Here is a 144,179-nt window from a genome sequence, read left to right as displayed (position 1 = left end):
TCAGCTCGCCACATATGCAGTGGCCGTGACCGTGGCAACGAATGACCAAAAGCCGCGCCTAGCAACCGCTTAGTCGAGCTCCGCCTGATGGCGCCGCAGGCCGCGCCTAGCACACTAAAGACGTGTGGTGCGGACGCGTGTTCCATAGCTCCTCCAATTGCACCTGGCTACCGGGAACGGACGGACTGGCGACAGCGGGAGCTTCCGAAAGTGTCAATAGATGAGCTCTTTATTTTAGTAACTTTATTTCGTTTTCAGCTAATTCGGTTAGGTGCAGCCTAAAGATTAGATTTTAGCTATTTGTCCTAGCGGCCTGGTTTTTCGTGCCGGCAGCTAGGTTTTCTAGGCGTTCATTCTCTAACTATTTTGTTTAGATAAATATTCTTTTTTCTAGGATATTGGCATTCGCAGAATTTGTTTTAGAGCGTGTTTGCTAGTCGTTTTCTTGTCTTCCTTTTGCAGTTTGTATATTCTGTAGTGTCACACCAACGCTCGGTGATTGTCGACGGTGACAAAGACGACGAGCGTATGTCGAAAGGCGCGTGCTAAAAATGAAGATGTTTCTGCGTAGCGGGTAAGGTGGTCAACAGCCACGATGACCCGACGGTTACCAGCTGGAGTGACAGGTAGTGGTGAGAATTCGTAATAGAAATAGTTCAGTTCATACATGCTTAAGATGTGCAATCAAAAGAAGATAAAGTGTACTCAGTGTGAGGCGCAGGTTCATCTCTAAGGAAACGCGTTCTGACTCTGTAGATAAAGTGTAAGGCAGTGACTTTTTATGTCAGTGTTGCATGCTGAGTGCGCGCCTAGATAGATTTGAACGCGAAGAGGGCAGTTTTGTGCCTCGTGTGGATGATTTAGAAAATGAAGTAGGTTTTTTAAGGGCAGAAAATCAGAAACTGCTAGGACAGCGTCCTCAAATGGAAAAAAAGTGGTCGACTTTATCCTTGGAACCAACGAGGATGAACACTCCAGTGCAGGCCACGTTGCTGGGACCAGCACTGGCATGAAAAGCATAAGCGAAGTAGGTCAGGCGGATCCGAACCGACGGAGTTATTTACAAGCCGCTACTAAATAGTCGGGAAAAAAGGAAGAAGTAAGAAAGAAAATCCCAGCCTGAAGTACACAGAAAGCCGAAAGAAGGGGCCAAATGTTAGGAGAGGGAGAGAGAATGCCCAGGTGCTTATTGCCGGAGATTCTAACAGAAGTCGTGGCCGAGTGGTTTGGGCGCCCGCCTCGACTGCGGGAGGTGGCCGGTTCGAAACCCACCGCCGGACACCCACTGGTAAAATGGGTACAAGCGTCCCCCGGCCCGGCGCCCGGCTCTCTCAGGGGTGAGCGTTTGGAAGAGGCTCTGCTAACCCTGCTGTGCTCCTTAGAGGGCTTAAAGTTTCGAACAACTAATGACCTGCAAAGGTCGGGTTCTCACAGGTGCAATCAAGGTATCAGGGAATGTGTAAAGGGTGACAAGCGACTGTTAGTTGGGGCCTTCCCAGGGAAGACAATGAGGGCAGTGCTGAAAGAGAAATGGGTTGTTAAAAAATTCCGCAGTGCACACTATGGTGATAGTAACCGTGGGGCTTAACTATGTCCTAAATGGTGACGCCGCAGGAGTGGTGGAAAGTTCAGCTAAGGGAGTTGACGATATCAGGGAGATAACACAGCAAGCGCAGATAGTTGCATGCACAGTACCGGAGGTGTTAGGATTGAAAGGAAAGCTCGAGAAGGACGTGGTGACAGTTAATCAGGACATAAGAAAGTTAACCCTGAAGAAGCGTTTCGAAGTGGTTGAGGTAAACAGTGAAGTGCATAAAGCAGATTTTGGTAGGGCTTTTCAGCGAGATGGCATTCATTTTAACAGAAGGGTGGGAGCAGCGAACGGCTGGCGCCTTGCAGGCAGAGTTGTAGTTTTTTTAGGGGGTCCTCGAGGACTCCGTGCACAGAGGTAGTTAGAAGTGAAGCAGAAGAAAGCGTAATAACGGAGGCTGAGCCCCAAAAATTGGTAAACAGGAGGTCGAGAGAGAAAAGTACAAAAAAGAAATTTAACACTAAGATCAGCTACATGAACATGTAAGGAGGTAAAAAAAATAGCGAAATTGCTGGATATAGAACAGCAGTTGAAGGATGAGAAAATAGGTGTGCGCGCTCTATGCAAAACTCATCACAGGGATCTAGAAAATTCACCGTTTATAGAAGGCTACGTCTGGGAAGGTGCACCAGAACGAAAAAAAAGGGTAGAGGGGTAGGTATGTTGATACACCAGGGAACAAATTGGCAAAGACTAAAATCATCTTGTAAAGAACATATCTGGATATCAGGAACAATTGCCGGCATAATTAATTAAGGACATGGCATGGGGTAGTTTATTTAGGAACATAACACGAATTCAGGCAAGAAAACAATGATCTTGTTGTATGTCTCAGTAACGATATAGGCCAGTTTGGAGACTGGGCCGATACTATTCTGCTGGGGGACATGAACGGCCATATCCACGATCTGGATGGATACACGGATTGTAACCGGAAGCTGATGCTAGATTTCTGTGAGCGACACGGCCTAGTTACAGTAAATAGAGAAACAAAATGCGAAATGCAAATCACGTGGGAATTCCGTGGGAATTTAGAGCAAGGTCACAAAAATGGAAATCGATGAAGAAGGGGAGTGCAGTCAGGGAAGTGATCCTAAACGTGTTATTCTGCAGATGGGGCCCTTGATGAAAAGAAAACTAGAACTTAGGCATAACGTAAACGCAAAATTAAACGACGATCAAATAGCGCAGATAGCAGCAGACATAGAGAAAGCAATAGGAAAAAGCCAAATAGAAGACTGGATTATGAACAGGTAGAACTACTCATAAGAGAAAAATTAAGGAGGTTAAAGTAGGAAGCTGCTGGAATTGAAAGAGGAAGCCACGGAGCTGGTGGAATAAGGAAATCAGGGAAGCCATTGAACAACGACGGGCTTCAAAGGAACACCGAGAGGCAAAGAAAGCACAGGTATCTCAGGAGGAAATCGACCAGAAATGAAAATCATATCGACAAAAAAAACTTGATGTACAGGCCCTCCTCCAAAGTAAAATAAAGCAGTCCACCGATCGCTGGATGGCTGACATACACGATTCCTCGGCGGAGCAAGAAAATTCTGGAACCATATAAGCTGGCTAGGTAAAAGGAATCACAGAAAGCAGGACCGGATTCAAGATAACTAGGGAAATTGTTTAAAGGAAGACAACGCAGGGAACTACATCAGTTATAGCCGAGTCATTTAAGAGCGATGATAGCGTGATCTCCGCAAATCAGGAAGCAACACAGGATAGCAGAATACAAAGCAGCTTAGAACTGGCCGATCTAAACTGTAAAAAGTCAGCACAAAATATTCCTAAAAACACATCTACAGGAATAGTTGGAATTTCGATCAAGCTGATTAATGAACTTGGTCCAAAAAGTAAGAAACGTTGTTAAAAGCTTTGGAAACAGTCATAACGAATAAGCAACTTCCGGACAGCTGGTGGCAGAGTAAAATGAATTTTATTTATAAAGGGAAAGGAGAAAGGATGCACAAAAAATTCTACAGGCCGATGACCATAACATCTGTTATGTAAAGGTTTGTCTTGCCGGTGGTGAAATTAAAGGTGCAAGCATGGGTAGAAAGTAACGCGATACTAGGAGAACTTCACAACGGCTTTAAAAATGGCAGGCGCTTAGATGATATATCCTGTTCGTGCTTACCCAATGCATTGAAATATCTAGATTGGAAAATAGATCTTTGTATTTGGCCTTCTTGGACATAAACGGGGCGTACGACCACGTAAACAAGGAACTCCTGTGGAACATATAAAGGGAAGAAGGCATCGGTTATGAGATAACAGAGTTCCTACAGGAGATATACCGGGATAACAAAATAGAAATTACATGGGAAGGAATAAGAAGTACGGAAGATGGCAAAGTATGCAAAGGATTAAGGCAAGGCTGTGCTGTATCACCGCTGCTGTTCATGCTTTCTATGATAAACTTAGAACGGAGGATACAAGATAGTAACCTAGGTTTTAACCTGTCATATAGATTAGGTGCAAAGGCGATAGAGCAGCGCCTGCCCGGTTTGACGCATGCAGACGATATTGTGCTGCTAGTGTAGTTCAGTTCAGTTCAGGCGTTCAGTCGTGTCCGACTCTTCGTGACCCTATGGACCATGTCACGCCACGCTTTCCGGTCTCTCACTATCTTCTTAACATCACATAGCTTCATCTGCAATGCCTCGAGAATGCCATCTAACCATCGCGTTCGCTGCCTACCCCTTCTCCGGCGACCCTCAACCTTTCCCAACATCAAATCTTTCTCCAGCGACTCCTCTCTTCTCATCAGATGACCAAAGTAGCTGAGCTTTAACTTTAGAATTTGACCCTCCAATGAGCAGTCAGGGTTTATGGTCGACAATATCGACTGATTTGATCTTGTGGCAGTCCAAGGAACTCTTAAGAGTCTTCGCCAGCACCACAATTCAAACGCGTCAATTCTTCGGCGGTCAGTCTTTTTCACAGTCCAACTCTCGCATCCATACATCACAACTGGAAAGACCATAGCACGGGTTATACGGATCTTGGTTGGCAGACTAATGTCTCTGCTCTTTACTAGGCGGTCAAGGCTAACCATTGCTCTCTTTCCCAGAAGCAGGCGTCTTCTAATTTCATGGCTGCAGTCTCCTTCCGAGGTAATCTTGGCGCCCAAGAACAGAAAATCTGTCACAGCTTCCACTTCTTGTCCATTGATGCTCCAGGACTTGATAGGGCAAGACGCCATGATCTTCGTCTTTTTAATGTTCAGTTTAAGCCCAAAACTTCTCACTCTCTTCTTGTACGCGCATCAGAAGTCTCTTGAGATCCAATTCACTTTCTGCCATTAGAGTGGTATCATCCGCATATCTAAGGTTGTTGATGCGTTTTCCAGCGATATTCACTCCAGCTGAAGACTCGTCCAGACCGGCCTTCCTCATGATGCACTCTGCATATAGGTTAAATAGGCAGGGCGACAGTATGGAGCCCTAGTATGCAACTCTAGTTAAGTATTGCGGAGACGAAGGGGACGCTCTAGGCTTCAGTTTTAGCGCAGTTAATTCGGGTCTGATGATCTTCAACGGTCGAACTTATCAGGGTCTTAAAATACAAGGCCATGAAATACCCAGAGTAGCAGAATATAAATATCTCGGGGTATGGGTAAACGAAGGATTGGCGTACATTAGAAAACATAAGCAATCGCTTAAGGCCAAAGGGCGAAGAAATGCCGGGATAATGAAGCATATGGCATTGTGGGGATACAACAGGTATGAGGCTTTGAGGGGTATATGGAAAGAAATTATGATGCCCGGATGTACTTTCGGAATTGCGGTTTTGTGTCTAAAATCAGAGGTACAGTCGGCATTAGAAATAATCAGAGAACCGTCGGACGATTAGCACTAGGTGCCCACGGCAAAACTACAAATGAGGCGGTACAGGGAGATATGGGCTGGGCATCTTTTCGAGGTACGGGAAGCTCAGAGTAAAATATTATATGAGGAAAGCCTGATGAAATTCGACAGTAACAGATGGGCATCTAAAGTGTTTATATATCTATACCTAAAAAGCGCTGACTCACAATGGAGGAAAAGAACTGGGAAACTAACCAGTAAGTGCGCCAGTCACAAGGACGGAGAAATAAAGAGCGTTACCCAACAGGTGGAAAACACAGAAGTTAAAAATTGGATAAATTCGATGAAAAAAAAAACAGAGTGTGGAATTATACCGAAAGCAGAAAAGGCAGATCAGGAAAGGAAGCTTTGTTTGATAATTCAAGAGGCAGTGCCCTACTTTTTGAAGCTAGATCAGGGTGTCTTAGAACACGCAGTTACAAAAAGAAATTTAACAATGAAGATAACGCATGTGGTGTATGGGGTAACTCCAGTGAAACAATTGACCATATTATACTCGAATTTAATGGTATCCATCCAGAAGTCGATGCAGGCGCAGTCACTGTTCCTGAAGCTCTGGGGTTTGGAGATACCAGTGGCCGGGTGAATAAACCCGCGGTGGAAGCTAGCAAAAAGACGACTGGAAGATTGGTGGCTTAAAAGCTGAGAAGTGGCATAATGTTATTAATGTAGAAACAAAAATTTAATAAACAGAACTGGAAGATGGGCGTATGATGTTGCGCGCAAGCATGTCAGCAACATTTTCCTGAATAACCTTGCGCTCGGTTGGAGAAAGACGATATGGCCGGCGTCTAACTATGCTTGATCCGTCGGTGAGTATGCGATGCGTTGCTGCAGCGGTTTAACGCAATGTGCCGGATTTACGTCGAATGAGTCGTTCTTGTCCAATACAGCGAGCAATGCGTCTGTCTGGGCTATTGTCAGGACGGTGCTGATTGTGTGGCCAAGTGCTGCACTGAGCGATGCAGGGGATGAATCAGAGCGATCGGAGGTGGAAATGGGAAGAAGAGTGATAGGCTGAGCGGAAGAAATTGATGCAACAGTAGAGCCGCGGCGCAGAATAATGGGCTCTGATGTGGTGTTGAATGCGGCGAGAAGAGAAGACCGCTGGAGAAGCGAAGAAGGGACACGATGATGGTAATACCTCTTGACAGGAGACGAGGGCTGGGTGTAATGAGGACGTCGCCATCGGTGACGGCGTCAGAAGTCGCAGATAGATTATCTTCGTTGCCCGAATTGAGGACGTGATCGGCAAGCATAACTAACCGGGAGGAAGGTGGTTTTCTATCGGCAAGAATGTTTCACTCAGTGACCTCAATAGTGGGAGGGGAACACGTAATGACTGCTGAGGCGTTTTGGAGGAAATCCCAGCCGAAGATGAGTTGGTGGACACAGGAGGATAGGACAGCAAGCTCAATGAAGTGAAAGAGGCCAGCAATGGTGACTCGGGCTGTACGCGCTCCACAAGGGTTAATATTCTGTCCATTTGCAGCACGTAAAGGAGGACCGGTGTAAGGTCAGCCCACTTTTCGCAGTTTTAAACACAAGTCAAGCTTCATAGCAGAAATAGTGGGGCCGGTATCAATTAAAGCTTCCAGTACATTTCCTTCAACGAATACAGTCAACATGTTGGATGGGAGCAGAGGAGGAATCGGAGCGGCAGCAGGCGGTGCAGTTTTACCTCCGGAAACTACACAGGTTAGTTTTCCGTGTGGCGAGCAGAAGCTGAAGATGGAGGGCAAAGGGGCGACGAAGTCCGGCGAAACGGTGACTTGGAGTTGCGACGCGATGGCCGTACTGTCATAGACCGGTCTGGCAAAGTCGACGGAGAGGAAGAGAGACGGAGGTCATTATTGGTGTCATACTGTCGAGGAGGAAGCTGGTACGCATCGACACGTCGAACTTACCCGCAGCTCGTACGATCATCTCGCAGTCGTCGGCAACAGACGCGTGTAACATGGCCGCAGATTCCGCAGTAGAAACATACTGGACGGAGTGGGAAAGGCTGCCAATTACCATACACCGGTTGTCGCAGGAACAGGGCGGTGAGGCTGGGTGGGACAGGTGCGTGATGGACAGGAGGACAAGAAGGAGGTGCCGCAGTGACTTTAGCATACGTCGGAATGTAGGGTAGGGCTGGTGGTTCTGTAGCCACGGGACGAGTGAATGAAGCAAGCTCTTCCTTGATAATGCCACGCAACTCAGGAGGCTGAACAAGTGGGGGTGGGAAAGCAGGCATCGACGAAACATCATTGTGGAGCTCTTCGCGTATAATAGAACGGATCGTGGTGCGCAGAGCAGTTTCGGGAATTTCGTTCGAATCCGAGGTGTTGTTGAGGTGGCGGGACTGTAGATAGGCAAGTCGCTGGTAAGTGGCACGAATGTCTGCCACCGTGCGATATTTTGGGCAGCTACAGTTGCATAGGCAAAAGAGCCAATACTTTTTTAAAATATGCCCGACACGTTCAGCTTCGACCATGGCATTGTTGACTCGTCGGCAAAGGGCGAGTACGTCCTCAATGTAGGATGTGTATATCTCTCCTGGAAGCTGCACAAGGGTCTCTAGCTTCTTTTGGAAGGAGGCCGGACCAGCACCAACAGTTCCAAAGATCCAGCGGATTTGTGTTGTGAACTGAAGCCAGTCCGGAATGGCGTCCTTGTGGTTGAAAACCCACGTGTTAGCCAGGTCACTAAGGTAAACCTACACGTTCAGTAGCTTCATAGAAGCATCCCAGCCGTTAAAAGCGCTGACCCGATCGTACTGTTGTAGCCAATTTTCGACGTCGTCACCGCGGAGACCGGAAAAAACAGGAGGGTCGCGCTGACGTGAAGTGACTGACCATGTAGGATGGGTAAAATGGTAAGGAGGAAGAGCACGATGGGACGTCAGCTGTGCAGCAGAGGCATGGGCAGCCGTCAAATGTACGTTAGTAGCGACAGGCGCCGGAACGGTGGTCAGAGCAGGCGGATGTGACTGAGCCATGGCGGTTGATGTTCCGCCAAGAACATGACCGGAAAGGAGCTCCAGGGAATGTCGCGTAGAGGGCGCTGGGATCTGCACTGACCTCCACCACTTGTGAGGCAGAAGAACATACCAGCAAATTCACCGTTCTCTTTCAGATAGGCTGAAGCAGCAGCTACCGACTAGCCACTGCTTATCAACACTTCGTCTTCTTCGCACGACACGATGACCGATGATGATTACGCTCAGATGAAGATGAAATTTACTCATAGTGCTCTTAATACCAGTACATATTTTCACGTTCCAACAAATTGACCCTATAAGAACATTGCAAGATAAGCTAGATTGGTTTATATTTATCGTACCACAGACACCCAGGCTATAAAGACGCGCATAATAGAGGAACTATTCTTATATTGACACTGTTGAGCATTCTGGTTATGAATTTAACAAGTGCTAGTTACACTGCCATTGTAAAATGAATAAGTGAAGTTCCGTTGCTGGTTCTTTAGCCCTGTGCAGCAGGGGTGCGCCGTCAGAGACGGTATACCGTGTTGCAGCGGACATTCCTTGCGCCAGAGACGCCCCGTCGGAGACGGTATGAGCGAAGACTTGAAGGCAGGAGCTTACGAGAATAAAACTGAATTTTATACACACAGCAAATATTTACAGCATTTACAGTAGAGAGACAGGTTTGAACCTACTAAAAGGGAAATATTCCAACCTCGGCATAGCCGACGATGCCGAGCATCAAAACCTAGTCCGGAACGGGTTTTAACCCCCTTAGGTCCAGCCCTAATTTCCGCAACGACCAATCACAACCAACATCAACCTGATTGGTTCGTTCCGACGTCCAGCGCCCCTTCATGGATGGATGGAAAAACTTTATATTCGTCAGAGAGCATGTATGGATGAATCCGTGTTAGATGGCCATCAACCCATGGCTGACGGCGACCTGGGTGGCCCACTCCACGGCCCTGGTCTGGACGACCGGGTCTGAGCTGGCCAACACGGCCTCCCACTGCTCGAGGGAAGGATCACGCATAATATCCGCCGGTGGCGGTGCTATGCTACAGCTCCATAATATGTGGTCATAGGTTGCCAATTCCTGACACCATTTGCACTCCGGCTGAATGTCCGGGTAGATTTTGCTCAACACGTATGGGTTGAAGAAACATCTAGTCTGCAATCGTCGCCAGACGCATTCCTGCGCCTTCACCAATTGCTTGTCCGGGGGTGGGTAAATCCTCCGCTCAAGTTTGAAATGATTAGTAATGTCATGAAAGGATACCAGCCCATCTCTCGTGGACCTTCCCGGAACGTCCGGCTCACCTACTCGGCTGACGAAACCTCGAGCATTCATGTGAGCCGTCTCGTTCCCAGGATTTCCAGAGTGTGCTGGTACCCATACAATTTCCGCCTCCGTAGTCCCTCGCCCCGTGGCCCGATTCAGCAATCGCGCCGCTGTGACAGATATTCTGCCCCTCGCCAAATTTCGGATGGCTGTTTTGGAATCTTTGAAGATCAAGTCAGCATTACTACTAGTAATAGCTAGTGCTATCGCCGCTTCCTCTGCAGTTTCTGGGGAGCGGGTTTTGACTGATCCGGAGGCGATCAAGCGTCCCCGCCCGTCCACCACCGCAATTGCAAATGCGTCCTTGTCCTTATACTCGGCGACATCTACATAGACTGCCTCGTTGTGCTTCCCGTACTTAACATGTAAAGCTTTGGCTCTTGCCTTCCTGCGGTCCTCGTAATGCATTGGATGCATGTTCTTGGGCAAATGTTTTATGTACAAGCCCTTGTGCATTTCCCGCCTAATCTGAATTTTAGTGTCACCAGGTGGAGCGTCAACTCCAATGCCGATCCTTTCCAATATGTCCCTTCCTGCTTTTGTTTTTGAAAGCCTAACAAGCTGCATCACCAAGTGCACCTCCCGTAGTTCTTCTAGGGTTTTGTGCACCCCTAATCCCAGCAGCCTTTCGGTAGAGGCATTGTGAGGCAACCCAAGGGCCGCTTTATACGCCTGCCTAATCACAGCCTCCACCTTGCCTTTTTCCGTCGCGTCCAACTTCAAATAAGGCGTCGCATACACTATTCTACTGAGCACAAACGCCTGCACCAGCTTACACAAGTCCTTTTCCTTAACACCTCTCTTACGATTGGCGATTCTCCTGATTAGCCTCACGGTAGCATTGACCGTATTTTTAAGCCTTTTCAAGGACTCGCTATTCTTCCTGTTAGTCTGCAGATACATACCCAGGATCCTGATCGTTTGGACCTCAGCGACCGGTACGCCCCCCACTTTGACCTCTAAAGGCGGTGGCGGCACATAGTGCCTCGCATATATCCCTCTTGGTTTGTCCCTCAGCACAAAAAGCTCAGACTTGGGCTGAGAGCACGAGAGTCCTGCTTCCCCTGCTAGCTCCTCAACAATATCCACTGCATGCTGTAGAGTTTCTTCCAAATGTGCGTCACTGCCTCTTGTTACCCAAAAAGTAATGTCATCCGCATAAAATGTATGTTTAAGTCCAGATATCCATTGCAGCCTGGTGGTATCTTGATCAAGGCGAGATTAAATAGGAACGGCGATAATACCGACCCTTGCGGTGTCCCCCTGCCCCCCAATGGGAAGGGATCCGATTTTATTTCTCCGACTATAATCTCCGCAGTCCTACCCTCCAGAAACGATCTGATGTACCGGAAGGTTCTACCCCCCGGTCTTATGTCCGATAGGTTCCTCAATATTGCCTCATGGGTAACATTGACAAAGGCCTTAGTTAGGTCGAGCCCCAAGATAGCCTTGGTGCCCGTGCCGTACCCAGGATCAACCACGTCTTTTTTGAGCTGTATCATGACGTCTTGCGTTGATAAATTAGCCCTGAAACCAATCATTGTTTCAGGTATCAACTCCTTGTCCTTTACATAACCCTGAAGCCTGTTCAGGACCACATGCTCCATCAATTTTGCTAAACACGACGTTAGCGAGGTGGGACGCAGATTCTCAATGCAGAGCTTCTTCCCTGCTTTAGGAATAAATGTAATCCTAGCATGCTTCCACTCTGGCGGAATCTCCACGGCCACCCAAAATTTATTCATCAAATTCGTGAGTGCCCCTACTGACTTGAAATCCAGGTTCCTCAGCATCTTATTAGTAACCCCGTCCGGACCCGCTGCTGACGTGGTACGAAGCTGACCCATTGCAAACTCCACGTCCGCCACTGTAAAGTCTGCATCTAATTCAAGGTTTTCCTCTCCCGAGTAATCCGGCAAGCAACCGTCCGCCTCTGCGTTTATGTAACGTCTTCGGAGTTCATGTATAAACTCCCCAGTCGTGCCTTGATACCGATGCACTAACCTAGCCATTTGCCCCTTCTGCGCCGATTTGGTTGCCGTCGGGTCTCAACAACTGCCATGTTTTTTTGCATCCGAATTGCCCATTCATCCGGTCACAAATCTGCCCCCACTGTTTGCACTGCAACTCCAATGTGTACGTTTCGATTTCTCGTTCTAACTTGGCCATCTTTCTACGGAGCACACAACTATGCCTTTGTTTCCTCCACCTCCGAAGGAGACTCGCATGTGCTTCCCACATGTGTAACAATCTGGAGTCAGCCGTAGAGCCCTCCTCCTCCGCTGGAACCTCTTTTGTGGTACTCTTCACGGCCTGCTTGAGTGTCTCAACCCAGGCTCCTAAGTTCTCGATTTCCCCGGTCACTGTGTCATTCCTGACTTCCCGAAATTGGTCCCAGTCCGTCACTCGAGTTCTTTTCATCTTGTCTTTGTGCTTAGCAGCACTAAATATCGTGGAAAGGATATAGTGATCACTTCCCAGTGGCTGTCCCGTGTTTACCCACTTTGCATCCCTGATACCATTCACAAATGTGAGATCTGGAGAGGTGTCTATGCTCATGCTGTTGCCTATCCTCGTATGATCTAGCGGGTTGTTCAAGATCGTCCATGGCAGGTCCTGGGCAACCTGCCAAAGTTTATTTCCCTTCGGGCTGGCTCGGATGTAGCCCCACTCCGGATGAGGTGCATTGAAATCACCCACCACGATGAGTTGAGACCTAGCCGCTAGCCGTTGCGTCTTTATCAGGAGGTCTGGCAAGCCCACCCCCTTATCTTTTGCAGAAGAGTGTACATTAAGAGCAAAGAGACTCTTATCGCCTTTTCTTTTGGGTAAAATCTCCAGCAGGACGTACTCCTCCCTGCTGCTATCTATGGTATGCTGAATCACTGTGGTGTTACGATGGACTAGCATTGCCGTAATGACGCTCGATACGCCCCCTCGATCAATCTCTGGTGGTGTAAATGTCTTAAATCCCGGTAATTTAACCGAGCCGCTAGCCTCCTGCAAAGATATAATGTCCGGCTTACTATCTAGATTTTGTATGTGCAACTGCAGGTTCCCCCGCTTGCGACGGAAGCCCCTGCAGTTCCACTGCCAAACCTCAACTTGCTGGCGACGGGCCATGGTGAGGAACTAGGTTCACTAACATCGGCTCCTGGCCGACTACGGGAGGCAATCTAGCCTCTAGCATAGCATTTAGGTGTTTAAACATACCCATTACTTGGGTCTGGAAACCCTTTAAGTCATTGGTGAAGGCGTCAGGACGCTCCTCAATCTTGCCTAGTCTGGCTTCGATCTTGTCGACCCGACCTTCCAACCTATCCTGTCTTTCTTCCAGTTTTCCTACTCTCTCCGCAAGGGTAAGCATGTCCCTCCTAAGGCTAGTGACTTTAACTACTGGCTGCGGCGTGTCCGCCGCCGAAGTTTCTGCCATTCTCTTTGCATGAGCTCCCTCATCTGCTGGCGGCGGCCTTTTGACCGTCCCCCGATTCTCCACTTCCATAGCTGTACAGTTATCGTCCACGCTAGAAGCGTTCGCCTGCGCCGCTTTATGTGGGGCCTGGGCCAGCGGCGTCTGTACCCTTTCTACTCTGCCGGTTTTAAGCGCGCGTTCCATCTCTGCCATCCTAGCTTTCATCTTTTTTATAGTTTCGGCTTGCTGCAACACCTGCCTTTGTAGCTCCTTCTCTCGAGCAGTCTCATTTTGGGAGCCCGCGTTTGGCCAGCTCACCTTTTTCCTTGTGGCACTTGGACTTCTTCCATGACCGGAACCTTGCCCTCCTCCTTTGTCAGGCTCGGGTCCGGGCAGTGACGGGAAGAAAGTTGACCGGTCCCTTCTCTTGCTATCGCCTCTCGCACCACTAGATGACCGGTTCCTGGGCCTCGAACGCCGCTCTTCCTTGCCAGTTTGGCTCTTGTCCTCGTTGCTGTGCTGCGAACGCCGCTCTTCCTTGCCAGTTTGGCTCTTGTCCTCGTTGCTGTGCTGCAGACCCGTCGGCTGCTGACGGGCTAGACGAAACTTGCAGTTGCGGCTTCCCGTGCTGTGCGCCCCATGGCATACGATGCAGTCCGGCGTGCAGGTCAGCGACTCTCCGCCCGGTGGTGCAGGATTTTCCTTCCCGCAACGGCGATACAGATTAGTCTTCGGACGATAGCAAACGTCCGCCCGATGTCCCACTCGTCTGCAGTTATAGCAGGTCTCGACTAACTCTCTATACGGGATCACAGCGTACAGAAAGTTCCAATAAATAACTTGCCGGGGAACGCGCTTCCCGCCGAAAGTGATCTGAATCGCCTTTGACTTGCCCAAAGGTCTGGCATCCAAAATGTCCGTGTCTTCGTTCTTCTTCAAGAATCCTGCGCGGACTTCCGCCAATGGGCATCCGTTGTACGCATTGTAAATTACTCCGCGCACAGAGTTCTCCGGCGCCGCCACGTACGCCGAAACCTGAAGGTCACGACCGCCCAGCTTGAGCGTCTTTACATTCGCATATGCCCCACTACGATTCATACACGGCGTGCTCACCGTCATTGTGTTGTTTGTCTCATTGACCCGCACCAGGTCTTCTTCCACTGCAGTCGCGTTCGTCAGCTCCGCTGCCGCTCTTAAGGCACATCCGAGCTCCCTCGGCGTCACTATACTCAAGTCCAAATTCTTGGGCCGGCACACAACCTTGAAATCCTTGGCTGGCATCTTCAGAAGCGGTCCTCGTTTCTTCCACACCGGCGCTTTCCCCCGCTTGACTTGGGCTGCTCCATGCGTCTGGCGCCCGTCGCTGCCCGCCTGTTTCTCGGTAGGCCTACTCTCGGAGTGATCCCCGTACACAGACTTCTTGAATCGATCTTGCACCTTCAAAACCCAGGTCCATTCTCCCGCCTCGAACTCTTCGGGCGTTATAGATTCTCCCTCAACGGAGTACTCCATTGTCTACAGCCTCGCAAAGGCCCACAACCATAAGTCACAGCCCCGGAGCCCCGTGCCGCAGGCGTCGGCTCGGCCTAATGATTAGGCCTGATTTGCCGCACCGTGGTCGAGTACTAATCGTGAAAAAACCCCTAAAAGGGGGGAACACTTGCCAAAATATGGTGTCCACAGGTACAGGGCAACTGCCTGCAGACGATCCCACAAACAGCAAGTCCAAGGCACAGCGCGTTCCGCCGAAAATCGGTCTCAAGGTGGGAGCTCATGCGGAACACGTCCGCACAGCGTCCGCTCAAACCTCGAACTCCAGCGCCCCTTCAACATTAAGAGAACTAAACCCCCTCTCTCATAAAAAAAGGAAAGGCAAAGCTCCTCGGGTCACGTCCTTCCATTGGGCGCTTGCATTGAATGATCGTCGCACCTACAACCGCGAGGTCGAGACAGCGCACTCAACCCGGTGTGCAAAAAAAAGAAAAGAACAGAGCGGTCACCGGTCCTGTCACGGCCCACCTGTCGCCACGAGTGTAGTGCTATTAGGCGTTCGCCACAGCGTTCCATCGGGGCCCACGTGAATGTGTGTATCACCTGCGTCTACTCATGCTACGACCACCAAGAGGAGCTGGGCTGGTAGCCACACACTTTCCCCGACTTCCCGCGCTAATCTGTTGTGCCCGTCGGTCCCTTACAGAACACAAGACACCTTGTAACATCAGTCAATGTTTTTCAGCTTATTTCGTGCTTGCAGACTACTATTGTTTAGAAACCCTTCAGACTTGCTGAAAACGATAATGCTGAGGATGAAAGACGTGACTGTTTGCTGGAATTTTGTGCCAATTGGTCGTACCCAAAAACACATGATGGTATGGGGAAGGGTGCGTCTTTTAGCTGAAACCAATGTGTCTGTGGCATAATACCCAAGACAACTCCAAGTATATTTGCTTCAAAAATCTGTAAAAAAAAATACAGGACATTCTGAGGGCGCCGCGAATGGTGTAAGCCTATTTTCGTGTGTATCATTTTCCATGCATTGTATAGCTCCATAAAAATATATAATAATTGGTTCACAGGAAGGGAAAGGCGCAGTATCTGTCCCATTTGCGCTGTGGATACCTGAGCCGCGCCGTAAGGAAAGGGTGGAAGGTGTGAGTGAAAGTGGAAAGAGAGAAAGGAGGAGTTGTAATTAGAAGGCAACGGAGTAATGTCGACCAACTGGGGTTCTTTGACGAGCACTGACATCGCACAGAACACGGACGCCACTTCGTTTCGCCTCCATCGAGATGTAAAAAAATTACACAAGGCAAGAAACAACACCTAGGTGCACAAATGTAGCATTACATTCAGATAACAGCACACGGACGCCATTTCGCTTCACCTCCATTTATATCAGCTACATTTGTCTACCTATGTATTGTATCTTGCCTTGTGCAATTTCGTTTTCTCACTTTTTTCTAAAGTACACGTGGACTAATGTATCCTACGTCTTGTCTTTGTTTCTGGTCGCCTTCATGCACCAAACGGCGACTGAATTATATCTGTTTTGTTTATGTATGAAGCGAAATAAATGTTCGTTTCACAGAGCTCCTGGCGTCTTTTCTGCAAAACTGCTGTTTGGCAAATGCTTTGACGCAACCGCCTTAATGTCCAGTCGGCAGTAATTGTGACCTAATATAATTTCATTCCTGAAAATAAGTAGAAAATAATACCGCACCTTATGCAACAGAAATATAGTGCCACCTGACGACCTCACCCTTTGGGTCACAAGAGGGGGGAGCGATGGCCAGATAGAAGACACCCTATAAAGGAAACTCTGGGACACGTAAAGCTATCGGAGACCCATAGGGCTAAAATGCTTGCGGAAAATTCAGAGATGGTAATCATGAGCAAGCAGCAGGTTAATCCAGCTCCTGGTCAATAACACCCGTCCCAAAGGTGGACAAGATCAGGATACTGGCTATGTGAATACAACAAAATGAAAGATTGGATTGGTTCGGTTTGTGGGGTTAACGTCCCAAAGCGACTCAGGCTATGAGAGACTCCGTAGTGGAGGACTCCGGAAATTTCGACCACCTGGGGTTCTTTAGCATGCACTGACATCGCACAGCACACGGATGCCACTAAGGGTCACCTCCATCGAAACGCAGCCGCCGAGGCCGGGATTCGATCTCGCTTCTTGGCGGTACAAACAAAATGAAAGAAACACAGAAACAATAAACAGACTAGAAGCCACGACCAACCAAACTTGCAGGCTGCTCAAAAGGATAGCAAACAAACACGTGGAATGAAGGAGGCGAACCTACTTAGGCTTATCCACTCTCATTTTTAGTCGAATCACCTAGGCTATTCCGTACTTAAAGACAACTAAGGCAGAGAGAGACAAGGTAGACAACCTCTTCAGGAAATGCGTGAAAACAGCCCTTGGTTTACGAGTGTGCACATCAACACGATCCTCAAACTAGGAGTGTCCAACAATCTAGATGAAATGTGTTAGGCGAAACTCACAGCGCTATAAGTCAGGCTAACTGGCAGCAAAACGGGCCGATCCATCCTTAGGAAGCTGGGATACCAAACCCTAGAATCGCCAGAGGGGATAATCGCCATCCCCAAAGGAATTGTCATCAAGTTAAGTATACCCCATATCCCAACAAGCATGGACCCTATGCACAACTAGGAATGCAAGAGACGCAAAGTCCAAAGACTCCAAAGCTCCCTCCTCCAAAACATGGGGTAGTTTACACCGATGCGGCGAAGTACACAAAAGGGCACTACGCTGCAGTAGTACTGCAGTGAAAACTGTCTTCAGACACTTTTCACCAGAGGAGGCAGAGACGGCGGCGATTGCCTTCTCATTCACAAATCAATCAAGCAGAATAATTATCACCGATTCTAAAACTGCCATCAAAACAATTGACAACGGTAAAAGTGTCCGAAAGGGCGGCTAAATTCTACAAGCAGGCAGGGGGAACGTACCGAACGACCTAATTAAAATATTATGGGCGCCCTCCCATAGCGGAGTCACAGGGAACGAGATCGCCAATAAGGTTGCCTGAGGACTCATACACCGGGCTCCACCGCGGGCAGAATATTCCCTGTCCAAAAGGTGAGATGTTTCTCGTTTCTCCGCTGCTTCGCGTGGAGAGAAGAGAACATAGAGAAGAAATGAAAAGGAGAGAGAGACGTGCGTCGGGAGGCAACAGCCGTTGTCCACCACCGAAACGCTAATGGGTGCAATAACGGCATGCAACAGATACAAATCCGGTGGCTGGCTAGGCACCACCGCAAGCGGCGCTGACCTAACAATCCCAGCCCCGTAGGGCAAGGAGCAGCCATTCCTCCCTCCCGACGTGACGTTAGGGTGGCTTTCAGCAACCTCGTACGTGTGTAGAGAGGGGCGCTGCTGGGCGTTAATGGCGGCACGCGTGCCGGGCTGTACCATCACTATATTCTAGGCACTATATCATCACGTAACCGGTCGCGATCCCCATGGCAACCTCTTCGTAGTGAAGTCACTATATATGCGTAAGCATTTGCGCATTTGGTTAGTCTTTTCGCCCTTTATGCCATATTTAAACTTTATTTGATTAATTGATGCTCATTAAATCATTCGTATTACTAGCAGCCATTTTTTTGTCTCACTAAGTAGGAAACATGCATTCCGGTTGGCAGACTTTACATCCCTTGGACGCTGACATTATTAATACGGCCATTTCGACTTCTGATTAGTTTTATTTTTATATTTCTGGCTCAAATCAATAACCTATTCATTTTATGGACATAATTGTTTTGTTTAGCATCCACACACCATAATCTTTTGATTACAACCACTTGTCTGATCCCAACTCTTACGATGACAACCTAAGACGGTACACACGTTTTGTATAGCAAGGATTTCAAATTCAAAGAAAAGTAGCGATGATGCCCCACCACGCCGTGCCGCCGGCGTAAATTGGGAGCGTCCATTGAGCTGTTGCACTGCAGTCGGGGGGGGGGGGGGGGAGGAGGCGGAGGCTACGAGCGGAGATACGCTACTCCAATCGGATGTGAGCGGCCGCCAGGAGAACTTTGTAAAATTTATTCATAAATTATTGGCGCCACGAAAACTTTTCAAATTTAGCTCGAATACTTTTACAAAGACAACCTCTACAGATTTATAGCATCAGAATTCTAGAGCAAGTATCACTTCAGGGGCCGTCTAAGTTAATTTGCCGATGCACGCCCAACGTCAAAAGTATGAACAGAAGTACCGTGCCGCCTTTAAAGTTCACGAGAGAGCAGCTGGTGGGTGTACTTTTTAGGTCTGTTTGGCTGGAAAGTTTTATTTTCCTTGGGAAAGACTCCCAAGTAACGACGCTAAAATACTGATATCATTGAAATATAGCTCTCTGTTTCATTGTAAAACATGTTTCTGCAAAATTTCTGTGTAGAAAATAAGGTAAAGGTGAAGCCTGTCCTTAATATACGAGCAGGGGCTGTTCTTCCTCACCCTCAGCACCGAGCCGGTTTACCTAGGTCCAGATAGTACGGGAGGATGTGGGAAAGAATCCCGACTCCAATACAACTCGGCATGCAGATAGGCAGTGGAAAAGGTTGGGGTATGGAGAAGGGCAGTTGGCGCATGCTGCATCAAGGAAGAATTGATGCAGATATAGCCGTGCACTTGTTATGAGCGTATTTAGTTGTATCTGCCGAAAAACGAGAGCTTTCTGAATGTGCGGGCGTGCCCCTCCAACCCTGCCCTTACACCTAACCCAAACCCCAACCGGGTAGACTGGGAGGCGACAATACTCGCCCACTCCGACCTGAAAGCCCAAAAGGCGTTGGCAAAACGAGCAATGGCGGCAGCGGAAGCCACTGAGGTTTCGTACTAGAGATTCAACCTAGTGGTTATGAGCGGAAGGGCACTAAGCCCGACCCCAGAGCAACTTCCATGTAATTCTCTCTTTTTAATAAACGTTTTCAACACCACCTTCCAAATGGAAAGATTAGGATGAGGGTCGGGGTAGAGATTACGCTACAAGCGAGAAGCATTTTAATATTCGCGGATGGTGGCTCCAAGAGATAGACCCGACCCGCCCTCCAAGAGCCTGGGTCAGGAGATGAACGGCGCCCGGTTACGAGTTTCACGGGCAAGCTGGCTCGCCAGCTCATTGCCGTCAATCACCGAATGTCCAGGCATACATCTGGGGAAGACGGAGCAGGGCTGCAGCGCAACAAGTGCGGCCTCGAGCTCTGTGGACAGATGAGGTGTGAGAGGTTTAGGCTGAATGTCACGGATGGCCTCGGTATATATATATTATATATATATATATATATATATATATATATATATATATATATACCGAGGCACAAGTAGAAGAGAATAGAAACATCGATTGGCATGAATGATGGAGAGGACCTCAAGCGAGATAATGTCCGAAGGGGAGAGAAAGGGGCCGCTAGTGTGTGTGACAGGGGTAGATAAGTGAAGATGAAAGAAAACCTGGCTTCCCGACCTACGAGGGGCCATAAAAGAGGCATCCTCGTAAGTGACTGCGTGGATATTGAAGGGCGGACTATGATGAAATGCAGCACATGTCGGCGGCGAGCAAGCAGGACCGGCGACACATTGGCTGGAAGAGGAAGTATACGTAAGTTAGCAGCCTCCAGTGGTGAGTGAGTTGGCAGAGGGACTGACTGGATGGGGAAATATTAGCCTGGTTCAGACGCTAGCATCCATGTACTGTGCCAGAGAGGCGAGCTACCGGTTGGTCGTGATGAAGGGAAAGAAGGCTGAGAAGAGGATGAAAAGCCCGGTGACATAAAGCTTATCGGTGGAAGCGGTTATGGGAAGACGAATAGAAGTTTTATAAAAGCCAAGAAAAGCTGTTGCAAGTGCGTCTAGCTGGCTCTGGGCGAATGAAAAATATGGTATAATGTACAGGAAATTGTTAAGAAAAAGCGTGTGAGCCAGTCGACAGGCGCGAGCTTCCCTCAGGCCAGAGGACCATCTCAACACTCGGCGAAGTAAAAGGGTGACATACTGACAGGCAGAAGCAACCGCATGGACAGCCCGGACATTTCAGGCGGCGTGCAGAAGCATGCCAAAAAAGTTACATTGAGAAACTTTAAGGATTAGGGAGCCACCTAAGCCAAGGGAGATCAGGGAATTGTGATCTCGATGATAGAAAGAGTGAGTCAAAAGTTGGAGTTTTGCCTTTTCGGGCGCGGGAGACAGGCTTGCATGGTCAGGAAAGGAAGAAATGATATCCAATCTCTCCTGAATGGTGTCTTGAAAGTGACCAGGAGATCCGCGCTAGCACCACAGCGTGATGTCGTCGGCGTAAAAAAAGGGCTGAAGATCGAGAATAGGCGATATCTGGACCGCGATAACTGAACAAGGCGGTATTAAAAAGGGTAGGTAAAAGCGCGGCGCCCTGCGGGGTACCGCGGGTGGGATGGTGAGGTGTAGAAGTGAAGTTCAATGCTCGGAAACCGGCCTCACGATTGGAAGGAAAAGCGCAAATGTAGTTATATATGCCGCTCACTAGGCTTAGACGGCATTTGCAGGCTTCGAATTCTCTCCCTTTTACTCTCATTGATTTTCGTATCGGCCTATCTGCACACGACCTTTCACTCATACTCAGCATACTTTCTTCACCTGTGGAACCTCCCAGCTTCACGCCCTGGTCACAGCTGATATCCGCAAGGCATTAAATTGCGTCTCCCATGACCACATATTCATATAATCATAGCAACTAATACAATGCCGTTTGCGTTGTGTATTTGAGAGAATGTATAAATGTTTTTTTTTTAGTTTGGGACACAAAGAATTCGTTACAAGCTTTGTTCATATTTTTTTACTGTTTTTGATTCTGGAAACACAAGTGTTTGCGTAAGTTACACTTCAATGAGTAGGTTCAAGAGCAGTCAGCCTCACTAAAACCAGATGTCTCATAAACGGAGAAAGGACGGATGCCAATATGTAGGAGAGCAGTCAGGTGTAGAGTGGTCCGCGGTCTAGAGTAGACCACGTGTTCGCCTTCCTTTTGTTTTGGTTGCTTGTTTTGTGCCTGTTTTCGCATGTCTGCGCTCTGTAAACAACCTCGTGATCACCAACTTTTCATTGGCTTCGCCCCGCCGGGGCGGTGCAGTGGTAAGACGCCCGACTACTGTCCGGAATACCCGGGTTTGAACGCAACCTCGGCGGCTGCGTTTCGATGGAGGCGAAACGAAGAGGCGTCCGTGTGCTGTGCGATGTCAGCGCACGTTAAAGATCCCCAGGTGGTCGAAATTACTCCTTAGCCCTCCACTACGGCTCCTCTTTCTCTCTTTCCACTTTCACTCCCACCTTCCTCCCTTCCTTTACAGTGCGGTTGTGGTGTCCACAGAAAACAAGTGAGACAGTTACCGCGCCTTTCCCTTCCTATAAATAAATCATAAATAAATCAGTTCATTGGCTTCTTCAGGTGTAATTATAATATTAATAATAATAATAATATTAATTGCTTCACAACAAAGTAAACGCGCAGTATCTGTCACACCTGTTCTTGGGACACTTGAACCGCACTGTAAGGAAAGATAGGAAAGGAGATGTGAAAGCTGGAAGAGAGAAATAGGAGCCGTAGTGGAGGGCTACGGAGTAATTTCGACCACCTGGGGATCTTTAACGACCTGATTTATTTATAGGAAGGGAAAGGCGCGGTAACTGTCTCACTTGTTTTCTGTGGACACCGCCACCGCGCCGTAAAGGAAGGGAGGAAGGTGGGAGTGAAAGTGGAAAGAGAGAAAGAGGAGCCGTAGTGGAGGGCTACGGTGTAATTTCGACCACCTGGGGATCTTTAACGTGCGCTGAAATCGCACAGCACACGACGCCTCTTTAACGACCTTCTCGTTCTTCACTTCAAGTTCACGAAGAGAGAGAGAAAGGGAGCGGCTCCAGACAGACATGGGCGAAATTCATGATTGCGGCTAGTAGTGCTATGCACTAAACACAGGTGGCGCATTCCCACAGTATATGGTCTTGAGTGGCCTGCGTCCCGTCACCGCAGTGCCGGCATGCAGGGTTGTATTCTCCGTTTGTAATTAACGATAGTCGGTAGGGGCTAAGAATGGCCTTTGTTTGTAGGCGTCTGAGTGTCGTGGCTTGCGCCCGGTCGAGGTCGGGGTGAGGGGCGGGGTACGTGCATCTTAGCTCGCGATAAAAGTTTGTTACCTCCGCGTATGTGCGCGGTACCTCGACAGGCGCGTCCGTTCCCGATAGATCTCCGGTCTCCCGGTTGGTTTAGCCTCGGGCTGGACGGTCGACCCCTTCGTTTCCGGAGTTACCCGCGTGAGCCGGAACCCATACGAGATTGATGTTGTGACTGAGAGATCGGTTGCGCAGAATTCGCGCCGCGAGTGCGCTTACAGAATTTTTGGCGAAATTTTGAACGGCGCTTTTTGAGTCGCTTAGAATAGTTTTGATGCGGGGATCCGCGATGGCCAGTGCGATAGGTACTTCCTCTGCCTCGCATATGGAGCTAGCATGAAATGTTATGGCATTATTGAAGCGGAGGAATGGGACAAGCTGTTGGCCAGCCCAAGAAAAACTACGCAACTGGCCCTCGTCACGCGAGCTCAAGAGGTCGCTCCCGACTGGAGGCCACCCTAGACTCGCCCCAGCCCGAAATAATTCCTTTCATTTCGTGGCAATAAAAGTTGTTACCACCACTAAACACAGGTTATATGTGCGCCTGGTCACCAAGGGGCGAAGGGGAACGAGACCGCTCATGTGGCTGCCCGTGCGTTCCTCCCACGGGGTTGCGCTTAATCCTCCGGTTCTACCGAGGCAACTATACCAATCCCGCTCATAATTTATGCGGACATTACAAATTATTTACGCCTCTGCAGGAGTGTACTCCCGGGACCCGCCAAAGGTCTCGACAGATCTGGCTCTAATCCGGGTGTTTTTTAAATCACGCCATACTAAAACACATGGACCTATCATTCACCGGTAAGGGCAAATTCTGCGGGCAGTATGCTTACCTATACCACATGATGTGGGCCTACCAGCAAAATACAAAAATTGAAGTTACAATACAGCCAAATAGGGAGGGCTGGAGACGGCCCTGTCAAACTCGGACCTGGAGGCCCAGCGCGTCCTGGTCCGGAGAGCTTGGGCAGGGACGGCGGCCAATGGCGTCCCGGAATAGGGTCTGCTACTAAGCTCCACAACCAAACGCACTCTCCCTTCCCAAATCATACCATCGTAAATAAATGTTTCCTCCTCCTCCTTGAGACGTTTCTTCATGTGGGGTGCTAACGATAATTACGTTAGATCAGGTTTTCCTTACAAGTAGGTTCGGGTCCTTACACTGTTTGCCGCACTCAATACAACCGCGCGTCCTACTTGCTTTGTGATGAGTGATTGCACCATGAGTCCTTTCTTGGGTCGAAAAATGATTTTGATGTTATTTCGGTTGAGCCGTGGAATACTTCACCTATACCTCATCTGCTCCTCTTTCCAGTCTTGTGCGACCGATCACATCACCCGTGATTTTCTATCTTGAGGTTGGGCACCAAGTCCGGTTCCCGTGCCTTTCCGTTGCCCTCTTCCTTGAAGCTTTTTCTGGCGCTTGAAATGAACAAGCTCTAAACTAGGATCATTTTTGTAACTGACTGGCTCCCACGAGGAATCGGACGGGATACCATCTTCGCTTCTCGACTCGACGTCTACAAAGTCTCTTTTATGCCTCCCTTGCAAATCGTCGAGATTTGGTGGTTGTAGCGACGCACCCGTGGCTTGGCTTGGATCCGCCGTATGGTCTGTCTTTGAAGAAGCGTCCATTCTAGGCGTTGGCGTCGTCGATAGACCTAGCGTCCCGTGTTCTCCCGATGTCGAGTTCGGCGCTCCGTCAGGGTTAGCGGACTGGGACCCGCTTTGGAACATCGAAGTCCTGAAAAGGCTCAAAAATAACCTCCCGCCTTAAATTTTGGGATCCCTGAGATCCAGCACTTCATATCTTTCCATTCCAAACAAAATTCACTAGCAAGAATTAGTCGATCTTTCAAAGGCGGTCGAAAGCTGACATCCGAAGTGAAGTGCGTCCGCGTCCTTCAACCGACATAGACCTCTGCGTTGTCCTCAACTTAAGTAGAACCCTCTTGGTTAGCCTCCACGTTTCAGCCCCATAGGTGAGTACAGGTAAGATGCAATTGTTGTATACTTTCCTTTTCAGTGATACCGGTAAGCTGCTAGTGATAATCTGCGAGTGCTTGCCAAATGCGCTCCATCCCAATCTTATTCTTCTTGTTATTTCCTTTTTATGGTCCGGATCTGCGGGTACTACCTGTCCTAAGAAGACATATTCGTCTACTACTTCCAGTGCTTCGCTACCTAACGTAAACTGCTGTTCCTTCCCGAGACTGCTGACTAACTCCGCTATAATCCCACCAATTACCTTTCAGCCGCAGAGCAGTGCATTGTAAAGAGGTACATTGTGCCTTTTTTTGTTCATTTCTGAAGATGATTTAAGGAAAGCTGAGGATGCGGCTGCGCCGCGCGCTTGCTTCGCGTCTCAGGTACAACGGCTAAGGAGTGCTACGCATTTACTTCGCATTTGATTAACTATGCATATGGGCTATAACTTTTTTTTTACTAGCAGCCGAATCTGAATTTTTCGTATGTGCCAATGATATTCTGAGGGCGAGTCGCGGTCAACCTGATTGCGCAGTGCGGTACCGCGCGCCGTGCATGCGCACAGCTGATGAGGCGGCGGCGAGCCAATGACGCCACTTGGCTCCTCGCGAATGCACGCAGCTGGCCGAGCGAAGCGGTCGGGGAGGCGCGAATCACGCGCCAGCTGCGCGCCGTGACGTCAATCAGCTCCTCGAACATGCGCAGAACTGCACCTGTTGGAGGTATGCTAAACGGCGAAACTGTGGCCAATGTAGATCTGCCTACAAAACCTACACATATCAAATCACTAGGGCCTGTGTCACAGGTTAATTATTATCAGCTAATAAGGGTCTGAGTCACAATTAGCAAATAAAACAGGCTTTATAGCTAGCAAGAGACGATACAGAGGTACTCACACTAACATTTAAAATACACATACGAGAGGCTCATAGAAAGGTAATGCAAAGCATGCAACTAAAGAGGCTGACAACGCTCAAAAATACACGAGAGTAAAATAAAAACATCGAATTCTTAACCGGGCATTCTTGCATAGTGTTACGTTTCGCCACCAACAAGTGTGACAGCTGACGCGGTCATCGCGTAGCAACTGGCAAAGCAGTGAACGTTTCGACCCTTTCGGCGCCTTCCGGTCGGCCACCGAACGCTTCCTCCCGCGGGCGCGTTTCGTCATGTCTGTTCCACGTGCCAAATGTGTGTGCGTGCGTGTGAGTGCAAACGCTGGCCAAGCCCGCTGCTCGAGAAAGAGAGCGTCGCCGTCGCCCGTCTGCAGGAGGTGGAAGAGATGCAGCCGCGCCACCGACGATTGAGTCATCTCATCTTGTTCGAACTTGCAGGCCTCTCCCTTTCCCGCTAAACTGGCAAGCCTATAAAAAGCAGTGGCAGACTCCGCTGCGAGAGAGTCTACTAGGAAGACGTCACTGTGACGACGCCAGACACCAGCTGTGTGAGCGTGTCGGTATTCTCTCCGGGTCAGCTTCTCTGCCTGTTCCTTCATGATGTTGTATCACGGCCGCTCGATCTCCCCATGAGATTGAGCGACCGTAGTTGTATTACAAAGTTGTTCGGTTAGAAGACGTCTTTGCTGGGACTGTTGATGCTGTCCGCCGAGCCACGGAGCCGCCAGGCTAACGCTACCGCATGTAACAGCTGGCGTCAGCGGTTGGATGAACCGCGCGAGCCCCAAATGTAATAACGGGTGGCAGCGGTGCGGTACTCAGGCGCAACCAGAACGTAATACCTGGTAGGCAGCGGTGAGACGACCTAGCCGTAACCGTGAGTGGTGGGACGAGTCAGACGAGCCAAGCGTGACCGTCGTCCAACAACTCGTGAAGAGCGGTGGGACGACGACGACCAAGCCGTGACCGGTCGGTGAGATGAGCCAAGACTGACAGAGGTGCAACATCTGGTAGGAAGAGCGGAGATGTCCCAGGCGTGACCTGTGCAACAAACAGCTCAGCGGAAAGCCGGGAGCAGTGCAACGAGCCCTGTGGGATGACTGGTTGCCAGCAGCGGAACGACTGCGTTGGGTTCTTGGCTGCGAGGTTTGGTGAGTGCGGGACTTTCTTCTACTGAGTTTTGCCAGGCTTTTGTTAAGTAGAGACCAGAGCTGGTGATTGGGTTGTCGTTGTTGCTGGGTTGATTCAGGAAGGTAATAGTAGGCAGTAGAGAAGGCAGCCCTCAGAACAGCCATGGATTTGGATTTGAAGTTGTTGCGCAAACCGAAATTGCTAGAGCTTGAGAAGGAGTGGGGTCTGAATTGGTTAGACACCCTCAGAAAACCAGAAGTGTTAAAGGCTATTCTTGAATTGGAAGCTGAAGATGAGCTTTCGGAATGCCTTGAGATTATTGACGAATGTCAAGAGGAACGTGAACGTAAGGAACGTCACGAGAAAGATGAACGTGAACGTAGAGAGCGTCATAAGATAGGATTGTGAACGTAGGGAACGTCACGAGAACAGGACGCCCGCGTAAGAAAACTGATGCAGCTGGAGATTTCAGCACATGGAATGAGCGTGGAAAATATTAAAGCTTTCAATGCCGTTCAGTGTAACGGTTCAATACCGCGAGACGGTCCACCACCGTTCCTCATCGCCGAGGATGTGGCAGAGTGTTTGGCAGACTTTGACAGTGTCTGCAGAAGTAATCGCTTCGAGCGAGGTAATTGGGCGCAGAGGTTGGTAGCTCTTCGCTCCGCTGAAGTGTCGGAAGAAATCAAGGTTGGTTGGCGACCGCTTGAAAAATTATGAACTAAAAGAGTCATTGCTAATACGATATCGGATAACGCCTCATGATCTGCGGAAGAGGTATGAAAGCGAGAAACATTGTGACGAAGCGTACTTTGATTTGGCGTATCAGTTGAAAGCCGCTGTAAGCGAATGGCTAGACAGTGCGGAAGTTTCGGAGCAAATCGAACTTGCACCGGAGTGGGAGAAACAACTTGGGGAAGTGGCCGAACAACGCCACCGCAGCAACGAGCCAGCCGAACCTCGAACAGAAGAGTACGGGGTTAACTTGGTCGAGTCACTGGCAGCTGAGACGGTTAGCGCAAGTTTAATCGGCGAGAAATCCGCAGGGAAACCGTCCAGCGAGGTCAACTGCACGTCGACCCAAGTAGCTGTAGGAGAGACAGTTCCATCAAATGAGTGTGGGGAACTACCAGTAACTGAACCGTCTCTCGAGTCAGAAGCAGAAGCTTGTGTAGAGCGTGGCGGAGATGGAAATGAGCTAGAAAATGAGAAATTTTCGCTTTCTTAAATCAGCTGTGTGGTGGAGCAGGGCATGCAGAAATACAAAGTGCCAATCAGGGAAACTGTGCAGCCCACGAATTGTGATCAGCCAGGGCAGACCGACGAGGAATACGCGCACGCTGTAGAGAGCGAGACTTGCGACGGCGACAGCAAGCGACCAGAGTAGAGTCAGCATCATTTGTGCCACGGTACCACGCTAGGTTGCATTCACGAGAGCAGCAACCTCAGCGCGAATGCGGATGCGGCATACGTGGCCCTCACACAATCCGAAGCGCCATAGCTGTCGAAGGAGCCTGATCGTGCGCCGGTTTGCGCTGAGCGAGAGGACACACTGAGTGGCGAGCCGCCATATCAAATTCCTAGCAGGGGGATGGACGTGAGTAGTATTTGTTGTTCGAACTTGACTGAAAGTGTCATGCGATGTAGACGTGGCACCGCACTTTGACCACTTTGGCGACACTGGTGCCCTACTAGCTCCGGCTACCGCTAGCTTGTCAGAGTTGGCGTCAAAAGAAAGTAGAAAGGGAGTACTCAAGTGCTGCCACCGGAAAAAGCGGAAAGGCACGCGCAAGATTGCTGCCATTGTAAGGAGAGCAAACTCAAACGATTGCAGAAAGAAAGCAGAAAGCCCGTGTTCCAGTGCTGCAGTAGAAAAAAGTGGAAAGGCAGATGCGAGAAAGAATGGAGCAAGTTGAAGCTATCGCGAAAAAGAAAGCGACTATCCCAAAGGTACAAATGCGCCCGTGCCCAGAAAATGCGTGACTGGTGCGCAAAACGCTAGGAGAGGGATTGGTTGTTCAGAAAAGTGAGTGACGTTTGCTCATGCGTTTCTTCGCACAGAAAATGGAAGGTAAAGTCATTAAAAGGGTGATCGCAGCGCTAACGCCGATGGCCTAAGCCGGAGCCCCTAACTTGAGAAGAATCTTGTTTTCACTTGGTGTTTTTCTTCCTGACGTTGTATTTTTAACATATTGCATTCTTATTACCTTTGAAAGTGGTATTTTTGAAAGCACTATTTTCAAATTTGTGGACGCGTTCTAAGTGCTGCTGAGCTGCCCTTTAATATAGATGTGGGCATAAGAGGGGATATTCTGGCATAACTTACTGAAGATTGTGCCGTGCTTCATGGCTGACCAGTTGAGTCTTTAGCGTGGTTGTGACGTTGTGGGATGTCAGAAAACTCTACCGAAGACAAGCTGCAGAGTGCGTTGGGAACCAGGACTTGCCAAGGAAGTCGTCGGGCTGACTGGGCTCAAGAGAAGCAGAGTCGGACGACCCCAGCTAGCAGCAACATCCCAATCCCTCTGGACAGCGGATGTAGACCCCTGCCCTTCCGGATCTCCCTTCCCCGGCGAGGCAGTCTGTTACATTTCGCCACTGACAAGTTTGACAGCTGACGCAACCACCGCGTAGCAACGGGCACGGCAGTTCACTTCGATGGAAGTGAACTGGGTGCGGCCTGCTGCGTCGCGCCGCCGTCAATAGGCAAGCGCGTCCTTGGGGAGTTTACAGTTGCACCCGCTATTTCTGCTTAGGGCGCCACTGTTCGGGGACACGTCGCCGCCGGGTTCGCCGGCTCTGAGCGCGCGGTTAGCTTCCTTTCTGGGCGCGTTCGCCTCGCGTCTGCGTGGTAAACGCAAACTCTTTTGTGTGCGCGTGTTCAAGCATGTTAACGTTGAGACTGGATGCGTTTGTTTTTAAGGCGAAAGCCATTCTAGGCTCATGGAGCGAAAATCTATGCGCAGAAGCTGTGCCTGTTATCTGTGCGTCGCATCTGTGCACTGGTGTGCCAGTCACAAAAGCGGACGTGCAAGGAGGGAGATTAAGAATGAAAATGATTGATGGTGATAGGTAATCAATAAAAGTTATAGACATTGATAGAGGTAGTGACTAATGCTAATGCTAATAATGGTTAATAATGACAAATGATTTGTAATGACCAGTATATCAAACTACGATATGTAATGACCGCAATTGATTAGGAATGAGTAAAAGTGCTTAGCGATGTGTGATAATGACTATAGCTAGGCATGACTCATCATTACTGTTAATGACTACAAAATGACCAATATGTGAAACGAAGACATGCAATGACCACTGCTGATTCTAAATCAGTAACGTGCTTAGTTATGAGTGACAAGGGCTACAATGACTACGCAGGCAGACTCATCATGACTGAGAAACGACCAATATATCAAACGACGACTTGAAATGACGAACTGTGGCAAACGATGAGAGGCAAATGATAGGAGAAGGGTAGGCTTTCGCCGTCCTCCGCTTAAGAGACATCTAAGAACCCTATAATGTTATCTGCTGAGCTCGCTTCAGGCAAACACAGCAGCGAGGAGTGGAAATGCACTTGTTTCCTCTGAAATGAAAGCGGCGCTGAGGTTAAAAAGTCCGGATGCTGAAGCATAATGCCCTATCAGCTGCCATTGAATTTGCTACAAGGGACCGCAGATTGGACTTGTTGGTGATTATTTATAGGTTAACTGTGCAAACAACGTGACGGGAACACAGTTGAAGAAGACGGCACAACCGCGCTAGTTGTGTCGTCCTGTTTTCCTGTGTTCCCGTCACGTTATTTAACCTATTTAGTTATCAGGGAGCTGGCCAGTGAACTAGAATTTTTAACGATGTGTTGTGAAGCAGATGAACACGACGAGGTAGCACCAGAAGCTTTTCTCGCAGGTTATGTTGCGGGGACATATAAGAAAAAGCTACGAAGGGTTTTTTTTTTATATAAGCATGCAATTTGCTCTAAATTATGCCGCGCTAGTCTGAGTGGCCTTGCAAGTAAAGGGGCCTGTGCATACAACATTTGTTTATACTGTTGAGACTGTTTGAGCCGATACAATAAAATGAAAAGCCACGTTCCACAGAAAATCCGGCGCCCGCTCTGTCGGCGGAAAGTCGAAAAAAAAAAACCCTCTCTGGTAAGAGGCACTTTAGTTGGTGATATGGCCAGACACCTTTGGCGCAATGAGAACACATGACATGTTCAATGTGGCAGGAGCTGTCAAACCAGAGAGAGTCAAAAAGATGCGAGGGTGAAATTGGAATTATTGAAAGCGGGACCCTTAGATCCCAAGTCAGGCACACTATACTCCTGTAGGGCACGTTCGTACGGCTTCGGTAAAGAGGGGCTTTATATACCTATATCTAGGGTGCTATTTCATATAATGCGGTGGCTTAAGGCTGCATTCTAATGATATGCGTCAGAGGCAGCAAATACCGGATACGGTGAATAAGCAGGTAGCAAAGTGCGGGCACTCTATGGAGGCTCCTCAAGGAGACTTAAGAACCCCAAGTTTTGTTTATCACTACCAGGTTGTTGCATAATTTATGCTATATTTGGTAATGGTCTTGAGGCGACATGTCAGTCATGCAAGGGACTGTTGCAGGAATTATGAGTCAACTGGACCAGTTACAGGTTAATGAAAACCAAGGACAATGGAGGCTTGATGTACCCCGCAAAGGAAGAAATCAAGCTTTGTCAGCTTACGAGCACCTTCATTAACGGGATGATGAAGTCTGAAGAGGTCCGGCGAAGTAGCAAGCTGTGTAAACTTTTTGTTTCATCATTGTTTTCTCACTGTACACTGTACCTGCAGCTAATCTATAAAAACAATGATCGTGCCCGTGCTAAGGCACTATGCAAGATATCGTTAAGTTGCTGCTCCCACTGATAGCGAGCTGGGCTGGAAATGTCAACTAACAGTGGAGCGATGTTATGGCATAACCCTCTCTCAAGAAAGGTTTTCCGTCTGCGATTGGTAATTTCCTTCCTTTTTTGTGTGGCCATTAAATAAGCGTACACGGCTGCTCGCTGAATCTCAGCTGCAGTTGCGCTCTGACACTTGAACATTCTTGTGATCACAGCTAAGAGTTTAACAACAGCAACACTCGATGCGCGTTCTTCCATTGAAAATTACGAACCAGCAAAATTTTATGAGTTTACGGGCAGCCAATAAAAATAGTAATAAAAACTTTCGGCGCATATACGTAGCACCTTGAGGCAGACCGTCTCTATCAAGCGCGCTTACTTTGTCCGGTCATGCAAAATGCGGGATGCCATGACGGATAGCGTTCTGGCGTACAAAGTTTAAGGTCTCCTACTGAGTCGAAGATCCCAGGTTATCATCTAGATTTAACCTAATAAACATTTTCATATTTCAACCGTAAAATTTGTCACAATGAGATAGGAAGGTTGGTTACACGTCGCATTTTCACAGAGGTTGCTGTCGTGACGCTGGGGCTACGTCGACCCGGCCTTCACTTGGTAGCGTGCAGAGACTCGGGGTTGAAGTAGGATTGAATCTTCGAAGTTGGTGAAATATGTACAAGCAGGTTTAATGGCACTTTGAGAAACTTATTTACAAGATTATTTACACGAAAAAGAAGGGTACATCAGCAAAATGACAAGCGTTAAGAGTTCATAGCGAGAAGCGACTGGATGAGCCGTTTACCCAGGGCCCAGAGCGACATTTCGTGCTCTGCAGCGTCCTTAAAAACCCCCTATGTCCAGCCCCTCTCTGAAGATGCTGACCAACCAAATCCAGGGCACGCCCCTCAGGTATCGGCATCCAATCGAACACTTCACTGCACTGATGGTCTGAAGCACTGACTGGTCCGGCATTCATTCGTTGGGCGTGATCACTTGTTGGCGGGAAAAGCTTGGGAACGGCGAGGAGAGGAGGTACATTTCTATTCTTCAGCAAAGAAACCACAAGCTGGTTCTGACAAGGGGTTTTACTTCTCAGAAACCCGAGTGCACGTGGCGCCGCATAGGGCTCCCAACATGGTCCCTTTTCGACAATTGCAAATCTTTCCTGCATTCCCGGGAAATCACTTAATGGCCGTATGAGTCATGCTCCTTTCTTGTCCTGCACGTCAGCGGACATGTCACTCTGTCGTCTCCTTTGGATAGGAGGCATTCATCACTGGAGGATAGCACTTCTCGACTGGAAGGGTGGACAAAAGAAAGAAAGCACTTCCTGCTATTTCCCTCAGGGGGACGTTTCTTTGTGTTTTTCCAGACGTTCTCTTGACAGGGTCAATTTGGCATTTGCAGGTTGTCCACAAAGCAAAACATGCTTACAAAACAGGATTCCTGGAAACAGGCTCACTTAGAGCCATTGGACCATCACCACATATTCACAAAACTTATCCATGCCCACAGGCGAACAATAGAGCGCGCAATTGCGGATGCTTGGTCGTAACAGCCTCCTCCCCCGCCAGAAGAGTCTCGGAGGGCAGCAGTCCCAGCTGCTGCATGAAGAGACGACTTAATGGCCTGCACGTGAACGCTTGAAGCTCGCTGTTGCTTGTCGCGTTGTCTTGATTGTTGTAGGCCAAATTGCTCGAGCTGTCTGAAACTCAACCACATGTCGAAGCAAGCACTCGGCTCCCGTCTGAAGAGACCAGGTCAAAAGAAAACTGCCATTGTTGTTCGAGAAAAGCCCACTCTCAAGACGTTCAGGACCCACGTATTCCTAGAAAACCAAACGTGCTGCTTTACATAGTCACACATATACAAGCGCACGAAGAAAGAAAAAAAAAAAACCTGATTATCAATTTGGATACATGGTGAGGAACATCTCGGACCGCTTAGAAAGAGCGGCTAAGCGCGTCCGCATTCCCATTTAACTTCCCCTTTTTGTATCTTATTTCAAAATTGTACTGCTGTAAAATCAAGCTCCACCTAAGAAGGCGACTGTTCTTCGATGTCGCAGTTTGCAGCCAAGCCAGGGGACAATGGTCCGTCTCTACGGTGAATTTGGCCCCTCCAAGATAGCACTGCAATTTTTGAATGACCCATACAATGCAAGCGCACTCTTTCTCTGACGCGCAATAAGCTCTCTCTCTAGAACTCAGTTTTCTGCTCAGGTAGAGCACGGGGTGCTCATTACCGTCGTCATCTCTCTGGCAGAGAACAGCACCTAACCCTCGATCACTGGCATCACACTGGACCGTGAATTCTCGGTCATAGTCTGGAGCTCGCAATACCGGACGGCTAATCAGCACAGCCTTCAGGTTTACGAAGGAGGCTTCCTTTTGTTCGTCCCAGACTACATTTGTCGGTTCTGTCTTGCGGAGAGCGTCGGTCAGAGGGCTGGCCAAAGCTGAATAGTTAGGGATGTAGTGATTGTAGTATCCAGTCAGACCTAGGAATGCTCGAATTTCCGTCTTCGTGCTCGGCCGCGGGTAGTCTGCTACCGCAGAAATCTTAATCTCGCTGGGTTTCCTGAAACCTTGACCTACATTGTGACCCAAGTAGTCCACGGTCGCCCTTGCCAGGCAACATTTCTCGGCCTTTACGGTTAGTCCAGCTTGACGCAAAAGGCTCAGTACAGCTCTTAGATGTACCATATGGTCCGCCCATGAGTCGGAAAAAACCGCAATGTCATCTAAATAAGGCACTGCGAATGTTTCACACCCCTTTAAAACCCTATCCATGAGTCGGGAAAAACAAAATGGAGCATTTTTGAGCCCGAAACTCATCATTGTTGGCTGGTAGCTGCCCGTCGGAGTGACGAAAGCCGCGTATCTGCTGGCGCGTTCAGTGAGCGGTACTTGCCAGTATCCTCGAGTAAGGTCCAGCGTAGTCACATATGCCGCTCTACTGACCTGTTCTACTCTCTCCTCAATATTCGGAATAGGATACACTTGATCCCTGGTGAGAGAATTTAGCTTTCGGTAGTCTACCACAGGCCTAGGGTCTTTACCTGGAGCTTCTACTAAGATCATAGGCGAAGCATAATCGCTTTCCGAGGGTTTTATTACTCCCAATTCCAGCATGCGAGTTACTTCCCTATCCAGAATTTCTCTTTGCCTTGGAGAAAATCGGTAGCACCTTGATCGCACTGGCACGTCTGAAGTCAGCTCAATATCGTGCTCAGTCAAATCAGTTCTGCCTGGCCTGTCCACGAAGCAGGCCTCAAACTCTGTTATTATCTCGCCCAGATCGGACAGCTGGGATTTCTTTAGTTCTCCTCTCTGCTCCGTCTTTTTGAGAAGCTCCTGAGCGTTGCTTCCTTTTTCGCTGAGGCAAATCAAGTTGTCCCCCATCTCCTCGGGGTTTAACGTTAGATTTACCACGGCTTGCTCCATAGCTAAGTCCTCTCGGGTTCCACTTAAAAGTCTTGTGAGATTACTAGACACTGGCGGCAAGATGTTACTCTCAAGAACGTCCTCATTCCGCGTCTCATCAAGCTCACTTTCAAGTTGACTTATTTGAGATGCCTCGCTCTCAAAGTTTTCTGACCCGCTATCTTCCACATCGACCACTGTTTTAACTGCCGTTTCCTCCGCTGTGGAATTTTCTGGTATGAGCAGTGTAGCTAGTTCTCGCGCCTTTGAACGTGTTAAGGCCTGCACATCTCTGTCTCCGAAAATCAGAAGGCAAGCTTTGACCTTCTCGTAGTTGTCCGCGTCCTCCTTGTTTAGCCGCGCGACAACCTCCGCTGCCTCGCAGGGCAGAACCGTCAATAATCTCTGAGACCACGTGTCTCGCTGGAAGGACAGTTCTTCGCAAGTTCGCTCAAAGTTACCCAGATACAGACCGATATCCCCTGATATCACATATGGCTGCATGTACTTTGACATCTTGAAATCTGCCTCCTTGTTGAGAAGAGGTACCGCTAGCTGGGGACAATTGCCCGACCTCTTGCTCAACTCTACTTCTAATTTCCGGAGCTCAGTTTCTAGCTCCCGCTTTTTTGCTTCTCTCTCAAGCTTCTCACGTTCGTGCTCCCTTTCCTCTTTTTCTCTCTCAAGTTCACGCTCCCTTTCCTCTTTTTCCCTCTGACGTTCGCGCTCCCTTTCCTCTTTTTCCCTCTGACGTTCGCGCTCACGCCTCTTTTCCTGTCTGAGTTGTTCCTCCTTGTTTTGGGCGATGAGGTTCCATGCTTCACTGAGCTCCTCATCATCGGCTCCCAAATCAGTGATTGCCTTTAAAATCAAGGGTTTTCGTGCCAAACCACTTGTATCAATTCCCAATTCCTCACACAATAGCAACAGGTCCGGTTTCTGCAGCTTTTGTAGGTCCATGATCGCTCCGAGTGTCGGCTACTTCCAAAACAACTGTGCAAACTACCAACCTAAAGGCGTTTCCACACTCTCTTTACCAGTTCTAAAATCTAACCCTGTTCTAGAACCTGGTCCACATCAGAAGAAAAGCCAAGCACTCACCCACACATGCGATCGATGTTCCGAGCTGCCCTCTTGGCCGATTGTTGCTCCTGCTTGTTGCTTGAGATGCCACCTCCGATCACAAGGTGTTGTGGCTTGTAGCTTCAGATCCACCTCCAATCACCAGATGTTGTAGCTTGTAGATCCAGATCCCACCTCCAGTCATCAGATGTTGTGGCTTGTAGATTCAGATCCCAACGCTGGTCACCAGTGTTGGGGCTTGTAGATTCAGATCCCACCGCTAGTCACCAGTGTTGGGGCTTGTAGATTCAGATCCTACCGCTGATCACCAGTGTTGGGGCTTTATCCCACCGCTGCCACCAGTTGTCGTGACGCTGGGGCTACGTCGACCCGGCCTTCACTTGGTAGCGTGCAGAGACTCGGGGTTGAAGTAGGATTGAATCTTCGAAGTTGGTGAAATATGTACAAGCAGGTTTAATGGCACTTTGAGAAACTTATTTACAAGATTATTTACACGAAAAAGAAGGGTACATCAGCAAAATGACAAGCGTTAAGAGTTCATAGCGAGAAGCGACTGGATGAGCCGTTTACCCAGGGCCCAGAGCGACATTTCGTGCTCTGCAGCGTCCTTAAAAACCCCCTATGTCCAGCCCCTCTCTGAAGATGCTGACCAACCAAATCCAGGGCACGCCCCTCAGGTATCGGCATCCAATCGAACACTTCACTGCACTGATGGTCTGAAGCACTGACTGGTCCGGCATTCATTCGTTGGGCGTGATCACTTGTTGGCGGGAAAAGCTTGGGAACGGCGAGGAGAGGAGGTACATTTCTATTCTTCAGCAAAGAAACCACAAGCTGGTTCTGACAAGGGGTTTTACTTCTCAGAAACCCGAGTGCACGTGGCGCCGCATAGGGCTCCCAACATGGTCCCTTTTCGACAATTGCAAATCTTTCCTGCATTCCCGGGAAATCACTTAATGGCCGTATGAGTCATGCTCCTTTCTTGTCCTGCACGTCAGCGGACATGTCACTCTGTCGTCTCCTTTGGATAGGAGGCATTCATCACTGGAGGATAGCACTTCTCGACTGGAAGGGTGGACAAAAGAAAGAAAGCACTTCCTGCTATTTCCCTCAGGGGGACGTTTCTTTGTGTTTTTCCAGACGTTCTCTTGACAGGGTCAATTTGGCATTTGCAGGTTGTCCACAAAGCAAAACATGCTTACAAAACAGGATTCCTGGAAACAGGCTCACTTAGAGCCATTGGACCATCACCACATATTCACAAAACTTATCCATGCCCACAGGCGAACAATAGAGCGCGCAATTGCGGATGCTTGGTCGTAACATTGCTCATAGTAGGACAGTTTTTATTGGATAGCGCTGGCAGCTTAGAACAGGTTGATATCAATTTGTGTATAAAAGCTGTATGCAGGAATGAGTAAATGGTATGAAAATGACACACGGAATTCGCGACATAATTAAGTGGTTATGCATTAGGCTACCATGGCAGCTGAAGAGCTTCGAATTGTTCACAGCCGGGTCACATTTTAATGTGACGTACCACTGGATTGGAATCGTAAAACAGCGCGAACAACGGTATAGACAAGAACGAGACAGACACAGGAATGTCTACCAACTTGCCCAATTTAACATTCTGGATTCGAATGCAACATCACGGTAATGAGCGCTCTCCAATCGACTGGCCTTGAACCACCGTCACTATACGTTTTTCGGGGGTACACTCCAGTATAGGGAACCCAAGCTCAAGTTTCGCCCCGCGCGACGGCAGCGCCGCATTCCTGGCGTGGTGGCGAAATGTGAAACGGTGGGGCTTCGCCGGAGGAGACGCTCCGCTAGCTTCCTGTGCACGCGCGGCGATCGCGTTGCGCCTGGCGGTTATTTGGCGATATAAAAACGCTTCCGCTGATGCGAAACGGGTGTACTAAGTAGCAGTCTGTCATGGCAAGTCACAATAGTAGGTAAAGCGCCAAAGACGAGGCTCACGTGTGAAACTTTGCCGATTCCTTTGGAAGCGTGTCCGCAAGACCTGTTTTCCAACCGCATGACAGCGTTCTGAGAAGTCTCGCGTTCTTTGTGGAAACAAAAAGAGCCAATTTCCCCTTTCTTCGTAAACTCAGAAATGTTGACCGTTGATAAAAACGGCTTGGAGAGGCATAAAAAATGTACAGTGGTTTAACACCATGCATAAAAAGTGAAGAGGATGGAAGATTATCCTGCTCTTCGCTCTTCGCGTGTCTAGTTTTGCCGATTTTCTGTGCTCTCTCCCTGCTTTGTGAGTGCTCTGAAAGCAAACAAATCAATATATGCGACGTACGCGATCGAGACTGTTGTGTGAATGGTCCCTAAGTGTCCACAGCTGCCTTTTCCTTCTTAGATTGACCAAGAAAATATATAGGAACGAGGCCTTATTCTTTTTTCGGGGGTGGGGGCGGCGTTGGAAAACATGCCTTGCTGAGATGCTTTTACAGATTTTTGCAAATTGGCCAATAAGTGAACCAATTGTTATTATTATTAATAACGCAGATACGGAAGTGCACTACAAAAGTGATCCTAGCTATGGCTCGACTAACACTACTCGCGGTTCGTGAGTGCAAACCAAATATTATCATAAATGAAGCGCAACCATTTAATAAGAACCGAAATAAAACACTATGTAGCACAGGCTTAGATTTCAGCTGCCTTCCGAGCCAGCGAGCCGGTTATGTCGCGTGCAGCGCACGGAGCATGCATATGCTTATGAGAATGCTAGCGTTCTTGTCTTTGAAGAAATACTTCCTTCGGACTATATACTTATTCTTCTACTGCAACATTTTCTTTGGTAACGTCGTAATAATAAAAAACAAATCCGTATATAAATCGCATGCTACCGGCCAAAACGATGGTCAATGAGAGGGCCACTTTATTTCACAGTAGTGATGATACTTTCGCAGTTTTTAAACATATATACCACACTATAATTACATAGCAGACTTGGCTCGAGATGCACTTTCTACGTTTTTGCTAACGTGGGACGCATTCACAATCAATATTTACTCATCCCCTCCTGTTGTCTGCTCTACAGTGCAGACGTGAATAAAAAGTTTCCCGCCTATGGAAATACGCGTTAGGTTGCCCACTCAAGACGGAATACAGGTGGCACGTCGCGGTGCGCCTGCGGGGGCGCGTCAAGGCACGTGCTCATGCGAGAGAAAGCGCACGCCGTGAAGGCAGCGAGCTGAGCCGGCGGCGTCCAGTGTGTGCCCGCGCGACAAAGCGGCGCGAGACGTCTGCACGCTCGCGGAAGCGGGCAAGCGAAAGAAGAAAACTTGCACGGGATGCCTAGGTGGTGCCGCCGCGTGTATCCCCAGTTTCTATTTTTCTGTCAGAGATGGCGCTCCTTGTCAGGAGCAGCAGCGCCGCTCGACGGTGCTTTGGAAGTCTATACATCCTTGCCGAGCAAGCGCTAAGTGCTGACATGGTCACACTAGACATGACAGTATATACTAATTCTTGTTGCCAAATTGTGTGAAGCGGGGCTCTTATATCCTTAAGATAATAGGCTTCTACCACGCCGACACCTCCCGCAAAGCTCAGTCAGGCGCAGCTCTCCGCGCGCGGCTGTCCCCGAACGGTGGCGCCGCGGCGGTGGCGACTGGAAGTAGGCGCCTCCCGCCGGTTTCGGGCGTCGTAGCAGGCCGCATCTATTGCGCTTCCATCGAGCAGCCGTGCAACAGGCAAAGCAGCGAGTGTTTCGGCCATTTTGGCGCCTTCTTGTCGGCCGCCCAACGCTTCTTCCCGCGGGCGCGTCTCGGCATGTCTGTGCCATGCTCCAAATGTGTGTGCATGCGTGTGTGTGCAAACGCTGGCCAAGCCCGGCGCTCGCCCGTCTGCTGGAGGTAGAGGAGATACGGTCGCGCCACCAATGATTGAGTCATCTCATCTTGTTCGAACTTGCAGGGCTCTGCCTTTCCCTCTGAACTGGCAAGCCTATAAAAAGCAGCGCAGACTCCGCTGCGAGAGTCTACTGGGAAGACGTCGCAGGGACGACGCCAGACACCAGCTGTGTGAGTGTGTCGGTATTTTTCCGGGTCAGCTTCTCTGCCCGTTCCTTCATGATGTTGTAATTAAAGGTTGTTCGGTTAGAAGACGTCCTTGCTGGGACCCGTGATGCCGTCGACCGAGCCACACAGCTGCCATGCCAACGCTTCCGATAGGGCCGCGAGCCGCATGTAACCACTGGCGCCAGCGATTGGATGAACCGCGCGAGCCCCAAATGCAGTAACTGGTGGCAGCGGTGCGATACTCATGCGCAACCCAAACGTAATAATAGCGACGTCTGGAGAGTCAGCACCGTGTTGACTCCGGGATTTGAGCAGTAGCACTTGCTAACCCACGGAAACACTAGCTCAAACACCAGCTGGCTACCCCCAGCATCGCCGCCTCAATAAGCAGGCCGTGCCGCCTCTGTCTGTTACAACGTGACATGGGCTGCGCGCACACATTCTTAACTTCGCTCTTTTAAGCATCCTGTCTTCCTTCCGCTGAGCCGCGCATGTTCAGTGATTAGGCGCTGTAGAAAGTTCTCGAGACGACTGGCACATTTTGGGCAGATTGAGTCACCGCCGCCGCCGGGCGATGAAGCGGGGGCGAGGGCGGTACACGCCTGGCTACACGCGTACGCGCGTAGTCTCTCCTCGTGCGGAGAAGACGTTTCTCCGACTTTCTCGAATTCTCTATGCGACGCCGCGCATGCTTTTTGACTTCGCGCTGACTCAATAATAATGTGCGCCGATTTCGTGATAGCTTGACCAAACATAGACGTGGTCCTCAAAATACGACAACAAAGTACGGATCAATCGCAGGTTTTACTGTCCAGCGACCGTTGCAAAGACTATCAACGTCTGGTACAGAGAGCTTCATGGACGGCAGTGGCTATAGCGGAGCCTGGACTGAGGGCAATCGACCATTGGTCAGAAGTGGACGAGGTTGACGGAGAAGAATCGTTGGGATGCAACAAAACGACACCACTGAAGACGCTCCCAAAACCACCAAAAATAACATAGACCATCATAAAGTTTTCCGTAGACATCGAGGAGCCGATCAAGGTCCAATTCCCTCCCACCTCTGTCGCCGGCTGGTTCACAGGAGGGGAACAAACAAGAAAAGCAGAAAAAGAAGCTTTCCCAGAAAGGCGGCAGCAAGGTAAGCTGGGCATCTACCATTGATCCGTACTCGGTAAAAAATAGTAGTAACACAAACAATACAAACAAAAAAGTATTCCTGTCAAAGAAGCTAAAGACGCGAGCAGTGATGCACTCAGACGTGAGCTTGAACTCGCTCCTCAAACAAAATGAGCTCGAACGCAACGTCGAGGAACTAACAAAAACACTAAAGGCACAACAGCGGGAGCTTGAAATCACAAGAGCCTTTCTAAAACAGCCACAAGCATCCAACAATGGAGAACTTGAAACACGAATGCAACAGATGATGCAGCAGATGATGCAGGATATGATGCAGCAAATCCAATCTCAAATGCAACAGATGCAAGCACAATTTCAGAGGCAGATCTCAGAAACCAAAAATGCCTTTCGAAAACAGACATAACGAAAACATTAGGGAAAGAGCGTACAACCGTCCAGCGTTAACGGCGTTCGCTGTCGAACACGACAATAGCACGAACACGTAAACATGACCAAGACGCGTCTCCTAGACTAAGAAAACTTAGAAATTTGACAATGGAACTGCAGAGGCTACTGCAAAAAACAGGCCCTACTAAAACAATACATAAACACACAGCTTACACCCCCCAATGGGATTGCGCTCCAAGAGACTGGAACCAGGCCCTCTTTACAGGGGTACGATGTTTACGAAAGCCAAAACGGAGGTAAAGCAACCGTTCTAGTCATCAAAGCCATCACCGCAATCAGGCACGATACCATCGCCGACACGGACATCGAGCACGCACTTGTCGAAATCATTCCGAAAAAAACGAAAGGGTAGGAGCACATTCGTGCTAAACGTATACAGCCCGCCAAGACAAAGAAAAGCCAAATTCTTCGAACTCTTCCACGGAGCGCACAAGCTGGCCAAGGAAAATGCACTCATTATCGTGGGAGATTTCAACGCCATGGACACGAGTTGGGGATACCGGAAACAAGATATCAAGGGAAGAACAATAGCGGACGTAGCTGAATATTTTGGCTGCAGGCTAATCACAGATCCCGCGACCCCCACGAGAATCGGTAATAGTGTGCGCACAGACACTTGCCCGGACCTCACGTTCGTAAGGAAGAGCAAGGAGTCACAGTGGGAAAACATAATGGAAAACCTAGGTAGCGATCACTTTACCCTCCGGACGCGAATAGCATCGGAAAGGGTAAGACCGGATTGGACAAGCAAAACTCACGGACTGGAACGCGTTCCTCCGGGCTTGCAAAAAAACTGAAGGTGGCATCCAATTACTAAAAGACTGGAGAGGCATTTTCACAGAAACGCGAGACAAATGCACAAAAAGTGTAAGACGAGCAGCAACAACGCCCGAAGTAGACGGGCACCTTCAGCGACTATGGGAAGCCAGACGCAGTCTCACCAAAAGATGGCCGAAGCAAAAACACAATAGGAAACTAAAACTAAAGATAGCAGAAGTTACGGCAAAAGCTGAAGAATACGCAACGCAACTCGCGGGACAAAATTGGGAACAATTCAGCGACTCGCTTAAGGGAACCTTAGGTACGGCCAGAACCTGGAATCTCCTAACAGCCCTAATCGATCTGACCAAATCAAAATCAGAAAAGAATAAAAGCATTCACAGATTCAGCCACTCCTTCGAGGGTTCGGACACCGACCTTTTAGAGAAGGAACGAAAAAAATGTTTCGGTGATCACAACCCCTCACGATACCAAGGAACCTATCGCGGAGCCGAAAACGAGACACTCGACCGCCCAATAACTGTGGAAGAAGTTTATGCGGCCATAAGGAATACGACCAGAAACACGGCAGCAGGAGCCGACAGAATCGACAATGCCCTGATCCGAAACCTGAGTGACGACCTCATACTAGAGCTCGTAAGCTTTCTATACAAACACTGGGAGGCGGAGACGGTTCCCGAAGACTGGAAACACGCCGAAGTAATTATGATACTAAACCTCGCAAACAGCTCGAAATTGAAAATCTCAGGCCCATCTCGCTCACGTCATGCCTCGGCAAGCTTTACGAGCGGGTGGTGATGCTTAGACTGCAAAATTTCACGGACGATAATGAACATGTACCCCATATCATGTTTGGCTTCAGAGCAAAACTCTCGACGCAGGACGTGCTGCTTCAAATACAAGATGTGCTCCGCAACATACCCCAACAGGTGAAAATGTCACAATGGCCCCTGACATCAAGGGAGCATTTGATAACGTCAGTCACGAAGCGATCCTTAGAGGCCTAGACGACCTGGACTGTGGGCGTAGAATACACAGGTACGTAAAAGCCTTCCTGTCAGATAGAACTGCCCCCATCGGCATGGGAGACCTTCGATCGAGCAAAATTCACGCGCCAAACCAAGGAACACCCCAAGGATCAGTCATCTCACCTATCCTCTTCAATATAGCTATGATAGGTCTAGCACAAAAACTAGAGAAGATCGCAGGAATCAGGCACGCCATGTATGCAGACGACAACAGTCTGGACGAACACCGGTTCCCTCGGGGAGAAGGAAGAAAAACTACAGGAAGCGGCCTCCTGCGTGCAGAAATATCTCTGAGAAAGAGGACTCGCATGCTCAACTGAGAAATCGGAACTGCTTCGAGTGTGGAGAGGCAAACAAAACCGGACCGTCCCAACCAGTGAGAACCTGAAACTCAACATCTACCTGTAAGGAATGCCCATCCCCGAAAAGACAACAATAAGAATATTAGGTATGTGGGTTGAATCGAACCAACGCAGTAGTCCCACTTTTACCATGCTCAAAATAACAGCGCTACAAGTGACACGCATGATCACCCGCATCACCAACAGGCGGCATGGCATGCGCAAAGAGGACACACTAAAACTAGTTAGAAACCTGGTAGTGAGCCGAATTATGTACAGCCTGCCCTACCAGGCCTCAACAAGAGTGAAATACAACAAGCGGATGCCCTGCTACGCAAAGCGTATAAGACGGCACTCCGATTACCGCGCAACCCGTCTACAAAAAAGCTCATGGCGTTTGGATTGCAAACACATTCGAAGAACTACGCGAGGCGCAGCCTGAGTCGCAAAAACTCAGGCTGCTGCATACAACGACTGGAAGAGCGCTCTTACAGAGACTCGGATACTGTGAGCAGATGAGAGAAATAGCGAGGACGGTAACGATCCCCGACGAACTTCGCAAGTCCCTCAAGGTAGCTCCAATCCCGAGAAACATGGACCCTAACTTCCACCAAGGTAGAAGAGACGCAAGGGCTGATTTTATTCAAAAAACATACGCTCCTCAAGACACGACCGTGTATGCAGACGCGTCCTCGAGAGGAGGACGCAACAAAATTGCAGTGGCCACGGTGGTTAATTCGTCTCTACGCGAAGTGACCAGCGCCTCTATCCGACACTGCACAGTACCAGAGGCCGAGGAAGTAGCCATTTTTCTAGCGGTGGCGGAGGGCTATAGAGCTGGGCGGTCGCTAACGATACTCATGGACTCTCAAACAGCCTGTCGAAATTTCATGAATGGTAGGATTGGTCGTCACGCGCTCCGTATAGTCCTCAAAGCAAGCGACAGAATTAAAAACCACGAGGAAAACAAGACGAGACACAAAATTATGTGGGTACCGGGGCACATTGGGGTGGCAGGGAACCAAGAAACTGACAGAATAGCTCGAGCATACACTACTTCCCGAGCATCCGAAGGGTCCGCGGAACTTTTGCCAGCACCCAAGGCATACTCGGCCTTACTAGAAAACTATAGAGGAAGAAGAATGCGATATCCCCCACCGAACAGTTCTCTCACCAGAGAGGAAGCTGTCATATGGAGACAATTACAGACGGGTTCATACCCAAACCTGCACATACTAAACAAAATGCACCCTACTATATACGCTGACAGGTGTCCGTGGTGCGATGAAATACCAACACTATCTCACATCACATGGGCATGCCAAAAGATAGATGTGGTCCCCAAAATTCGAAACCCGAGTGCGGAGCAATGGGAGACTCTGCTGTCCAGCGAGCGCTGCGAAGACCAGCAAGGTTTCGTACAGCCCGCCCAACGGGCGGCAGCAGCCAGCGGAGCCCTGGACTGAGGGCAACCAATCATTGTGAAAAAGTGGACGAAGTCGCGGAGAAGACTCTTGTGGATACAACAAGCAGACATCTCTGAAGACGTCCAAAAACCGCCAAATAATATAGGGCTAAATAAAGTTTTTCTTCCTCCTCCTCCTCCTTACGCTCTACCATGGAGGCGAAACGGAGACGCCCGTGTGCTGTGCGATGTCAGTGGACGTTAAATATCACCAGGTGGAGGAAAGTACCCGTAGCCCTCCACTACCGTCTCCTCTTTCTCTCTTTCCGCTGTCTCTCCCACTGTCTTCCCTTAAAAAGAGCGTGGTCTAAGTGTCCACAGCGCAAGTGTAACATTACTGCACCCTAACGTTCCTATCAGCCAATTTTTGTATTATTATTAAGATCTGCATCTTGGCGTCTCCGCTTGGCAAGACGTTCATCTTTGTTCGAACGTCTAGGCTGCGCCGGCAGTGAACTCTGCACGCTGCCGCGGCAGCCGCGCGCGCTGCTGCAATTCGCAGCGCACATGTTGCTCCACTCCAGTTTCCGTGCCTGCACACTAGTTGCCTGTCTTTCACACGGTGAAATGCGCTGCTAACTTGCGTAGTGTAGCTCTCGTAACAAAATTATTCTGACACCTTCGGTATAGCAAAAGTGGCTCAACGCTCAAGCTTCTATATTTGTCAAGGGCAGGTTCCGCAGTGCTCTGAAAGGTTTTTTTCTGGTCGACAGGATGGCCTGACGCGGTGTCATCAAATTTAGGAAGAACTCCATGTCAAAAAATGGAGACAATTACGTCACCTCCTAATGCGGAATTCGAGCGCAGCTCATCAGCTGTTATACCGCTTTCGATAGATTGAGGCTAAGATTTCAAGCAAGACATGTATGTACAATTATAGACAACTTTTAGGCAGGCGGTTTCCAGTGCCGAACGGCGGCGGCTATGCGTTTCGGCTCGGGTGGTGCACATATCGAAATCCGCGCCACTGATCCGGCGCTCTGATTGCTGCCGCACAAGGGTGGCATTGGAGGAGGAGCGAAGAGAGCACTTAGGTTATTGGGAGATCGCGGGAGGTTGCGCCTGGGCCCATAGGAAGGTTGCGCGGCGAATAGATAGCAGCGACTGCTGATGCCGCTGACGCCGCTAGCGAGTCGAGTCTACGTGGCTCAGCGTTTCTGCTTGGGATGCACCTAACGTGATCCGCTGATGACGAGCCGGCGCTTCGGCAACCGAACACCGTCACCGCCACGCAGGAAGAGAGGGGGAGGGAGAATAACAGCAGCGGCGAAGGGTGGTGACAGGAGCGCGCGCAGCAATTAACGCGCGCGTCGCCACCACGGAGGAAGAGGTGAAGGTACACAAAGCGGTGAACGATGGCGGATGGAGTGAGGGCAGCCTAAAGCCCCTCAATAAAAGTTTATTGAGGCGGTGCTCAGGCAGCGGAGCAGGTTACGAGCGAAAACACCGACGGCGACGACGACGCGAAACGCAGGAACGGGCGCCTAACAGCTGGGCTATAAAACAAAACTATCGACTTCCAGGAAACATACGCCGCTCTTTGCTGTATGCTGAAGATCAAAAAGGGAATGACACCATTGCTTCAGAACCATTCAGAACCATTAAAGCGCGATGAAGGCTAAAGGGAGAGACCAATTGCGGTCTGCACGCTTTGGGAAGCCTTGGCTCTTTGATGAGTTCACTCCGCCAGTGCGACAGAAAAATACCTCATTCGCTTTTCTAACCGTTCATTTTGCGTCTCGCATTCCGATGCGTGAGTGGATGTAATACTAGGGAATGCGACATACCCCACCACATGTATACTTGCTGTTTGCATAATTTCAGAATGAAGCAAGAAATACGCATTCACGAACTGAATATTTAGAACAAAAAAAAAAAAACAACAACTCGAATGCCGCCTGAACGTTTTCCTCTTCTGCTTCTGCTCACACATGTGGTGCGAACGGAAACAGCAGAAAAAAATAATTTTTATCGTTTGGATTACGGGGTTTAACGCCCTAAAGCAACCGTGAAAAGAGAATAAGGCCAGAGCGCCGCCGCGGAATCATGCGATGCACGTCATAAGGCCGCGGAGTGCAGTGCAAGGTACTACCCGTTCATTTTGTTTGCTTTTCATCACGCCACACTGTACTATCTGCTCTATCTTCCCCAGGGAGACCTTACTGGTACTGCTTCACTTTTTCACGTTCTCTTTATGCTCGTCGGGCACTTTTTACTCAGCGTTATTGTGCAGATCTCATTATTCATTCTCTCTTCTGCCTATTTAGTAATTCAGCACTTACGCTGTACACCCTTATACAATGAAAGTTGTATTTAGAAAGCTATATGGTAAATCTGTGCAGCAGTGGGCACAACCTTGAAAGCATTTATCATAACCTAGCTGAATTCACCAGCATCGGTTACTGTGTCCCGGCCGCCGAATAATATTCCCATATTCGATCCAGCTTGACTTTACGCCACGGCTAGGCTCAGGGCGCTCCATGTACCGTTTTCTCCAAAAGTAACCAGGCTGGAGGATTTGCTTCTTGGAAATGTTGTAGTGAATTCGTGCGACTTCTGAAACTCTAAATCCCTGCAGTTTAACGGCAAGAGCCTTCCCTCACGTAGCTAGTAGTGATGCCTTGGGAACCCTTATTGGCTTTATAATAGAAGCGGGAAGCAAAACATGCAGCCTGGATACTTTTGGCAAAGATGGCATATTTTTTATGCTCTTAAAGAATTATGCTAATAGGAGCTCTAGGAGATGCAACCTCTACTTTGCATCTTTTTGAAAGTTCTTCTATTAAAGATTTTTATCTGCAATGAAGCACTGTTAGCAGTAATCCTTCGTACCACGCATTACATATTTCGGCGATGTCATCCTCTTTTTTATACGATTACATTATTATTAAAATAATTTCCATATTATACAATATTCATTAGAAAAAAATAATTGACTTATTTTTTAAAAGTAGGATCTTTTCTGTTTATTTAGTTTTAAAGATAAATGCCACTGAGACTGCATATATCGGGGTACAATAGTCACTTTGAGCGCGACTTAGCAGCCGTCGCTGACTCCGCCGCCGCATGACAGCGGTTCATACTAAAACTACTGGCTCCTATTTCAGTCGGTTCGTTTTGAGGCAGAACGACTCGATTAAAGCTAGCGTCTCGCTCAGTAAGCAGCTGGTCCAGAAAAAATTTTGATTTTCTTTGCTTGAGGCATTTTTTTTTATGTGCGTTCAACACGAATTTGGGGTGCATGCCTTAGAATTGTACTTCTAGAATTGTGTAGTGTGGTTCTACATATGTAAATAGATTCTGTTGCATGTCTAATTTATGCGTGTTACAAATATGCTTGTTTTGCTGCTTTAGTCGAGTGTACGCGTGCAGGAAAAAAAATACAAACCGTTTACCAAAGTCATCACGAAATATTGCGCTGGAGCGGTTCTTTTTGACAGATTTGTGGGGCTTGCGCACTAAAACAGCACAGATGCGATGGCCACGTAGTAGTGGTTGTTGAGAGTCGTCAACCGTCGGTACTTTTATTAGCCTGCAGTTCTGTTTGCAAAACGTTCATATGCAGCATGTGTTATAGGCTAACCACTAATTATATATCCTTTGTTTTTTTTTTCTTATGCTATTATCACTGAACCGCAGCAAACCTTTCTGCCTCCTTGTACAGTACGAGAATCAGAGTACAAGGACCCATTTTATACGGCGTTATTGTCTATAGGTCTATAATTCACCGCAACTGAGCTCCTAGGTTTACGGGAACAACGTTGCTACTTCTTGATCTGCATGCTCAGATTCTGCTCGTAAAAACATTATGGGCTTGTCCCTAATATTACCACGCGATTGTTGCACAAATTGGAATATATGCGAATACTGAAACAATCTTATCCAAATGCTAATATCCGTATTCAATCTCCTTAATCTGTTACAATACAGGTACGCACTCGCGTGTCCTAATATACCGAGTCATCGACCACCCCTTGCGAACTCGAACTAAAATACAGGGTGGGCGATATCCGACGATTGAACGGATGGCCGGACGAAACGGAAAAACTTTACTGTCCGACGTATGCAGGGGAGACGCGAACAGGTCACTCCCGCCTAGACAACATCCGTTAGCCCTCAGCCAGTCGGATCAATTGGAGTTGAGTTGGCGGGTCGGAGCTGAACGCTAGTGTCTCGCAGTGTTCAGAGTCTAACGAATTGACTCACTTGTGAAACTTGAGGGCTGTTTCCGATCATATGATTGAGATTGGCCCTATAATTGTATTGTTTGCATTTTTCTGAGTATTGTTCTTCATACTAAAAGCTACATAAATGTGCGTCTGGAAATGAGTTGGCTTAGAGTCATCTCGTATTCCGCTGTCTGATGTTTAGTAAGCGGTGTATCAGTGGGTGGGTATTTCAGTCTTTCTTTTGAGTTTCTTTTGCGCTCTACAAGATTCTTCATTTCTTCACGTGGACCTTGTCACCACCACGTGACATCAGGTGGAGGAATTGTCTTTTGAGATCCCGCTTACTTCTTCAAGCGAAGACTTCAGCATTGTTCCTATCGCCCTTGGGGGACAAGCCTGTAGGTCACCGAGATAGCCGCCGACTTCAAGGGCTCAAATCCGAGCACTGTCTGCGGCGGGACACCATTCGGCCCCCGGAGAAGGCCCCAACATTAACAATGCCACAGTCTGCAGCACCGGTTGTCGTCGTGCAATCTGGGAGCGCTTATCTTCCAAGGACGGCCCACTGAAGATACGGAAGACTGGCAGGACCGTTTGCGATAACAGCACGTTTGCTGTTATCGCTGCTGCCGAATAACTTACTCCTTTTGCGGGCGCAAGTCAGCCTAATAATGAAATTCTTTAGTGCACTCCCGGACTCTACTTATTGTCATCGGTCTTGTCACCAGCACGTGACAATATGTTCGGGTGGGGACGCCGGGACGGTTACAGCAGAACCTGTTGCGCGACCGAGCATAGTTAGCTAGGTATTCGAGTAATCTTAGACAGACAAGTCAGTGGTTTTCTACAAACCATCGATCATATGTTATTCGGTAGGTTGCTTTCCATACTGAGGAAATTGAGGTAAGAAAAAGGTAAGGTAAAAGAGAAATTGTAAGAAACGAGACAAATATAGATTATTTTTGTACAGCACAGACTGCATTAATAAATACAGCATTAATAAATTTGAGTACTGGTATCATTTTCGAATCATAAGCTCATTTTATTTCTCTCCTGATGACTTTAAGAAGTTTATAACAGCTACTGCATGTTTAGTATCAAAACAGGAGCGCGCACATACTCGAAGTACCGGATTATGGTTTATTCCAAGGTTTCGTAACACCTATAAATTATAGACGTTGCAGTACAATTTGCCATATATCAAATAAATACCGTATGGCGCAAAATACCACTCTAAGCGATGTCAGATCACTTTTTTTCTTAGTATGGAATAGGCTTTTCATTCAGTTGGTTTCGTAGCTACTTTCTATATATTCGTGAAAATTGTGTTCCAGATAATTTACACTATTTGATATTTATCTCATACATTGCAAAATACTTTCATCTGCCAAACTGTTCGTTGTTGTGACTTTTTTTCTCTTCTTTTTCTTTCTTTTCTTTTTTATATTTTTTTTCTATATGCACTGGTATGCCATTTCATTTGTTTTGAACTGTTGTTTGTATACTCTCAAATTATTGCTGTCAAATGCCATATTTTTGCTTCTGCTTTGCCGTTGTCCATTAGTAGTTGTACCGCCATCTGCCAAGCGGTAGGGTTCCACGGCCTCGTCAAGCTGTTATAACAGCTTTTATTCGCGGGACCCGTCCAGGATGTTTTCTGGGCAAATAAAGAAATGACATGAAATGAAATGATCACGCAATATACAGGGATGGAAGTGAAGAGAATGGAAAAATAGAGCAAGCTACCTAGTTATTACCAAAAACAGGAGATATTGGAATAATAATAATAATTGGTTCACAGAGAGGAAAAGGTGCAGTACCTGTCACACATATCTGTGGACACCTGAACCGTGCTGTAAGGGAAGGGAGGAAGGTGGGAGTTAAAGTGGAAAGAGAGAAAGAGAAGCTGTAGTGGAGGGTACGGAGTAATTTCGACCACCTGGGGATCTTTAACGTGCGCTGACATCGCACAGCACACGGACGCCTCTTCGTTTCGCCTCCACCGAAACAAAGCCGCCGAGGTCGGGTTCGAACCCGGGTATTGCGGAGTCGGGCGTCTTACCACTCCATCACCCCGGCGGGGCAGAGATATCGCAAGCCCAATATCTCAAACTCTGATTGCTCTAATGTTGTGATAAGTGAAACATTGTCTAGGTATAAAGCTTTAGAAATAACCCAAAATATGAATTCAGCCGATTCCCATTGAATTGCCAAATATTATTAATCTGCTTTAAAAGTCCTCAAAAATCATTCAAGCAAAATGTTTTCATACGTAAAAGAAGGAAAATTCTCGTAGCTCGTCGTGCTTTTAGCATCATACTGACATATTGCAGAGTACATTACAGAAACTTTGGAAACAAACTGGTAGATGAGGTTGCTATAAACGCACCATACAAGGAACTCTAATAGAAGTATTCACACTTATAGATTTGGTCAGCAAACCCATAAAAGAAACCATATCAATGAATTTGAACGAAAGCCATTTCAATGAATGGAACCATGATTGACAACAAATTACAGATACATATTATTATCCATGGATTGAAAGCATTAAACAAATTCGAGGTCACTTTTCGCAAATTTTTATCTCACTCAAGTGCTATCTGCACATGGACGATTTCCATATTGTTATATCCACTTTTAATAGCCTCCCATATAAAATGCACATTTAGAGAAGGATAACTTTTGATTATTATTTACCTACTTGCAATCTATTTAAGGATAAAGGAACACTATAAGAAAAGAGACAAACTCTTGCAGATTATAAAAAGGCAATTTTTAGATAAATCAGGTTGTGGTATGATATGAGCTAAAAAAAATAACAGGCATCATTCTTAAAGCTTTAGGTATTTTACTTCAAATGCACTTCAATTAAAACAAATAATTTGATCTTTAACCCTATTCCAGTAGCAACATTAGTGGCAACACAATAATCTGCGTACATAACTTTCACGTTTCAATAGAAAACATAAATACTTCACACAATTAATATTATAACAATGAAATATCATAATGGCGGAATTGATTTCCAAAGGAAAATTTGGTTTCGGCCTTGCCGTTGCTTTGCCTGCGGGTCAGCCTCCTCTCCCTGCTCATCTGCGGCTCTTGGAGTTTGCTGCGCAGACGTGGCAATGGCATCAAGTTTACGGCGTGTATCCACCTTCTTTCACACTGGACATAGCCCCACTGAGAAATGGATAGTCCTTTTGTCGACTTATAATTTTTCTTGCTTTTCGAATTATGTCCATCCATTCATTTTGAATAATATTACGGTGTAGGGCGTGTCCCGCTGCCAAAATCATGGATTGGGCTTCAACCTTCCCAGCATCATGCTTCTCGCAACATGAGAGCTCTCTCCACGATTATATTTGAATTTGGGATTGCCCAATTCACCTCATTGAAGCATACAGTGTGGATAGAGAGTGGATATCGTTCCTCCTGGTAACTACAGCAGTTTAGGTTTTCGTATGCGGCTCATCAAGAATCTTTAACTGGGGAGCATAAATAGAGCGATTCACTATAGGAAAACGGAATCAGCTACCCAATTTTTTATGTTTTACCTTTTTTGGCCTCAGCCTCCTTGCTTTCCTCTCGGCTTTTCGGGTGGAGTGGTGGAGAGGAGGGCGCTTTTCATTAGCATTGAGCATATGCGTCTCGGGGTAAACCTCTTGAAATAACAACGTAATACATCAGTTATATCATTTTTTGTAACATTTTATCTTTTTATATGTTCTTACGAGAAATGATTTCAAATTTTGAAACACAAATTTGTTCAACAACTATTTATTGCCTCAAACAAATTTGTGAGTCGAAAATGTTGAATATGTACCTGAATTTCGAAATTTATTGTCAAATTATAAACCAATTACAGAGCATAATGCGCAGTGCGAAACCAACAGAAAATAATATATAATAGAACAGTTGGTCACAGTGCCATAAAGGGTGATATATGAAGCATTGAAAATAATAGGCTAATATTCAGCTTCCTAGACATCACACTCGCATTCTAAAGGAGGGAAGAAAAATGAGGAAAAAATAAAAACAGGAGAAAGGGAAAACAATAATACAAATTATTTTGGAGAGAAGTAGTTTATATTAAGTAAGTTAGGACTCAACCTCCACTCTTCTCAACAGGACCAGGCAATACGGAAATAGAGCACTGCCCAATATTTCGAGTAATATCGGCAAGCGACCAGTCCAAGTTACTATTCCATTGTGAGTAATCAAGAATCATCTTAAAGAAGAAGAGGGGAGGTCGAGAAGTCTAAGAAGGCATCAACGGACGATTGTATATTCACAGACATCAAGCAATCATCACGTTAAAGATTGAAACAAGAAAAAACTAAAAAGGAAAATTCAGTGAGGGTAGATAATGTAGACTTTTTTTTCTGTTTCTGCCTTTTTTTCCAAATCTTTATTTGGATCAAACCCTTATTTTCTTATTTTATATTTGCTATTTGTCTGCTATATAAATATGTGGTGTATTGTTGCTATAAAATTTCACATCAGTTTACCAGTGCAGCATGGGTATTTCGGAGAGAGCTGATGGCAGAATGCTGCGACTGGGCATGTCATAGCAAATATTTCATAACAAAAATGAACAGTCGAGAAAATGTTCATATTTTCCTGTTATGGAGATTTTCTTTCCATCAATGACATTAGCAGGAATGCGGAAATGCATTCGCTGTTTTTTACAGCCGCATTATGATCATAGCAAAGAGGAGAGCCTATTTTGTCGCTGAATTATCGATAGCACCACGCTGTCCTTATGTATTGAATTTATTTTGTTATGTAATTCCTTGAAACACAACAAATTTCAAGCGGATGATTGGCATCCGAAAAGTAAGGTAAATGTTTTAAATAAAGCGGGCTGTAATTCATGCTTATCTCGCTTTGCAATGTCTGTGAAATAAATCAGGAAGTTTAGCGCTTGCAATCTAACGGATGCGCTACAATTTATGACAAACCATCGTCTATCACGTTCCTTAATAGAGCTTAACACCCTATATCTGCATTGCAATCAGCGAGGCTCACTGGCAGGAAAGTAAAGTACGTAATTATCGCGCCCCGCCGCATTACGGTGCCAGGAGACATGGTAAAATTGATTTATTTATAGGAAGGGAAAGGCACGGTAACTGTCTCACTTGATTTCTGTGGACACCGCATTCGCGCCGTAAGGGAAGGGAGGAAGATGGGAGTGAAAGTGGAAAGAGAGAAAGAGGAGCCGTAGTGGAGGGAAACGGAGTAATTTCGACCATCTGGGGATCTTAAACGTGCGCTGACATCGCACAGCACACGGACGCCTCTTCGTTTCGACTCCATCGAAACGCAGCCGCCGAGGTCGGGTTCGAACCTGGGAACTCCGGCACAGTAGTCGGGCGTCATACCACTGCACCACCCCACGGGGCGGACATGGTAACTGATTAACTGATTTATTTATAGCCCCGCCGGGGTGGCGCAGTGGTTACGGCGCTCGACTACTGTTCCCAAGGATGCGGGATCGAATCCCGGCCTCGGCGGCCGCTTTTCGGTGAGGCGAAAAGGAAGGCGCCCGTGTGCTGTGCGATGTCAGTTAAAGAACCCCAGGTGGTCGAAATTTCCGGAGTCCTCCACTACGGCGTCTCTCATAGCCTGAGTCGCTTTGGGACGTTAAACCCCACAAACCAACCAACCAACGATTTATTTATAGGAAGGGAAAGGCGCCGTAAACTATACCTAGCATAGCAAAGGAGAGGGTAAGAGTCTAGCGTCCGGTTGCCATGCTTATATGTCCAAGCGGCAAAGCGTCAAAGGCTAATCGCAGAGGGCGGCGCGGGCCATTAAGATCACATTATAGGTGGCTTGCCGATAGTTGTATTGCTGAGAACGGACCGAAAAAAGTCTTTATTTTTGCGTTCTAGGAAGTTTGAGTGTATGGTGGCTTTGCGATACCCATGGGCGACAGAATGGGAGAACTTATGCCTCCATCGAAACGGCGGCTGCGTTTTGATGGAGGCGAAACGAAGTGGCGTCCGTGTGCTGTGCGACGTTAGCGCACGTTAAAGATCATGGGAATGTGCAAAGTCACCAGGCAGGGCTAAAAATATAACTAAAGACGCCTGGGAAACCCTTCTGCGAAGCTCAGGCCCAAGAGCCCAAAGAGAAATTGTTCGACTGGCCGAAGATGCCGCCGGAGTCCAAGAACTACCAGCCTGCAACTAAGGCGACTGTCCCACCTTCCGGGTCTAACCCACGAAGAGCGGTATAGTTCCTCTGTTGGACGAAAAGTTCTCTCTCTCTCTCTAAAGATCCCCAGATGGTCGAAATTACTCCGTAGCCCTCCACTACGGCTCTCCTTTCTCTCTTTCCACTTTCACTTCCACCCTCCTTCCTTCCCTCCCTTACGGCGCGGTTCAGATGTCCACAGAGCAAGTGTGACAGATACTGCACCTTTCCCTTCCTGTGAACCAATTATCAACTCTAGCGGACGCCATCTTGCGCAGGCTCTGAATTATGTTGCGTGCTTCGCGCGCTGTGCATGTTGCCGCTGTTATATAATATAGAGCAGGCCGATGAAAATTGAAGGAATAATATCAATAGGCAGTGCGAAGAGGCAAGGCCGAATGGAAGATAACAAGACTGGCACTTAACAAGCAACGGTGTAATGAAAGCAGAGAGGAGCTTTTATACGCAATCGGGATAGCATGTGACATTGCCAGTGCGCTTGTGCATTTCGTATATAATCTGCTCCTTGCTTTCAAAAAAGTGCCCGTAGTTCAGCGCCAACTCTGTTGTCTTGCATTCGTCCTTGTCTGTTCACGCAGCCCATTATGCATGCTGACCAACAGACCCAAACCATGATTCTGGTTAATATTGAACAATTGTCTAGTATTCTTTGTCTACAGATAACGTATTTCATTAAATTACCCATTGATTATACTGACATTAGTAAAATGACGCGTGACATCCATCAAGTCATAAGAAATATTCAACCAAAACGCCTGAAGCCAGATATATACGCTGCCTTTGCAATACGGGCACCTGCCTTGCCCAGTGCCACTTGGGCAAAGAAATCGGTCAGCAGAATTACGTATATGTCCTGTTTTGAAAATGTAGATAAGATAAATTTGTTACAAGGTGAATTCAGTAAGCGAGGCTTGATGAGACATATGATTTGATATGACTGAAGTGCCCAAATGAATTTGTGAAATCAGATGAGTCGTGAGTCGCAATGATTAGTTTACTCAGACCGAGTCGATAGGCGGAGTTAGAGCGAGTAGGTGGCGAGTTTTGATAGCCAGAAATGATGCTTTCGCAGCCCGTACATTAATGCTTTCATTTCTGTGAACGCCCAGGTTTATCAAACTGATTAAAAATGAATGAGTCTGCGAGGTACCACAGCGAAGTATGATCGCGACTACTGAATAGACAGGTGGTGGTGCGATCAGTGCGGCAGCGGCCGCGCTTGGAGAGGAGTAAAATGCAAGGTATTTGCATGCTGCTCAATATCATTGCTAGTTAAAAGGTCTAGTTAGTCTAAATTGCCCTCTGACCTCAATGGTGGCGCTTGACACAGGCTGAGCGACCTTGCCACGTCATGCCCCGTATGCCTAACCAAAGACTAATTCTTATATCGCAGATTAAAATCCACGTTTCGGATAGTTGGATATATCTGGTGATATTAGCTATAAGTAAAACTGCCTTCTATGTCACTGCTCTTTAGTGCGTCTTGCGAAGGAAACCTGCATGATCTGCCGTAAACGTAATCGGTGAATCATGTAATCACTTTCATATCTTCAGCGTTCCGCACTTCGACTTCTAGGCACCCTTCTCGTCTTCGAGAACAATCTTGAACGAGTCCCACAAGAGTCGCACAGTTGCGGTAGCTTTAATTTCCATGATCTTGTTTGCGTACAGCTGCGTGCTTAAGAATATGCGACGTAGCCGAAAAACTACTTACATATAACAAGTCTTCTCGTAGTAAAAACGCGAAAGCCCGCGGGAACCAAAGTATTTGTTTAGATACGGGCTTTCCTAAGTAAAAAAGGTGGTTGTTAAAACCTGTCAGTTAGCCTAGTATCCTTTTAAAGCGTGAAGATATAGACGGTTCGTACATATTTGAAGTCTTTCTGACGTAATGTTAGTGGGAAGTTGGGTATAAGCGTGTGCGAGTTAATATCCTAACTTGTATTTTCGAATTTACCAGTCACATCTGGGGCTAGGCGACCTATACGTTTCAGCTGAGCCAAATTCATTTGTCAAACCATCGCTCATTTTTAGCCCACTACCAGTTCAATATGATAGCTGTGCACTTGGATCAGAGATTCCGAAACGAATCTGATGAAGGGCACAACGCGCAATTCACAGCGGAAAGGAGCGGCAAATAAACATGCTGTGTAATAGACTGTGGTGATAGCTACTATGGTGCGTACTGGGTTCCAACGAGAAATTTCAGGTATAGCGATCGCTCTGAAAGTGGATCCTCGAGCTCGGCAGAGGCTGCTGCTCTCCTAGAAGGACCACCCCCTACCATCATCATCATCACCAGCCGGACTATACCCACTGCAGGGCAAAGGCCTATACCATGCTCTTCCAATTCACCCCGTCCTGTGCTAGCTGCATCCACTTCGCCCCAGCGAACTTATTAACCTGATCCGCCCACCTAACGTATTACGCTTTCCTTCCCTTGGAATTCGATTTGGGGTTGCTTAACGCAACGTCATTAGCAAATCGCAGAATACTGAGGCACTCTCTATGACCCTTATTCCAAATTTTTGAATACTCCCTCTAAGAAAGCGATTAATATTACTGAAAAAATCATGTCTCATTGCCTAACAAATTTCTTTTTAGGAATTTTGTTACTTTCTTTATGCAGAAATATGATTGTTTTGCACGCAGTATAGATATCTTCCAGTACTTTCACATACGGCTAGCTTACACCCTAATTTCGCTATGCTTGTATCACTGTTCAGGTTTGTACTGAGTGCAATGTTTTTTCGTAATCACTAAATGCTATGTATGAGGGTTAGTTTTATTCCGTACATTTTGTAGCTAGAGCGACATCGTCTCCAGTCTCGCCATTTTGCCGTGCCTGTCCGGTGCCTGTACGTACTTGTCCGAAGAGCGAAGAACAAAATGGAGAAAAAGAAAACAAGGAGAAGAAGAAAAGCGGACGAAGAAGAAGAAGGGACAGAAGAAAAAAGAAGAAGGAAAAGGACAAGAAGAAGAAGAAGAAGAAAAAGATAGGACATATGTCTCGGTAGTACGTTGAGGCGAACGACGACAGCGAGTGCTAATGACTCATTCGAACCTCGTGATAGCGGTGTGTCTCTGAGTTCGACGTAGAGACGATGTCATACCACTAAAGTCTTGTACAGCTGAAAGAGAATGGTCAACGACGACACGCAAGGAGTGCTCTTATGTGATATGTTTCCCTCATGGCATAAAGCTGAAACCATAGAGTAAACTACTATGTGCAAAAGCCACGTCTTTACTTTCAAACGGGACCTAAGCGTAACCATGCAGATTGCCCTCGCACGTCCAGGTTTAACCACAAGCTAAACCACAGCTAAATGTTTTCTAGCACCTTCTTGATGATATGGATATGGTTTGGTTTCGTTTGCGGGGTTTAACGTCCCAAAGCAATTCAGGCTGTGAGAGACGCCGTAATGGAGGGCTCCGGAAATTTCGACCATCTGGGGTTCTTTAACTTGCACTGACATCGCACAGAACACGGGCGCCCTGATCGATGGTCAAGGAAGCCACAGCATTCTAAGCTTTGATTGACGCTGTAATACTTTACAGTTAAAAACAATACAACACATTTAGAATCTGGCATAGTAATGCCAAATGCCCACGAGATCACTACATTCTTCCTCAGTGACAGGAGTACGAGTTGCTCGGAAAACACTTCAATAAACGTCGGAATGTTGGCATTGTGTTGTTAGTGCTGCTATTGGCGCTCCTATCTCTTCAGCGCAGTAGTTTATAAATAGCATCATGCACAAATATTATCATTCTCACCCGCTTACCGTTAATTTTGATGTCAATATAGAATGTATGCAGAGTGGCAGCGTTTGGGAGAGGAATATTATGGCTGCCAGTAAGCTTAGTTAACGTAGTTATGCATTTCCTGCGGTTTTTGTTACGTGTGCGTACTTGGCAACGTTTTTGTGAGCGTGTTGTATTCATTTGAAGAGTACTGGACAGTTCCATTCTGCGACGTAATTTTACGAAACAATCAGGTCAATTACATGTCAGAAAAGCCGCAGACGGTCATGCAACATCAGTGACACACGGGTGACAGCAAGGACTATATGCAGGTGGCACAAGCGCTGCTCGATTAATCAGAGCTACGTTGTTAGCGTGTCCTATTTTCTCTTCGCTTTTTGAGAGGATAAAAAGAAAGATTAGCCCTCTCTTTACATCAAGGTCTTTGAATTAGAGTGTGTTCAGCGCAGCGCCTCGCCGGTTCAGATTATAGGTAACAGTATTACTATATTGTTTCTTATGCCGATAAATGTCTTCATTTTTGTTCAATGTATTTGATATGTTTGGCTGGTTTGGCGCAGTTTCAGGACGTTTATTGTTCCCGTTAAGAATAACTAAGCATAGTGAATGCGTGGCTTATGATTCAAAACGTTGACGTGGCTTATTCAAAACGGTGACGTGCTTCTTACTATTTAGAAGTTGCAGAAGAATAAGGCTTGAGTGCATGAATAATCTGTGTTGGCTTAGCAGCTGTAAGTTGAGACAGCGCCGTTAAAAGCGCGCTGTTGCTTGAACTCCGAAATTGTTTATCGTTCACGGTTTTCAATCTGCAAGACATTATCACGATAAGGATTAAGATTTAGTTAGAACATCGATAAGTAAGATGACAGACGTATTCTTGCTATCCTTATCTTAAATGAGAACGTGCCGATATTCGTCGTGAAAGCCAGTGTCAGCACTGGTGTATAACAGCATCAGCGGGCATCACTCGCTACCTGTGAAATCGCGGCACTCCTTACAAAACTGTATTTAATTTTTCTTAGCATCACCCTGGAAAATAGAGGACATGACTGGTACAGAAAGTAGATTTTCTAGCCAACAGTTTTTGGATTTTTGTTTTCAGCAATTAGTATGTAAGAAAACAAAGTAGGTCGAAAGCGCAGTAGTATTTTTCCACGCTTCGTATTTTCAGCTTCTTTTTCAAAGTCATATCTTTTTTGTACACAGCCTCTATGGCAGTGCGCCTTTTGAGGCTACGTAATTATGCACTCAACGCTGCAGCATTACAATCGTAAGGTGCAGTATTCATGCACGAAGTATAAGTGCTGCACTGCATGAAAACATATGCTTTAATGTGTCTGTGTACTTTCTCGTAACATCTTTCCCAATTTGGTTTCATCATTTTATGTGTTTCTGAACGTTCATGAGAGAAGTATGTGGTTCAGCTTTTAAGGGAAAAGAGCATCACAAATATTTAAGATCTCAAGCGGTTCATTCGATGTGGTGCGAGCGCACAGCTTGGGTTAGACGACATAACTAGACGCCATTTAATAGAAATATCTTTGTCGCAAACGACAAAGACTTAGATGCCGAACGTTTCGTATATTATCCGCACTAATTGAACCGTGGTAATCTAATTAAAATTTGAATAAACATCACCCAGTGAAAATGAAACTAGAATTAGCTTTATTTTCGAGTGACGGTCAAACCAAATCTTTGGGACCGTTGGACAGCGTAATGATCAAAGGCCGCCAAAATGGCCAGTGATGTCTTCGAATCAACGAGTCGACAGTGCGGCGGAACCCTGCAGAAGCTGGAGAGATCTGGGCGAAGATGACCATGCTCTGTTCCTAGTTCAAATCGACACAGGCGTGTTCAGCCGGAAACTACACGTCGCAGACAGCTGACTCTAAGCTTCCAGAATCTCTCCTCGTAGTAGAGACGCTGTATCTGCTGTGAATGGTAACAGACATTCTCTCGCCAGTTTAGCGAATAGTCCGCGAACTCCCGGAGCAGCGCTGCTGTATACAACCGATGACTTGGCTTCTCGGGGATTCTTTAAACGTCCACTCACGGAGAATATAAATGAAAAGGTGAAGGAAGATTTAGCGCAGGCTCAAGTATAGCCCAACCTTGTACCGCATACCTGCAACCTAGAACAGGCGAGTTACCCAACGAAGAAGAGCTCTAGGAAGAGAAAATGCGCAGCTGCAAAAGCCATAAACGGTTGCCGCTAACAGCATCACATGATTCGTCCCAGCAAAGTGGAAGTGATAAAATTTGGAACTTGTGAGGGCCGATGCTCCTATATTTGAAAGCCACTAACAATGCAGTGCTAACACGAGCAGATGAAGAGTGGTGCTAGAATCGGTTGCTAGCAGTGATAAGGAAGCAGGCCACGTAAACTAAAGCTATTTTGTATGCCAAAGAGCTGGGCATGCGGCCCCTACCAAAGAACGTTGGTCGATCTCTGCCATTAGTAATTAAACGAGACAACCCGCTTTAATTATGAGTTATTTGGTTTTTCTAAATTTATGTGGGAACTGCAAATTAAAGCAAAAATTGATTGAGTTATCTAGTAATAATTTTATACCGCTTTTGGGTTTATTGCCCAAGAATAGCTAAATGAGGCGAGTGCCATAACTAGAACTAGAAGCATTCCTCCTCACGCAATGTGAACCGCTACCGTGTAATAATGTCAGTCATTTAAGATGCGAACTGTGCTATGCGTGCATTGTAGGCTATAAAAAGGAATACGGCTCTGAGACCAATCGAGTTTTATTTTTATCCTAATAGGGTCTGCTAGCAGGCTGTAATGACCTACGAAGCGTAATTACCTGCGTAGAGATACTGCAGCATATTATTGTCGATGACCTCAGTTCTAATAGACATTAAATATTGTAACATTATTGCGCAAAAGAATACTCTGCAGTGGTATTAAGCCTCCCGATAGCATATATTCTCTGACGCCATTAGAATTTATAGTTAGTGTTCAGTAGACTCACCAAAATCCAAAAAATGCATGCTAATTTTAAGACATTAATACACAAACGTACTCTCTAAACAAAGTTTGGTATTTTTGGAGCAACTATAACAGCTGATCTCCATAAATCATGCTTGATAAGCGAAAGATTAACCACGGGATGTGGGAGACGTTTGCAAGGCATAAAGGACTAATGTTCAACTTTGGCTGCGAAGAGAAACGGCGGAAGCTGTGCTCAGTCTTGACACAGAAACTTTGATGTAACCTTTCCTGCCTATTAGATCTTTTTATTAAAACACAAAAAAGTACGCCTTACGTGTTGTACAGTGACTAAGATTCGGAGTAAATACTTCATATTCCACAGCCCCGCCTCTTCAATGCTGATAGTAATATAGTTACGCAGAGCAAATCCAGAAAACAGTCTGATGACTGATGCCGATGAGATGATAATAATGCAAGGCAGTGGGAGTACCGCGAGCGTTTCTGCTTGCACTACTGCCCGCTTCTTCCTCGTCCGTGACGTTACCCGAAGCCACCTAGAGACCTTCCCGATCTTATACGAGGGACAATGACGAAAATGAACAGATGCATGACATGGCGATGGGTGTAACTAAATGAGTGAAGACCTAAAACAAGGAAGACAACGGCTTGCCACCACAATTCCGACCGTATGAAACATGCCCAGGAGGCTATGAAGCAGCAGCAGTGCCAGCTGATTCCTCACAAGAACCCGCTGCCGACGGCGCAGCAGACACGGAGCACCGATGCTCTGAGCCTGGGTGAGGAGGGATGATGAATGTACCGCCTTTGTCAAAAGTGTATAGCCCAGTGGGTCTGCTTCTGAGCCACTTCGTGTGGGGTATTTACAATGTTCCAAATCTCTTGAGAGTAGGAAGATTTTTTGCCCTACCCTCTCCTATGGGAAGGACCTCCACTAAAGTTAAATTAGCTCCCCTACACGGGCTCAGGAGTAGACCCCCCGGGCTCTACATTTTTGAAAAAGGCTGTACCTCGCACCTTGACATAAAATGTTACTCAGATGCAAGCTAGAGAATAGACAGATGACCAATGATGATGATAAGATGATTTTAATGAAAGCCGGGGGGCCTGGTGCGAGCGATCTTTCATGTGCCACTGTCCGCTCCTTCCTCTTTTGTAACAATATTGAGCTCCTTAGTCGAATATCTAGGACAGAAAATCTAGCGCAGGACTTGTTTCTTCTGTACCAGAGTCTCGCATGTAACTTGCAATCAACACGGCAAATGGCAATACCATCACGTAGAAACTGTATTGAGTCCCTCCAGCCGAGGGTAAAGTTATTCACCATCGAGTCTAAGAGATGGTGCAGAAAGGAGTAACTCGGGAGAGTTCTAGTCCGTGGGGCGCACCCGGAATACTTGTGGGAAAGAAAAGGAAATTTTGCGTTGGTTCTCGTGGCCTGACTTCGGTCACGAAAAAGAGTACCCATTGCCGCGCATTAATGACGCTGTCGACTGCGCTCGGCGTCGTAATTCACGCCCGTTGATCTCTGCTCCGGGTTTTGCATATACCAATGCGCCCGTACAACAGAGATAAGACTGGCTTCCTGACTACTGATGGCCGGTTCGAATTTAATATAATGCCGTTCGCCAAGTGGAGTACGCCTATAACTTTCGTTTCATGGATGCGGTTCTTCGTGGCTTCATATGGGATATTTGCATGTGCTAATTGTATTACATCATTAGTTTTGGAAAGACATTTGAAGAGCACATTGAACGCCTTGTAATTGTTCTCGAATGTATCAGTGTGGTTGGACGCATTTTAAATTCTAAAAAGTTCAACTTCTGAGAATGACACTTTTGTTCTTGGTTTCCTCATAGATAAGAACGGCATTCGACATGATTCTCAGAAGCTGGCTGCAAAAATACTTAGAAACACTAAGCGCGATGAAGAGTTTTTGGAGGTTTCATGGACTGTTGTCGTGTTTCGCCGCTTTATCCCTGGCTTTGCGCGCCTTGCACATCCTGCACAAAGACCCTGTTTGTTTAGACACCCGACTGTGATTCAGAATTTAACCAGCAAAAATTTGCTTTAACATCAGCACCCCAGCATGTAACTGCGTATGCCAGCCGCATGTTAACGAAGTCAGAGACTAATTACTCCATAACTGAACTGGAATGCCTAGCTTTTCTTTGCCGTCCAAAATTCCGTCAATACCTATATGGCCATTCCATTACGATAGTGACAGTTCATTATTCCTTATGCTGGCTTATAGGTTTACGCGGTCCACTTGGTCGCCTGGCACATTGGGGTTACACCTGCAGGAATATGACATTTTGAATACGTACAAAGAGGTCATCGCGACAGTGATGCTGTCTGCGTGTCGCGCCATCCGTTGCTAAAACTACTGGAGCGGCAGATTTCGTCGGATGTTTGGCCTCGCTCTCAACGCCATTTCCAAATACAGAGGCCGTCCTTCGAGACCGATAAAATGTCCTTCCGTTGGAACCTTTGTTGCTGCGGCCAAAGCAGGACCATGTTTCACAGCGTCCATGATGCAAAGGGAGAGTTTTGTACAAGAAGAATTACTCGGCTGACAATGTAACTGCGCGTTTGGTTGTGCCGGAAAATTTACGCCATTATGTGCTGCACGTCATGAACGACAGCATTGCATCGGGTAACCTTGGGTTCTCTCGTACATTTCACAGACTTCGCAAGAATTTTACTGGCCTAGAATGTAGAAGACCACTAAACGATACTACTCAAGCTGTGGCCAATGTCAGCGCCTCAAATCTCGCACCATCTCCCCTGCAGGACTTCTGCCACCGGTAAAGCCACCATTGGTGCCTTTTGAAAATGTTGGCATTGATTTGCTTGGCGCATTTCCCAAGTCTGCAGAAGGACATCACTGGGTTACCGTCTCTGTAGATTATTTGACAAGATATGTGGCAGCGCTTTTGTTCGCTGAAGCAAGTGATGTATTGTCGTTCATGCTGCACTCGATTGTTTTCCGTCATGGTGCTCCACGTGCTACCATCAGCGACCGCGGAGAAGTTTCACTGCTGATATCGTTGAGGAATTACTTCGGCTGAACCTATCACCCCACACCTTACCGCCCGCAGACCAGCGGTGAGCTCAGAAACTGCACCCTCAACAACATGCTGCCCATGTAACTGGGACATTGTGTTGCCATTAGTGATAAATGCATATAATACCGCAAAGCATGAAATCATCGGGTATTCCTCGTTCTATCTGCTCTCCTTCCGGATTCCACTCACATGTTTAGATACCTAGTGCCCCTCTCACCTCACGACGACCCTTTTCTCTATCAGGTCTTATGTCGTGCTGGGGAAGCTCGTCGCTTGGCCCACTTGCGGACTTTGTCCTCACAGCCGCACTCCAAACAACGCCATGACAAGCGTTACGTTGAGGCCACATATGAGCCTGGAGATTTTGTGTGGTTTTGGACACCTTCACGCGAGAGAAAGTTGTGCGAAAAGCTTTTGTTTAGGGAAACAGGCCCCTTTTCCGTGTTTACTAGGCGAATAGAAGTGAACTACGTGATTGCCTAAGTTGCAGCTCGCAGTCGCTGCTCTCCTACCACCCAAGTAGCTCCTGTGTCTCGTCTTAAGCGCGGTGCCTGTCGTACAACCTGACTTGCTCGAAGACGAGCTTCGTCTGGAAAAGGGGAAATTGGCATGCTCTGAGCAGTGACGTTTGTGAACGAAGTTAAAATGACTCTAGGCAGAGGAGGAGGCTGACGAAGGGCGAATGACGTTGTCCTGACTACTTGTTCTGCCTCGAGTTCATCCCCATCATCTGTGAATAAACCCACCTAATCGGTAAGAATATTTTAGAGGCTGGACGCTGATAATTCACGCGATACCCATGCAAAAATTATCAATATATGTGCGGGAAAATTGCGCTATAATAATAATTGCTATATGTACTTTCGAGTGACCGATTCACCATTATTACTTTGTGCAAAATGATGAAACGCTGTCAGGCTCATTTCAATTGATTTGTGGTAAGAGCGTTCAACTTCACAGGTCGAGGGCGAAGGCTTGATTTCGATCACGGCCGATGTGTTTCAATAAAGGCGTAAAAGGTATCTGTGTGTCATTATTCGTGAAAGTATGAAATTAATCTGGAGCTCTTGCCCACTTTACTGCTCACAGCCACTCTGGGACTCAAAGCTAAGGCCTATATCATGCCCTAACAAACGAGTTCATGATTCCAGCAAGCAAAAAATACTTACAGTTGGTTTTGGCAGAGGTGGTGAAAGCGCTTGTTTGAACCCAAAATGGCTTATCCTTTCGCAACAATGTCCTTCTCAGGAATGGGCGGTGAACGGGAGCCTTGACTCCGGACCTTAAATTCGAAGTAGAAAAAAGGGAATAATTCCTTTAAGAAGAAAGAAGTAAATTTCATAAGCGAAGAAACAAAACTAGCATGTACGAAACACCGGCGAGAGAAGAATGTGGAAATTGGAAATATTTGAAAATTTTTAATGTAAACTGCAGACGCAGGTTCTGGGTGACATTTCTATGATTTAAGGAAAGCGGTGGAGAGGAATATGTACTAGTACCGATTCACAAAACACGCCGTAGACAATGCCTGAAAACTAAATGATATATGAATTTTATTTTCTCAGCACCTGCCTTTTCAGCACATCATGGAGCTATGAAAAAAAGATTGCAACAAAATATACGACCTTGCAGAGTGATCTGGAAGCAGGAGTGTTAAGGCTAATGCTAAGATTTATATGGCCGGAAATATAAAATATCTAAATTTTCGCTATATATAATAAGCTGAAATAATTAGACATGGAAAAGAAAGCCAAGAAAATGTGGCACCCTCCCTTAGTGAACTGGGTCGAAATAGAACTCCAAAAAATCACGGCGAGGGCACAAGAGAGGTCAGCAGATGAAATTACAAAGTTTGCTGGGCTTTATGGGTGCCAACTGCAGAAGGACGCTGTTAATTGACTGGATATAAGCAAATACCTTGTCAAGGAATGGTGTTATAAATGGTGATGACGTCGTGAAAACTGTGGCCCTCTAGCTGAAGCATCAAAGCCTGAAACGAGCAGCAGCCGCAGCCGCTACGCAGGATGAGATATTACGGTGGGGCAGGTAATAGCTGGAAGAATCTTTCCGTAGACCCTTCTTGCCAGGAGATAAAGTACCGCTTGAGGTTGGTATGAATCCTACAGAACGCATTCTTTGTCCCACAGCGGGGCATGGCAGAGTGAAGACATCCAGTACGAAACAATGTTAGCCAATGCACGCAGACTGTGCCCGTTGAAAGTGTGGGTAGGAAGCACAGCGGCGCAAAATGTGGAAAACCATAGAGCAATGCGACATAAATACTCTTCCGGTTTTTTGTCGTAAGCTGAAGAGGAAAAACGTAGTCAAAATATGCAAAATGTAGTCTTAGTTTGAGAAATGGTTGGTTGGTTTTGGGGGTTTAACGTCCCAAAGTGACTCAGGCTATGAGAGACGCCGTAGTGGAGGACTCCGGAAATTTCGACCACCTAGGGTTCTTTACCGTGCACTGACATCGCACAGCATACAGTCGCCTTGCTTTTCGCCTCCATCGAAAAGCGGCCGCCAAAGCCGAGATTAGGTCCCGCGTCCTTAGGAACAGTAGTCGAGCTTCGTAACCCCTGCGCCACCCCGGCGGGTTCAGTAACCTTTTTATGCAAGTAAAATGACATCTTTCATTGCCGAGAATGTTTTGATAATCATTTACAAACCATATTTGTTCTGGCGGGGGTAAGAGCAAGTGGTCTAAGACTATAGGAGCTATCAATTATTCCCTTGACGCTAAAAAAGCTCATAAAAAATAAGGCAAATACACTGAGAGCGAAGTTAGAGTGTGTCGTCGAAAGAAGAGTTCTCGTCTAGCAATCAATGTCAGCGACTGAAAAGTTAGCGCCTCTGACAAAAGTGAATTTTGCTCGAGGTACTTGTCAGGAATATTACAAACACGAGTCGCGTGCTGTAGTTTTGACGTTCTGCGTAACACGGTGCGCGTGATCACAATAAATAATTTCTTATTATGAAATTATATGGAGAAGCAATGGAAACAGGTAGTTGTAAAGAATACACACCGTGGCTTTCTTGTCTTGCGTTTCATGTGCTGCCCAGCAATGAATTCATAGTCGAGGGACGCAGAAGCGCATAAAACTTTTGCAAGAAGCAACACTAGGGGCTTCTTGAAGTGCTGCAGCATTCGCAGACACAACCTCATTAAAGACTTCACATCAGATTAAAGTTCAGTTCAGTTCAGTCGTTCAGTCGTGTCCGACTCTTCGTGACCCTATTGACCATGTCACGCCACGCTTTCCGGTCTCTCACTATCTTCCTAACATCACATAACTTCATCTGCAGTGCCTCGAGGATGCCATCTAACCATCGCGTTCGCTGCCTACCCCTTCTCCGGCGACCCTCAACCTTTCCCAACATCAAATCTTTCTCCAGCGACTCCTCTCTTCTCATCAGATGACCAAAGTAGCTGAGCTTTAACTTTAGAATTTCACCCTCCAATGAGCATTCAGGGTTTATGGTCGACAATATCGACTGATTTGATCTTCTGGCAGTCCAAGGAACTCTCAAGAGTCTTCGCCAGCACCACAATTCAAACGCGTCAATTCTTCGGCGGTCAGCCTTTTTCACAGTCCAACTCTCGCATCCATACATCACAACTGGAAAGACCATAGCACGAGTTATACGGATCTTGGTTGGCAGACTAATGTCTCTGCTCTTTACTAGGCGGTCAAGGCTAACCATTGCTCTCTTTCCCAGAAGCAGGCGTCTCCTAATTTCATGGCTGCGGTCTCCTTCCGAGGTAATCTTGGAGCCCAAGAAAAGAAAATCTGTCACAGCTTCCACTTCTTGTCCCTTGATGCTCCAGGACTTGATAGGGCAAGACGCCATGATCTTTGTCTTTTTAATGTTCAGTTTAAGCCCAAACTTCTCACTCTCTTCTTGTACGCGCATCAGAAGTCTCTTGAGTTCCGCTTCACTTTCTGCCATTAAAGTGGTATCATCCGCATATCGAAGGTTGTTGATACATTTTCCAGCAATCTTCACTCCAGCTGAAGACTCGTCCAGACCGGCTTTCCTCATGATGCACTCTGCATATAGGTTAAATAGGCAGGGCGACAGAATGCAGCCTTGCCTCACTCCTTTCTCAATCGGAAACCAATCAGTAAGACCATACCCAGTTCTGACTGTGGCCTCTTGCCCTTCATACAGGTTCCTGAGGAGGCAGATGAGGTGAATTGGAAATCCCATCTCTTGGAGAGCTTGCCACAATCTGCTGTGATCTACGCAGTCAAACGCTTTCGCATAATCAATAAAGCAGAAGTAGATGGGTTTCTGGAACTCTCTTGCTTTTTCCATGATCCAGCGAAGATTGGCAACTTGGTCTCTAGTTTATCTGCCCTAGCGAAACCCAGCTTGCACGTCCGGAAGCTCCCGATCCACATACTGCTGCAGCCTACCTTGGAGGATTTTCAACATCACCTTGCTAGCATGCGAAATAAGCGCGATCGCGCGGTAGTTGGAACAATCTTTGGCACTGCCTTTCTTTGGAATGGGGATGTAAACTGACCTCCTCCAATCCTGTGGCCACTGCAGGGTTGTCCAAATCTTCTGAGATAATGTATGCAGAATGCTAAGAGCGTTATGGTTGAGGTTTTGAAGCAACTCAGCTGGAATGCCATAAGTTCCGCTAGCTTTGTTCTTAGAAAGGCTGGCTAAGGCCCATTCAACTTCACTCTTCAGGATGCCCGGCTCGAGATCAGTGATCACAACCGTCTTATGTTGGGTTTGCACATTCGGGTCCTCCTTGTACAGTTCTTCTGTGTATTCCTGCCACCTCTTCTTTATCTCTGCGGCTTCAGTGAGGTCCTTGCCTTGTTTCTCCTTTATCACGCCCAGCTTAGAACAGAAGCTTCCTTTGATATCTTTGATTGTCTTATACAGAGCTGTTGTGTTCCTTAATTGGCTGTTGTCCTCAACTGCTTGGCACTGTATGTTCAGGAAGGCATTCTTATCTCTCCTTGCTATTTTCTGAAAATCCGCATTGAGAACCTTGTATCTTTCTCTTTCCCCCATAACTTTTGCCATCCTCCTTTCCTCAGCTATTTGCAAAGCCTCTTCAGATAACCAGATTGCTTTCTTGCACTTTTTTTGCTTTGGAACTACCTTAGTAGCAACTTCTTGTATTATATCGCGAACATCAGTCCACATCTCTTCGGGCTCTTTGTCTTCTAGATCTAATTCTTGAAATCGATTCCTCACTTCCACAGCATATTCTAATGGAACTTGATCCAGATTATACCTGAAAGGCCTTCTAGTTTTTTGCGTTTTCCTCAATCGAAGCTTAATCTTGGCAACAAGAAGGTGATGATCAGTGCCACAATCGGCCCCAGGCCTTGTATTTCATTATAAATATGATTGTTGTCTCGAGATTTAACCTCAGATTGATCGGTGCGAATTTCGTGAGAAATAAAGCATCCTGGCTGCGTAAACAAGCCTTTCCTTGAAATAACTGTTTGGCTGTTTCTTTACGCTGCGAAGTTTCGTAGATGTCACAATCTGGGGGGTTGAAAAATCTTATTTCTAAACTTTGTGATATATTTCGGGTCATGGAATACCTCCTGTATTCCGTGTTATCTCTGCATAAACGAAATCATTGGGAACGTTGAAGAGCTATCGAAGCCATCTCGAAGACACCCAGCAACGTGAGGGTCAGAATAACATTGCAAATGTTTCTCATTTTATATGTAATATATTACCCACCATAAAGTGAGAGAGCATGCAGTGCGGTAGCGTGGCTTGAACTAAGAAATAGCCGGACAGGTCACTGAGCTGATAGTTTTAGGGTGAAGGGAAGGTTAAGAAAGTAGAGTTTAGTCTTGTCGCTTTTGGTAATTAGACTTTTTGTTCGCTTTAGTATATTCTTTGATTGGTTTGCATTACCGATATTAAGTCGCCCTACAGAATGGATGCTACTACAACTGCTGGCTTAAAACATTGAGGCCACCCGAGTAGGCAACGCATGCCTTGACTACAACGCCAACACGGCCATGAGTCACCTGTAATAATTAGCTGGTGCAGTTGCCACTGGAAGTTAAAATGGCAAGGTATGCCACAGTCGAGAATCGTGTTTATAAGCAGAACGTTTCAGGTCTCGTGAAGTGCTACCTCATTCGCGACAAACGCGGCACACTGCATGAAAGTGCCCCGTGACCAGGTGCCAAGAATATGCCATCTCAATGTAAAGATGAGAAGGTGTCATAATTGGTGTAGCCCTCCCTTTTTCCACCTCATGTGTGAACCCGGATGGCAACGTGTTGCCACACGGGCTTAACCGCGATAAATAATCAAGGTTTGCTTGACTGTACACGTGTGATTCTTAAACTACGTAAATTCACTCGCGCAATGCCTGTCAGCTCTTTACCTGTAACCAAGAGCGAGACTTCCTTCTCCACGCGAGAAACCTAACGATCATACGTTGACCTGACCGCGTACTGTGCTTAAAGGAGATAGTTTTATCAGAACCTTGCGCATCCTATTCTCCGCCTATGAAAGAAGCTGACCTTTAGGCTTTAGTACACATTTCGGTTGTTTCGGTTGGTTTCGTAAAAACGTCTTTTTGACTGATGTTTAAAGCAGGCCTGACGTGTTTTCTGAACAGCTATGCAGATTTAATTTGCCGAAAGGTATTCTTAAGGCAGGCTATTACCGGTAACAGATAGAATGCATAAACGTTTAATCATTGTACTGAGTTTCTGCCTTGCGACGCAGGCATGCATTACCCATCTTACACCGTAAATGACTGCGCATACCATGCGCATCCTCACACATCTTTTAAATTGATTTGACGCTACCTTTTGTTACGCCCTTACTTTCACGTCCCTCTCTTATCCTCTCCGGCGGAGGAGCAGAAAAAAGTTATCTCTTTCTACTTTTTGACAGGCTGTAGAAACTTGTACCATGTGCAAATCTCTGTTTCTAAGGTGTCACCCTCAAGTCCTCTTCCATCATGGCATCTGATCAAGAAGGATTCATGTTTTTGAAGCCACTGCAAGCTGGCGTTTCACGCAATTGAGACCCTTGTGCTATTGTTAAAACTCCTTATGCAAAAGATGCCTCTGAAGGTGGATCGGTTATCCATGACCTGTAAAACTGAAAGCTGTTTAATACAGCTACTGCCAGCCACCTCCACCTCTTATATAGCTTTAGAATGTGCTGCATGCAGTTCTCAAACATTTAGTTTCAGAGTTGAAAAGGTACAAATTCAGTATTGACACCGCGTTTGAGAAATGTGAGTGTCTGCTTTAAGTCTGCCTGCGGAGCTGCAAAAAATATGTTGCCCATTTTAGTTCACGTTTGAGTAGTCTAGGAGTGTAAAAAACCTAACCTCGCCTAAATCAATAATAATCAATGTAATACACTGTGCCGCGAGGAGTAATATTACGTGGAATGGCATTTCTCCACCACACGTCTCCGGCAGAATATAAAAGGGTACAGTTTACAGAATTCTCGCTCACTCCATCCACATGCCTATCACGTCTGGTGCGGCGGTGTAACTCGCATAGCACGAGGTACACTTTTTTCTAATTTTACAAATAGTAAACACTGCTGTTGAATTCGGAAACGTTTCCTAGTTGCGTTGGGTATTAAGCAACGTGGAAGAGTGTGGCCAGGGTGGGGTATCCAATCGCCATAGTGCAATGGAGGCAATAAACATACATCCACTGTCTGCAGTCACCTTTGCTGCCCCTCCATTCCACAGATACCTTATCCTTGGGAGCCTAGTGTTTCCCACCGCTTTCAAAGTGGCCCCGCTTGAATTTTGTCATATTACTCATGCAATCCGTGCGCACGCTTGCAGCGACAAGTCCTTTTTTCGCACAGGTTATGGCAGGTGATGACATAAACACACGGAGCTTATTCTATGCGTTTAGTGTAAAATCTACCGCAGTAGGTGCCAGCTATGGCAGCTCTTTCAACATCACGGAATATAATGTGAATTCCATAAAATATCAAGTTAGCGAACGCGGTAGATACAAGATGAATGTTTAATAATAATTTACGACATCCTCGTTTGAAGCTGAAGTACTGGTAAAGCAGCTAAATGGTGACACCTGCCACCTTCAACATTCGCAGCCTTCATTAGCACACGATTGTTGAGAACATTACCCTGTGCTGTTTCCGTGGACGTAAATGAGATAAAGCATGAACTAGATTAATTACTTTCATATTTATTAGTGCCTTGTTAACATTCTATGCCTACCTCTTTGACAACGCCTGAATTCAAAAGTTCGTAACAAAGGCATTTTGTTTTGAAAAGAGACACTTCTTATTCCAGGCAATGGAGTGGTCGATAATTTTGTTGACATCCGTCCTCTGCGCCTTGATATGGGCAGCGGTTCGACGCTGGCTAGGAAACGAAAGACTGCCACCCGGTACGCGGCTTCCACCCATGCCAACAGTCCGATCTCTTCTGGGTCACGTCGAATTTAACAAGCCCGACTTCTACTGCAACAAGGCGCTCGAGTGGGCAAAACAGTATGGCCCCGTCTACAGGTAAAGTATTACATTTCCCATATTGCTTTTTAAGAGGAATAGCGCATTATTTCTTAATTTTGAATATCTGAAGAACGCAAAAAGACACGGTATGACCAACCATCTGATGTGACAATTCTGCTATACTTATTGGACCTGCTTTAAGCCTTTACTCTACTGAATACCTTTACTCCAGGCCTATAACTACACGCACAATAGAATACTTCTGGAGCATTAAGGCGGGATGGGATAGATGGGGAGCTTATAGTTATAGAGGGCCCCCTACTTAGGAGGCAGTGGAAAGGGCTCAAGGGTGGCGCTCTTGCGGTGCTGTTGAAACTCCAGAAGAGTCTTTTAATTCAATTTCACCGTCTTATCCTTTTTTCATTGCTGTATATCTTTGACACAGTAAGTCAGCAAGGACAAAAATGAATAAAGAACCGCGCTCAGGGTGCAAAAACGTATCATGTCAGTGGATTAGCAGGCATTTGAATTGCGCAGCCGCATCTAAGGGGGGTAAGTGTGGAATGCATGTCTTGCTTTTATACGCACGGAGAGCAGAGGATTCCCGTCCAGTGGTCCACTGTGCCAAATTCTGTTTGAAAAGGCACCTAAAATGACAGAATTCAGAGTAAACAAGACCCAACCCATGCTAAAACTAATCATAGTCATGTGGAAGTAAAACGTTGTTTGTATAGTGTCTTCCTTAGTCGAGGTTTGTTTGTATAGTGTCTTCCTTAGTCGAGGTTTCATATGTCCATAGAACGGTATTGTATTTGCAGTCCGACAATGCGCCGTGTTCCCGTCTGACCAAGGGAACAGGCCTGAAATAGTTTAAGGTGAAAGGCTTTAATGGCTCATCCTGTCGTGGACAAGATGTGTTTGGCCGAGGCGGGATGATGCCATAGAGGTCTCGACCAATCACAGAGAACTTTCACAATATGCGCGAATTCGTGCCTTATATGGCCTTATGTCAATCAGTGATCAAGTACTAATGATGAATCATTATTAGCAATTGATAACTAATCATTTATTTTGGTGCTACATAACAATAAATAATTAACTACCTAATAACTATTTATTTTCGTACTTATTTACTAACCCGGTAATTAGCAATTTACCTAAATAACTAATGAATAATTAATACTTTTTACCTATTTAGTGCCTGTTGCGTAGAAGAATGCGGCACTTAGGCTTTTGCCTTTCACTACTTTAGACACTAAAGCCCTTCGTAATGTTTTCTGCAAAAAAATGCGGACTCCCTATAGTAGGCATATTCAGTATCTCTTTCGACTTTCGCGCCAAACATACGCCAAAAGTTGAGGCCGGTATTCAGAGGTGATGCTGAAAAAATGTACGGATGTTTCGCGGTTTTTAATCACATAAATGCTGACCTATTGACAATGAATTAGCAAAGTCCTTTAGGAGCGCTTGTAGCTCCAAGGGATTTATTTTTGCTGCTACATGTATCATTTTTTTTCCTCTCACAGATGCGGAACTTCTTTCATTGCTTAATGTTTGGCCATAATTCTGGTAGAAACATCCCGTAGCTTGAACCTGCATGTCATTTTTGCCACCATGTGAAATGGTATAGTTTAGTTCGCGATGGCGTAATGTTCAAAAACCAATCAGGCTTTGAAGGATTTTTTCCGCAAATTTCTTTGCACAATGCTTTTTAGCCAGGCTGTGAAGCTAGCTCAGAGAATAGTGCATATCTGAAGTAGTTGGCTGCTAAATGTTTCAGCAAGTCACTATGGAAGCACTTTTAATTATCAAGGAGAGAAAATTGAGTCGTAAAAGTTTTTGAACGAACGAACTGTCAGCCAAGACGGACACTAGTTGCTATAAGACTAAGATCTTTAAGTAACTAATTATCTGAAGTTCCTCACTAGATTCCTAAAACACATATAAGTGATTACTGCCAATGTAGCCTTTGAAGCCAAGGAAGGAATGCCATATGATATATTGAAAAAGCCTCTTGAGGTTAAAGCTCAAGTCAATGCGTTGATTTTTATTTGCGCGAGTTGGAAAAGTTGACCCCTTCCACTTCCAAACTCGGTGAAATTGCTGTGCTAGCTAGTGCTATGCTCTGCTGACTATAGTCTCCGTTTTTAGAGGTTACCATAATCGCGCATTTTCCTTCCTCGCCCCATCGTGCGAGAAAAACTGCATCGTGTAATGACCGGTTCTTTTTTATTTCTTTTACGGCGGAGGAAGAGATGAAAGTTCATGCCATGTAACAATAGAGCAGGCAGCCGCTTATAAGCTTGCAGCCTTTGCCGCACTTTATCGGGACATGCTGCCTTCACACAAAGCAATCGGTCACTCAGATTAGTTCGTTTTGATGGACATCTGCCAGCTTTGATTCAGCTGCATCACGATGTGTCGAATGTCAGTTGGGGATCTCGAACAAGCTTTTTTTTTTCTTCGGAGGCTGAGGAGCACGTTTCAATTCTAGTATTATATTTATTTCAGACTCGTGAATCAGCAGTGTGCAATGTGTTGTTCCATCGCAGATACCGACATTTCTCTGCTCTGTGTAGTCAGCCACTAGATAATGCAATTAGAGTTTAGTTTGCCTAATTTGCTAAACTTGACTTTGTGTTGTTCCCGACTTCAGATCGTTGAGTTGATGAAGTATCGTAATAAACGTAGCACGGAAATATTTTTGTTGACGACTTTTCAAACAAGATTTGCAATAGAAAGAGTGAAGGATGATGGGATTCTTGCTAAATCCAATTAGAGTGAACAGTTCGGAGGCAACCTTAATCTATTAGCCCGCATTTCAACCAGCGTACACATTACATGTCGTACTCAGGCTAGGAGACGCAGCCTCCCGTTTTATGTTGTCAATTTTGTTTTATGTTACTTAATTACAATGCTTTTTCCAATCGCGGAGAATGACATATGCTTCAGCACGAGACTTGGTGTCTATGCGGAAATGGCAGTGTTAGCATTGTTTCAAAAGTTGCCCTGAAATCAATCAGAAAAATTAAAATTTCTGTTATCATTTGCAGAGTGATGTATATGTGCACAATCATTAGAACTGTTTTTCGCGTTTTACTCAAGTGTAAATAATCGATTCATCCGCAAAGTTGTGCTGAACGGTTACTTATTCGTTCAATATGATTAGTAACACATTCCTGAAAGGCAACTAAGTTTAAATAAACAAAATGTAATGAAATATAACTTCATGTAAAACATTATTGCACTAAAATTCAGTTTCTTTGCAGAATAAAAGTGAACTTTATGGATGTGGTCTTGCTGAACAATTTGGAAAGCATGAATAAATTCTGCAAAGGAAACCAGTTGCTGGACCGGCCTAATGTGATGAATTTGGGCGGTCAAAAATACAAGGGTAAGTAATAATCGCAGCGCTGTATAGTTATCAGTTTGACTTTCTATGAACGCAAAGAGAAGCTAAGCGATACAGACTATTCATGTCGACTCAGGAAGCGTACGGCAGAGATAGTGTAGGAAAAAAAATTCTACCAATATCTCAGGGAACCTATTTTGATGATTTAAAAAGAAAAGCATCAGGAAGGCGAATAAACGGCTACTGCTCAAGCACAAAAAATGCTGCGCAGCTGTTTAGTAGGAGGGTTTTTGAAATATATAATGTAATTAGAGCAGAAAATTATTACAAATTGGGAAAACGTTTACAAAGTTTAACAGTACCAATGGAAAGGAATAATTCGGCTTTGAATTGTCGGGATTACCGTCCTAAAAAGACAGACTCTTGCTATGAGAACGCTGTAGAGGAAAACTCGAGAAATGAAAAACAAGACGTGTTGTCATTTAAATTGTCCCCCATGTACGTATACTAAAGTATTATATAAAAAATAATGCAAACATAATGTCAGAAGTGTGGTAGCATTACTGCTGTTACGATGCCGCGGTATATACGCCTTTGCACTTCAGATGTAAAAAAACAGCAATCTTAGCAAACCTCAGCAAAGATCGAAGGTGAAAAACTCTATACGCTTTGTTCTGGGTATAGTCGTTCAGGAAACTTTTGGATATCTAAAGAGTGTTGAAGCGCGGTTCTGTTACAAGTATATTTGCCAGTATTATTAGGCAGTGTTCAAAAACACAAACTTCAGGCATAAAAATGATTGGAATGTAATATGCCTAATTCATCGCTCACGAAAAACAGTAGGGAAATATATGACGCCAAAGATATTCGTGCGGCTGTAAGCAAATGTAAGAGCAATACAAAAAAAGCGCTAGGCTGTATATTGCCGCATTCCTAATCATTCTTCTGGCGCCGTCATGCGGTCAAACTAGATTACCGATGCTTTAGCTGGCCTTAGTCACGCTAGTGGCCCCGGCATCCTTCGTCATCCTCTCTCGAGCTCACTCCAGCCTTGCCACGTCCTAGCGCCGCGTCGCTGTGGATAAACCCACTTTCTAACCTTCTGGCTGTTTGATGGTGACATTTGGTGGAGCCGCCTGGTATTATTTATTTATGTCCAAATACTGCAGGCAGCAGCGCTGCCCAAGCAGGAGAGGGGTTACATGTTCTGCAATAACAGTTCAGCAAACATATTCCATTGGTGCATTCAACAATAAATTGAGGCAAACGGTTCCACTGATTTGTTGTGAGGGGAAAGTATGAATGCTGGTAAACTTTGGTCCGGGCGATTTATGGGCTTACTACTTTGGAGTGGTTCAGTCTACTAGATCTCTGGGGAGCAGCAAAAATATAGGTATCACATGACAAACCAGACTTGTTGTTATACAGCATGTGAAAGAATTCCAGCTTAGAGACCTGACGGCGTACTTTAAGGGGTTCTAGCTTAAGCTGACTCAGCATGTTAGAGACCGAACATCGTCCCATGAACGCTGACTTCGAAGGCACCTTTGAAACCAGTTCCGAGTGCGTGGACACAACACCTGTCCACAAGGCGAGTCGTCGTCTGCGAGCCCTACATTCTGAGTTCAGCGGCGTAAGAACACCCCTGAGAGCGAGGACGCCTACCTCGGGTAGCCATCCTCCTCAAAAGGCTGGAGCGGCACCACCGTTTGTCTTACACACACTTCTCGGCCACCGCCTTCGTTCCATGGTGATAGTTTCGAGGACGTTGAAGACTGGTTGGCCAGTTTCGATCATGTGGCGCGCTTCAACCAGTGGGACGGTGAGCGTAAGCTATAAAACGTCGACTTCACATTGCTGCATTCGGCCAAAGTGTGGTACGAAAATCACGAAGCTTCTTTCACTACCTGGGAAGCTTTTCGCCCTGAGTTGTTGGCGACATTTCGTACCAACGAGAGAAAAGAGAGAGCCGAGCTCGTCCTGCAGTCAAGATCGCAGCAGCAAAATGAAATTGTTGCCATGTTCATTGAAGACATGACGCGACTCTTCAGTCGGGCTGATCCAGCTATGCCCGAGGCCAAGATGTTGCGCTACTTAATGCGGGGTGTAAAGGAGCAGTTGTTTGCCGGACGTGTCCGCAACCCCCCGACAACTGTGGCAGAATTTACGAGAGGCAACGGGTATGGAGCGCTCCTTGCAAGAGCGGAGCGCGAAATGTGGCCGACTTGCTTCTGTAGCAACCGCCCATCACTGACCGCCTACGTCGCTGCCCCCTGAGGAACTTCGCGAGTTCGTGCGGAGCGTAGTGCGTGAAGAGCTCCAGAAACTGCCCTTACCGTGGTCAGGGATGAAATCCGGACGGTTTCATCCAGGGATGAAACTGCCGGACGTGGTCAGGGATGAAATCCAGCTCTAGAAACTACCCTTCAAAGCTTTCCAGGCAAGCGCAGCTGCAGTAGCGGACGTGGTTAGGGATGAAATCCGGCTAGTGGTGCAGCCACCTCCAGTAGCCGCAACCGGAGCCCTACATGATAACTTAAAGCGAGGTATTACAAAAACCTGCGCCTGTGCCACAAGCCACTCCTTCTGTTGCTTTTTTACCTTCTGCGCAGTACCAAGTTCCAGCTGTGCCCGTCCAACAACAGGAATTCAGGCCCGCCATCCGTACGACACACTTGTGGCGAACGCGAAACAACCGCCATTGCGCTACCACTGGTGGGAACTTGGCCCCGTTCGGCGTGACTTCCCCTACCGACAGGTGGATCTCAGGGGTGTTTTTCCCGAAACACCTCGACCGCGCTACGGTGAGCGACCGCAGGAGATCGAGCACTACTTGGCCGCTAACGTGTAGCCCTCGTCTGCACAAGGACGCCAGTCCCGATCACCGTCTTTAAAAAGGTTCTCTTCTCCCAACCGCCTGTCAACCTCTGGCCAGTTCAGAGGCACGTCCCCACGGCGAGAAAACTAAAGATGGCGTCTCTAAGGGTAGGGCCGCGCGCAGCTGTAGAGAGTCAAGAGCCTCCACCCGACGATTTACCGGAACGTGCTGACCGACGGCGACTCGACTCGACGAGCCTACCAACGAGCTGCAAAAGATTGGTTTCCGCCGAAATTACAGCAACCGCTGACAACCGCAACGTGAATGCACTCGTGGATACTGGTGCTGATTTTTCGGTAATGAGCAGCCGGCTAGCCACGACCCTCAGAAAGGTTTTGACGCCTTAGACTGGATGGCAGATCCGGACAGCTGGCGGCCATGTGGTGACACCGATTGGTGTCTGTACCTCTCTGAGGGTCCGCTGTGCTCTCCGAGTGCTCCAAAGATCTAATACTATGGAGTGCTCCAAAGATCTAATAATAGATCTATGGCGCTGTGATCGAATTTAAGGACCTAATCGTGTCGTTTCCCGCCCACCACACTCTTGACGCCGAACCCCAGCAACAAATACCAGAGCTGCTAGTCTGTGACGATCACGTTGAGATACCATCAAGATCCAGCACGTCTGTGACTGTAGAGTGCGATAGCAGCCATAGAAATCGTGTCATTGCCGAACCCAACATGTCGCTGCTTCTGGGTCGACAACTCTGTGTAGCTTAAGGACTTATTGAACCTAAAGGAGAGGCGAACCGAGCTTTTGGTCGGTTGTGGACCGCGATGTTTGGCGAGGAAATCAACGATTGCGTATTTTGAATAATTCCCGGGATGCGCAGGGCAGTACGCGTTATACGAAATAACGGACTCAGTAGAAACGCCGACTACTCCACTTAAAGCTGACATCAACCTGGACCTCCTGCCTAATCAGAAACGCTGCCTATAGATCATTATCAACTATTTCCGGGACTGTTTTGCAAAGACCTTAAGGGTTAGACAGACACTACTCACAAAGCATCGAATTATAGTCGACGACAACCAGAGACCATTACGTCAGTGTCCTTGTCTGGCCTCTAAAGGAGCGGGATGCAATTCGCCGGCAAGTTCAGGAAATGCTCAGGGACGACTTGATCCAGCCGTCAAGGAGCCCATGGGCATCGCCTGTTGTCCTAGTGGCGATAAAAGATGGGACCCTATGGTTCTGCGTTGATTATCGCCGTTTAAAAAAGGTTACCAAAAAAATACGGTTGTCCTCTACCCCGAATTAATGACTCCCTAGACAGTCTGCGCCACGCGAAATATTTCTCATCGTTCGATTTACGCAGTGGTTATTGGCAAATAGAGGTAGATGAACGCGACCAGGAGAAAACCGCCTTTATTACCCCGGACGGTTTGTTCGAACTCAATGTGCTCTCTTTCGGGCTATGCTTGGCTCCTGCAACCTTCCAGCAGATGATGGACACTGTGCTTTCTGCCTAAAATGGCAGTCTTGCCTGGTGTACCTGGATGACGTAATTTTTTCCGACACGCTTGAGGAACACCTGAGGCGCCTGCTCACCGTTTTCGAAGGCATTCGTCAATCCAGTCTGTACATTAAGCCTGAAATGTGACATTTCGCTTACCAAGAGCTGAAGTTTCTGGGCCACATTGTGAGTGCCAAGGGCGCTAGCGCAGATCCCGACAAGACAGTCGCCATAGCTGCTTTCCCCATTCCAACCGACAAGCGAAGCGCACGTCGTCTTCTGGGTCTTTGTGCCTACTACCGGCGTTTTGTGAAGAACTCGCGGATAGCTGAGCCTCTAACTCGCCTCGCTAAAAGAGAACGAAGTGTTCTGTTGGGGTCAAGGGGAACAGTGGTCCTTTGAGAAACTACGAACACATCTATAAAGGGCACCTATACTTGGTCACTTCGACGAACAAGCCGACACAGAACTACACACAGATGCATGTAACGCCTGCCTTGGAGCAGTGTTGCCAAATGTCGGTGAGCAAAAGTAGCTAGATGGCAACGTGAAAGTAGCTAAAAGTAGCTAAAAAATCTAGCAAGGAGCTAAAAGTAGCTAGATTTTTTCCCAGGAATTTTTATTTATATTTTGGATATATAACACATTTACTGGTAGCCCTATTATTGTAAAAATTAAACACAGCTTTCAAGACATGGTTTCCTACAGGCGGCTACGCATGACAAGTGACAAGTGCTAACTAACGAATAACGAATGATAAATGTGCCCAGGTTTCGATTCTGATAATTTAGGCAGACCTAGACGAGCTGCGAATGCATCACTCCTCTGTAAACACGCAATGACTGGACTTTTATCTACTTTTTGCGCGTACACAGAGGCCTATGAACGGAGAGTTATGAAAGGTTTAATGACTGTCCAGGCGATATCTTCAGTCCGCTACTCGGCGTAACTCGGACCGGTGGGCCTCTTGGTCTCTTTCATCCGCTCGACGCCGACCGCGCATGATCCGCAAAGAGAGTCGAATCAGACAGTCGATTCCAGGCGCCGTATGTTCGCCGCGCAGGGAGTTTAATAGGGATTTGTACACACATGCGACTTCGATGCTCATCGGAGCGCTGCGCGATAGGCGACACCACTCAGAAGCTGCGCCGGCGCATCAGCCGCATCGCCTCGCCTCTTTACTTTTGAGCATTTTTTTCTTTTTCCCGCTGAGGCAGACATGGAGGAAGCTCCATGGCAGCACTGTGCTTCATGGAGGCAGAGGCGGCGAGTCTCAACAGTCAACACCCTCCAAGTGGCGCCTTGTATTGCATCCTCCTCACTCTTTTCAGGTGTTTCCTTCTTTCTCTCAAGATATCTTTGTCTGGTCTGCGTCTTGTTTAAAAACTACCAGATGGCGCTGTGTGCCTGACGTCAGTTTCATCATGTCTAGCGTCTATGAGAAAAGTTTTCACGCCAGAATAGTAATTTTCTGAAATTTAGCCAAATTTAAGCCAGATTTCACCAAAATAGCTAGATTTGTAGCTAGATTTGAAGCAAGGAGCTAAAACAGCTACTTGTAGCTAAACTAAGCTTCTTGGTAGCTAGTTGAGTCCAAAAGTAGCTAAATCTAGCTACAAAGTAGCTAAATTGGCAACACTGCCTTGGAGCCGTCCTTGTACAGTGGAAGGATGGTGTGGAACGCGTAATCGCATACGCAAGCCGCACCTTATCCCGGTCCGAGGTGAACTATTCTATTACTAAAAAGGAGTGTCTTGCTATTGTGTGAGCTGTGAAAAAATCTCGTCCCTACTTGTATGGCCAGCCGTTCCGATTAGTGAGCAATCACAACTCTCTCTGTTGGTTGACGAGCCTCAAAGATCCTTCAGGTGGCTAGCATGCTGGAGCCTTCAACTTGAGAATTTGATGCTACCATCGTCTATAAATAGGCAAGCAGCACTGTTTCTCCCGAGCGCATCTTCAGCATAACAGCACTGAGTTCGACGACGATTCTCTTTTTCTTGGAGCTATCTTCACGGACTCTTTTGCTCAACAACATAGAAACGACCGTGAACTACGGCATCTCATTGAGTATATAGAAGGGTATAATACGACGCCTTCCCGAATCTCCTCGTACGGATCATCTTCGTTCTGTTTACGAGACGGGATCCTGTACAAGAAGAGCTACGGGACGACAAAAGGTAATTACCTTCTCGTCGTAACTAAGGCAATTCGCGACGAAGTCCTGCTGGCGTCCCACGACGACCCCTCTTCTGGGCACCTGGGTTTTTCCATACGCCAGAAGTATTATTGGCCTAAGCTCAATGCGGTGGTCAAGCGCTACGTCAAAACTTGCCGGGAGTGCCAACGTCAAACGACGCCGCCGACTAAGCCAGCCGGACTGCTATAACCTATTGATCCGCCACAACTCCCGTTCCAACAGGTTGGCATGAATTTACTCGGCCTGTTTCCTGAGTTCTCTCTCTGTAATTGGAGCATTGTGGTCGCCACCGACTATCTCAGTCGATACCGTGGAACAAAAGCTCTTCCCCGCGGAACCTCTGCTGAACTTTCGACCTTTTTATGCAGAGCACTGTACTTCGTCACGGTGCACCCGCAATCCTTATAATTGACAGGGGAACGGCTTTCACAATGCACTTACGCAGGAGGTTATGCGACTCAGTGGCACAAGCCACCGAAGGACAACCGCTTATCACCCGCAAACAAATGGACTCACCGAACGGCTTAATAAGACGATAGCCGATAAGATTTCAAGGTATGTCGACGAGGACCATCGCAACTGGGATGCAATACCTCCGTATGTCAAATTCGCGTATATTACTGCGCCGCAAGAAACAACGCATTTCACTCCGTTTGGCTTAGTCCACGGCCGCGAAGCCATGACTATGCTTGACGCAATGCTGCTTCCTGATAGTGTTAATCTCGTAGTCTTGGGTGCTGGTTAATTCGTTCTGAATGCCGAGACCGCCCGCCAACTTACGCGACAGTGTATCCGGCGCCAGCAAGACGCTCAGCGGTATAACCTACTGGTAGGAGCCCGGAGAACAAGTTTGGGTGTGGAGCCCAATCCGTGTAAGAAGATGGTCTGAAAAGCTGCTTCGGCAATACTTCGGCCCGTATGAGGTAGTCCGTCAACTCATCGAAGTGAACTACGAAGTTCTTTTCCAGGGAACTGTCCATTCCTCTCGGCGGCCAACGCCCGAAGTGGCACACATTGCACAAATGAAGCCCTACCATGCGCGTTAGCCGCCCGTTCTCCCCAGCTACCCGACATTACCGATGTTCCTTTTTGCTCGGATCGCCAACGGTTAGCGCCGAGGACGGCGCCTTCGAAAAAGGGGGAGTAATGCCGCATTCGTAATCATTCTTTTGACGCCGTCATGCGGTAAGACTGGATTACCGACGCTTTAGCTTACCTTAGCTACGCTAGTGACCCCGGCATTATTCGTCTTCCTCCCTCAAGCTCCCTCCAGCCTTGCCACGTCCCAGGGCTGCGTCACTGTGAATAAACCCACCTTCTAACCTTCTGGCTGTTTGACGGTGACAATATAGACAGAACTGCATCAGCTACAGAGACTTACCGTGATCGCCACTACTGGTGACAACACAGAAAAACCCTCAAGTGCGAGCCAATTCTGAATTGTGCAAAAATAAAAGAAGAGTATACCTTATTGAAAACACGCACGTTTACCTAGTACACGTACAGCTGCAGGAATGGTATACCCTTGCTCTTAAACAATAAGCAAGAAACAAATACATTCTCGGAACCACAAGGGAACCCGGTGACAAATGCAGTAAAACTGAAACGCAAGGAAGATTTCAGACACCATGGTAAAAAGAATCAAACCTGCATTATGAAAAAAAAATAATATGTCTAATTAAAATGTCTAGTAAATTTATTCAAGATAGCTTAGGGAAATGCGAAACGATGCGTTCAATGCCTCCAAGCCTTCTTTAGGATTTTTGTTCAAGATGCTTCAGCGTTTTCTTTGCCACAAAGCCGGGTACCGTTCAGAATTGGTTATTTACAATTAGAGCAGATATATTAGTGTATGACAGCCATTTCTTCTCGGGTAGTAACACTTCCACCGCTTGGCCATGAAACGTCATACCCGGCTGCACCCAGGCTCTGGGAGTCCATGGAATTTGGTTATCACATGCGCGTTGCTTCCCGTTACCCCCTAACCTGCCGGCCTGCTCCAGATAACGGTGGGCCTTCTGTCCAACCTCAATGATCACCCCACGGCGCGGTTGAGGTGTCCACAGAAAACAAGCGAGACAGTTATCACGCTTTTCCCTTCCTATAAATCAATCAGCCGGTGTGTCACGCTTTCGAGAGCGAGAGTAAAAAGTAAACTTATAAACCTTGTCTCCACCGGGAGTCGAACCTCCATCCCTAGGATACCCAGCCCATCGCTTTACCAACTGCGCACGCCCCGGATAGTGAAACGCCCTTCATAATTCCCCTTGTCTACCGTGAGGATGATAGCGGGATTCCGCGAATGACAGATACTGGGTCATGTCTTACCTGCAAATGAATTATAGAACGCCGGTGAACTTAGATGCTTTCATTCAAATGCTGGTTGGGTTCGACAAGGAGCCCGCGATGTACCGCCACGACATGTCATGACTTCATCAGAAGGAAAATAAGCCTGCGTAATACTGTTAGTAGGGTCCTGTTGGCCGTGGCTGCAGTAATAGCGCGGCGAGCCAGCTATTGCTGGCGCTCCGGCAGTGGTCCTGCAGGGCGGCCTCCCAATCTTCGCAGGGGTGGGGGAGTGGACTAAGAGAAGGGGTAACTTGGAACGCCCAAAACATGTGGTAGAGTTTAGAGCGTCGCCTGCTCACCGCAATGAAAAGGCCCAGTACTCCAATTTCCTCTCTCTCGGGTATTATTTCTGATTCAAGTCGCAATTCTATCTTGTCTATTCATTTTTTGGAGGTACGATTATGTACGAATTCAGATGTTTTTGGTGAGCACTGAAGGCCGCATTATTTCGCGTACTCATTCACAGCGGTGGCTGCCTCCTGCAAACTGGCCTCCATTTCTCCGAGAGAGCCCCGCGTGGCCCCTATGGAGATGTCCGCGTACAACGCGTACTGCACACCCGAGACTTTCTCCATGTGGACCGGGAGATTTTTCATTGCCATGTTGAAAAGCAGCGGGGATAGCACCGCTACCTTTGGTGTACCTCTCGTGCCTAATAGAAAGGGACCGTTGTCTGCGTTCTGGATCCACACGTAGGCCTGTCTGTCTGAGAGGAAGCGTTTTATATACTCGAACGCGTTCTTTCCACACCCCGTCTCCGAAAGGTGTGTCAGGATGGCCTCGTGCGTCACATTATCGAAGGCTCCCTTCAGATCTAGGGCCAGCACTATCTTATCCCCGTTCGGATGTTCTATCGGATTTAATATTTCTCTGCTAAGCTGTAGCAGGACATCCTGAGCCGATTTATTTGGCCTGAAGCCATACATCGAGTCGACGAAGACTCGCGTGTTTTCAAGATACTCGGAAAGTCTGTCTCTGACCATTGTTTCCATCAATTTGCCCACGCACGACGTGAGAGAAATGGGCCTGGGGTTGTCCGTATCTATGGCTTTGCCTGCCTTTGGGATGAGAGTTATGAGGGCCGTCCTCCATTCGGTGGGAAGAGGAACTTCGCCCGTCCAGATTGAATTGAAGTGTTCTAGAAGGGATTGGTACGCGTGCTCTGGTAGGTTTGCTAGGAGTTTTACCGTGATCCCATACCTTCTGGCGCGGTCCCGCGTTTCATTCTCGCTGGGGCTGCCTTGAGCTCGTATAGTTTGAAAGGTTCATCTTGCTCAACATTTTCGTCTCCACTGTACCTGCAAGCTTCTCCCCTTGGGTCTTGGGTCGTGCTCAAGTACTGGTCTCGGAGCTTCAGCGCTAGCTAGGCCGTATGCCCTTGAAATTCGTGTATTGCTCTCTGTAGGCGTTTCTGCGACTCGGTGCGCGTCTGGGTTGGATCTGTGAGAGCTCGGAAGAGAGGCCATGTGTTTTTGCCAGACATCTGCCTTGCTGCCGCGTTGCACCTTTCTACGCAGTTAGCATCCGCGAGTTGCGCCGCATATTCTGCCGCCTCTTTTGTTATCGCCGCGATCCGGTTTTTTAGCTTGCGGTTGTTTCTGCCCGCGCCATCATTTAACCATGCTGCGTCTGGCTTCCCAGAGGTGGAGGAGGTGGGTGTCCACATCCGTCACCACCTCAGAGAACTTTACCCGCGTTTCCGTCGAGCGGAGACGGGTCAGCAGCTTTTTAGTCTAGGCTTGGTATCATTGCTCCTGGATAGAACTAACATTATATTCTTTTCTGAATTTTGCCCAGTCCGGCATCCTAGTCTGCCCCGTCGGTCTGGTAAGAAGTTTAGTGCGGATCGTCATGCTGATCAGACAGTGATCGCTACCGAATGTTTCCTCCGTGTCGTCCACTCCACTCGCCTCGCGTTTTTTGGAAAAGTCTGGACAAGTGTCCCTCTGCTCCGAGTTCCCAATTCGCGTGGGGTACGCCGGGTCGGTGTGTAGTGTTAGGCCTAATGTAGACGCTGCCTCCGCTAGCTTGCGTCCTCTTATGTCTTCTCGGTTGTAGCCCCATGAGAGGCTCTGCGCAGCGCATTGAAATCTCCTAACATTAGTAACGGATCTCGTCCTGCATCCCTGATAGCCCTACTCAGGAGTGTGGAGAAGGTTACATTTTTTGCTTTAGGTGGGCAGTACACGTTCAGGATGTGGAGCCGCAGATCATCCTTTTTTATGGGCAGGAGAGTCACCATCACGTATGAAAAGCTGGCTTCTAATGCCAAATCTATCAAATTTACTGTGAAATTTTTGTGCACGAAGATGCATGTTAGGGGGTTGAGTTGAAAAGTTTTGTAGTTTGTGAGGCTCGCGTTCCCGCCTTGCTCCTGTACGGCCACCACAGCCGGAGTATGGTCGTGCGTGGAAAGGTGCATCCTAAGGTCCGCTCTCTTAGTCTTTCATTTAACGCCTCGGCTATTCCACTGTGTTAAAATTATAGTACTCTCCTTAGTTCGTCCAGCCGTGTTGTGCCTGGAGATTGTTATTCTGGAGGGGGAGCTGCTGCAGCTTCTCACCCTCACTGATTACCCTACGCATCTTGTGAGTTATTGGATTCGTGGGTCTCCTTGTGTTAGCATACTAGCGAATCGTCATCGCTTTCGCTATCTGTCCTGATACTATGGAGGGAATGGATTCCTGTATCTTCCTCATCATAGCTTCTAGTTTGTTTTCCATGCTAGGCTCTGCGTCGCTTTCTATCGCCTCCTCTTGCTGAGGCGGCCGAGATTTAGCTAGTGCAGTTTCTAGTTTGCGAGCTAGCAGCTCTATTTGAGCTTTTAGGGCTGCTATCTGTTTTTTTGTAATTCAATCTCTCCCAAATTTGGTGTAGCTGGAGAGGTAGTATTGGCAGGAGGAGGGGCGACCCCACTCACCTGCTGCTTCCCGTTCTTGACCATGCTGGCCCAGTTCATCTCTTGTTTGTTTTGCTTAGAATCCATGTTAATCGAAGGGGGCTGGAGATTCTCGCTCCCTTTTTTCTTTTCCTTGTTTTTCTTCTTTTCTTGTTCTTGTTACTGGATTGTTGCTGCTCGTTGCTTCGAAATTCCGCAGTGCAGTCTTTAGAGTTTGTGGCGTGTTCGCCGTCACATATCGCACATTTTGGATTGCACTCGTTAGGGGCCCGCACTCCCTCCACAAACGGAGCTTGCGTTCCGCAGAGTCCGCAGTTTTTTTGCCTCAGTGTCGGGCAGGCGTCTGCCCTATGTCCCACCGTGCCACACAGGTTACACGCTGGTATTGTGCGACGGTAGGTGGCTATCAGTATAACTTGCGCGTTGTACAGCCCAGCTCTGGGCTTGTATTTCCCTTTGAAGGTGACCCTTGCTTTGTTCGAAGTGCCGAACTTTCGGATCTCCGGGATTTTACTCTCTCCGCGAAAGCTTCTCACCTTCCCTCTCAAGGATTCGGTGGTCTCTGGATTGGCAATAGTGATGACTCCGTGTACCACGTTGTCCTCACTTTGCTTTACGTGTCCACGCAGATAGAGGTCTTGCCCTTGCGTTCGGATTGCAATGTCACGGACCAGTCTGTCTGCAGCATGGATGCTCGACGTGCCCACTATGATCGTGTTTTGGTCCGGGGACACTGTGAGGTAAAAATTGTCTGCTTCGGCCTCCCCGACTCGCTGTCATAGGGCTAGGCCCAACTCGCCGTGTTGCAAGTTCTTCAAGTTTGTGGCCGTTAGTGGTTTGATGATCAGCGCCACGTCGTCTGTTATGAATCTGCTCAGAAACTTGTGTTTCCATGCAGCTGACTTGCGTTGGGCCTCCACTTGCGCGCTCACCGGGTTCTGAGTCGGGTTACGCATGGCGGTCTCCGTGTGCTGACGTGGCCTTCCTTTGCGCGCTGGCTAGGAGTTTCTGGGCTCGCTCTTCAAAAGCCCGGTCACATTTTCACTGCAGGCTTGCTCTCGGCTGGTCTGCGGCAAGGTTTTCCATGTCATGCCTTCCGGGTCGTGGCCGCGTTGCTGGTTGGCGTTTGCCATGTTCGCCGGGAGCGGCCTTCCCGCCGTGGGACGCCGGCGTTCAGCCGATAGGCTGAGCCAGGGCTCCACAACGGATGGGTTATTAAAGTCATATTTTTTGCGAATTGGCTAATCCTTAATGCACAATTTTTATATTTCTGTTCTCTCTTCTTTTGCAGTGTCTGGCTACCCACGGGTATTTTCTTCTCTGCTTCCTTCTTTCCTGGACTTCTTTATCTTTTTGTGCTTTTCTTTCGCTTTTTCTTTCTTTCTTTATCCTTTTTCCATTTCATATATCTATCTATTGTAACTAGGCAGTTGTGATCTTTGTTTCATTTTGTATCTTTAATGTACATTTTTTACATTTTTATGTCTATGTTTTTTTTTCATCTAAATGATTTTTTTTTTATTTTGGGCGTTTAGCTCCTTTTCTTTTATCTTAAATTGGATTAAGCCTGACAAAGTTTTGCTGGTCCGGGCTCCCTCTCTCTTTCTTTTACATTTTTTTTCGTCATGATCTGAGAGGAATAATAAAAGGTAAAAAAGGGAGCAAAAGTGCTCCAAAACGTCGAAAACTCGGTCCACCGAGTTGAGAGTGGTCTCCCTGCGTTCCGGATGACTTGATGGCCCTTCAAGGTCCAATAGTTTTGGGATTCGACGCGGCGTCGTGCCTAACGACAGCTGTCCCAACTGCGGCGCGACCGATGGTGAAGATATTCCTAGTGACGCCGGCATTCATGACCTCCCCGGTCTGGATCTTCGTGACACAGACCGGGGAGAAAAAAGTTTCGAAATGCAAAAATTGCGGCCAAAAATACACACTAGATAGCATTATTTGGGAATGCGCCGACTCCTCAGGCGCCGGCATGAACAATAATGGCAGATAAGCCTGGGAGGTTTGCCTGCGAAGTGGAGACCTCGCGGTTCAACTGCAGGCCCTCTGCCTGGCGGCTGAGGCCCTGAAGAACTATAGCATCACTATTCCTTAGTCAGCGGAGCTCCTCCAAACCCGCCTCCCCGCACCTCTGGCTTGCGTGCCGGGGGCGGGAAACGGAGGGCCCCTTTTCGATGGAAAATAAAAATCTTGCGTTCATTTATTCTGCGTGCCGGCGGTGGGAATGAAGGGCATTCCCTTTAGGGTGGAATATAAAAGTTATCCATCCATCCATGCATATACCAAGCTGATCTCACCGGGCATCAGAGCCAGGCGTCCGTGTGGCTCCTTTCATTTGCTATTATGCGAAGCATATTGCTAGAGGTAAACCACAGCCCTTCGTGACGGTTACACGCCGTGCAAAGAATGTAGAATGCTACGTCACACCACGTGATACGCTGACGTCACGACAGAGGAGAGACGGGGATCCAGCTCGCGCCGTCGGCTGCGGTTGCACGCCGTGCGGACCACGTGGTATGGTGACGTCACACCGCGTGACACGCTTACGTCACGACAGAGGAGATGTGACCAAGGAAAGAAAAGTTTACCCAAGTGTAACCATGGAAAGCCGAGTTTAGCAATCAATATGCTTCGCATCTGACCAGCCGAAGCCTCAGCCATTTTTTTTCCTCGAACGTCGCACCACACAGCATACAGAAGCAGATCCATATGTCTAGGAGGCGTTAGTACAGTAGGCATCAGCGGCGTTGGAAATTTTTTCCCAGGATAGAAAAGGCGCAGTACCTGTCGCAATTCTCCCCGGACATATGTACCACGCCCTAAATGAAGAGAGAAAGGTGAGAGTGATAGAACAGAGGGGGATAGAGAAGCCGTAGTGGAGAGCTACAATAAACCGGGCTATATCTTTCGGCTCATCACACTTTAGGGGTCCAACTTCCCTCTATAATTTTGGTACCCTAATGAGGATGATACTGCTATATTGATAAAAAGAAATTCTTAATGATAGGATCCCACATATGCCGATATTACTTGGTTTGAGATACTTATGTAAACTGTGAGCTTTTCACGTGCTGAGACGGCGAATTGGCAATGGTTTGGGTTAGTTTGTGGGGCTTCAACTTTAGCGTTCAAAAGCAACTCATGTGTGAGATACGTTGCCATAGATAGCTCCGGAAATTTCGACCATAAGGTATTCTTTAATGTGCTGTGACATCGCACAACACATAAGCGCCTTGCTTTTCGCGTTCTTTGAAAGGTATCCGCTGCGGCCTGGTCTGCATTACACATCCTAGGGCGCAATGGTCGAGAGCCGGGACGACTACACAACCACGACGGCGAACAAATGAACCTATATGTTGGTTCTCCTACACATAAAATGCCACTGAATAGTTTATTGTGCAGCACTATACTGCACAAAGCCCAAGCAATCCTATTCCCGCCCCCCCCCCCCCCTGAACTTCTGATCATAAGCCGAAAGGAAGAATCACTGGAGATGTGAATGTAATCTGGAACCTATTGTCGGCCAAGTGCTAACATCGTCTAGAAGATGAGAGTATATGCACATCCTATTTGCAACTTTTTATCTCTTCAGAACCAGCAAGGCTAATCCTACATGTAGCATGCAAAAATCTCAACCTCAAACTCCCTCATCCCTGGCTGTGACCGAGGGCTAACAGAAATTCGTGGAACAGGGCAATGATGAAGAAATCAGCGCTCATAATAAAACTCTAAATTTAGGACAAAATGATGTATCAATGCGCCCATGTACACTAAAACGTAGCATCCCTTGTGTCAAAATACAGTCACTAGCATTACGTCCTTGCTGCAAGCCTGCGCAACACCTCGCCTCGATATCCATTCATACCTGCGATGGCATCTGGCAGCTAGATGAAAACTTGCTACGTTCAGCACGTTTTAGAAGATTAAACAGAAACATTGCTGCTTTACGACTGAGGACAGTCCTCACGTGATATGCTTCACAAAACTGATCCATGAAATATACTGTAATGAAATATTTTTCGTACATACAAACTCTGTTTTTATGTTATGTTGAAGACGTAGTATGATATTTATACCATCATATTGCGTAACGATATAAATGTACAAAAGTGTTTTACGGGAAATGTTGGTTAAATAGCTTCGAAAGGCGGTTTTTCATTTTTGATGTCTCCCACTACGCTACCGAATAAAAAAAAATCAAACGCTGAGAGTTTTATGATTACAGCCTTCAAATAGACAATTTCGACCACGAATTAGAACACTGGATTAGTAACAATCAAATATTTGTTCTGTTGTTGCCAACTAAATCGTGCATGCTGTCGACCCTGCTCTAAACGTCACCTACAAAGTTCGCACACACATGTCTCGCCGGATTTAAAATACAGGTTTGTAAGGTAGTAAAACAATCATTCGGATGATCTGACATTTTGTATTAATGTCGTCGGTAATTGTGTCTACACCTGAAAGATGTAGTCTATGACAGCAGAGAGCGTCATTTTTTCTTGTTTATATTGATAGGCTTTGAAATGCTTGATGCGGGGAAGTAATAATTTCGTTCAGCTGATAGTGCAATTAAGATGAGAATTCGGTTTGCACAGCATGGTCATAACTAACTCATAAGAAGCATCGTACAATGAGAGGCGTGCGAAGCTGTAACGCCTGGGTGATGGACCCCACGCAGGCTTATTCTCTCGCTGCGAAAATTTTGTCCCATAGTTGAAAACCTATTATTCCCGATAGCTGTGTAATCTCTACTTATCTTCTTTAGTCAGTGGCACTGCGTCTTAAGCGATAAGCTGCACTGAAGCTTAGACTGCCAGACATTACCACAAGTCCTTTAAGCTCCCTTTCACGGAAAATGTGGCATCGGCGGTGTCGCGTGTACGCAGTGAGCACAAAGAACACAAATGCATGTGACATATAATAATAGGATGCTAGCATGACTCTGGCCATGATATTTGCCGTGTTGTGTGATGTCCCGAGGACGTCTGTCTCGACCGCTGTGGCAGCCGCAGCCAACTCGCACTTCGTTTTGTGACGGGAGGGTGACATTGGAACGCAGCCTTCCATGACTCTTGGGTCCCAGATCGGACAAGCTTCATCTATGCCACGCAGACGCGCTAGAACGGACTGGCTAAAGCAGATTTTTATATCTACGTCGGCTGGTGTTTCTTTTGCTCTGGTAGGCTAAGATTGTGTGCCAATGTATATATTCGGCATAAAGTGGCACATTAAAAATCACAACAATAAATTAAACATAATAAAATTAAAGCGAATGCACATAGAGGGCAATCATCTTCAGGATATAACATTGCCATTGCTTCCAAAGCAACGTTGCGTTCGACGCAGGCGCAGATCAGAGCAATTGTACAAGCACAGAAAGACCCGGAGGTGATTCTTTGAATGGTCTGCGATTGGCCTCTAAACATAATAAAATTGAAGCGAATGCACATAGAGGGCAATCATCTTCAGGATATAACATTGCCATTGCTTCCAAAGCAGCGTTGCGTTCGACGCAGGTGCAGATCAGAGCAATTCTGCAAGCACAAAAAGACCCGGAGGTGATTCTTTGAATGGTCTGCGATTGGCCTCTAAACATATACAATTGAAGCGAATGCACATAGAGGGCAATCATCTTCAGGATATAACATTGCCATTGCTTCCAAAGCAGCGTTGCGTTCAACGCAGGTGCAGATAGAGCAATTGTGCAAGCACAAAAAGACCCGGAGGTGATTTTTTGAATGGTCTGCGATTGGCCTCTAAACATAATAAAATTGAAGCGAATGCACATAGAGGGCAATCATCTTAGGATATAACATTGCCATTGCTTCCAAAGCAGCGTTGCGTTCGACGCAGGTGCAGATCAGAGCAATTGTGCAAGCACAAAAAGACCCGGAGGTGATTCTTTGAATGGTCTGCGATTGGCCTCTACTGCGTGGACGGGTAGACCGTGTTATGGCTAGAAGTGGACGACTATGTACATAGAGTAAGTTTTGGAAGAGAAGTGGACAAATAATTTACTTGTGACTGAGCGCTGTGCTTTCATTGACCCTTTGATTAGGGCTGTTAACAACGCGAGTAATACTGCTAAATGCGGAGCCCTGGAGGTTGCCAAGTTTTGCTAATTTACAACTGCGCCATGTTGAAGTAGGCTTTCTATAGATTTGGCTGAATACACTAATTTCTTACATCAAATTTACGACCATATATGTTTCTCTTCTGTTTTATTTAGGCTTGACGACAATGAACGGTGACGTGTGGGTGGCAAACAGAAGGTTCTGCATGAAATCTCTCCGAGATCTTGGGTTCGCGAAGTGTTCCGTGGAAAGCCGAATGATGGTGAGTGATGCCCGACAGAAACGAGTTATGAGCTATATTCTGTATGATGCGATGACAATAAAAAACTATCAGGCAAGATTATCACACTGAGCCAAACCTGACTGTACTTCACAGGCTAGCACTAGCGGCAGAGGGATCTGCGTTGGGAATTTTGGCGCTTTGCAGGAGCCACCTAGTGGGGTAGCTCGCAAGCCCGGCTTGGAAGTTCTAAGCTCCCGGTTGTAATTAAAGTTTATGTGCAGTGTTCGGCTCGCTCTCACTGCCGGCGTATTTTACAAACTGCAGGCTTATTCACCCAAGTAACGGCATACTGAACTTTCAGTGCCCATCACTATATTTCAGACATATCGTAGAACACAACGCTTTCGCCTGCCGATTATCAGAAGCTTGTGCAAGAGTGTAGACCGTTATTAGACACCTGTGTACGCCAACGCTCCACCAACCAAGAGGAAAGTATGTCGTTTGTGCTCTTAGGCGTGAGCTTCACATCACTTTTGCGGTGCTGTGGCGTCAGACTAAACACGTGAATACGTGATATTTCACTTACTGGTAGACCATAATGGCTAGCAACTTTCTCTCCACCTTTGCCGAACACCACGCTAGTTAAAGTAGTTCAGTAAATTAAAGGTAACGTTCTTTTGCAAAGTTTTACACCTGCCTCCTTTCCTGAGGCTTGCAACGGCTTTCGCCCCTCCAATTGGCCGAAAACGGTCTTGTGTTTTTATGCGTTTGTTTCTTGCTTTTTGGGTTGCTACCACCTCTTCTTCGCTGACAAAAGAGAGCAGGGCCCGAAAGAACACCGGATTTCAATACGCCGATAGCCTCTGTCGTGTTATTTCTACTATTGCGCCTCATTCGTGATACCGTCGTGCCTTTGAATGCAGTCCACGTACAAGGGACGGCTAGCGGCTCCTGAAAATACCGTTTTCCGGTGTCGAGGTGCGGCGCGGGTGATAATGTGGCTTCAGAATACTCGTCGGATTGTCTTAAGGTAGAAAAACGATAACTGGGATATAAGGCAGGCGAGCGATTCATACATATTTGCATGCTGCGCCGAACACTGCGTAGTAGTGTGTTAGTTTTCCCTCTTGCGTTCAAATAAAATTTGGCTTCCATCTTCTTGTATTGCAAGCTTGAAAAGCCCAAGCTTTTTATCGAGTTGGTCGGTAGTGCTCTCAGATTTTGTAGTAACTCTGCACAAATGACTGGGGACACGCGATATGCCACCTGCAGTTGTGCTGTCAGGCCACATGAATATCCTCGAACGCGTTAGCGTTCATATCTGGCTCACTTCTTTCCTTGATGAGCCAGGGACAATCACCGTCCAGAACAAACTGAGTGCCAATGCACCCAGCAAATTCACATTTGAGCTGGGTGTTCCTTGTCGTCGTCAGCAGCAATTCTCTTTGCACATCAATGGCACTATCCGACGCATTTTCTGTTCACTTAAGGAAAACGCGGAGAAAAATCATACGATTGTTACCTGCTCTCCATGTAAGGTGTAGGCGTTCGCGTGTGATTTCATCTGTGTTCCCTTTTTCTCTAAACTAAACCCTGGCATTAAGCTTGGTTTAATCCTACTGACCAAGCATGTCACCCGTTTTCAAGGTCTTCTGGCTGCCATTTAGGCGAATGGCCTTACGATTATCCGCTACCTGTTAGGAAATAAAGTTGCACAACCGACCACTAAATATGGGTTTTCCTGTGTCGCCGGCGGTCTTGCGGTTTGCGCTCTTTTGGACAACCTGTAACACACGCTCCGTGGATTTGTCTTTAAGGCGGTGACAGACAGTTTGTGAGATTGGAACTTAGCCAAAGAACCATAATCATATTGTAGGAGGTATAAAAAAAGCCCATGTGCCCAGGAATGTAAACAAGGTTTGGATACCCACAGGTGATAAAGTCAGTGCAGAGCTCGAAGACCCAAATTTTCGCTTAAAATTCAAGTAAATCACCTTTTTGACAATAAGCACACTCAGATGGGCATCTTCTTTGTAAAACGCAGCTAGTTTCTTGTTAATCATTGGATGCGGTAACCTTTACTTCAACCATTGCCGGTAACATGCTTGCCTTATACCTTGGCAACGTTAAGTGCTGCTCACTCCTGAAGAAAAGCAGCGATTTTGTTAATACATCGCGTGGAAGAAGAGGTATGTTTTTCGCTTCAGATTTTGCTACATTGAGGAGAGCAGAATGAAACGTTTCGGTGAAAACAGTTTTAGCAATGGCCGCTAATTAAAAATGCATAGACCCCGTAGCAAGCGGAAGTTTAAGCAAGTGGCCCATGCATATCACTTGTTTTCGAAGTCCCAGACTTTTCAGCAAAACATAAATTACAGTATATGCTTTGCAAGGCTCTTGAGTCTATTTGAGACAAAACAGGCGCATTCAGACGAGTCTTCTTACCAAAATATGTTAAATTTGCGCTGTGGTAAATTTAAAGACAAAATTGTAATTCAATCTGGTGCTACTACCAGAAGTATCTGGTATGAAGTCCAGTGTCACCCTATTATGCTGTTTCTCTAGCGTGATGTGCTGAAAACCTCTGATCAGTGATGGCCAAGTGGTCAGTGGAGCCTGCGGTCTGTTACTACAAAGCGCCTCAGGGTGTGGGGATTCCTGGAGAAAGGGCCAGGAAACCTCCGGGCTCCTGTTGGTCTTTAATCTGCAGTGACATATGCACATAGTCAGTGATAATATACAATGTAATTTAAAAAAAGGCAAACTCATTGCACATTGTTTGGCCAATAGCAGAATGTTATTGTTATTTTAACTCTTTTCATTATTAAAGGATTTTCCCTGGTTCTCCTCTTTGTGCAGAACGAGATCATTCACCTGGCCGAACAAATAGGAAATGCTAAAGGAAAGCCTGTCGCCTTACGCGAGGAGCTTATGCACTGCGTGACGAACATAACTGCTTCCTTCGTGTATGGCACCGCGGGCGCCAGTGGCACCGTTGCCAGCACGGAGCTTCAAGAGCTGTGGCAGAGAATCACCGTGGCGTTTCGAGGCACAGATTTCTACCAGATGTGGCCAGAGCTGGTGAGAAGGCTTCTGGCGCATGTGCCTTTCACTTGGAGCAGGCGCCTGGAGACCGTTATGGACGAGCTAGATTACGTAACGATGTAAGTTTATTTTATAACGTATTTTAAGATGAAAAGTTGCCATCAGCCGCAGAGGTTAAATCTTACAAGCGTAATGCAAGCGAATAAAATTATGCAATATCTGAGCAACCTCTTGCTATCATTAGAGGAAATAAAATACTCATGATATAAAGGCAAGTATTAGAAAAATACGAAAATAATCAGTTGATATTGCCTAATAAATATTTTTCATATCCGTGTTAGCGCAATCTGGCAGATACGCTTTTTCAAAATATTGTTTACTCTTTAGAATACCTGTCCCCTGTTGCGGCTGGTGAAGAGCGCCAAAGCAAATGCAGTAGGGCGGTAGAAATTTGGAGTACAAGAAAGTCTGACAAAATATGATTTGTTGAATTTGTTTCTGCCAAGTTGAAGCATGGCAGGCTTTTTATGCTCACGCACAAGCTCAAGGTATGCGCAATCAGCTCTACTTTTGTTAAAGTTAAGCTTGCGTTAGGTATGGTATTGAGACTTCGCTTTGGGTCGAAGGTGTACTGGAAAAGAAGAGCTCTCAGAGTGAGATAGAATGTTCTTAGAAATATCTTCGGATCATCTTGTCCATGCAAGTGTGCAATTAGAGATAAGGCTAGAGAAAAAACATCTTTTGGACGCATTGTGTCCAGTAGTCGAGAATCGAGCCAGGGTTAAAACATTAAAGTGGTAGCTGAAGAGATTAGATGGTAGCGGAATCCCAGCCAGTCATGTCTTATCTGTGCCCTGCTAGAGCGTTAGAAGTCACTTTTTCTTCTTAACTTCACGCTGGGGTTCCTTCAATGGTCTTCAGAAATCGTCAGTCTAGCCTATGCGGCGTAAATAATAAAAAAGTGACTTCTAACGATCTTGCAGAGCCCAATCAAGACACGGGCCACCTGATTGATTGGGATGTCGCACGGATACTTGAAAGAGAAAACCTTTTATCTACTCGCCTACTCAAGAAATCATTACACATCCAAATGACAAGCAGAGCGATCAACTGAACGTGGGAAAATCTACCCGAGATGTACATGCGTTTTGTACGCAACACTGCAACTTCATAACCAACGGCCCGTCTCGTCCCATCTTCATTACTAGCAAGGCACCCGTAGTGGTGCCGAAACGTCAATTGTTTAATTTGTTTATGTTTTGTATATTCCCCTTTTCCGCTGTGATCTTGACGAGTACTGTTTTCTTCAATACGTTGTAGACAATTGTAGAGATAGCCCTTGTATGGTAGGAACTTGAATACCTCTATCAGAAGTTTCCGCTTTCCTCAGCTTCAATTTTCTTCGTGGGGTGTCAGGCCAGCTTGGAGTATGCTGTTGTATCACTCATGAGGGCATCCATTGTTTGCACGTAGTGGGTGCGGTCCAACACAATAGCGGCGTTATCTTTGTCGGCAGGAAGTATCACAGTGTCGCTGTTCTCTATATGTCTGGTTAGTGCTCTTTGCTCAGCGGATGCGTTCGAGCCATTCTTGCCTTTTGAATGCTTGGAAAGCGTTTCGATGGTCTCTGAGGGCGCTTCCATTTACAAGCGGGATGTTGGGCGACCTTGCGTACAGCCTCTTCAACAGTACAAGTCATGTGAACAACATTTGGACGAGCTTTGAAATTGAAGTTGAGGCTCCGCTGAAGTAGGCTTCGTTCATCTGCGTCAAGCTGATAGAAGACAGGTTGACGACTGCAAATGTTTCCTCAGTCTCAGAATTTGTGCACAGATGTTTCTTGAATTTGGCATTTTGAGTCACTGTTCTTTATTCTTAACACTTTATTGGCTTCACTGTTGGCGTATACGAGGACGGCAAAGAAATTAGCGGCAATGAATCGTTCCAGATGCTGATGGGCGCAAAAAATGTCGTTTTCTAGACACTTGATAGCAAGTTTTGTTCTAAGGATCCTTGCCTGCAAGAGCCGCTTTACCTCCTGGGCGATGGTCTGTCTTCCAGCAGGCCAACTAACAGCACATCTAGTTCCATCCTCAGTGTGAACAAGGCCCACGTAATGGTGCCGAAATGCCAGTGTCTGTATGTTTTGTGTGCTTGTATTTCTCTTTATTACCTTTGTTACCTGTACTTCTCTTTGTTATCACAAACGTCGGCTTCGCGTAGGTAGATAGTTCGGCCTTAAAACCTCCAGAATATATGTATCCAATGTCCGACACGTCGGGGTTAGTTTACGCTGGCTTGCTCGCAAAGCTAGTTTAATGAGGGATTTATAACTAGTTTATGTAGCCGCTCATAAATTACGGTTTCTTAGGACTGTTAGAGTAGGAGCACGTCTGGGATAGGACAAAGTGTAAATAAAAAGATTACAAGGTCTCTCGTAAGAGGAGAAGAGTGAAAGCCTGCCTTTTCTCTCATATCATTTGCCTCGTTGTTTACCTCTCATCGTTTTCTTAGTAATTTCATTGATTGGCACTCATAGCTAATCATATGCACTCATTTCCAGTCAGCTGCACCCTATACAAGCTGTCGTTTGACATAATGCTCGTTTCGTAGTCATGCCGAGTCATGAGTAGTCATTGTATTCCTTACCATTGATAGCATTTGTTCATTGCCAGTCATCTGCGCGCATAAGAAGTAGTCTTAGCAAAAGGAATAAACTTGCGCAAAAGGTTGAGGAAGAAAGAGATGTGACGACAGGGAAAAGCGCAAACCTTGCTTGGCATACGGTGCTCGAAATGAGTTTGACGCATGTCATTGCCGGATCGGTAGTCTTCTCAGTTGATAGAATAGACCCAAATGTAGGAGAAATAATTCTCAACTGAGAAGGCCACCGATCCGGCAATTACATGTGTCAGGCTCATTTCCAGCACAACCTGCCAAGCAGGAAGTGCAAAGTGCATATACTTGACAAGTTTTCACAGCCAAGAACCACGAACTGTTTTTTTCTGTGCAAAGAAACACTCTAATTCAGGTAAAGTGATTTGCCGATATGAAATGAGGAATATATATGCCATAAGATTGCATCAGAAACAAAATAGCATCAGATCACATTTAGTTTATTGGCCACCATTTTGTGGGCATTGCATAAATGGCGGGCACAGGTATAAACAAATGAAGGAACAAAATATTTTATTGGTTAAATATGGAATTTATGCAAATAGAAAATATGAATGACCAGGCGCTTATAGCCCTGTTTTGTCGAAGGCCGTTCCGTCTATGGCTGAGTGGTGAATGAAAGATGCAGTAAACGTTGCAGTATGAGCTTGACGACGGGCAACCTGTAAGGGATGACCAAATGGGGTGGGCTGCTTGGCAGAGGGCACATTTAGGGCACAGTAAGGATTGGGCTGCGAAAAAATAATAAAAATTACGTCGGACGTTTGCGACTAAAGCAGTGAAAGGCGAAAGCGTGAGTGCCGTATTCTGCTACGCACCTGGCATTAATCAGTAATTAATCATTATTGAGGCATTAGGTAGGTAATGAACTAATTATTTATTATTCGTCCTTAATTTTTATTGTATTACTGATTACGTCATTATTAGTAATATTTTTATGCAAATCATATGTCATTATAAGTAACTGACCATTGATTGGCATATGGCCATATAATGTACGCATTCGCGCATGCTGTGCTGGTGATCTGTGATTGGTCGAGACCTCTCGCCAATCAGAGCTGCCGCAAACAAGGTACACGCCTTGTCCACGACAGCATTAGCCATTGGAGGCTTTGGCCTTAAAATGAATCCAGCGCATACTATCGTTGCACCGGTAAAAAGCAAGATTTTTTAGACCAAAAATTGCTTTTAAACTGAAATGCTTGCATTGTAACACCAGTACGAATGAAATTCCGGCTATACTCAGTAATAATTAAACTGGGGTTGTCAGACTGATTTGGTTAGGATTCCAGATGGTCGATGCTTATTCTGATTTCGTTCTCACCTGGGATAGTGCTCAAGAATCTTTGTTTGGTGGTGTGTTACGCAAGTGCCCTTTTAGGAAAAAAGCGTTCTTTTAGCAGATGATAATACGTAGTGACAAGTGATTTAGAGGTTACACCTTCAATAAGATCATGCTTAGATATTTATAAGAAATGTTTATTTCAAGACGACGCCCGGAAATAGGGACAAGAAAAATGTGTTATGTTTGCGGTAAATCACACCTGCTTGATATGCAGGCGTGGCAGCGTTAAGCTCGATGCACATTGGTTACTGCACACTTGTACAAAGTTTAATTCGTTTTGAGGAGCTAGCTGATCAGATTTATTTGTAACCATACGGTAGACAACGCTCTCAGCTACAGAGATGAATATGTTAGAGGAAACACACCTGGTGTGGCCGTTTCATATACATCATAAATAGAAGGGGTCCTAGGGGATCAAGCACAGACGCTTCGTCAAGCACTTATGTTATTTTAAGGCAATTACGACATTGGTATTACAGTAAATGTCGAGAACTTTGTTCCTGGCTGATTTTTGTTCTGAACGCAGCGTCTGGTTACTCGGATTGCCTTGCGGCGTTTCCACAAAGTGTGCCAGTATGAATTTGCATTTCAATTTTCCTTGTTCATCACAGACTGTTATTTCTGACCTGTTTATCTACCAAGTGAATGCAAAATGCTTGAAATATTTTCAGTTGCATGCAGACCCTTTTGTATAATTTGCCTGCGAAACATCTCTAGTTGAGGATGTACATTAGCTATAAGATTTTAGAGTTTGGGCTGGTTTACTATCGAAAGCAGGCATTTGCGCTTCTCAAATGGAGGTCCGATAGACAGCTTTCCAGACACATCCGGTAATAGAGGACTGCATGCTAAGTAGTAGTCTGCGAACCTCAGTAATATTGATACGTGGCTATTGAACGTTTAGTGCTAGAAGAAGGTTAACGCTGTTGTGTTTCTGTGCTTTGTGTGCTGCGTCAGCCTGGACTAACCTTCGTGCACTAACCTCGTCACGTATCATCTTGGTGGAGGTGACCAAAGATCCCTGTGTGCACACATAAATCCATTTAAGCAGCCGAAAGCTGGATTTGCGCAGTGGCCGCCACCTACCTGGGATCACAACGTCAACAACGGCCACTATGACCACTGAGGCAGCTCCTACCCCGCACCTCCACCAAGATGATACGCGCCGAGGTTAGTGCACGAAGGTTAGTCCAGGCTGACGCAGCACACAAAGCACAGAATCACAACAGCGTTAACCTTCTTCTAGCACTAAACGTTGCTACCACTTCGTCGTCGTCTTTGTCACTGTTTCTGATCGTCGTCTTCTTTAGCGTCCAGCTATGCAGGGCATATATGTCGCAATATAAACAAATGAACTTGGGAGCTCTGACTGCAATATGGTGCAATCAAGACTGCACAAGTTTTTTTACCAATTCCACACAAGTAGGAGCCCAGTTGCACATTCCAAATCGTAAGCGGACAGCGTGGAGAGATAGCGAAAAACGTGCTCTTTTTAGAGGGGAATATGTTGATATCAACGTCGCAAAACAAACAAAACGGGTCCACAGAGCTCTATTGCCGCAAGTTGCCATACTTGGTAAAAGAAATCTTGAAAGCCTGCACGAGGGCGACTGATAATTCGATAACAGTTGCACAAAACAACAGACTGCTTACAAAATTTAATGATCACAAATCCGCATGCGCAATCCAACATTCCCAGAAGAAACCTCATAGTCGTTGTTTACGAAAGGCTAATACCTTCACCATGATGCCTGCTTCGTGTAGCAAAATCTGCGGATCAGCCCTGCAATGTGAACGCATCAAGGCAAGTCTGAGGAACTTTGATTTCTGCCACTACAAAAAAGTCTGAAAAGCGAGTTGCTCAATTTTCTATAGGCCTAAATTCGTTCCGCCAATTACGCAGGCTTCAAATAGGACCACTTAAAAGAGCGAAACAATCTTCCAAGTTATATCCAAATTCGGGTTTAAAAAATAAAGATCTCGTACTTCACTGAATGAAGAAGTCAAGCTGGCTAAACAATGTTTTGTGGGTCTACTTGTGTACCGATTTGAACGAAAGACGCTACACGAACGTATTTCCTCCTTTCACCCGAAAAAAAAAACTTCTAACCTGCTTCCTTTGCCTTCGGTGTTACCTTCCAAATGAAGTCATGGTTAGCTTTGTTCAAGTTATTATTAAAGTAAACGTGTGGGCACAGGTCCCCTTGCGTAAATGCTTTAGACTATCACGGGTGCTAAGCCACGTTTTTAAATTACTGAAATAAAGCAAACGAGAACCACAGGTCTACCACCAACGTTTGCTTTATGGTAGTGTGCGACCCCAGTGTCGTCAAAAACAAACCCTGTCCATTCCAGCTTCGAGGCCACATGCATGAGCGTTTCTGTCAAGTGTTCATTGCTGTTATCCGGCAAACCATGGATCTCAAGATTTTTTCGCCTGCTTAACTGCTCCATTTGTATTGTACTTAGAAGACAACAACCAAAAGCAAAGCAACACTCGAAAGCTTCCCTGTTTCTGACAGCTGAAGTGAAAGAGCAGACTCTCCCGACAATAAAATATGCAATGTAAAAGTTTGATATCAGACAAACCCTTGAATGAAATCCCGGCACGAAAGTTCAGATCAAACGAAACAGATTATTTTAGCAATATCATAGTGTAGCACAATAGTTTTATACGGCACGTATACACGCAACGTCGTGCCTCGCCGTATCACGTGTTTGATGGCGGGAGTGAAAAACGGGAGGCGTAACGAAGTGTGCGCTTTAGATTGTGTTTGGTTTTAGAAGAAGGGTGCAAAAATGTGGTAGTGCAAAATGTTAGTGTAAAACGTGCGTGAAATGAAGAAAAATCAGGTCCATTAAAAATGTTATTTTTAACTGCTTTTGTAAATTGTAGACTACACTCTTAAAAACACTACAGAAGCGAACCAGCATGGTCATGCGTAAAATGGCGACACAAAGAAAATACTGCACTGCAGTAACGAAGTATACCGTAACGTGCATGTACAAGAAATAACATTTACAACAGAAATTATATAAGAAAGCATCCCGACTTCAATGCTTTCAGCATAAATAATTACTAGTAATAATAATAATAACAGCAATCATATAAAAGTACCTCAACATGAACAGTTTCAGCGTAGATGAACGTTGCCTTACATCGCGGCAGTCAGCAGAAAGGGAAGCACAACTGAGGCTGTCTGACTCAAAATTGTCAGTTTAGAGACTCGTTCCGGAATACGCTGCTCAATATTGATTGTGCGCTCAGCGCTGCCTTGACCTTCAATGACACGTTCCGTGATTAACTAGATGAGCAAACGTCTACTTATCGAAATTGTCATCTGAATGCTTTCTCTCGGTCGTTAGGCAGACTTTGTGCCACTGCGTCGGGGTTCACTTTCATGGATAGCACTGTGCCCGTAACCAGGCCGAAACCTTAGTACGTCTGGGGTAAAGAGTGGCTTCACATGTATATCTTGTATATGTCTTCTTGTCATTTATATAGTCTGGTGGTTGTCTGTATTTTAATTAGTATGGGCGAGATAATAGAAGCACAAATTCAAAATTTAATGATATACTCCTGGGTAAACGCGCTGAGTGAACGCGCTAGCCATTCGCGCTATATCCCGTTATAACCTTAAAGGCCGAGCTCATACACTCCACAATGTTTTCATTATAATAAGATTTTAGTCCAAATGAATAAAACCTACAGTGCGATGTCGAATAGTGCGATACGCAGGAGTGTCTACGATCAAGTTAGTATAAACCCTGTGTACTGCCTTTCCAGATTGCGTTTGGCAACTTTAGCCAAATGAACAATGTGCACAAGCACACTAACCCCTAAAGGGGATGAGTGAAATAAGGAGATGAATTTTTCTCATTTAAAGAAACTCAAGAATGACAAGCCGGTTAACCTGTGCTTTGAACCTGTGTTTCTAGACGTGTCGATTTAGCAGTCCAGTGCGAATTAATTTTCTCATGCCCAGCTTATGCAGCTTCAAACACGCTATCTTATTTGAACTTATGAGAAACAGCGCAACAGCTATACCGCCGTTTGAGTTTTATTTCAGTCCTTAACTCTTTGTAATTATTATTTCAAAGGAAACACATCAAGAGCTACGTGCAAACTCCAGACGCAAAATCGGACCGGGACTTCATCCTGTCTTATATGAAGAAAATCCAAGAATATAAAGGAGACCCTGAACCTAAATTTCAGCGTAAGTTGGCAGACATATTATTAGAGAGGGGGTTTGTAATGCATATCCTGCAGGGAAAATGCATAATTCTGGCTGGAATAAACAGTTCTGGAGGTAAAGTAGACATGTTGCCGTGAAGAACGTTCCCCTTTCTATCAAAGTTCTCCAGCTTCTGGAGATTCCTGATTAATATTCATTCTTAAAAGGAAAGTTTAGAAATCAGTATAAATCATAAAGAGCTACTGTTTTGAAATTACGTATTGCAACGTAGTGCATTGCTGCTGTTGCGCTCTGGTATCTACGGTACAGTAAACCACTTATTCACTGTTGTAACAATCTTCTGGAGCAGGAAGACGTTTCAAAACGTGTTGACCTCAACCTTAGTTTTACTGCCATGTTGATAAAAATGCATTTCTAGCTGCTTGTATCAACAACGATGCAAACAGAAAAAAATCTCTTGTACCGTAAATGTTCAAAACTCGGCTTCTTTAAGTGTCGATAATATGGCTACATTGTACAAATATTGCAGCGTTAAAACAATGAAAAATACCAGGCCTAACTAAGAGTTACTCTTCCCCGTGGTTCTTGGACATTCGCGACCTTAGAGACATTTGAAACAAAAGCCGTCATTTTGAAATTTAAACGAAAGAATATCATCAAGCAGTCCAAAAGTGGCGCTGTCCAATAGGAGCCATTTACGCAGCACTATATGTTCAAGCGCATTTACGCCCAATTCACACTACCCTACCGCTCGATTCAGCGCAAATCGAGTCAGAGCGCTAGCTGCACAGGCTTCCTTAGTGGAGGGCGCTTGCAGAGTGTGGATTCGTGATTTATATTTCTATGGGAAGCTACAGAGTATGTTGAGTGTAAAATATCCTACAGGTGTTTTTTACTATGCCGTGTTGATGTCATCGCCACTTCCACCTCTTAAGAATTTATCTGTACAGGTTTAGTCAATAGTAGTGTGAACACTTCAAAAGGTGTTTTTTCTCTGTAAAGTGCATTGTTTTTGTGACAGCAGCATATGCGATAAAAGTGGGGCAGCGTCGAAAGAGCGTCCAACTGTTCGGGTGTTCTCACTAACATTGAACAACATAGCAAATGGTATTCTTTCAGCGCCCCTTGTTCGCAATGAGAGACTTTGCTGTATTAGTGTGTATAAGTTTTTTACGTCGCAACGTTTAACTCCTGTAAACAGGGCGTACGATTGACGTAAATTCTAGACGACATTTTGGGTGAACAACGGAAACATAGGCGTAGAACTTTGGAGGTGGGGAGCAAATAAGCTATGCGTCGTTGTGCGCCTGACTTTCGTAAACAAATGTCACGTTGCTGGTACCGAGTCGCCTGCAGCTACAACAGGGAATTTCACAAGCCCATATAACAAACAAGACAGAGTAATAATTTTACGAGATAATATTTACTCAGAATACTTTCCAGCATTATTCATCACATCGCATTTTACGGCTAAAAACTTCATTCTAAAAGACCGAGTGTGAAGTGAAGGGAAGGCAATGGTTATACAGAGCATGAAAAAGAATCGAAAAGCAGTTGCGAGGAAGCCTTAGTTCGTAGCCAACATTTCGACAAGGGGATTTGTCTTCCCCTGGGCGCAGACGAAGTCAAGTACCCCTGTCGAAATATTGCCTAGGCTTGCAAACAGGCTCCCCCTCAATCCTTGTTAGCGTCTCTTTCATGTAGCTTTATAGCAGCTATTGAAAAATGTGAAAGTGTGAAGTAACACTTGTTCGATCCTTATTTTCCTACATGCACCGAGAATATTTAAAGCCGGCTTTCTTATGGTTGTTTTTTTCCATGTCGCAGACAAATACCTTGTGGGCAACGTGAATGCTCTCATTATGGGAGGAATATTCGGGCCAACTGGTGCCGCTCATTTGCTCCTGGTAAATTTCGCGGCACGAGAGCGCGATATCCAGAACCGGGTGCACCGAGAGATCGACGAAGTCATAGGTTGTCGGACGCCCACATGGGAGGATCGCAAGAAGATGCCCTTTACAATGGCCTGTGTATGGGAAGTTGAGCGATGGAGGCTGAGGTCGGCATTAGGACTGCCCAAAGCGTGAGTGTTGTACGAACCTCTAGCTCGCACAATGAGCTCTCTTAGGAACGGACAAATTAGAGGTTCGCACGAAATGCACACAAATGTAAAAATATTAGTGCGAACCATTCAAAGTTATTTATCAGCTGCTGGCATGTAGCATTACCAATGTGAATGTAGCGCGTGGATCGATTATGTATTCTTTGTTTGTTCAGAACCGTTGTCGCGAGAGTGTGAGTTATCATTTCTTTTGTAACAGAAGATGCTTGAGATGTATCTCGAAAAATTCCAGCCACGCGCTTGTGTTTCTACATTGTTAGAGTTTAGGCCAGTCATTGTTCGCTATTTTTTATTGATCTTTCTTCACCGTATTTCAGCTAAGCGCTGAGGCTGAAACAGGCATTCTCTGTTGGACGACCTGCGAATATACGTCTGTTGTTGTCGCCACCGCCGAGCAGTTACAGTTCTTTCGCGGGTGCAAAATAGCCCAAGTTCCACTTCCTTCCAGTGCTATGCCAACCTGTCTGTTCATTTGTCGCCTACGGCATTGTCATTATCGCGTGACAATATGATGTGAATTTATTCGTCCTTATTAGGGTCGAGCTCCTTTTTACTGCAATCCTGTTTTTACTATCCCGCTACGCGCGCTGGGGCAACTTCAAAGCCAAACATTTGTGGTATCCTAGTTGAAAAAAACGCAGAATAATTTTATTTATTATAACAGCTTATTTCATGGTTTGCGGATGCGAACGTGTACTGATGAGGGACATTTTTGCACTAACAATATAGTTTTGCCTAATTACACGAGACATTACAACTGATATACAAAATACATTTGCAGAAGGACAAAACTACTAAACAGCTGCAGAAAAAAATCGATGCTATTACAAACTGCACAATTTTATATTATTTTCATACAGTTCTGTATTGGTTTCTTTTCTGCTGCACTCCGTCAAGCAGCAGCATAAGAATTGATGCCAAGCACCAATAGTTACTGCATACGTCGACGCATCTGGAGCCTCCCGCTATTGTGGAGTAGTTTAAATAAAGAAAATCATGTTTAGACGTTTTAACCGAAGAGCGCAAGCTGTATGGGATTTCCATTAAGCTTCTAGGCCCTAAACAATGTCACACCATGACACTGCTCTAAACATGCACTTCAGGGTGTGGAAATGTGTGCCATTATTAATTTGAATCCAGCTGCGAAAGCTGTGAGGTGCCCCGATAATGCTACCTAGTTGGTTGAGATGACTGAGCAAAGTTGTCAAATTTGTGCCCATGACGTTTTGGAAGTCATTGGAGTAATGATAAGATTCTTGATAGCCATAAAGCGAGACAGACAGAGGCAGACAGACAGAGAGATAGGAGGGAAGGGCGGGATCTTAACCAGAAAGGCATCGAGTTGGCTACTTTGTAATAAGTATTAGGTGTAAAGGGATTAAATAGTATAAAAATGATCATAAAGAGGACAAGTTTGGTGGCCTAACGTAGCATCAACAGATATTCCTGGTTTTTGTTTGATATTCATTTACCAGAGCAGAACCATTATTCTCAAGAAAAAAAAGATCTGTGTGCGAATTGTAAAATTGATTTTAATTCTGTAATAACTCAAAATGATCTAGAAGCGAAATTGAGCTATTAGAAGAAATGTAATGCAACCACTTTGTTATGTGCTCAATTCTGTTATAAAAGAAGTTATTGTTTCTTACATTTTTTGTTTTAAAATATATTCGCACGCAGATAAATGTTTGCTAATATATTGTCACGGATGTACGAGGACGAAGTAGAAGTACGAGGACGAAGTATGTGTCCGTGATGAAAGAAGTAGAAATGCTGCGCTGAACAGGACCAAGATCTTACTTCTGACGTCTGGCGCCACCTCGTCCTGTGTGAATGCTTAATTCACTTTGTAACATCTTGGAGGAGGTTTGCTGGGTACATACTAGGTAACAATGAATAAATCCGACCCTCGTCGGAGTCGACGTCTTGCCGGCCTACCTCCTCAAGAGCCCGAGATGTAATTGGAAGGAGGAGCCTTACTTATGCTTACACCCAGCGGTTCCTGGCTGCATTACTGAGAGCCCCGCTCTTTCGCGGGAGCAGCTGGTGATGACGTGGATGAATCGTGCACACACTACCAACAAGTCAGACAATAATGATCAAGTGGCGAATGTCGTTTTCTCGCTCATGGATACGGCCCTCAGATGGTATGAGAACCACAAGGACACCTCTAAATCATCTCTTCGTTTCGTGCAAGAGCTAACAAAGTGCTTTGGAGATAACAAAGTGAAAAAGAATAGGGCTGTCCAGACATTGGCTCATCGCGTTCAACTTCCCGATGAGACGTGCAGAGTATATTAAGGCAGTACTGAGGCTCTGCAACGTCGCCTCGGCTCGTATGTCCGACGAGGACACGGTGCGACATATGCTCAGCGGTTTCGCTGAGGACATCTACACGTTCTTTATCAGTAAAGAAAGCCTCAACACAGTCGTCGATGTCGAACGGCATGGCCGAACATTTGACGCCCTTGAAGATGCACCGAATAAGACTAAAGTTCGGTCATTTGGACACAGTGACAACAGTTGCTGCAATTGAAACAACTTCTCAAGCCATTGATTTCGCCTCCACTATCCGCCGGATAGTGCGAGAATTGTCTCGCTCCAAGGCACTTCCTTGTGATCACATCTCACATCTGTGCAGCGATTGGGAGAGTTTTTTTACCAACGCAGCGAAATTTGGTGCGCACCGCATGTCTAACTATTCTCGACCACACAGCACTCTAGATCACACCAAGACCAACGCTATTATGATCGGCCTCTGCCCGTTCACGACCAGAACGCATGGCGTGATGCCTTTTCAATGGATGCCGGAAATGATCGACGCTACACGAAACGAACTATTGGTCACTTCAATGAAGAATACCAGGCAAGAACCGCTGATCGCCAACCTATCGCTTCGTTCGCTGCGGGAGATCAGGCCACATCGCAAGATTCTGCCACAACCGCCGACCTTATCGATATGAGCCACCAGTGTTACCAGCGCTTCTACAGTCAAAGGGCATCTACCTTGACTGCGCGCACATCTTCAACAGAGCTTCAGCACTCCGCCATTCGTAATTCGTCGCCGGCGTCGGATCGAAGTGTCACTCCTCCTCCCATGCTCCACAAGCGGCGGTCTCAATCACGTCGTCGCTGGTCCTCGTCACCTAGTCTGGAAAACTAATCAGCGCGTCTGATGGAGGTGAGGCCGCTGGAACCTCGCTGTGTTCTGATATTCTTCTTCCTACGTCAATGCTTGAACAATGTTTGTGTACCTGTTAATGGCATGTCTACATCAGCTCTCGTCGATGCCGGTGCCACTGTTTCTGTGATTAGAAAGATATTTAAATGCCTGCTTGGACGCAAAGTGATTTTCAAGTGTGATGAAGTTTCAACGTTTTGTGGCGCGAGTGGCGAGCCATTGCGTCCTCTGGGAATGTGTAATCTTGAAGTTGAATTGGTTGGAACCATTTATCAAGCAGAATTCGTCGTTATCCCTAGTTCTACCCATGACGTTATTTCAAGACTAGACTTCTTGAAGCGCTGTGGAGCGATGATCGACTGCACAAGTGGTGAGGTTTATTTTGAGCGTATGGATGTGCCCAGCCTTATGGAAAGTGCATGTGACACCAGAACTGTGTTTTGTGTATCTCAAGATACTATCGTGCCATAGTGGGCAGCAGTGTGGTCTGATGTTCGCTGTCCTTGGTAAAGGTGAAATCTTTGAAGGGATAGTGAAACGAGTGCATTCTACCTGCTTAACGTACAATGCTATAGTGCCACACTGTCTGGTATCTGCGGGTAATAGCAGCGCGTGGTTGTGGACAGTCAATTCATTGTCTCAATCTGTCATCTTGCCATGAGGCTTAAAACCTGCTTTATGTGGACCCGATGCGCCTCTAGCTGTGGCACCGATCGCGGCTGCCACGTCTGAACCCATTCCAGCGTCCAGCTCTGTCCGCAACATTCTTGCCATGCTGAGCAAAACGCTGATCACCGCTCAACACCAACCACTTGAAGACATGCTTTTGCAGTGCTCGGCTGTCTTTGACTTCTGTTAGCCCTGTGGACCACCCTCTACTCCCAAGTCTCGTACCAGCCAAATTATTGATACCGGTTCGTCTCGCCCGATTCGCCAAAAGACTTATCGCGTGCCACCGTCGGAGCGCAAAGTAATCCATGAGCAAGTCACAGAGATGCTTGAGAAGAAGGTCATTAAGGAGTCGTATAGTCCTTGGGCTGCTCCCGTAATTTCGGTCAGTAAGAAAGATGGCACGTGGCGATTTTGCGTGGGCTACCACCGTTTAAAGGCCATCACCAAAAAGGATGTATACCCTTTGCCCCGCATTGACGACGCTATAGGCTGTGTCTGGTGCTTCTAATTTTTTCCGTGTAGATGTGCGATGAGGTTACTGGCAAATACCGGTGCAACCTTCAGACAAAGAAAAAACGGCATTTGTAACGCCGGATGGACTACTTGAATTTAATGTGATGCCTTTTGGGCATTGCAGTGCTCCTGCGATGTCTCAGAGATTTATGGACGGCATGAAGTGAGACGTGTGCCTCTGCTATCTGGATGACGTCATCGTCCTTTTAAAACATTTTACGAATATAACGACCGTTTAGCCGGCGTATTAAAAATTTTATATAAGGCCGACGATGCTCACCAAAGTGTCGCTTTGGTGAGCATCAAGCGCTGGTGCTCGGCCATCTCGTTGATGAGCAGGGCATGAGACCAGACCCTCAGAAAACGGCAGCTGCGGAGTCATTTCAAGCACCATGGACACTCAAATATGTTCAAAGGTTTTTGCATGTATGGTCCTATTTCCGGTTTTTTATTCGCCGCTTCGTGGACATCGCCAACCCGCTGACGTGCCTTCTCCACAAAAGAGCTTCGTTTGAATGGACTACAGAATGCGATGCCTCATTTCGCCAGCTGAAGTTGAACCTCAGCCGGCGGAACCTCACATCCTGTTCTCCGGAATTTCGGCCCTCCGCACCAACAGAACCTCATACCGATGCTAATGGTGTTAGCATCAGCGCTTTTATGGTTCAGCGTAGAGGTGATCAGGAGCACGTTATCGCATATGCGAGCCGCTCCCTCACCAAGCCAGAGCGCAATTATACCATCACAAAAAAGGAATGCCTTGCTGTGATCGTTGCTGTGCAGCGGTTCCGGTCGTACTTGTATGGGAGCCCATTCACGATTGTGACTGACAATCACTCGCCGTGCTGGCTCATCAATCTTCGAGATCCATGCGGTCGCCTTGCGCTCTGGGCCCTCCGTCTACAGGAGTATAACGTCAATGTTGTCTGCAAGAGCGGGCGCCGACACACCGATGCAGACTATCTCTCGCGAATGCCGCTACAATCAACAAAGTATGACAGTGAAATTTTCTAATACTACATGTCCGGCATCGTCCCAGATATTCTTGTCGTTGAGGCATTTAGGAGTGAGCAACGCGAAGATCGTTCCCTACAGCCTCTGTTTGCCACAGAACACAGCCATGGAGATGAAGGCCGTTTCTGTATCCGCGATGGTCTGTTGTGGAAAAATAATACTGTCCCGTGGACCCGCGATACGTTCTTTTTGTTCCAAAGGCTCTGTTGTCCTCTATTTGACGTGCGATGCATGACGACCCCGCAGCCGGACATCGGGGATCGGCTCGCAAACTCCGTTGAGCTCAAGAGCGGTTTTACTAGCCGAAAATGCGCCTTGTGACAGATGGATGGATGGATTAATCTTTAATGTCCAACAGACAAAGTGATCTACCCACCCCCCGACACGCAGGTCAAGGGGCGGGTGCCGCCGCCTCAGAGGCAGGCAGGGAGGTCTTGGGTCCCAGCAGCCTCTTCAGCCAGTTGGACGAGTAGGAGCTGGAGCTCAGGGTGCGAGCTACGCAGCAGGGTCTCCCAGGCGTCTGTGTCTCTACAGCCTATATTGTTCGTCCTCCTGGGATAATACGGGCATTCCCATATTATGTGGTCGAGGGTCCCCCTCGCCCCACAAAGATTGCACTTGTCACTCCTAGCCTCAGGGAACATGTGGTTCGTCATAACAGGGTGCGGATATGTATAAGTTTGTAGTCGCCTCCACGCCACTTCTTGTCTGCTGTTTAATTTCGGGTCTGGTGGGGGTACCAGTCTACGCTCCATTCTGTAGTGCTGCGTGATCTCCCCATATTTTAGCAAGCGCTCTCCGCTTCCTCGGTCATCAAGTGACCCTGTAGAGGCTCGGCGGTAGAGATCTCGAGCCAGCTTGTGGGCCGCCTCGTTGCCGGGGACGGCTTTGTGCGCAGGAGTCCAAATTATTTGAATTTTCCTATCCAACTTTTTCTGGCCTAGGATTCTGGCTGCTAAGGGCGGGATCCTGCCCATGCTAAAATTTTGTATGGCAGTTTTGCTGTCACTGATGACAAACTTCACTTCCGTTCCGACGCAAGCTAACGCGATCGCAGTTTCCTCGGCTATTTCTATGCTCCGCCCGCGCAAAGTGGCAGCTGTCACGGGATTGCCCCGGCCGCTGACGACCGTTGCTACCGTGAAACTGCCACCACCTCCCGCCGCGTCTACATAGGCCACTTCATGTTCCGAAATTTTGCCGAATCTAATTTCTAATGCTTCGGCTCGTTTTTTCCTCCTGTCTTTGTTATATTCCGGGTGCATGTTTTTTGGCAGCGGGGGAATCACCAAATTTTGTCTGACTTCTCTAGCTACCTCCACCTTGACCGTGGGACCCCTATCCGGATTTATTCCAACTTTCGTCAAAATGACTCTTCCTGTCTTCGTGGTGCTAAGTGTCTCAATCTGAGAGGTTCGCACCGCTTCCGCCAGTTCTGCCCATGTGTTGTGTACCCCTAGAGCCATCCTCTCTCTGTGGATGTGCATATGGGCAGTCCCAGCGCTCTTTTTACGCATTTTCTCATTAGAGACTCAATTTTTTCTTTTTTACACCGCTTTCAAATCTAGATACGGCGTTGCGTAGCTCACTCGGCTGAAGATGTAGGCCTGTATCAGTTTCATCAAATTTTTTTCCTTTAACCCTCGGCCTCTGTCGGCCACCCGCCTAATTAGGCTCAGGGTCTGCATCGCGTGATTCTCCAGCCTCTTGATGGTCTCGCCATTATGTCCGTGTGACTGGAGAATCAAGCCCGAGATTCTGATTTGCTCGACTATTGGTACCTCGTTACCCGCCACTTTAATTTTGATCTCCGACGGTGCCTTGCACCTTAAGTGCTTCGGATTGGATATAAACAATTGTGATTTCTGCGGCGAGTACGCTAGGCCTCTCTCTGCCGCGTAATCGACTGTAATGTCGGTGGCGGCTTGGAGCAGGTTTTCGACGCACGAATCACTTCCCCGGTTGACCCAAAGGGTAATATCATCCGCATATGTACTAAATTTTAATCTTTCAAGCTTTGCCAATCGCTCGGGGAGTTCCCTCATAGCCACGTTGAAGAGTAGGGGGGACAGCACTGATTCCTGGGGCTTACCCTTACTCCCTAGCTCTATTGCGGGGGATTCCAGCGTCTGGAACTTCATGCAGGCCGTTCTACCCGTCAGAAAGTCCCTGATGTACCGATATGTCCTGGTACCTACATTAATCTTGTTCAGCCCTTCCAGGACCGCCTCATGTTTTACGTTGTCGAAAGCCTTCGTGAGGTCGAGCCCCGAAATTGCTTTCGCATCTTTAGACTTTGAGTCTATTATGTCATGTTTGATTTGGAGCCTGACGTCCTGCGTACACAAGTGAGGACGGAACCCGACCATCTCATGTGGCCACAGATAACCCTGCTCCATGAAACTCATCAGTCTGGTCTGGACGACGTGCTCCATCAATTTCTCCATGCATGAAGTTAAGGAAATTGGTCGTAAATTTGCCAGTTGAGGAGGCTTCCCTGGTTTCGGTATTAAAATAATGCTTGCCGTCTTCCACTGTTCTGGGAGCTCGCCTTTTTCCCAACATTCCTGCATATACTCCGTTAGATACCTAATGGAGTCATCATCTAGGTTCCTGAGCATTTTGTTCGTTACTCCGTCAGGGCCTGGAGCCGACTTCGTTTTAAGTCTTACAATCTCCGCCCTCACTTCCGCTTCTGTGATGGGGGAGTCCAGCGCCTCGTTAAGCGCTCCACCATAGTCAGGAAGTGGGGTTCGTGAAGTTTCCCCCCCATACGTCTCAATTAATTTGCTCATGAAATCATCATCGTTCCCTTCGAAAGCGTGCCTTGCTTTTGCCAATCTTATACCAGATTGCGTCTTCGAGTTGTCTGGGTCCAACAAGTGCCGGAGGAAGCTCCACGTCTTGGAGAGGTTCATGCTCCCCTCCATTTCGTCACACTTGTTGTCCCAATTTTGTTCGCATAATTTGAAAGTATGGTCTTCGATTTCCTTATTATGTCGCGCAATCCTTCTTCTGAGGTCGCGGTTCCATTTCTGCTTTTTGAGACGACGCTCCATGCTCTGCTTAGCTTCCCACATATGCTGAAGACGGCTGTCCGCAATCTCCGGGGCGTTATCACCTTCGAGCAATTTTGTTGCCTCTCTAACGTCCGATTTGAGCGCCGTCACCCATTCCTCGATGCTTCTGATAGACTCTAGGTCCTGAGCCCTCCTGATATCTCTAAATTCATTCCACTCAACGACAGCCGGCGCGCGAGCCCGGCGTGTTTTAACGCCTTTCCTCAGTGTGGAGACAATTATGTAGTGGTCGCTGCCAAAATTTTGATCCGAATTATGCCATTCGAGACCTTTTACGTTTTTCGAGAATGTTAGGTCTGGGGATGTATCCTTACTGACGCTATTGCCCACCCTCGTTGGGCTCTCGGGGTCCGTGTGCAAAGTGAGCCATAGGTCATGCGTATCCTCCCACAGCTGTCTACCTTTCGGGCACGGGTGCGGGTACCCCCCTTCCTGGTGATGTGCATTAAAGCCCCCACTATCAACAGTGGCTGGTTGTTTGAAATTTTGAAGGTTTTGCGAAGCAGAGCTCTGAACCTCACCTTCCTTTGCCTGGGTGAGCTGTATAAATTTAGAATGAATAGACTAGGGTTTTTCTGTTTTCCGGTTAAAACTTCTACAAACACGTTCTCGTTATCTCTCGACTCTAGATCGTGTTCAATGGCTGCAATGTTTCTTTTCACGAGTGTTGTGACCGAGGATTTCTCTCCCCTGCCACTATGAAATAAATGCCTGATATCCCGACAATTTTGCGGGACCCCCGGTTTCTTGCAGAGCAATTGGCAATGGAGTCTCATCTAATAGCAGAAGGTACTGTTGCAGAATCGGCCGCTTGCGCCGGAAGCCGCGACCGTTCCACTGCCAGATGTGATTTTCATTTGCGCGCCTGGCCATTTTCCAGTTGCGAGACGACCTGTTCTATATTTTGTTGCCACCCGTTTATGGCGGCCATCTCATTCCTTAACCTTTGGCATTCCTCGGCCTGTTTCTGAACTGGCCCGAGGACAGCTTGAATTTGGATGTTGATATGGTTCATAAATTCACTCATCTTGGCATCTAACCTTTCCAAATTTTCCATCCTTTTCTCCATAGCCTGAATAGGGTCGGTGTCTTGAATTTTGCGTTTCACCGGTGGTGGGAGGGACGCCTCTGTGACCATTTTATCCTGTCCCTGCGGCTGTTGACGTACCGCTCGGGAGGTCGTTTGTTTAATGAGTTGTTGCGGAGGAGGTGTTGCCATGCCTCTGTGATTTCTTTACGTTTTGGATCTCGGACCGCTACGATTCGACTATCCCCGTTAAGTTTTCGATCATTTGCTTTAATTTCTCAATTTCCTCGTCTCGTTTACCCCTGTGATCATTTTCCTGGGAGACCTTGCCCGGAAACCTCACACCCTTACGTTCCTTGCTCCTACCTCGTCTCCATGCGTTGGCAGTATCCCTTGAGCTTGAGCGTTCCCTGGACTGGCTCCTGGCACAAGAATCGAAGCGTTCTCTGGGCGACGGCGGTGGTCGGCCTTGTTTCGTTTCCAGATTCGGGAAAGAGTGCTCGCGGAATTTGAAGTCTTCTTTTACTTTCGGTTCGCGTTTTCGACTCTGATGTCCCCCACCAGTCGTCGCTGCATGTTCCATCTTCTCCCAATGTCGCTTCTTCACTTCGTAGGGAGTGCCGAAAATTTCTCGACACTTGGGGTCTCCTAGTGCATGGCCTTTGCCGCAGAGCTGGCATGTTGGTTCACATTTGTGTTCTCTTTACGGGTTCTCGAGGCCGCAGCCACGGCACTTGACGTTCGTCGGATCCGGGCACACGTCATCGCGATGACCGAGTCGGCCACAGGCGACGCATACTTCGTATTTTTTGCGGTACAGCTGGCACCTGTGCGGCGTCCCGTTGAGATAAATCCATCTTGGCACTTCTTTCTCCTTGAAGAGAATGAAGATCGACTTGAAATCTTTGCCCAGCCTGCGGACGCCTCGAATCTCGGGGTTGTCCTTGCGATCTAGGCGGTATAGAATTTCTTCGACAGAATATCCGAGCGGAACCCCGTGGATGACTCCCTTGCCGCAGTGCTGGGGGTGGCTACGTAGGTGGAAGTCTCCACTTTTTCACCGTCGAACATGAGGTGTTTCACGCTCACGTACTTCAGCTTCCTCTCCGCACTTGTAGTGATGTCCAGAACGGAGTGTTGCTTCATATTTGGAAATATTATATCTTCCTTCTCTTCGCGTGGATTGTCCCCGCCGACATTTTGATGATGTCAGTGAGATGTGCTGTTCCATATTTGGTAAGCCTAAGTAGGCCTCCACGAGGTCGGAGAACAGTTTTCTCGGCGCCATCTGGAATGCGCGTCTGCTGACGCTTGATCGACTTGGCCGCCATTTTCCAGCGTGCTTGCCTTTCCTTGGATCGCTGTTTCGCAGTTTTCTGCCCGCTCTTCTCTAGCGGCACGTACCTTCCTCCTTCGCTCGTGAACCATTGTCCTGGTTCCGAAAATTCATCCGGTGTAATCGTGGTTCCTTCCACAATATCCATGATTCACAGCTTTCGCACGACCACGAGCGGCAAACGATCCCCCGGTAGGGACGCCGTGGGCCCGGTCGGCCGTTTTAGGCTTAGCGCCGTTAAGCTCAACTCAGATACGTGCTGCGTCGAACAAACAAAGTCAAAAAATGGCAAAATAAAGTCCCACTTGCCGAAAAAATGGTATCCTCGTGGTCCTCTTCTCTTCTGCCGTCGATTGAGCACAAAAGCCAGGAAAGCAAGATCGACAGGCTGCCGAAAAAGCCAAAATTCGCGGAGCCCATGTGAAGCGCGTCCGCCCACTTCGGCTCTCCACGTGTCAATCCAGAACAATACGTGGCTAGCTGCGCGCAGTGTCAGCGTCATAAACGCCCTACCTCCGCTCTACCTGGGTTTCATCACGCTGTGGTGCCTCACAGCAGTCCGTTCGCGCAGGTTGGAATTTATTTGCTTGGACCTTTCCCAAATCTTCAAACAGCAATCGGTAGATTGTGATATGTGCCGGATACCTTACTCGCTATTGTGAAACAACAGCTCTACCATCGGCGACCACGCATCACGTGTCGCTGTTCCTTTTGAATTCGGTCCTCTTGCGGCATGGACCTCCTCGAGTAAATTTACTGCCGATATCGTCGAGGAGCTGTCACGTCTATCCACAGTCACCTGCAGTAACTCAGCACCATATCAGCCACAGACATACGGTTTGACTGAACGCATCAACAGGACACTGATCAATATGCTTACCATGTATGTAGGCGCGGAGCATAACTGGGACACCATATTGTCCTACATTATATACGCTTTTAATATTGCAACTCATGAAACTACTGTATACAGTTCATTCTAACTGTTGTACTCTCATTCGCCATGCTACGCCCTCGGCACAATCCTACCGGTATCTACCAGTGAAACTCTGGATGTTGCCAAGATACTGTCCTCGGCTGAAGACGCTCGTCGAATTGCCGGCTTGCGATCGATTGCATCGAAAGGAGCGCTACAATGGCCGCCGCAGGCATGTTACCTACTCTCCGGGCGATATGGTTTGGCTTTGGCGTCCAATCCGCTGCAATGACCTGCATCAAAAGCTACTCGCCCACTATGATAGCCGTTATGTGATCGTGGTCAGAATTAGTGACATCACCTATGAAATTGCTCGCGCCACTTCAACTGGTCACCGTTTCGCGAAAACTGAACTGTCGCACGTCTCTGGTCTGAAACCTTGCCACTCTCGGGAGACAGCATAACTGCCCCGGCGGGCTTCGGCTGCGCAGGGGAAATTTCTCACGGAGGAACAAAGACGAAGTAGTTGAAGGACAGAGGTGTGCATGGTGAAAGAAGTGGAAGTGCTGTGCTGAACGGGACCAAGATCTTTTCACCTCGTAACAATACGCTGAAAACTTATTATTTCCTCGCTAATTTCATACATGCAGTAAAAGAACTGTTTTATTTTCGCAACACTTGTAGGGAGCTAGCTACCAGTTTCACTAGTTAGACCTTTGACTTTTTAAATCAAAATATGAAATGAGAGCAGGTGGTGACTGTTCTTGCCCTAACGCTTCACGTAATGATTGCCGTGAACAGGAGCGACCATGATGTCATCGTGGACAATGTCGTTATTCCAAAGGGAACTATTGTTCTTCTGAACCTTTACGCTGTCAACAACGACCCGACGTACTGGAAAGAGCCACAGCGCTTTGACCCCAACCGATACCTGCTACAGGACGGATCTCTAATGGCTCAAAAACCAGATCATCACGTTGCATTCTCAATTGGTGAGTTCTGAACTCGCGAAGGTCTTGCTCGTGACTGTTTAAGAGGATATAAATACTATATGAGGCAGTAAACTATCTCGTGCTTAACAAGTGCAAGAAAGCTCACGTATCTCAGAGATTACTACCGGCCTGATAGAAAAATCAACAACATTATTTTGATAATAATTCTTTCCGATAATGGCCATAGGTTTAAGTGATGCACTTTTCCGCGATGGCTTCGATAGCAGGAAGCAATCAAGCTATGCATACTGTCATACTTACAGTGCAGAAGAAGGAGAGGTCAGTTTGATTGCCCTAGTAAGTTTTATAGCTGCACTGAAGAAATATAACTTAACAAGCCCTGACCAAATGAAATATTATGTGTACCGAAGCACTCTAGCTTCTGAATGCATTGTGCGCGTGAAGCACACTGGGGATTTGAATCGTTGTTAAGCATCTCTTAGTGGCATTTGGTTATTAGTTCTTTTTGTTCTAGCGATTCAACACCCTTCAGAATAAGAAAACGGTGTAGAGAAGAGAAATAAATTGTTCAATGAAGTGAACTACGCTTAAGCATAACTGGTAGTTTTTAGCTGCTCATTTGCTCTTTTTTTGTCAAGCCATCTTCTTTTCAAGCGTCAGTTTATTCCATACTATTCTTGGGCACTGTGAGATGAACTGAGTCATTCAGTGTAGTGAGCCAAGCGAGAAAATCTGCGACGTCTAGATAAGACTGAGTGTGATATGTTGAGAAAATGATCAGATAGAAATACGTATCAGTTCAAAATGGTATTCAGCAGCATGTACAGTCATAGATAAATTTTTGCGAGTTGCTGGAACACCGTTTTAAAACTGTTTTGGCGTCAGTAGACGGCGCGATGGTACCGCGAGGCTACACTAGGTGATCCCTAGGCGCATGCACGTCCTATATTTTCCAGATTGACTGCATCAATGCTCGTTTCGTGTAAGACGCGGCTTTTCCCGCTTTTCGACGCTAGTGGTCGCTTTCGGCTTTTCGCGCTCTCCTGCTGCGATGCGGCCTTCTTGCTATTTAAGAGAAAAACTGTATTGGTGTCGCTTTTTATATCTTGGCTTTTTCTATTACCAGTTACGTTTCCTTGTCTGAGGGGAAGAACTGCATGCTTTGTGCAAACTCACCACGGAAAGTGAAGGGCTTTACTCAATTGCGATGGCAACACCGGGGCGCCATTCATAACGTGCCGGTGTACAGCAGAATAAAAAATACCTTTGCCAATGCATTTATTGCTGGGTTCGACCGAGAACGAAACGAAGAACAATCCACGTCTTCGATTGCAACTGCCGCTTACTAGTATTTCTATAGTGCCTAGCATATACTGGCCAGTATATTCTAGGCACTGTAGTATTTCTAGACGCCGCCGTAAGGTAAAACCGCGCTTATCAAACGGCGTGACATCATGCATACAGATAGTGGACGATATCTGGATCCGCACGACGTTTTTCCCACTAGACGTCTTGCGACAATGTGTATGCGTTCACTTTGTCAAAATGACACTTTATGATGTTGTCACAACGCTTGGCACGTTCTCAATGAGATTCAGGCCTGCACCCTTTGAAGGCCAGGTTAGCTGTCGCACGGCACGGGATTTAGGCGGAGTGTTTACTGTCGGAGATGTGTGCGACGAACTACTTTCCTGCTGAAATTCTAAAGGCCGTCTGGTAGTGATCCCTCCACGATACATTGTCAATTACTTCGACTTAAAACTACGCGGCAAAGCTTCAATCGATTTTTATTATCGGCCAGATGACGTCCCGGGACATGGCCCCAGGCAGGTACTGAAGAGAAAACACTGTCGAAAAACTTTGCGCATATGTTGGAATGTTCCTGTACAAAAAAAAATAAATAAATGACAACGTCCTAGGCATATATACACGCATCAACTCTATTTCGAACCAAATATATATTTCATATTAGAGCCATTCCAGCCTCTAGTGTCAAATGCCTCTTGAAAGCCACTAAACTATCGCAGTTATCTGTAAAAAATTGGTCCTTTCTAAAAAATGTCATCCACATACCTAAGCAAGCATTTATTTGTCACTGTGAGGGCTGGACGGTCCGAAGAAAACTATGCTTCTCGGGAATAGTCCATGTTGACGGAGTTCTGTTCATCATGAGTTTCTATGCACCAATTCTTGTTTAGTAACCCAGGTGTGACACTTTGGACTATCATCTCATTGCACTCCAAAAATGATCAGCAGATTTGCCCTCGGCCAGGGAAGAAGTATTTGAGTAGTCGAGAAATGCTTTTGAGGTGTCAGAAGAACGCCTCTTAAGCGGTAGCTTATATAGCGCGTTCGGTCGAAAATACGCGGGAGGAGTAGTATTAGTAGTCAGCACAGCATATCGGAAATTATCGGAGGCTGCTCAAATAATTGTGTCATTGTAATTTCTAGTTCACGTGACTGATGTCTGATTGGCGTGTGATAGGTGATGGCGAGGAATGAAAACATTGTAATTGGATAATTGAATAAAAAATAAAAAAAATAAAAAAGTAAGCGTATTCAGGTTATATAAACGATCAGTTTGTTATAATATTTGAAAAGATGGTGCTCAAGGCGCTACTGCATCTAGTGTTAAGAGGAAGGTTTTACGTGTTCCTAATATTTTACGATACACTAAATGTCCTGTAATTGTTTTGGAGTCCTCTATCAAGGCGTTCCTTAAAAACGTTTAGTACCACAAACCTGATTGAACTAATAAGGTGAGCATTTATATAGTGGCCTAAAAATGCAACCTGTACATACCTGTAATTAACTGGTCGTCAAAGTCGCACTTCTGGTCGCATGGGTGGAAAGGATGGACTAGTCCGAGAATATGACCTCTGACCAGTCGTCCACCGGCTCCTTTATTAAGGCGTTTTCGAGCTCAAGGCTTTTACGCCCCGTTTATTCAGGCGAGGTTTGCGAGCGAGTGATAACGTGTCGCCCTCTTCTAGCGTAGCTCTCAGTTGACCTGAGCGTTTGGTGTCTGCAAGGCTGCTTTCGCTGCTCAGTAGGCAGATCGTGGGGCTACGGCGCATGTCGGCAGACCATTCCGAAGGGGTATTTCGATTGGGGGAACACCTTCTAAAAAAAAAGCACGCATTCAATCCTCACTGCGTAATTAAGGCTCTCAGAGGCATACAAATATCAAAATTTAAAGAGATACTTACAAGGGTTTTAATGCATATTCTAACCATTAATGAATCGTAGGAGGTTGCAGGAAAAGCCTAAATGTTTAACGTTATCAGGATTCAGTAATCGTGCTATTTGTCTTTCCTATGATGAGGTAAATTTGTGCTGGTGTCTGCATTATCACCTCGTGAGTGGACGACCACGAATGAGAATCCCGTTTATTTGTTTTCTACTTTGCAGTGTAATGGCTACGCTCCTTTTCGCTGCTCAAATAATAATGCAGCTCGGTGGTTGAAGCATGGGCTGCATGCAAACATAGAAACTGTGTTCATCAGCGGTCCTTGAGTGATCACTCGCCCCGCAGTTTAAAAATGCCTCGCCTCACAAGAAATACGCGATCCGGCAGTCATTCATGCTAATATAGGACGTGCAGCGCCTAGTCATTCGCAAACAGTCTCGACGCTATCATATGTGAACCTCCATGCGCCAAAACAGCTTTTAGACGGGACCGCGACATCTCGCAAGATTTTATCCACGACTCTACCTCACTACAAAAGTACTATACCACGAAAGTGGAGCTCGGCCTATTTCATGTCAAAATTACAATGAATTGTGAGAATTTCGGTAGGAAGGGTAAAAAAGGTTCACACGGCCTTCTGTTAAGAGACTGAGACTGATACAGAAGCACGGGGTCTGGAACAATTTACGAAAAAATATTTGCGTGATGTCAATAAATATGTAGTTTATTATCTAAAGTATGCAGGCCAGAGGAAGGAGACATTTCTCGATTACTATAAGAACTGCCCCTTTTTTGTTTCGAACAATGGACACTCGATAAGAGTATAGTGCACTTGGAGGAATCCTACTCTCTCGTCCACTGTGTAAAGAAATAAGCAAGGATCAGAAAATGTGTCTGAGCCCACTCACATACTTTCTACAAGTGAACTTCTTTCAGTGAAACGGAGGAATACTTAGGGTAGTGTTTCATCTCTTACTATTAACCGTGGTTGTGTATGTTGCTTATGACGTGAGAGTGTTTCGAAAGCGCGAACCTGCCTCAATAGCAAAATAAAACGTTTCTGAAACTCGGTTATTTTTATGCTGCTGCAAGTGTAGTTTGTTTTACTTCGAGAAACTACTTGTCTTTATGTCGAATTGTTTCCAATGTCCGCGCTGTTATTGTCAGCATGTTACTTGTAAAAAACTAAAACATATTGGGTCTTCACACGATTCTGGGACTTGTATGCGAAGCTCGATTATCGGTTACCCTATAAGGGATACATGGCAACGTCGAGAAGAGTATCAGAATATAACGTTGATATACAGTGTGGATGAGAGCATGGCGTAATTTGGCAGAATGCGGATGACGGAAGGTTCTTGTGGTGTTGTACATATTAAAGCAGTCCCTGCCTTAGGAATCTGTGTAGGTTAGAGACATTATCGTTCAGGTCGTTTTACTTTTACAGCAATACAGACGAAGAAACGTTTGGCGTTCAATAGGCTTGTCTAGGTTTTCATTGCTCATGAAAATAACGGACATAAATAGACTGCACATGACGTTGTGAAGAATTTGAGAATGTTACAGATGAAATTGAAATGCATGTTTTTGCTATAAGGTTGGGCAGCCGCAGCAGTTAAATTGAATGTGCTTAAAGCTCATTGTTCTTAGAGGTGTGCCACTGAGTATGACTGCACGGAAAGTAGGCTACACTGGTCATTGAATGTTTTCCTCTATGTTTTTTTTTATAACATTCTTGGGTAATGGAGTTCACGTGTGCAAAATGTCGCAGTGCGTATCACAAAAATTGTTCTTTTGGTTTTGTTTTGTGTTTGTATAACGTATTCCGCAATAGATACAGGGACACATGTCCTTCGTGTGGGCAGAAAGCGACAGTTGATCTCAGCAGATGCACCTGCCAAAAAATAGATGCAGCGCCTGTAATGCACAACGCCACGCCGGAGTAGTGGAAGGCTGCGCTGTCCAATTTGAAGTCGAAATACCAGCCTTGGCTGATTGAAAAGGCCAGCCGGGCAGCGAAGGCCACGGGAGTCCTAGAATGAGGACGCGAATACGAGAGCTCTACATTATTATTTTTCTTTTTTGGAATGAATATATATATATATATATATATATATATATATATATATATATATATATATATATGTTTTCTCTGTCTCACCCTCTCCGTATTATGTTTACTGTCGGACGTAATAACATGAGATTGTTGTGTATTTTGTGGGCTGAAATATTTTTCTTGTTTTTTTTTGTCTCGTAATTATTTATGGTGGTAATGCGATGGAGATTGTTGTCATAGGGTTTGAGTGTTAAGAGTCAGTCAGAGTCCTTAAAAATCATTGACACCGGCACACTCTGCGATGTTGTGCAAGTTCTACCACCGCTACCTTTTATATTGAGGCAAAACACGAACGAATGCTGTGCCTGAGGCCCTTGATTCTGCTACCATTGTTAGTGGTTTTAGCTTACGCGGTGATACAAACACGGAATTTGCTATTCGCCGTTGCCCCTCAGCAAGTTTAGACGAAATATAGCACAGCGGTATACTTTGATGATGCTCTTGTTTGGAGTAATACTGTTCAGTTTTCGATGCTTCGGTAATGAACCTTTATACATCTATAATTCGCAATTCTTCTCCACTGCTGTAGCTGCCGCGGAGAATGAGCAGCGAGTTCTTATTACTGCAGTAAAAAAAATTCTACCACACACCGATTTTGATACCTTGTAGAGCGACTAAATCGTTTCGAGGACAGTTTAGAGACGTGCATAAATTATCAGCAACTGGAACAGTATGCTCAGTTTTAACACTTTGTTTTGTTTTGGTCCGCACGCAGGCAAGAGAGCATGCCCAGGAGAGACATTTGCATTGATGGAAGTGTTCTTGATAATCACCGTCTTGGTTCAAAAATATCGGGTTATCCTGGATGAGCCGACTGATTTGGACATGGAGAATCACTCGATCCGCCGTGGCAGGCTGGAGAGTGTGAAGCTGCGATTTGAACCCCGGCCCGCGCTTATGGATTGATATTACACTAAGAGAATATTTAGAAGACTTGAAACAGCTTCCTTAGAAGTGAGGTTCACCGTGATGTGCGATCAACATGCTTGGAGTTTTGTGTACTTTGAACTTTAACACAATAAAAACATGTGGCCGATACATATGCAGCCGCATATTTTTTCATGCGAAACGCAATTTCTATCTGTACGCTGCGCCTTAAAAAATCAGGTAAAGTAATATGTGTTACGAGAGCTTCACCACGGCAAATACACAAAAAAAAAGTTTAAGGGAAGGAGTAAAAAGTAGCAACAATGGTCATATTATAGGACTTAGAAAAAGCTGCTCGAAATAATGTTCTCGTCAAGCTGATACAGCCGAAGAAATTCTGTTTTTCATGTAGGGCTAAGCTATGGATTCGAAATGGTGAATTCATCCAGCCTATAGGTTCTTCGGCTTCGAGGTGTTATTGGATGGATGGATGGATGGAATGGAATATAGGAGCGTCCGCTTTGAAACGGGGTGGCAGCAGTAGCTATCATGCTGATTTTTCTCCCTATATCATAATTATTGATTTAGAATGGTTAACTAAACCATCATTCTATTTATTAAATTTTGTTCCTACATTAATACCATCATGTCACTCCTCTGCTTTTAAGCCACCAATCTTCCAGTCGTTTTTTGCTATTTTCCACCGCCGGTTTATTCACCCGGCCACTGTTATCTCTAAACCCCAGAGCTTCAGGAACAGTGATTACGCCTGCACCAACTTCCGGATTGATACCATTTCACTAGCGTATAATATGGTCAATTGTTTCACTGGAGTTTCCACATACAGCACATGTGTCATCTCCATTGTTAAATATCTTTTTGTAGCTGCGTGTTCTAAGGCACCCTGATCTAGCTTCGAAAAGCAGGGAACTGCCTCTTGAGTTATCAAAGAAATCTTCCTTCCTGATCTGCATTTTCCACTTACGGTATAATTCCACACTCTGTTTCTTTTCCATCGAATTTATCCAATTTTTACCTTCTGTGTTTTTCACCTGTTGCTTAATGCTCTTTATTTCTCCGTCCTTGTGACTAGCATACTTACTAGTTAGTTTCCTAGTTCTTTTCCTCGATTGTGAGTCCACGCTTTTTAATTATAGGTATTTAAATACTTGAGCTGCCCATCTGTTACTGTTCAATTTCCTCAGGCGTTCCTCATATAATATTTTACTCTGAGAAAGTTTGTAAAGCGCCACCTGACGGTCGGTCATTTCACTATTTCAGAAAAATGGTATGAAAAGCTTAAGGTGGATCTAACTGTAGACTGACGAAAAACGCAAAATTATGCCCAACATATCTGCAGTAAAAAAACAGGAAGAAATGAATAGCGCCTCTGCTGATGTTTGTTGATAGGTGTCTGTGAGAGCATTCTGCTGTCCATAGCTTTGTTTCATGGACCCGTGTAGAGAGCTAGAGCATAGATTGAAGGCAACACCGCTTTGGTATTTGCAGCATTATGCTGTTAGAAAGTGACAAGGTTAAAATCACTATCTGTAGTACCCAGTTAAAAAGTGTGGCTGGATTGCGTAGATGATTGATGCAGGCGCTGTTTAGAGTTTCGGCTATAAAAACGGCTGACTTCTAATGAAATAAAAATTGAGAACTAGAGATCAAAATTTTTATTGGATTGAAGTTGCAGGACCGCAGAGCTAGAGAGAAACATATGTTCTGGCTCGAATCTTCTAATTTGGCACAGAGGCAGCATTATTTAATAAATCGGAAGTTCTTAAAAGAACGATATACAGCATCCCCTAAAAGCCAACATTAAAGAACAATAAATCTATCACAACTGACAACTAGAAAGAAAATTGAGCTATTATACTTGTATCTAATAATCTAGATATTAATAATGCCGCCACCCCTGGGAAAAACGAATTGATTATAAAATTAAATATAAATTTTTTACATTAAGTGATCGGTTGTAGCACTACCCAGTATCTGGCGGATGTAAGAAAGAAGATGATACTTGAATATGATACGTACTGATAATTGCAGTCAGCTATAGTGCGTGCAGGGGCAGAGCGCAGAGTGCGACGGCACAGGCGGGCGACGTGGCCTGGAATACCGCAGGCATAGCCAATAGGACGGTTTTCATTCGTGCGCCAAGGATTGTAGGGAGGCGTCGTCGATCGGAACCGTGAGACAACAGATGGTGGCGCCATAGTCGGCGTGTACGCAAAGAACTGAGGCGGCGGTGGGAGGGAGGTAACTTGTGCATACGTGGGAGGCATCTGTACATGCACAGGTATAGGCGGCACGACAACAAGGGGGCTGTCACTCAATGGTGCAGCAAGAGGTGTGGGCTGCAGTGGGACAGGGTCGGCATGAGGTGTGACTGGCGCTGGCTGGCCAAAACTGGGAAGGGCATCATCAACCTCCTGCGTAATGGTGTGTCGGAGAGAAGGGGTAAGCAGCTGGGCTGAAGATGACGGGCGCGGGCCAGACAAAAGCCCAAGCTGTCGGGAGATCTCATCCCGAACGAAGTCTTTGATGTCAGTCAAAAGATCACTGCTCACAGCCAGGCCAGAGATGGACGCAGATGGTGGGGGAGAGCCGCGAGTGCAGAGACGAGATTTCGTCGAAACTTTAGCAAAGATTGTACACTGATGCCACCGTGGTAGGGCTCTTTGCCCATAGATTGTGAAATTCATCGACATCAATGCCTTCATTATGTATTTTATCCTGGCAGCCTCATCCATAGACGGGCCGACACGATTGCATAAATTAACGACGTCTTCAATGTAGCTTGTGAAGCTCTCCCCTTCATGCTGAACTCGTACGCGCAGGGCGTCTTCAGCGCGTAATTTCCGAACTGTGGGACGACCGAAAACATCCGTGAACTTTGCCTTGAAGTTGGCCCAAGTTACATGTCGGCCTCATGATTCCGATGCCAGAGGTTAGCAACGTCACTCAGGTAGAAGATGACGTTGTTGATTTTCAAGCGGACATCCCAGTTGTTATGATGACTCACCCTCTCGTACGAGGCCAACCAATCTTCAACGTCCTGGTAGCCCTGCCCGCTGAAAACTGCGGGGTCTCGCTGCCGAAAGGCACAGGAGCATGAGATGGACTTCGAAGGGGCTGCCACCGGCTGTTGGCCTACCTCGTTTGTCGCCATAGGTATCGTACGGCTGCGGAGCTTCACGGTGATCGTGTAAGAGTCGCAACCCGGCACCTCCACCAAATGAAGAGGGGTTTATTGGGGGTTATTCGAAGGACTGGAGACGGCGACCGGGGACACAAGACGATCGTAGAGCGAAGCACAATCTCGTCCGAACAAGACAGTCCGAGCTCTCAGTGCGCGCGCCAGCTGATCGGCGTCTTCATCGTCGTTAATGTCGGCGCTGTATCATCTTTTTTCTTACACGGAAAATAATCTTTGGAATATCTGGTAACGTTTCACAATCTGTTCACGCCGAGCTCGAAGCTTGTGTAAATGTTCAAAAATATATCAAAGCAATCAGTTTAGTATAAGGGCGAAGACAAATAGCAGGCGCAACCTGTCCTAAATTTAGGTGAGAAGTCAGCATGAGACGACTGTAAAGTAAAGAAAGTAAAGGCCGCTTTGCTTACGAAGTAGCGCCTCTCGGCCGATGCCGTCCGTCGACGGTTAAGGAAAGCAGGGCAAAAGCCTTTCGAGGTTTTTTTTTAGTTTTCTTATAGTCGGAAAGCAAATTTAATCGAATGGCTCACAGCCGCTGAGGTCTATGATGACCGGGACAAAGCTGTTGAAGAAATCGGTGTAGAACAGTTTTACAACGCTTTGAATTAGGAAATGCGGATGTGGGTGCAGGACAGGCCCGAAAAGAAAAGCTTAGTGCGCGCCGCTGAGCTCGCAGAGGAGTACTAGGTTTGGCACAACGCAGGTAGAAAACGCGTGCAGCCAGTCGCGGAGCCCCGCAAGGATTTTGTGAAGCGCCGATCGTGAAGTGAGGAGCGCGTACCTGCTCTTTGTGCAGAGACGAAAACAAGCGGGGACGACCGCGAAAACGGCACAGCCGTAAGCAGCGACGCTGAAAAAAAGAGTGAGAAGGAACGCGCTAAAGCATTTGGTGTGAGGAAATTGGCAGTCTGTTTCCCCTGTAACGAACCTTGGAACATCGCGAGAGGCTATCGACAGGAAAGGGTGCTAATTTTTGCTCGCAACCTTCGACGCGGAGAATACGAGCCTGCTGGATTCGTACGCATCCTAACCGACCGCAAATGGGAAGCGGTGTGAGGGTCTGGGCTAATCTGCCGCCATGGTGGATGTAGTGCACCCTGCGCTCGTTTCATCTCCGGATTTCACCGCCGAGTGTGTACGGACCAGGCAGGTGGCGCTGATGGACAACGTGTCTCTGCCGCTCGCGCTCGTCAAAATTGAGGGTCCGTTTGGCCTACTGGATAGAAAGGCGGCTGTGCGGTCGCCTTGTCGCAGCAGTTGGCTTACCTCTTATCCGACAGTCCAGAGGCTCAGCTGGAGAAAAGGGGACTGAGCTGTGGGGACCGCACTGTACATGCACTTATGCTTCGTTCACACTTGAGCATTCGACGTCGAGAGCGAGTTAATTCCGCTGCCGCGGGAGATAATCGCCCGAACGTCAAATCGTTCCGGGAACGATTCTCGCCGCCGGCTATTTTTCCGCCGAATTCCATCAGCCAATAGGAAGGCGAGGAAGGTGAACCCGTGCGGCCCACGGCGTCGACAGGTTAGCATTCTTCAGGGGCCAACATGACAACAGCGTACTAACAATCAACCATCGGCTCACGATAAGTGACGGCATCATCATCATCAGCCTGATTATACCCACTGCAGGGCGAAGGCCTCTCCCATATTTCTCCACTTAACCCGGTTCTGTGCTAGCTGCATCCACTTGACCCCTGCGAACTTCTTAATCTCATCCGCCCACCTAACTTTCTGCCGCCCCCTGCTACGCTTTCCTTCCCTTGGAATCCAGTTTGTTACCCTCAGCGACCATCGGTTATCCTCTCTTCGCACTACATGTCCTGCCCATGTCCATTTCTTCTTCTTAATTTCTACTAGAATGTCGGTAACTTGAGTTATTTCTCTGACCCACTCTGCACCCAAGGTTTGGGGTGCGACCTGATGCCGGTGAACACCTCCGGCAACGCACTCCCTCACCAAAACAGGAGTTGGCCACCCTGATGCAGTAATTGGCCGCAACCTCCTATGATAAGCTCCATAAAACCCCGGCCCTCAGTCACCAGCGGCTGCGGAACAACTGACCACGGCGGCGGTCAGACCTGTGACGCAGCAGGGGGTGCTAAGTGACGGCATAGCCGAAATAAATAAAACGATGAAGAGAGTAATTTACCCAGTGATGGACCCATGAAATAAAAGAACTACATAGAGCGCTTGCAACGCATAATACTTTACGAGTTACTCAAGCCTTTGCGCTCCTTCCTGTAATGCGTATAAGCAAACCGAGCCCTCGGTCATCGCAACGCTTCCCGAAATGTGTACATACAAATAAAATTTAGTTGCCTGCAAATTTGTGCTTGCTGCTGCGCTTGCCAGTTTTGAAGCTTTGTGGCGCTTTGTTCCTTTAAGGTATGCGCTACAGCTCAGAGAAAATTACGTCCACAGCACCAGAGCTTGACAGAAAAGCCGTCGCTCCTATATTCACCAGCGCTGTGAAATTCCGAATGTTAAAATGATTTCAGGGAACAATATAGCGCGAATAGGCATCCAGAGCTTTAGTTGCAAGTCGTGAGAGCAGGCCGCAAGCTCCGATGGTCAATAAGTTGCAAATTTTAGAGCGGCACCAGTGGCCTGTGCACATCGAAAGATGAATTTCCATTTTTATAAAGGCGGCTGTGACATAACATGAAAAATTATTTCTAGGTCTTCATATCCCGGCGTGGCCCAGTGGTTAGCACGGCCCGCTACGGAACAAAAGGTACTGAGTTTGCGTCGCATTGTGTTGGCATTGTTTGTTTTCTTCTACCAAAGTTTTTTTCTCAACTTGTTTATTGTATTTGAGCTGCTTCATTACTTTTCAGTTTTTACTTTTATCCGAGGCCCTTTGGTGACCAGCGCAATAGGGCAGGATGCAAAGAAATTTTGAATAAGATCGAAGCTGTCCTTGGAATGAGCGGCAAGTAAATCCCGTTTGTTTACGATGCCTGCACGTAGAAGATCTTGTTGGCACAGTACGTGGGCCAGGTGTGCCATGATTTAGTGAAGAATTGAATGATAATGCGTTTTTCCTTCGGTACTTTGCATATGCATGCTTTTCGTGTCGTGAGTAGCTGCAGTCGAGCGGTCAGGTCCGGCTTAACGGGAGCTCGCAGTCGAAGCGGCGACGGTGGCGACATGTTGGCTCAGAAGCGTGAACGAAGGAGCATGTCGGCGGCAACGGATCTCGCTAGCTCGCGCCTGCGAATCCTCATATGGGAAAGAGCCATTAGGCGTTCGGGCACCCGCGAAATCTCAGGCGAAGCGGCACACTCGTTTGAAGCTAAAGAGCATGCCCCTGCGAACGAAATGCCCCCGTAGAAGCAGCGAAAGCTGCTTTCGAGAACGAGACGCGTTCTGCCCCATCGTGTGAAGAATTCGCTGAACAGTCAGAACGTTCCTGTGAAGCTTTACGTCGTGCTCCTTGTTAAAAAAAAGGCTCTAGAAGCTGCGACCGCTGCTTTCACGTGCAAGACGCGTTGTGCCGCTCCGAGTGATGAAATCGGGGACTATTCGGAACGTTCATGTGAAGCTACACATCATGCTCTCCGCGAAAGAAATGCTCGCTTAGAGAGCGCGACAGCTGCATTGAAGAATAATACGGGAAACGAGTGAAAGAATTTAGGTCTCTCTATTGCCATCCCAATCGGACAGTTTTCCCGAGCTGAGAACTGTAGACAAGGATGCGATGGTGGTTGAATAGGTAGGCAATTATCCACTCCGAGTTCAGGGGCTTCCTGCCGGCGCAGGAATGGCGAGAGGGTCAACGTTGTGCTAAACGAGGGCGCGGGAGCAACTTACCAGTCAGCGAACGGAGCCGCACCGCGCTGTGAAAAGGAAGCATGAAGAGGCAGGCTGTGACCCCGACGAGCTCGCTTAAAAATGAGAGCTTGAACATTATAGAGGGGAAGTATGCCACCTGTGCTTCATCATTCAGAATAATCTTTTGCTATGTTGCGGAATGGTGCTAGAGAAAAGTACTCTGCCATAACTGTATCCTAGTTTAATGTTTGTTGCATAGCTGCCTGGAATGACTCGGAAGTAGGATGTGGTGCTCTTGCCTTACTGGGTGGGGTATGGCCCAGATGCAATCACTGATGTCCTACTAGAAACCCTCCGCTTGCAGACATCTGCCTTCTGGACAGGACCGGAGACCAGCCCAGTTAATGCGGCCTCTTCAGGGGACACCGATGAGGCGTGACCTGTTTTGAGTGGGGTTCTAAGCTCCTGCAGCGGCAGACGACTGGAAAAGACCGGTGCTGCTCTGCAGGGCACCAGCGCACATAAACGAAGATGAGCGTCTGGCGCGTCTGGGCTTATCGGAGGAGATGCCAAACATAATGGTGCCTCAACGACCGCCGGCAGAACGGAGGCATGCCCTCCTCTCTCGGCTCCCAGTGCGCTTGTTACTGGGCCTCCTCACCCACGGCTACCTACCGAGTCCTTATTGAAAACTTTGGAGACTAACGGCTTTCTGGGCCCCATAAAGAAGGCGCTCGGTCGGTGGTAGAGCGGGACCCGTCGAGACCGTGGTGAGAGTCGTCGCGTACAGTGCGACGTGCCTGGAGAGGAAGTAGCGGAGTTTCCCTGGCCGTCGCTGCACGAAGACAATTGCGTGCAGCCAGTAACTTTCGGCCCCCGTGCTGGCATTGTTGTGCCTTATATCATGATTGTAGATATTGTTTAAATTCACCTTTCGTTGTGGGCCTGGAGTCCTGTGGACCTGGAACCTTAATACAAGGACACGGACCAGGATTGTGACAGGAAGGAAGTGGATGAAGGTCACAATGTTCAATGCTCAGCGGAAAGGAACAAGAAAACACGCGGTATGATTGACTGTGGTGATAGCTACGATTTACGTACTTGGTTTCCACGAGAAATGCCTGGCATAGCGATCGCTCCGAAAGTGGACTCCCGAGCTCAGCAGGGGCAGCTATATTAGATGGATCACCGCCATCATCATCAGCAGCAGCAGCCGCGTTATACCCACTGCAGGGCAAAGGCCTATGCCACGCTAATCCAAATAACTGCATCAATTTAACCACTGCAAACTTTCATCCGCCCATCTCATACGCTTTCTTCGCTTGGAATCCAATTTGGTACTATAAGCGACCATCGGTTGTCTTCTCTACGCACTACATGCCCTGCCCATTTCGTCTCTTCCATTTTCCCTAGGATATCATTAACTCGAGTTATTTCTCTGAACCACTCTGTGCACTTTCAAAGCCTTAAGCGTGGCCACCATGGCGCGCTCGAGAGGCGCACTACCGAGAGCCGCGCCCTGAAAACGCTGGAAAAAGTACGCATCTCTGTGAAGCGTCTCTGGCGCGCTCGCTCCTGTGTTGTTGCAAGACTTCGTAGGCTGAAACGGGCCGAAACAGTTCGACTGCTACTTGAAGCTTTTCCTGGAGCGCCTTCCATCGCCTTTGCACATGCTCGATGCTGTCTGCACGAAAGCAACACTAGGATTTGTAAGCACATTTCACTTATTCAATGCTTGCCGAGCGCGAGGTGCTCCTGGTAGCACTAGAGGCATCACCTCAGGCGCCACCTCTGCCCACATAGCTCCTTTAAGGTATTTATTTTTATGCTGTTTTGGCTGGCGAGCCACAGCTAAACACAATCTGCCAAACGAGTGCCGCGGCTACACTCCGGTGATGAGCCTTTCGTTGTCGATCGACTGACTGTACCTACATCTCTACGCACGGCACCCCCCCCCCCCCTGTAAAAAAAAGCGAAGAGATAGAGATCGCAGAGACGGCGCGAAAGGCATCCTCTGATTGATGAACTCCAACAAATGACCGGCGAGCCTCCTCCGTGCCAGCTCGAGCGCGTATCGAGCGTATCAAGCGTACCGGAAATACCTTACATGGTCAGATATCTGCTTCGCGCGCTCCTCAGCTCGCGTTTGGCTCGTCACGAATGCGCCGACAGTCCCAGCGTACGTTCCTTCGCGTGGCGCGCAGCTCGGGCGCCCCATACTGCGGGCGTTTGATATTACACCCACCATTTTTTTCACTCCATAGCCCTCTACTTTGTCTCCAACTTAAGTAGAACTCTTTCTGTGAGCCTCCACGTTTGAGCCCGATAGATGAGTACAGGTAAGACGCAACTGTTGTATACCCTTTCTTGAGCAATACGTGTAAGCCGCTAGTTACAATCTGTGAATACCTGCGAAACGTGCTCCATCCCAATATTATTCTCTGAGTTATTTCCCTTTCATGGTCTGGATCTGCGGTTACTACCTGTCGTAAGTAGAGATATTTGCCTACCCCTTCCAGTGCTTCGCTGCCTATTGTTGACTTCTGTTCTTTTCCGAGGGTGCTTAACATTACCTTAGCCTTCGCATATTGAGTCTCAAGCCTCCCTTCATTCTATTCCTGCCTAGCTCACTAATTATTTGCAGTTCATTCACCTAGTTACTCAACAATGCAATGCCATCTTCATCGACCCTTTTCCCCAACAGGTCCCATTCCGAAATCTCTGAATACTTTCTCTAAGCAAGCTGTAAAAATTACAGAAGAAATCCTGTGTCCTTCCCTGACATTTTTCTTGTTAGGAATTTTGTTGCTTTGTTATGCAGAACTATGGTTGCCGTGCAGCCACTATAGACAGATTCCAGTACTTTCACATAGAGCTCGTATAAAGCCTGATTTCGCAATGCCTGTATTACTGCTCAGGTTTTTACTGAGCCAAATGCTTTTTCGTAATAAATAAATGCTAAGTTTATTGGCTGCTTTTTTTCTTAGGATTTTGTACCGAGAGATACATTGGCCACAGTCTCGTCATTTCGCCGTGTCTGCCCGTACCTGACGGAAGAGCGAAAAAGAAGAAAACGAAACAGACAGATAAGTCGGTAGTTGTAGAGGTGAACGACAACAGCGAGTTTCTAAGAAAGAAGGGTCGTTCAAACTTTCTGACGGCGGTGTGCCCCAGAGTTCAGCGTAGACAAATGTCATAGCCCTAGAAGTTTCCTACACAACAAAGAGAAAGGTCAAAGGTCAATGACGACAGGCAATGGCTGCGCATAAGTTAAGTGATTCCCCTATGACATAAAGCTAAAGCCATAGAGTAAACAACTATGTGCACAAGCGGTGTTTATACTTTTAAGCAGAACCTAAGTGTACTCATGAAGATTGCCCACGCGTAATTCAAGGTTTAATCCCCAGCTGTACCACAGCAAAACATTTTCTAGCTCAAGTTGATGGCATGGGCATGATCTATAGTAGATGGACTAAAGCCAATCAAAAGGTCAAGAAAGCCGCTGTATTCTTGCCTAGGTACCACAGATTGTGAGGCCCCAGCAGGTTAGATGTAGGCAAGTGGGGCTGGGGAAATCATCATAAAACCTGCATCGATCCCCGATGGGGAAATTTGGGCCAGCCTCATTTGGGCTGTCCCCTGTTCCTGCTGCATGGGTCCCATAGCGACGTTTCTCGGGCTAATACAGAGCACATTCCTGCATCCAGACCACAGTGATTCCTTTTCAGATCAGTACAGTTCAGTTCAGTCGTGTCTGACTCTTCGTGACCCTATGGACCATATAACGCCAAGTGTTCCGGTCTCTCACTATCTTGCTAACATCACATAACCATCTGCAGCGCCTCGAGGATGCAATCTAACCACCGCGTTCGCTGCCTACCCCTTCTCCGGCGACTCTCAACCTTTCCCAATATCAAATCTTTCTCCAGCGACTCCTCTCTTCTCAGCAGATGACCAAAGTAGCTGAGCTTTAACTTTCGAATTTGACTCTCCAATGAGCAGCCAGGGTTTATGGTCGACAATATCGACTGATTTGATCTTCTGGCAGTCCAAGGAACCCTCAAGAGTTTTCACCAGCACCACAATTCAAACGCGTCAGTTATTCGGCGAACGAGTCAGTTATTCGGCGGTCAGCCCTCTTCGCAGTCCAAATCTCGCATCCATACACCACAACTGGAAAGACCATAGCACGATTTATACGGATCTTGGCTGACAGACTAATTTCTCTGCTCTTTACTAGGCAGTCAAGGTTAGCCATGGCTCTTTTTCCCAGAAGCATGCGTCTCCTAATTTCATGGCTGCAGTCTCCTTCCGGGGCAATCTCGGAGCCCAAGAAGTGAAAATCTGTCACAGCTTCCACGTCTTGTCCCTTGATGCTCCAGGACTTGATACGGCAAGACGCCATGATATTTGTCTTTGTAAAGTCCAGTTTAAGCCCAAACTTCTCTCCCTCCTTGTACGCGCCTCAGAATTCTCTTGAGTTACACTTCACTTTCTGCCATTAAAGTGACACCATCCGCATATCTAAGGTTGTTGATACGTTTTCCAGCAATCTACCCTCCAGCTGAAGACTCGCATAGACCGGCCTTCCTCATGATGCACTCAGCATATAGGTTAAATAGGCAGGGCGACAGTATCCAGCTTTGTCTCACTCATTTCTCAATCGGAAACCAATTTGATATTTGAGGGCAATCTAAGCTAAATATGGGCTCTTTATGGGAAAGTCCTCAAAATCTGAAATCAGACAACCCACATTAAATCTCTGTGGGGTTTACATCGGCAGTAGCGGGGCAAGAAAATGGGCATGCCCACATGCTGCCCACTCGGCCCCTTCTAGGTAACTTGAAGGGTAGTGGAATATAAATAAGAGCTCAGTTTAGGCAAGCCCTCGTGAAGCCCAAATAAGGCAGCCTTAGATAAACGCTTTAGTTGCTACATCGGCCGTAATGGGGCTGGAAGGCGGGCGTGTCCCCATTGTATCAAAATCGGTCCTTAGTGGCGAATTTGAAGGCACGCTCAACAGCAGGTGGACTCTAGGTTCAAAAACAATACCCAGCCCAATTGGAGCTGCCAGCACAAAAGCTGCTTTTGGGCCCACATCGGCCGTAATGAAGATGGAAAGGTTGGCTGCCGGGCCCGCATGATACCAAAATCGGTACCTTGTGGGGCATTTAAAAGCACGTTCAACATCTAGTGGGCTGAATGTTAAAAAAATACCCTGCCAAATTGAGGAGATGGAGGAGGAGGAGGAAGATGAAGAGGAAAGGCTGTTAACCAGTAAAAGCAACCGGTTTGCATACCCTGCACTGGGGGAAGGGGATGAGTGGATATAAAGGTTGTGAGAGAGGGATAGTTGAAGTTAATAAAGTCACATAACAGACATGCCACATCACATCACGTTACAGTCATGTCATAGCAAACTCATAGTCTTTCGATTAAGCCTGTGCTTCTCATAAAGCGGAGCAGTGCCTGGGAGGCCTTCGCCGTAGCCGATCGCAGTGGCCAGGGACCTAAAATCTTAGTTTCACGTAATGGGCGTCCATCTAGATGTTCCAACGAATGGAACAGACACTACCTTTCCTGACTGTATATTGGGCACTCACAAAGAATGTGGCCTATAGACTCGTTTTATCCACAGTTTGTACATGTAGGGCTGTTTGCCATGCCTACCATAAAAGAATACGAGTTTGTGAATGCTACACCAACCCACAGGCGGCACAGCAAAGTTTCTTCGCGTCGGGGTAGGCCAGGTGGAAGGCGGAGCTTCAGGTCAGGCTCCGGAGATTTTAAACGGCAGTTCGCAAACTGGCCAGAATTCCACAATTAGAGTATGGGTTCCCGCGCATGTGCGCGAAGCCTGCCCGCTGCGTCTGCCCTGGAAAAGGGAATCAACAAACAATCGCCGTCTTGGTGGGCGGTACGTGCGAATTCGTCCACCCGAAGAATGCCCGCTATGCCGCTGTGTGCAGAAAGCCACTGGAAGATGATGCCCTGTCCTCCATTAATTGCACAGTGATGAATTTGTCGTATTTCCGCAACGAGTTGCACATATGCTCCACGGCGAAGAGCCGCTTTTGATGCTTGCAGGGCTGCGTTTGAATCTGTGAAAATAGACCACCGCTGGGGGCTCTGCTGACTGATATGCCTAATGTCGACACAAAGAGCGATTAGCTCTGCTGCTGTTGAAGAAGTCTGGTGAATTGTCCTAACTTTTGTTCTGTATTAATTGAGGGTATGACCATGGAACCTGAAGAACTCACGGCATTTACTGAACCATCGGTGTAGACGTGCAAACGATTTGCATGGTACTCATGGAAGTATTCAAGAGTGATTTGTTTCAGTTCTGTCGTCGTTAGCTCGACCTCCTTCCTGATCCCGGGTATTGAAAGAAGCACGTGTGGTTTACGCAGGCTCCATAGTGGAGAGGGCGATCTAGATGCGGGTGTAAACTGGGACGGCAGTATAGCGCGATGCGCGTCAATGGTCTTTATAATGGATGTACGCTGCCTGGTAATGCGAAGACTGGCCAAATAATGACAGGGAACCCGAGAGATGTGCCAGAAATGGGCCTTCATGGAGCCAACTGTTAGGTAGGTAGATATGGGATGCTTTTGTTCAAATAAAATGGCAGCAGCCGTAAAGGCACATTTCGGCAGTCCCAGGCAGCTTCGCAGAGCTTGAGCTTGAATGCTCTGTACAATTCCTAACTTGGTTTTTTGATATTTCCAAGTGCAGTTAAGCTGTGTACCGAAGAAATCCCATAAATAATGCATGGTATAGTTGGAGCATCGACCGCACGGACGCTCCCCATGACTTTCCTCCAATAAAAGCAAGTACGTGAGTAATTGCTGTCAGCCTCTTTTTCATGAATGAAATATGGGGAGTCCGCGAAAGATTTCGCTCGATGATAACTCCTAGAAAGCGATGGCTGCTTTCGTATGGTATTGTTTTTCCATCAATGCGTACGGTGTAAGATGACATGTTCTTGCGTGTAAATGCAACTATCGAACACTTTTCAGTTGATATTTGTAGACCACGCAGGTGGAGGTATGTCGCACTATACTTTCCGCCTTTTGAAGCCTAGCTCGCTCTAAACTGTGGGCGCGTAACTCCTCATGCTCAGATACAGATGTCGTCTGCATATACTGAAAGTTGTGCCGATTGTGGTATTAGGTCGACGAGCCCAACAAGAGTAAGATTGAAAAGCGTTGGGGTTAGTGCTCCGCTCGGTGGGACACCACGGGAAGTGAAATGAGATGTTGGGCCATCCTCAGCCTGCATAAAGTGAGATCTGTTAGATAAATAACTGCTTATCCAGCAAAAAACACGACCGCCAAGCTCGGCAGCTTCCAGAGCGTCCAAAATGGCCCGGTGAGTGACGTTGTCATATGCGCTCTTTATATCCATGAACAACGCCGGGGGTAAGCGGTTCGAAATTTTTTGGTGTTGTACAGATGATACCAGGTCCACCACGCTGTCAATCGAAGAGCGTCCACGTCAAAAGCCTGATATAATATCCGGATATAGCGGTAGCGCTCTAAGTACCATTCAATACGTGTAAGCAGCATTCTTTCAAGCACTTTGCCAACGCAACTAGCCAGTGCAAAAGAGGTTTTACAAAAGTTAGCGCCATCTAGTGAAAGAAACAGAAACTGTGCGCGGCGGCCATGTTTTGTTCAGCCACCCGCGCCTCCCATCGAGTACGCTGTCAACGTGCGCCTTCGTAGAAGCCGTGCATGCAGCGAAAGTTGCATTGGAATGCTCACAAGCGATTGTTTCATATTTTAACGTCACATCAGTCACTCTTAGCTCCAACCCCTATTCGAAATCATGCCAGCATGTTGACACGTGCCCTTCTGCAGCCAGCTTACCGTCGTAGACGAGCACGGAATCAAGGTATACGCGTCTATGCGACCGTTCGTTTGCAGTCCTAATCGGCTTTACAAGGGTCACTTGCATCATGTAAAGCATTTCTGCACGTCCCTCTGACTGGGAGATAGCTTACAGAAAGTGCTATCACCTAAAACAGCAAGGTTGTTTTGCGCGCTATGGAGCATTGTGAACTTGAAGGATAAGCTTATGCTGCGATGGAGAACACGGGAGAAGGAGCAATGCATGTATAACGAACGCTATTGTGCCAATACGTTCTTTGAAACATTTTGTACGTAGGTTGCATTTACCATTGTGTATTGGATTTAAGACACGGGCATGATTATCTAAACTACTTTTCACAGTAGTACGAAATGGTAGTGCTTGGTGAAGAGAGTAATACGGTTGTCTAGGGCGCTCGAGGTGCGTATTTCACGCTGCAAAAGCAAGCGGCCGCCAAACCCGCGGCGTCTAGAAAAGCAGGAAGAGATGACATCCCACTAGCACGGCCGCTCGATGGAAGCGCACTGGGTGCGGCCTGCTGCGTCGCGCCGCCGTCAATGGGCAAGCGCGTCTTTGGGGAGTTTGCAGCTGCGCCCGCTATTTCTGCTGTGGGCGCCACTGTTCGGGGACACGTCGCCGCCGGGGTCGCCGGCTCTGAGCGCGCGGTTTGCTTCCTTTCTGGGCGCGTTCGCCTCGAATCTGCGTGGTAAACGCAAACTTTGTGTGCGCGTGTGCAAGTACGTTAACGTTGAGACTGGAGGCGTTTGTTTTTTAAGGCGAAAGCCGTTCTAGGCTCATGGAGCAATAATCTATGCGCAGAAGCTGTGCCTGTTATCTGTGCATCGCATCTGTGCACTGGTGTGCCAGTCGCAAAAGTGGGCGTGCAAGGAGGGAGATTACGATTGAAAATGATGGATGGTGATAGGTAATCCATAAAAGTTATAAATAGACATTGATAGAGGTAATGACTAATGCTAATGACTAATAATGGTTAATAATGACTAAAATGATTTGTAATGACCAGTTTATCAAACTACGACATGTATTGACAGCAATTGATTAGAAATGAGTAAAAGTGCTTAGCGATGTGTGGTAATGACTATAATAGCTAGGCATGACTCATCATTACTGTTAATGACTACTAAATGACCAATACGACGATATTTAATGACCACTGCTGATTCTAAATGAGTAACATGCTTAAATATGAGTGATAAGGGCTACAATGACTATGCAGGCAGACTCATCATGACTGAGAAACGACCAATATATCAAACGACGACTTGAAATGACGAACTGTCGCAAACGATGAGAGGCAAATGATAGAAGGGTGGGCTTTCGCCATCCTGCGCTTGAGAGACATCTAAGAGACCCTCTAATTTTATCTGCTGAGCTCGCTTCAGGCAAAGACAGCAGCGAGGAGTGGAAGTGCACTCGCTTCCTCTGAAATGAAA

At 46.8% G+C, this 144,179-nt stretch overlaps 1 protein-coding gene across 1 annotated transcript; it reads left to right on the top strand.

The window, feature by feature from the left end:
• Positions 1 to 60,110: 60,110 nt before the first annotated feature.
• LOC146177102 (cytochrome P450 2C23-like) lies at positions 60,111 to 128,043 on the top strand. The gene is made up of 9 exons (XM_084581092.1): positions 60,111 to 60,148; positions 74,006 to 74,223; positions 77,436 to 77,560; positions 95,540 to 95,646; positions 98,467 to 98,771; positions 106,775 to 106,890; positions 108,697 to 108,952; positions 121,532 to 121,722; positions 127,705 to 128,043. The coding sequence occupies exons 2-9, from the start codon at positions 74,009 to 74,011 to the stop codon at positions 127,893 to 127,895; spliced, it is 1,506 nt and encodes a 501-aa protein (XP_084437218.1). The 5' UTR covers positions 60,111 to 60,148; positions 74,006 to 74,008; the 3' UTR covers positions 127,896 to 128,043.
• Positions 128,044 to 144,179: the final 16,136 nt, after the last annotated feature.

Source organism: Amblyomma maculatum, chromosome 10, assembly GCF_055883805.1.
Source record: "Amblyomma maculatum isolate TAMU_Amacu chromosome 10, ASM5588380v1, whole genome shotgun sequence".
NCBI lineage: Eukaryota > Metazoa > Arthropoda > Arachnida > Ixodida > Ixodidae > Amblyomma > Amblyomma maculatum.
Note: the sequence above shows the minus strand (reverse complement) of the source record. Positions and strands in the feature narration are given on the sequence as shown.

Excerpts from the sequence above, each read along its gene's own strand:
- LOC146177102 (XM_084581092.1), top strand. The coding sequence starts at position 74,009 with ATGGAGTGGTCGATAATTTTGTTGACATCCGTCCTCTGCGCCTTGATA. Across the intron at positions 74,224-77,435 it reads CAGTATGGCCCCGTCTACAG|AATAAAAGTGAACTTTATGG; the intron begins GTAAAGTATTAC and ends GTTTCTTTGCAG. Across the intron at positions 108,953-121,531 it reads GCATTAGGACTGCCCAAAGC|GAGCGACCATGATGTCATCG; the intron begins GTGAGTGTTGTA and ends TGCCGTGAACAG.